At 49.5% G+C, this 136156-nt stretch overlaps 10 protein-coding genes across 16 annotated transcripts in view; 8 read left to right on the forward strand and 2 right to left on the reverse strand.

Annotated features, from left to right (window-relative positions):
* Positions 1-338, forward strand: part of Ptms (parathymosin) — a 4303-nt gene extending 3965 nt beyond the window's left edge. Inside the window, exon 5 of the mRNA XM_075982788.1 lies at positions 1-338. This exon is cut by the window's left edge and continues 209 nt beyond it. The gene's annotated coding sequence lies outside the window, so the exon portion shown is untranslated.
* Positions 339-2135: 1797 nt separating this feature from the next.
* Lag3 (lymphocyte activating 3) lies at positions 2136-9813 on the forward strand. The gene is made up of 9 exons (XM_075981965.1): positions 2136-2194; positions 2368-2478; positions 2710-2857; positions 3379-3632; positions 4195-4458; positions 4844-5119; positions 8680-8916; positions 9182-9312; positions 9581-9813. Exons 2-9 carry the CDS (start codon positions 2421-2423, stop codon positions 9755-9757), a joined length of 1545 nt encoding a protein of 514 aa, XP_075838080.1. The 5' UTR covers positions 2136-2194; positions 2368-2420; the 3' UTR covers positions 9758-9813.
* A 23687-nt stretch (positions 9814-33500) lies between these two features.
* Positions 33501-63425, forward strand: Cd4 (CD4 molecule). Its single transcript, XM_075982789.1, has 10 exons — positions 33501-33619; positions 44295-44390; positions 44517-44681; positions 55898-56056; positions 56409-56651; positions 58736-59071; positions 60543-60740; positions 61265-61389; positions 61699-61766; positions 62552-63425. The coding sequence occupies exons 2-10, from the start codon at positions 44342-44344 to the stop codon at positions 62580-62582; spliced, it is 1374 nt and encodes a 457-aa protein (XP_075838904.1). The 5' UTR covers positions 33501-33619; positions 44295-44341; the 3' UTR covers positions 62583-63425.
* A 1660-nt stretch (positions 63426-65085) lies between these two features.
* Positions 65086-70673, forward strand: Gpr162 (G protein-coupled receptor 162). 2 transcript variants are annotated; one of them, XM_075982790.1, is made up of 5 exons: positions 65097-65368; positions 66912-68197; positions 68774-68963; positions 69493-69650; positions 69910-70673. In XM_075982790.1, the coding sequence occupies exons 2-5, from the start codon at positions 67331-67333 to the stop codon at positions 70459-70461; spliced, it is 1767 nt and encodes a 588-aa protein (XP_075838905.1). In that variant the 5' UTR covers positions 65097-65368; positions 66912-67330; the 3' UTR covers positions 70462-70673. The 2 variants fall into 2 exon arrangements, with proteins under 2 accessions (XP_075838906.1, XP_075838905.1); XM_075982791.1 differs by lacking the exon at positions 66912-68197 and having other exon boundaries at positions 65086-65368.
* A 180-nt stretch (positions 70674-70853) lies between these two features.
* Positions 70854-87215, forward strand: P3h3 (prolyl 3-hydroxylase 3). The gene is given in 16 exon segments (XM_075982795.1): positions 70854-71667; positions 71670-71900; positions 72822-72974; positions 73553-73751; positions 73839-73970; positions 74377-74513; positions 75895-75984; positions 77200-77252; positions 77350-77417; positions 77802-77926; positions 83452-83553; positions 83858-84008; positions 84167-84284; positions 84397-84472; positions 86371-86511; positions 86677-87215. Coding segments are annotated over 16 exon segments (2205 nt in total). The 5' UTR covers positions 70854-71406; the 3' UTR covers positions 86845-87215.
* Positions 87216-87273: 58 nt separating this feature from the next.
* Gnb3 (G protein subunit beta 3) lies at positions 87274-94782 on the forward strand. Its single transcript, XM_075982796.1, has 10 exons — positions 87274-88351; positions 88551-88637; positions 88903-88941; positions 90385-90491; positions 90572-90635; positions 90762-90924; positions 91023-91089; positions 91187-91388; positions 93304-93520; positions 94248-94782. Exons 2-10 carry the CDS (start codon positions 88581-88583, stop codon positions 94352-94354), a joined length of 1023 nt encoding a protein of 340 aa, XP_075838911.1. The 5' UTR covers positions 87274-88351; positions 88551-88580; the 3' UTR covers positions 94355-94782.
* Positions 94783-95706: 924 nt separating this feature from the next.
* On the reverse strand, positions 95707-98793 carry Cdca3 (cell division cycle associated 3). Of its 2 annotated transcripts, none has more exons than XM_075982797.1 (6): positions 98668-98793; positions 98304-98448; positions 97441-97567; positions 96350-96643; positions 96132-96235; positions 95707-96011 (listed from the first exon to the last, which is right to left on the reverse strand). In XM_075982797.1, the coding sequence occupies exons 2-6, from the start codon at positions 98421-98423 to the stop codon at positions 95859-95861; spliced, it is 798 nt and encodes a 265-aa protein (XP_075838912.1). In that variant the 5' UTR covers positions 98424-98448; positions 98668-98793; the 3' UTR covers positions 95707-95858. The 2 variants fall into 2 exon arrangements, with proteins under 2 accessions (XP_075838912.1, XP_075838913.1); XM_075982798.1 differs by lacking the exon at positions 98668-98793 and adding an exon at positions 98530-98550.
* Positions 98794-99207: 414 nt separating this feature from the next.
* Positions 99208-113986, forward strand: Usp5 (ubiquitin specific peptidase 5). 2 transcript variants are annotated; one of them, XM_075982792.1, is made up of 20 exons: positions 99208-99662; positions 102324-102449; positions 103450-103516; positions 103645-103778; positions 103924-104069; positions 104334-104518; positions 105153-105247; positions 105892-106085; positions 106856-106927; positions 107227-107314; positions 107433-107558; positions 108100-108253; positions 108476-108650; positions 109217-109305; positions 109942-110133; positions 110582-110725; positions 110807-110952; positions 111154-111307; positions 111557-111641; positions 113360-113986. In XM_075982792.1, the coding sequence occupies exons 1-20, from the start codon at positions 99552-99554 to the stop codon at positions 113451-113453; spliced, it is 2577 nt and encodes an 858-aa protein (XP_075838907.1). In that variant the 5' UTR covers positions 99208-99551; the 3' UTR covers positions 113454-113986. The 2 variants fall into 2 exon arrangements, with proteins under 2 accessions (XP_075838907.1, XP_075838909.1); XM_075982794.1 differs by having other exon boundaries at positions 99475-99662; positions 109942-110064.
* A 731-nt stretch (positions 113987-114717) lies between these two features.
* On the forward strand, positions 114718-118085 carry Tpi1 (triosephosphate isomerase 1). Its single transcript, XM_075982799.1, has 7 exons — positions 114718-114947; positions 116068-116191; positions 116272-116356; positions 116431-116563; positions 117023-117108; positions 117320-117407; positions 117528-118085. Exons 1-7 carry the CDS (start codon positions 114722-114724, stop codon positions 117644-117646), a joined length of 861 nt encoding a protein of 286 aa, XP_075838914.1. The 5' UTR covers positions 114718-114721; the 3' UTR covers positions 117647-118085.
* Positions 118086-118175: 90 nt separating this feature from the next.
* Spsb2 (splA/ryanodine receptor domain and SOCS box containing 2) lies at positions 118176-120162 on the reverse strand. Of its 4 annotated transcripts, none has more exons than XM_075982803.1 (3): positions 120016-120162; positions 118828-119570; positions 118176-118539 (listed from the first exon to the last, which is right to left on the reverse strand). In XM_075982803.1, the coding sequence occupies exons 2-3, from the start codon at positions 119489-119491 to the stop codon at positions 118409-118411; spliced, it is 795 nt and encodes a 264-aa protein (XP_075838918.1). In that variant the 5' UTR covers positions 119492-119570; positions 120016-120162; the 3' UTR covers positions 118176-118408. The 4 variants fall into 4 exon arrangements, with proteins under 4 accessions (XP_075838918.1, XP_075838915.1, XP_075838916.1 ...); XM_075982800.1 differs by lacking the exon at positions 120016-120162 and adding an exon at positions 119803-119921; XM_075982801.1 differs by lacking the exon at positions 120016-120162 and adding an exon at positions 119768-119913.
* Between the last annotated feature and the right edge of the window lie 15994 nt (positions 120163-136156).

Raw genomic sequence — 136156 nt, forward strand, 5'->3', positions numbered from 1 at the left:
ACACTGCTCCTCCACCCTCACTGCCATCGGTCCAGCTCCTGATCCGCCTCACCTGAGCTCCCCAGCCGGCCCTCACTTGCCCCCTTGCATTCCTGGTTCTTCCCTGCCTCCCTCACCAGCCCATCTGTCCCAGCCCCTTGCAAAGCCTGTCCTTACCCTCTGCACCCCCAGCCTCTCAACCTGCCCTTCTCTCTCCTGCCTGATCCCTGGGTCTCCCTCAGATTCCCTCTCAGACAGCGCCAGGCCGGGGTGGGGCCGGGGTTGGGGTCAAGCCCCGAAGCTGCCCCCTCCCCTTTTTGTATAATTTAATAAAGAAACGGTCGCGCTTCTGTTTTTAACCTGTCTCCTGATTTCCCGTGGTCCACTCAGTGCTTGAAAGGGTAGAGAAGGGGTGGCTGACCCCATATCCGGTTGGCAGAAGATACAACCAGCCCTCCGGGATGGACTAGGAGCCCAAGGTCGTCTTCTAGGGGCTGACCTATGGTCTGTTTTGGGTTCCTGGGGATGTTTCTCCTCAGCAATGCACACTATCACATTAACCCACACAAGATCTAGACACTGCTGAGCCCAGTGGAAACCTACTGGCTCTGTTGTGCTGAACCAGGCAGATAGAAACAGCTCTAGAAACAGGAAGTCCCGCCCCAAAGGGGAAGAGGCTGGCAGGCTTGGATCTCAACCTAGGGTTTGAAAAGAACTACCAAGCAGGGACATGTTTTGACAAGTGGGAAGTAGGGTCCTCTTAAGTCAAGCAGGGGATGGCTTCACAGTTACTTATCAGGTCTGTCTCCTTGTCACCTCTGATTTTCTCAGCTGGACTGAGCTGGGGAGTAAGAGTTGGCAGATTCCTCTAGTCCTGCCTCAGTTCCCATTATTTTAAAGCAGTCTGGCTATGTAGCCCTGGCTGGCTTCAAATTCACAGAGAACTGCCTGCCTCTGCCTTTCAAGTGGGAGAGAGGTCTGTTGTTTGTGGTGGTGTTGTTGACACAAGGGATACCTTGTGGCCCATGATGTCCCTGAATTCACTAGGTAGCCCAAGCAAGCCCAGAACCAGTTCTTCCTGCCCCTACTTTCCAAAATGTTGGGTCACAGTTCAGTACTGCTATTCCTGACTCCTCAGTTTTTTTCTCAAGTTTGCTCTGCTTCAAGATTTAGGCATTATTCCGTCTCCATAAACCCTTGCCTTCATTTTTTAGTACAGAATCATTAGGCAGGGGCAGCTTTGAAGACGGCAAAGTATCATATGGTCAGAGCTGGAGGGAACTATCTGATGAACTCATCAGTTATGAGTACCTGCTGCCCTTCCAGAAGACCCGAGTTTGGTTTCCAGCACCCAGGTTCGGCAGCTCACAAGCCACCTGTAACTGCAGTTCCAAGGAGTTTGACACCCTCTTCAGACCTCTGGGCAGCAATCACGATCACAGACACATAAACAGAAATAAATCCTCAAAACGAGTATCCATTGTCATTCTCTTCCTAGAAGATGAAAAAAACCACTCCAGTAGTGCCAATCGTATCAGGACTAGGGCATGCCTTCATGCCCCCTAACCCTGGCAAGTTATTGAATGCCTGTGAGCCTCAATTTCCTCTGTATTTTCACAAGTTGCTTTATGGAAAATGTATAATACTATAAGTAGCATAGACTGAAGATTACCACCATGTAGCTACTATACTGCGCCACCAAGCCCTTCCTTGTTAGATCTGCTAACTTGTGGTTCAGGGGTATTTCCTGTGTACCTGCCCAGGAGATGCGGAGTTCTCCTGGAACAAGTTCTTGGAAAGTTTATGGGAAAGAGCCCGTGAAGAAAAAAACGTGACTGCGGGGACATAAGAGGCAGCTTAGAGATAACAGCTGTCGTTCTAGGCAGACATGCTTGTCAGAGAACCCGAGAACCCGGGAGAGGGGGGCCGAGGGGGAAGAGGTGAAGAGGGGGCGGTGGGGAGACCCGGGTCTGAGGAAGTAAACAAGAGGAGTACCACAACAGACGGAGGGCTCTACTGCTGGGAAACAGCCCCCTCACACTTTCCACTGCGAATCGAAACCCTGAGCCCTGGGCTGGGGGGCGGGCAGTGGGGAGGGGAAGTGGGGAAGGTGGAAGGGAAGCAGAAGGACTTCAGAGGCAGATGAGCATCCCAGCTCACTGCCTTGGCCTTGCCTCTACTCTGCTCTCTGCCCCAGCCCTGCCCTGTCCCAGGGGTGTGTCTCCTCCCCACCCCCATCTAGCCAGCTTCCTCTGGTCTCCAGCGTCTGGTCGTTGGTCCTCCTCCCTCTCCAGACCACCCACCCCCTCCTGGGGGTCGTCTCTTCCCTACATTCTTTCGCCCTGCCTCACCTCCCTCCTTGTAGAACTTTTGTTTTTCTTCTCCCAGGACCCCTTTCTGACCTCTCTTGGAGGGCTAGGGAGGCCCAGGCCATAGAGGAGATGAGGGAGACTCTGCTCCTAGGCCTTCTGCTTCTGCGACTGCTGTGGGAAGCTCCAGGTAAGATGGGGAGTGGGGAGAAGCCAGCAGGGGCCTCTGTGACCTGTCTCTTTAGCACCATGATGGGCTTCTAATGCCTTTTTTTTTAAAAGGACAATCCTTCCAATCCCAAAGCCACCTCGGTCTCCCCTTGACAGGGAGGAATGATATTTCTCTCCCGGAACGCCGAGGCCTTTCTCTATTCTCAGATCTCTTGACTCATAGCTCTTGGCCTCTCTGTTGCTCCACTAGCCGTGGTTTCAGAGCCTGGGAGAGAGGACTCCGTGGTGTGGGCCCAGGAGGGGGCCCCTGTCCATCTTCCTTGCAGCCCCCAACTCCCCCACCGGAATCCCGACCTTCTACGAAGAGGAGTGGTCACTTGGCAACATCAACCAGATGGGTATGCACCCCACGGTCGGGCGACAGAACCTCTCAATCCAGTTCTAATGGCATTCTGATAAAACCCCGTCCTATGGCTAGGCAGTAGTGGCCTTTAATCCCAGCACTCAAGACGCAGAGGCAGGTGGATCTCTGTGAGTTTGAGGCTAGCCTGGTCTGCAGAGTGAGTTCCAGGACAGCCAAAAGCTACACAGAGAAACTCTGTCTCAAAAAAAAAGAAAAAAAAATCCAAGCCAGTTTTGTCCCCTCTGTGAGTCCCTCAGAAGCCAGTTGCTCGGCCTCTCCACACAGCCTTTTAGTGCCTTCTCTGCAATCTGTGGTCCATAGTCTGCCACCTCTCCAGTAGCAGATGGGGTGACTGGGGGTGGGAGGGGGAGGCTGCTAATGGTCGAGTGCTCTCTTAGGCGGGTTGCTTTATCCTCAAGAGTGTGTTTAGAGTGTATCTCTTTATGGCTTTTTTCAAATTGCCTCGGAATTCCTCAATCCTATTTCCCACTCCGCCCCTGCCCTTGACCGTCTCAGGGGGAAGCCCTTGCCTGGGAGGTCGGCCCCCCATCGCTACACGGTGTTGAGCGTGGCTCCGGGAGGCCTGCGCAGCGGGAGGCTGCCCCTGCAAAGCCGCGTGCAGCTGGACGAGCGCCGCCTCCAGCGCGGGGACTTCTCGCTGTGGCTGCGTCCAGCCCGGCGCGCCGACGCTGGCGAGTACCACGCTGTGGTGCGCTTCCCGGACCGCACCCTCTCCTGCCGTCTCCGCCTGCGCGTCGGCCAGGCCTCGAGTAGGTGGGGCAGGACAAAGGGAGAGGGGCTGGGAAGCAGGTCCCCGTCTCCCCGAGACAGGAAGAGCCCTGGCCCTCCCTGAGGGCCTCCAGAAGTGTTCAGGAAGGGGTGACCGCTTGATGGCAGGGTGGAAAGTGCCCCCCTAAAATGCATGCCTTTAGGCGGGGGTGAGGGGGCTACGGAGAAACTGTATCACATACCCCAGCTCCTTCCTCCGCCCCCAACCTACAGCGGGAGTGCCCTCCCTGGTGGAGGTAGAAGAGGGAGGGCGCCTCTTCTTTGGGGGTCTAGAGTGACTCATTTAAGACATCCATAGCTCATCCTCAGGCAAGGTCTGCCCAAAGAACAGGCCAAGTAAAGTAAGTGAAGGCAGGAGACAGAGGAGTCCTGGGTCTCTTGTTAAACATCCCAGGTTTCAAGTACTGAGCTGGAATGGGAGGCTGTAAGGATAATCTGAACACAGCGTCCCTGTTTCCATGAGTTTTCAGCTTGCTTGGGCTGGCTGCATTGAGAAAGTGTTTCCATCTAGTCCACTGATTGGTCCTTTTTACTTTCTCACAGTGATCGCCAGTCCCTCGGGACCCCTCAGGCCGTCTGATTGGGTCATTTTGAACTGCTCCTTCAGTCGTCCTGACCGCCCAGTCTCTGTGCACTGGTTCCAGGGTCAGAGCCGAGTTCCTGTCCACAAGTCCGCCCATCACCACTTAGCTGAAAGCTTCCTCTTTCTCCCACAAGTCAGTCCCCTGGACTCCGGGACCTGGGGCTGTGTCCTCACCTACAGAGATGGCTTCAATGTCTCTATCACACACAACCTCGAGGTTCTGGGTAACTCTCCCTAGCTGTCTTTACTCTTGACCCCTGTCTGCCGCCCACCTTTCCTGACTCATGGGCCCCCCAAACAGGTCCTCCGCTGCCATGTCCCTTCAGATTGCCGTGTAGCAGTGTGCAAGCCCTTTCCTCTGTGGGATTCTTTTAGCTGCCATCTCTACCCTAGTTTGTCCCTTGGCTGCCCATCCTTTGGTATCCTGCTGGCTCAGCACAGTCTGCGTTTTCCAGCTTCCCTAGCCTGTCTGTTTCTTTATTCTGTTTCTTTGTGTGTTACTCCCAAGTACCTCCATCGTCCTCTGCCTTCCTTCCTCGAAGTTCCCGCCCTCTGTCCCACTGCATACCCACCCCTGGGCACTGATCTTGGCGTTTCCTTTCCCCCCAGGTCTAGAGCCCCTAGCTCCTCTGACAGTGTATGCTGCTGCAGGCTCTAGGGTGGAGCTGCCCTGTCACTTGCCCCAGGCTATGCGGACCTCTTCTTCACTCACTGCCAAGTGGACTCCTCCTGGGGGAGGCTCTGAGCGCCTGGTGACCGGGAAGAGTGGCAGTTTTGCCCTTCGACTTGAGACTGTGGGTCTGGAGCAGGCTGGGACCTATACCTGTAGCGTTCATCTGCAGGGGCGGCAGCTCAGTGCTGTGGTCACTTTGGCGGTCATCACAGGTCAGCCGCAGGTGGGAAAGGAACAGCTTTTCCTCTTCAGGGGAGAGTGTTGTCAGAGACTGTGCGGATGGGCTCCATGATGCTGGGCCAGTCCACTCACGCATGATGTCTTCCCTTTTCAGTTTTTATGGGGGGGGGAGAACAAGCATATGATGGCTGCGTGTCCCTCAGCACATGTGGAGGTCACAGGACAACTCTGGAGTCAGTTTTTTTCCACCCACCTTTTTTCTGGGCTCTTGGGACTGAACTCGGGGTGCCAGGTTTGCCTGGTAAGCGCCTTTTCTTCCATGACCCCGACTGCTGGGGCTTAGGCTTAGGATGACTTTGAACTCCTGATCCTTCTTCCGCTTCCTAAGCACTGGGGGGATAGACAAATACTACTGTGCCTGTCAAATTATGGGCTCATTTCTTGTTTTGTTTTGTTTTTTTTCTTCTTTTCGAGACAGAGTTTCTCTGTGTAACAGCCCTAACTGTTGCTGTCCCGGAACTCACTCTGTAGACTAGGCTGCCTCAAACTAGGAGCCCCAGCCTCTGTGTCCCAGAGTGTGGGAGTTAAAGGCAAGCACCACTGCCACGCCAAGTTAATGGGCTGTTTTTTTTCACCCCCACGATAAAACAAAAGAAAAAACAAAACCGAAACTGAAAATCTCCCCTTGACTCACAAAATAAAAATCCCACTTCTTTTCTAAGGGACTCCCCTACTGTGAGCTGGCAGAAGGTTGAGGAGTTAGAAACAGTAGGTAAGATTTTAAATGGTTCAAAGGAGGCAGCATATATTCTCAATTCCTTGCCTGCTTTTGGCCTGGGACTTGGTTAAAGTTGTGCGAGTTGACCTGGATTTCGAAGGAGTTAATAAATCAGTCCCTAGTCAGCAAATATTTGTTAGGGTTTTCCAAGACAATATAAAACAAAAACAGGCCAAAAAAAGAATCAGAAAGTACGTGTTCATTGATTGGCAGATACCAGCCATGATGATTAGCTGTGTCTGCAGTGGTCACCTGTGGCCGTCAGCCACATAGTAGGTGCTTGGTAGTGTGCACTGGAGCCAGACGTGGTGGCACACGGCTGTAATGCCAGCCCGTGGCGGGAGGCTCAGGAATTCAAGTATGTAGTGAGTTCCAGACCAGCCTGGACTACTTGACATCCTGTCTCAAAACAACAAACAAAGAAATATTGATTACATGACCAAGTAAACGAATTAACAAACAACATATCTCTAGGCTGTTAACCCTGAATCCCGCTCACCTTATCTATAACTCCGTCTGGACATATTATCTACCCCTCAGCTTCACTGGGAACCCTATCTTTTTACGTCAGCCCTTTGCTAACTCAGTCTATTGGTAAGTCCACTGGAATTCCACACCCCCCTAACTCTTCTTTGCCGCATTCAGTCAGTCCTCAAAACCCACCCATACTTCTGCCCAATGCTAATGGCCAGTGTCTTACTGGCTAAATATCTGTGGTGCTGAGCTTGGCCTTGAACTCCTGAACTCTTGATCTTTGGGCCTCTACCTCCAAGTGCTGGGGTTACAAGTATGACCCACCATGCCTGACCTCCAATGTCCCCTTCTTCCTTCTTCACTTCCTTCTTTTCTCTTTTGACACAGAGTCTGATGTATCCCAGTTTGGCCTGAAACTCACTACATAGTGGAGGATGGTCTTGAATTTTTAATTCTCCTGCTGCCATCTCCCAAGTGCTAGGATTATAGACAGACGAACAGCTACCACATCCAGTTTCTGTGGTGCTGGGCACCGAACCCAGGCCTTCATGTTGCCAGGTAGCTCTATCATCTGAGCTAAACCACCAGCCCTCCAGTGTCTTCTGAAAGATCAGCTGTGTTTAGCTACTCAGGGGGGGACGTGATACTGTCATTCCTGCTTTACAGAGAAGGTGTGGTCTCAAGGTGGTGCCACTGGGAGATGCTAGGCCCGGGTCTAAACTTGAAACGTGGATGTCTGTGTCACCAAGTCTCCCACATGCTGTGCTCAGCAGGGTGCAGGCCCTTCGCCATTTGCCAGCTACCACCCTATTTCTAGTCAGCTTTGAGATGCTCTGCTTGTGCATCCAACAGTTGGTTACTTGTTCTGTGAACATTCAGGAAGGGGTCATGATGTCCCCTCAGAGATGGCACGGAGATGACATTACTGGTGTGAGCAAAATGATGGAGGCAAGGGAAGTTGTTGGGAGTGCTGGCGCTAATCCACCTGACTGATCTGAGAGTCTGAGCATTGTAGAAGACAGTAAGCTTGTGCGCATGTGTTTCTGTGTGAGTATGCACATGTGCGGTGTCAAAGGAGATAAAAAGAAAGTGTTGGATTCCCTGGAGCTAGTGTTACAGGCGATTGTGAGCTGCCAGGCGTGGGTGCTGGGAGCTGAACCTGGGTCCCCTGGAAGCACAGTTAACTCCGATGACTTGGTAAGCCCTGAACCATCTCTTCCTTTTTTATTTTATTTAAAAATGTATTTTATAAAGCCAGGTGGTTGTGGCATACTCCTTTAATCCCAGCACTCAGGAGGCAGAGACAGGCAGATCTTTGAGTCTGAGACCAGCTTGGTCTAGAGAACAGAGCAAGTTCCAGGACATCTAGGACTATACAGAGAAACCCTGCGTGAAACAAACAACAAAGGGATGGGTAGCGGTGTCCTACGCCTTTAATCCTAGCACTCTGCAGGCAGAGCACGAGGGTCTCTGAGTTTGAGGCCAGGGCTGTAATATAGAGGAACCATGTCTCAGAAGAAGAAAAGAAAAGAAGGAAAGAAAGAAAAATTTTATTATATGTGTATGTATATTTTTTTGGACTTGTACATCTGTGGCTGATGTCCCCAGAAACAGGAGGGGGCATCAGCCTCCTAGATCTGAGTTACAGACACGATTATGAGCTGCCAAGTATGTACTGGGAATCAAACTTGGGTTCTCTGGAAGAGCAGCAAGTACTCTTAATCACTGAGCCATCTTTCCAGCCTTGTTTTCTTTTAAAACCAAGGTCTCCTGTAGCTCAGCCTGACCTTGAATCCAATGTGTACTGGATCTCTAACTTCTGATTTTCTTGTATCCACACCCATTTTATGTGGCGCTGGGGACTGGACCCGGGGACTTCTGTATTCTGGGGAAGCATTCTGTCTGCTGAGGGTCAGCCCCAGCATGGATAATATTGCTCATGTGGCCTTCAGTACCAATTTGAGTTGAATATAATGTCTGAAGTGTTGGGAACATTTTGAGCAGGGGAAGTAATCAAACTAGAGTGCTGTTTTAAGATTCCTGTGGCCAGGTGGGACGTCCCTGTGATCCCAGTACTTACAAGATAGAGCCAGAGGATCAGGAGTTCAGGGTTATCTTTGGCTACCCTAGTAAGTTCAAGGCCAGCTTGAGCTACTTGAGACCCCGTCTCAAAAACATAAACAAAACCAGAGATAAATGTAGTCACGTCCTGTGACCTCTTCCCCTGAGGTTTTCCCAATCAGATTGCCAATGAGAGTAAGGTGACAGAGATGTGGGATTGTAACTTTGATAACCAAGGGGTCAAGACCCCCACAAGAGTTCTTTCTTCTAATTTTTCAGTGACTCATCAGTCCTTGGGGTTACCTGGCTCCCTGGGAAAGCTGATGTGTGAGGTGACCCCCGCATCTGGACAAGAAAGATTTGTGTGGCGCCGCCTGAACAATGGCTCCAGGAGTTCTCCAGGCCCCGGGTTGGAGATACAGGAGACCCGGTTCCTTGCTGAGCCTTGGCAATGCCAGCTTTTTCAGGGACAGAAGCTTCTTGGAGCAGCGGTGCACATCGCAGAGTCTAGCCCAGGTCGGAGGCTCCAAAATGCCGTGACCCCAACTCCAAAGCCATCACCTTGGTCATCTCCCAAGTCCTGTACCCCCACCTCTTCCCCTTCCCAGTCAGCGACCTGACTTTGAGCCCTCCAAGCCTGACCTGTTTCTGTCCTTAGCTGAACTATTTTGGACAAGTCCCTTAAACTCTCTGACCTCATCGAATCTGTAAAGGATGAGGGTGTAGCGCGGTGTCCTTTTTCATCCCCGACCCTAAGTCTAATCCTGCGCTTTCTTCATAGGTGCCCGCAGTGCAAGGAGAGCCTCAGGTGACCTTAAAGGAGACCATCTCTTTCTCCTTCTGATCCTCAGCACTTTCTCACTGTTCCTCATGGTGACTGGGGCCTTTGGCTTCCACCTATGGAGAAGACAGGTGAGCCAGGGACACAGTTCCCTCTCCTCAGAGTGCTGTGCAGGACCCCTTCCTTGAGGAAGATAACCATGACGAATTCTGAATATACTCCCAGCGCCCTTGTACTGAGAATACCTTAGGGCTAGAAAGTTTAAAGGGGCCAAAAGGAGACCCTGAGCCAGATGGGGAAGGCTGGAGAAAAAGCGGTAGGGTCAGGATTTGTCCTGTTCCTTCCTTCTCCTTCCTCTCCTCCTTCGTCCTCCATTGTCCTCTCTGTCTCTCCCCACAGTGGCTATGGAGAAGATTTTCTGCCTTAGAGAACAGGATTCACCCACCTCCCAGTCTGAGTAAGACAGAGGAGCTGGAGCGAGACCTGGAGATAGAGATGGAGCAGGAGCCGGAGCCGGAGCCGGAGCCAGAACTGGAGCAGGAGCCCCAGCCAGAGCCAGAGCCCAGGCAGCAGTGACCTGGAGCTGAGTGGCCAGCAGATCTCAGCAGCTCCAGCCAGAATAAACTCCCTGTCAGCAGCAGCAAGCCAGAGTCTGACTCTTTCTTGTCCAGGGACGGTTCCTGTCTTTCCCAGCCACTGGGGGCTCCCTTCTCCCACTCCAGCCGCCCAACCTACTTTTCCAGCCAATCTTTCTCCTCATTCCCTCGGCTGTCATTCCCTCTTCTGTTGCTTGCCTCTTTGTTTCTCTTCTCTGTTGCTCCCTTTCTCCCGAGCAATCCCTTTCCCCCACTAAAGCTCCAGAGATCGCCCACGTCTTTTCCGTAGCCCTTTCTCCACGTTCTACCCACGTTTTGTTGGCTGTCCTGGTCTCCTTTATATGCTTGTCCCTTTTGCCCGACAGCAAGCTCAGCTGTACCTCAGCATTGTGCTTAGACTCCTAACTACAGTGGCGGGAGACACCGGCAGGCAGACATGCACGCACGTGCACACAAGCCAGCCATGTGAAGTCCTCCAGGAGATGGGGCCCCCTAATCTTCCTGGGTAACCAGCTGACGTTGCTACCTCTGCCCCATCCCCCATGTTTGTCATCCCTGGGTGACTTTTCTGGTCCCAGACATGACAACACACTGCCACCTAGTGGCCACTGCTTGTCACAACCCCCGAGGAGGTCCCCAGACCAACTGTCGCAGGCCTGACATCTAACACACTGCAGTAGGCAAGATGGAGCAAGCATGCAAGTGTGCTTTCGGGGTGTGCAGCACCGAGTGTGCTCACAGAATCTGTCACATGTCTTATTTATCCTGCAGAAGAGGGACTAAACAATACAAGTTTCAGGAAATACATCCCTGGTCCTGGCAAGGTTTTAACCCAAGTATGACAACGGAAAGGCTCTAAACAAAGTCCGCAGGTAGGGATGGAAACAACCCACGAGGCAGCTGGGTATTGCTGCAACCGTGGGAGTCAGAGTCCTGGATCCTCACTCTCTTACTGCTGGTGAGGCTGTTGCAAATCTTTCTGAGCCTTTTGTTTTCTAGCCTACTAATTGGGACAATGGCCAGGTACAGAGGGGACGGAGACAGGAGCATCCCCTTGGGTCCAGGAGTTTGGACAAACACTGGTAACATATGAGACCCCATCTTTAACATAATGGATGTAGAGGTGCCTGCCTATAATTCCAGCATGTGAAAAAGTTGGCTACCTAGTAAGTTTGAGGCCAGCCTAGGCTACATCAGACCCTACCTAGTAAGTTTGAGGCCAGCCTAGGCTACATCAGACACTACCTAGTAAATTTGAGGCCATCCTGGGCTACATTAGACCCTACCTAGTAAGTTTGAGGCCAGCCTAGGCTACATCAGGCCCTGACTCAAAAATAATAGACTGAGTGGCAGTGGGGCACACCTTTAATCCCAGCACTCTGGAGGCAGAAGCAGGCAGATCTCTGAGTTTGAGGCCAGCCCAATCTACAGAATTCCAGGACAGTTGGGGCTACACAGAGAACTGTCTCAAAAAAAAACCCAAATTAATTAATTAGTTAATTAATAGAATCCTGGGCATGGTGAGGGATGTCTTAATCTCAACCCTTGGGAGGTAGAGGTAGGGAGATCTCTGTGAGTTTAAGTCCAGCCTGATCTACATGGTGAGTTCCAGGATAACCAGGGCTACACAGGGAGACACACAAACATATTTTAATTAAGAGATTTGGTGAGATGGGGCAGAGGGTAGAGGAGCATGCCCACAAGCTTGGTGACCTGATTCACCAATGCCTGGAACCCATGTAAAGAAGGAAGAAACAACCAATTCCACGAAGCTGACCTCTGAACTCCACATGCAGCCACCTCCATATACACAGCATGTGCGTGTACATCATCATCATCATCATCATCATCATCATCATAAATAGTATTAAGTAAGACAGTGATGGGGCTGAGGAGATGGTTCAGCAAATGCAGGGCAAGCCCGAGGACCTAGGTTCAGATCCGCACCACCCCTATTAAGACCCTTTAGGACTTCACTTTACAGTGTGCTTGTTCTTGTCCCTCCTTCCTGTGCCACTGAGTTCCCACAGTGACAGCGCTATAGTTCCAACCACGATCCTGAGTCTCGGGACCTCAGACTGCTCTAAATGGCTCATTATTCAGGCTTCGGGGCTCCCCCTCTCTATGACTTAACACAAAGTAATAGCTCTACTTTTCGTTCTCTGTCCCCACGTCTGTCCCTTGTGTCTCCATAGAGACAGATCTTCAACCTCCTTTTTGCGCACAGACACCTGGGAGGGTGTTTATGCCACGAGGAGCCTCCCGCAGGTGTGGCGCTCAAGCCCCTGACAAATAGGGTTATCTGAGGCCAACCCTGCCAGGAACTCCTTATTCACCACAGGGAGAGGTCTCAGCCTTGACCCAGAGACAGCTGCTGAGGTGGCTTCTCAGCAGCCCTGCCTCAGACCCTCTTTCCATGGTCACAGTGGAAGCCACCATATTTTCACGGGGCAGGGATTTCCTGGAAAGTTCCGTGGGTGGCGTTTTTGCTTTGTACTAGGTAATAACCTATGCCCTTTGGGTTTATGAGAGTTGTCACAGGTTCACTGGGGTTCATGCAGGGACTTCCCCATGTTCTTTCATGAAGGGAACAGAGGCAGACTAGAGGACCACCTTGTTCCTCTGTCTCACGTAGAAGGGAGAGGAGCTAAGGCCTTGTGGATAACAGCGCTGTGCTCTGGGGACTTTCTCAGCGGTGATGTTCCTACTCGCATTCCCTCCTCACAAAGCCCCATCCTCTAGCCAGCAGGGTAACTTGTAGCCCTGTCTGTGTCCTCTTAATGTCTCTGGGAGCTGTATTAATTCGTTAGATGTTCCTGAGTGGTTGTTCGTTTATTTCCGTTTTTTATGGCATTGGGGATGAACCTATCAGTTCATCTATAAACTAGTGCTCTGGCCCGGGAGCCTGGAGAGGAAGGGATGTGAGGAGACATTTGCAGGGAGATTTAGGGAGTGGGTGGGGAGTCATCTCAGAAGCAAAGTGTGCATATTATAGCTATCTATTGCTACATTTAAAAAATCACCCCTAAACTTAGGAATCCTCCCTCTCATGGCCAGAAATCAGGCTAGCTGAATAGTTCTGGTACAGGCTCTAAGGTGTGGCCAAATCTGTGGTCAAGAGCAAGCGTGGCCTGGGCTGAGGGATCTGTTTCTTAAAAGACTCACTCAGGTGGCCAAGGGCCAGAGGCCCTTTAAGGCCCCTTCAGTGCCGTGGCAGCTGGCTCCCGTGTGACTGGCAGGAAGGATAAGACTAAAGCAATCTCATCATCTGATCTTGGAAGTGATAAGCGGCCACTTCTGCCCTTGTCTGCAGATCACACAGGCCAGTTGTGATCCAGTATAGGAAGGGGCAAGATAAATACGTGAACCAGGGGAAGTGGGATTGTTGGGACCACTTATAGCCCAGCTATCACGAGCTAGCTGTGCTTGGTTGACAGACAGCCTAAGAGAGGGGAGGGGCATTATCATCCATCCCTGGCCTTCTCAAGGACCTGGCAGTCTCCTCCACCGTCAACTGTCCAGATGTGCTGGAGGCTGATGAAAGTCGAGCCTGTCAATCAGGAGGCTAGCCTGTAGACATTCAGGCCTTTAGCCGCTGCTTCTCCCACTCCTGAACTGGTTTATTGGTCTCCATGGGTCAGAATCAAACCAGAGAATTTTCTGCCCGATATCCCCAGCCAAGCTGAGGTGTTGGGGTTCAAATTTGAGCCCCTGCTGTGATCTTTCTGCAGAGAAGACAGAACAAAGGGCCTAGACTTCCTTCTGAGCCCCACCCGAAGATGGAGTCTTTTCTTTAAAGGGAATGAGGTTGGGGTGGGGGAGGTTCTAGCTGACTGTGGCTGACAGTTTCTCCAGAGTCACAGGTGTCAGCTGGCTGAGCCTCGGCTGAGCCCCGAAATGTGTCACCCCTATCTTCTCATGGCTGGAGGAAGCCTCTGGGACCCCCCAGAAAGTGGCCATGGGGCTCAGGAAAATGTGGCTGGGGTGGAGGTGAAATGGGTCTTCCTAGGTACAGCTTCCAAAAAGGTTAAAAAAAAAAAGGAAAGCCTCTTGTAACCCCATCTAGGCCCTCGCCCATGCCCACCCGGTAGCTCTCTTACAAGAGTGTTTGTGGGACAGCAGATGGTCGCGTAAGGAGGTCACCACAGGCGGCACCTGGCGCTCCACTTCTCCAGTGCTCTGGTCTCTAGAGCTGTCGGCAGCCTCTCTTTCATAATGCCGGGGGCGGGGCAGGGCGGGGGAGGGCGGGGGGGGGGGCTTCCCTTCTCTCCCTTTGGTTACCTCCCTATCTTTTAGCCAGGAAGCACAGAATCCAAGCAGCAAAAATAGCTCCCACCAAGAACTCGAGTCTACCAAAAACACGTGAGAGGATTTTCTACAGTTTTACCTCAGTGGGCCTGAGGATTGGATCCAGCATCTCATACACACGGGGAAATGCTCTTCCGCTGAGCTGTCTCCAGATGTATTTATTTATTCATTTGTTTCGAGGCAGTGTCTAACTAGGTAGCACAGGTTGGCCTGCAACTCCTATTCTTCTAGCATGAGTCTCCTAAAACCTGGGATTACCTGTGAGCTACCCATCCCGCTTCTATTTTTTAGCTGATCTGTCGAAACATTAAAAATGCGTTTATTGCCGGGCGATGGTGGCACACTCCTTTAATCCCAGCACTCGGGAGGCAGAGGCAGGCGGATCTCTATGAGTTCGAGACCAGCCTGGTCTACAGAGCAAGTTCCAGGACAGGCTCCAAAGCCACAGAGAAACCCTGTCTCGAAAAACCAAAAAAAAAAAAAAAAATGCGTTTATTAAGTGGGTGTGGTGCTACAGGCTTTTAATCCAGCAGTCAGGGGGCAGAGTTGGCCAAAATATGAGTTTGAGGCTAGTCTGGTCTACAGAGCGAGTTCTAGGACAGCCAGGGCAACTCAGAGAAACCCTGTCTATTTTGTCTCTTTAAAGACTTTGTTTTGTTTTTTAAATTATTTTTTTCTATAACTGCCTATACCCATTTTCTTAAGCCTACATACATTTTTTTTTAAACACACTGTGACCTGTTTAAGAGTCTTTTTTTCCTAAATCTGTCTTTATTGTGTATCTTTTATCATTTTCTGACCAGGAGAGTTTTTAAAATGCTAAGTGGGCATGACCAGGATCAAAACTGAGGCTTTGGGTGTTGACTTTCCAACATGGCGGAGGTACATTCATCACCCACTCTGGGAGCCATGCTCACTGCCCCAACTCCAGAGATGCAGCAGGTTCACATTGCCACCAAGAATCCCACTGCTGCCACCAAGCAGCTTGTAGCACACGGCCCACAAACCCCATTCAAGAGCCCCATAGCAGGACCTCTTGTTTCTTCTGCCAGCATCATCTAGGAAGAAGCTGTCTCTTAAAGGAGCCACACATCTGTTCACTACCAGCAAACAGAGCCTATCTGAAAAAATGCAGCTATCAAGAAACTGTGCTTGACCCCCATTTTTGTGGATTTAGAAGCCCTCTTTTTTTTAAAGCCTTTTTAGGTCTTATGTGGATCCATGCCCCATGTTGGGTGCCATTTTTAACTGGAGGCTCCTCTTCTGCCCACCAGTCCCAGAATATCTACCCTGAAGCTTAATATTAATTTCAATCTGTTTGGCTGATGCCTCAGGCTTATTACTAACTAGCTTTTACATCTTAAATTAACTCATTTCTATTAATCTATATAATGCCACACGTCTGTGGCATTTTCTCACATCTTGCTTCTCCAGCAGCTACTGGCATCTTCTAGACTCCACCTTCTCTTCCTTTTATCTTTGCTAGGATTTCCCGTTTGCCTCTATTCTGGCTGGCTATTGGCCAAATCAGCTTCTTTATTAATCAATGGTGATAAAATATTTTCACAGCATACAAAAGGGCATTCACATCACAAGATAGCTTTGAATCATGATAATCCTCCTGCTTCAGTCTTATGAATACTGAGATTATAGGCATGAACTGACATATTTGGTTCTCAGTCCAGTTTGTCTTTTGTGTATGGTGTGTCTGCTTGTGTGTACAGTGTATATGTCTGTGTGCCTGCTTATGAGTACAGTGTGTGTGTGTCTGTGTGCCTGCTTGTGTGTGCAATGTGTGTGTATGTGTGCCTGCTTATGTGTCTGTGCCTGCTTGTGTGTGCAATGTGTGTGTACATGTGCCTGTTTATGTGTCTGTGTGCTTGCTTGTGTGTGCAGTGTGTCTGTGTGTCTGTGTGCCTGATTGTGTGTGCAATGTGTGTGTACATGTGCCTGCTTATGTGTCTGTGTGCTTGCTTGTGTGTGCAGTGTGTGTGTCTGTGTACCTGCTTGCTTGTGTGTGCAGTGTGTATGTGTGTCTGTGTGCCTACTTGTGTGTGCAGTGTATATGTCTGTGTGCCTGCTTATGAGTGCAGTGTGTGTGTGTGTGTGTGTGTGTGCCTGCTTGCTTGTGTGTGCAGTGTGTGTGTATGCCTGCTTGTGTGTGCACTGTGTGTGTGCCTGCTTGTGTGTGCCTGCTTGTGTGTGCACTGTGTGTGTGCCTGCTTGTGTGTGCAGTTACACATGCATGTACACATCAATATGAAGGCCAGAGGTCAACTTTGAGCATCTTTCCTTAGGAGCTGTCCACCTTGCTTTTGTTTTTTATTTTTGTTTTGTTTGTTTGTTCAACACGGTCTCACTTTATAGCCTTGGCTGACTTGAAGTTTGCCATCTAGACCAGGGTGGTCTCAAATTTACAGAGATACAGCTGCTTTGGCTTTCCAAGGACTAGGACTAAAGGCATGTGCCACTATGATGAGTCTTACATTGTTTTCTGAGACCAGGTATTGTACTGAGTCCTAAGCTTGCTTATTGGATTAGGCTGACTGGCCTAAGGGGCCCTTTATCTCTGTCTCCCTAGTGTTGAGGTTACACGTATGTGCTACTACACTAACTTTTCTTACATGAGTGAGGGCTCCAAACTCACATCCTTATGCTTGGTTGCAAGCTTTATCTTACTGAGTTGTCTTTCTAGGCCCCTCAGCCACAATTTTTTTTATTGTTTTTATTGAGCTATATATTTTTCTCCACTCCCCATCCACTTCCCTTATACCCTCTTCCATGGTCCCCATGCTCCCAATTTACTCAAGAGGTCCTGTCTTTTTCTACTTCCCATGTAGATTAGATCCATGTATCTCTCTCTTAGGGTCCTCTTTGTTGTCTAGATTCTCTGGGTTTGTAAATTGTAGACTGGTTTTTCTTTGTGTTATGTCTAAAAACCACTTATGAGTGAGTAAATATTATGTCTGTCTTTTGGGATCCGGGTTACCTAACTCAATATGATGTTTTCTAGATCCATCTTTTGCCTGCAAATTTCAAGATGTCATTACTTTTTCTGCTGTGTAATACTCCATTGTGTAAATGTACCACATTTTCCTTATCCATTCTTTGGTCAAGGGGCATTTAGGTTGTTTCCAGGTTCTGAATTTGACAAACAATGCTGTTATGAACATAGTTGAACACATGTCTTTGTGGTATAATTGAGCATCCTTTGGGTATATACCCAAAATTGTGTTGCTGGGTCTTGAGGTAGGTACTGATATCCAAAGGGGCTATACCAGCTTGCACTCCCACCAGCAGTGCAGGAGTGTTCCCTTTACCCCACATCCTCTCCAGCATAAGTTGTCATCAGGGTTTTTGATCTTGGTCATTCTTACAGGTGTAAGATAGAAACTCAGAGTTGTTTTAATTTGCATTTCTTTGATGGCTAAGAATGTTGAGCATTTCCTTAAGTATCTTTCACCCATTTTAGATTATCTGTTGAGAGTTCTCTGCTTAGGTCTGTACCCTGATGTGGGATTCCACTTTGTATGCTGTGAATATCATTGGTTAATAAAGAAGAAGATGTTTGGGGCCGGTGATAGGGCGAAGTAGAGCTAGGTGAGGAAAACTAAATCGAATGTGGGAGAAATCAGGCGGAATCTGGAAGAAGCCATGTAGCTCTGCCAGAGACAGACGCCAGTCAGAATCTTGCTGGTAAGCCACAGCCACAGCCAAATGGTGACGCACTGATGAATGGAGATGGGCTGGTGTAGGATATAAGGATATAAGCCAAAAATATGCTTAAGCTATTGGCCAAACGGTATTGAAAATAATATGGTTTCTGTGTGATTATTTTAGAGATTATTTATGCAGGCTCCCATAACAGTATGCCATTTTTTATTGGATTATTTTCTCTTTTGATGACCAATTTCTTGAGTTCTTTGAATATTTTGGAGATCAGTCCTCTATCTGATGTGGAGTTGGTAAAGATCTTTTCCCATTCTGTAGGCTGCTGTTTTGTCTTGTTGACCGTGTCCATTGTTTTATAGAAGCTTCTCAGTTTCAGGAGGTCTCATTTATTAAATGTTTTTCTCAGTGTCTGTGCTACTAGGGTTATATTTAGGAAGTGGTCTCCTGTGTCAATGTGTTCAAGTGAACTTCCCACTTTCTCTTCTGTGAAGTTCATTGTGGTTGGTTTCATGTTGAGGTCTTTGATCCATTTGGACTTGAGTTTGGTTTTTTATATTTTTATTTTTGTTGTCTTTTGATTTTTTTTTTCCAAGACAGGGTTTCTCTGTGTTGCTTTGGAGCCAGTTCTGGAACTAGATCTTGTAGACCAGGCTGGCCTTGAACTCACAGAGATTTACCTGCCTCTGCCTCCCGAGTGCTGAAATCTATTTTTATTCTTCTACATGTTGAGATCCAGTTATGTCAGCACCATTTGTTAAATATGCTTTCTTTTTCCATTTGATATTTTTTGCTTCTTTGTCAAAAATCAGGTGTTCACAGATGTGTGTGACCCACCCAGCAGGTCCTAAGTTACTCCAGGGTCTTGAAGAGGCACTATCTGAAAGACATGGGAGGAAAGAGAAATGGACGCCAAGCAGTATTTTGTCAAGGCATCCGTTTATTGTTTTTTTTTTTTTTTTTTTTTCGAGACAGGGTTTCTCTGTGGCTTTGGAGCCTGTCCTGGAAGTAGCTCTGTAGACCAGGCTGGTCTCGAACTCACAGAGATCCGCCTGCCTCTGCCTCCCAAGTGCTGGGATTAAAGGCGTGCGCCACCATCGCCTGGCTGGCATCCGTTTATTGAAGCAAGTTTCATGTCTTAAATACTCCTCAGAAAGGAGTTCGGCAGGGGGAACTGAGGAAAGGGAGAAAGGAAGGAGGGGCTCGGTAGCTAGGCAACTAAGTGGGGCAGTTTGGCAGCTAAGCAGGGCAGTTCCAAGGTCAGTGGCTAGAACACCTGCTGTTAGTGATAAGCAGCAAGCCGTGAAGACACTCTGTGGTGCTTTCCAGAGCTTGAATCTCCACGGTCAGCACGTAATGTTTTGGCTAACTTTAAGTTTTCTGTCTCAAAATTTTTACTTCAAGGCCCTGTGAGATGTGAGAAAGAAGTCTGAAATGGCTCCTGACATGTGTGGATTGATATCCAGGTCTTCTATTCAGTTCCATTGGTCCTCCTGTCTGTTCTTATGCCAATACCAGGCTGTTTTCAGTACTGTAGCTCTGTAGTAGAGTTTGAAGTCAGGGATTGTGATGCCTCCAGAAGTTCCTTTATTGTACAGGATTGTTTGGCTATCCTGGGTTTTTTGTTTTTCCTTATGAAGTTGAGTACCATTCTTTCAAGGTCTATGATAAATTTTGCTGGGATTTTGATGGGCATTGCATTGAATCTGCAGATTGCTTTTAGTAGGATTGCCATTTTTAGTATATTGGTTCTACCTGCCCAAGAGCATGGGAGATCTTTCCATTTTCTGGTGTCTTCTTCTATTTCTTTCTTCAAAGATTTTAAAGTTATTGCCATACAGGTCTTTTACTTGTTTAGTTAGAATTACTTTAAGATATTTTATGTTATTTGTGGCTATTATGACGGGTGATGTTTCTCTGCTTTTCTCAGCCCATTTATCATCTGTGCAAAGGAGGGCTACTGTTTTTTTCAAGTTAATCTTGTATCCTGCTACATTACTGAAGGTGTTTATGAGTTGTAGAAGTTCCTTGGTAGAATTTTTGGGATCACTTATGTAAACTATCATATCATCAGCAAAAAGTGAGAGTTTGACTTCTTCTTTTCCATGTATCCCCTTGCTCTCCTTTTGGTGTCTTCTTGCTCTCGCTAGGACCTCAATAACTATATTGCATAGATATGGAGAGAGTGGACAGCCTTGTTCTGTTTCTGGTTTCAGTGAGATCACTTTGAGTTTCTCTCCATTTAGTTTGATGTTGTCTGTTGGCTTGCTGTATATTGCCTTTATTGTGTTTAGGTTTGTTCCTTGTTTCCCTGCTCCCTCCAAGGCATTTTCATGTTGTATTTTGTTGAGGACTTTTTCTGCATCTAAGGAAATGATCATTTGGTGTCCTTTTTTTCCAGTTTGTTTATATGGTGGATTACATTGACAGATTTCCGTATGTTGACCCATCCCTGCATCTCTGGGATGAAGCTGACCTGATCGTGGTGGATGCTTTTTCTGATGTGTTCTTGGATTCTGTTTGCCAGTATTTTATTAGTATTTTTGCATTAATGTTCATGAGTGAGATCGGTCTGTAATTCTTTTTCTTAGTAATGTCTTTGTGTGGTTTGGGTATCAGGGTAATTGTAGCCTCAAAAAAAACAGAGTTTGGCAATGTTTCTTCTGCTTCTATTGTGTGGAACAATTTGAGGAGTATTGGTATTAGTTTTTCTTTGAAAATCTTGTAGAATTCTGTGCTGAGACCATCTGGTCCTGGCCTTTTTTTTTTTGGAGGGGGGGGACTTTTGATGACTGTTTTCTACTTCTTCTGGTTCATCTATATTGGGGTGTTCAAGTTTTGCTGTTGTAGAGCCACTAGTTTTTGTTGGCATCATTGTAATGGATTAAGTAAAATGCTGTGAGTAGCTGCCATGGCAGAAACGCTGCAGGTCCCCAAGCCATGGCAGTGGGCAGTGGGTCCCGAGAGCAGCCAGTCCCAGGCAGGGATGGCACAATTCCCAAGGGCTGCATTGGGCCATGAGGGGCAGCAAGTCCCATGAGGAGAGACAGACAGATGGGCATGCCATGAGACCACGCCACAGGTGGGCAGAGAGCCACATGGCGGGACAAGAGACAGAGACATGGATAGGCATTCCATGCAGAGTGAGGTTGGATATTTATTTAGTGGGTTATGAAAGGAAAGGGGAGAGGGTATAGGGGGAGAAAGGAGGAAAGCAGAGAGAGAGAGAGAGAGACAGAGGGGGAAGGGAAGAAGTGGGGAGAATGGAGATAGGAGACAGAAGCTGCCTCTTAGTGGGAGAGAAAGAAAAGAGAAGGGACTCAGGTTGGAAGCTGAAGATCAAGAAGGAGGGGAGTGGGCGTTGCTTATCTCTTAAAGGGACAGAGCAGACCATTATAATCATGTTGCTCTTTATGGTGTTGAGTGTGTTCTTACCTTTTATACCCATCTTTTCCTCTAATTGGTGTAGTTGGAACTGTGTCTTTGATGATCAGTCTTTCAGGTGCCAGTGGATCCAAGGCCCAGATGGGGCCACTGTTCCACCCACCCCGGAGGTCACTCAGCATTCCCGGAGGTCACTTGTCACTCCCAGGGGTTGCTCTGGGCCTGCTCCCATGGAGGTTGGTGGCTTGGGCCTGGTCCTGTGGAGGTTCCTGGCTTGGACCTGGTCCCACAGAGGTCTCTGACTCAGAACTGCTCCTTGGGCAGTTGCTCCCTTGTAAGAGTGGGTCCTCTACCAAGGCTGGGCAACCACAAACTAAGCCTGTTTTTGTTTTTTGAGACAGGATTTCTATGTGTAGTCCTTGTTGTCCTGGAATTTGCTTTGTAGACCAAGCTGGCCTCGAACTCACAGAGACCCTCCTGCCTCTGCCTCTCAAGTGCTGGGATTAAAGGCAGGCACCATCATCGCCTGGCTCAATTTTTAAAAAACTATCATTCTGCCCCCGTTTCCATATCTATGCTTGGGGAGTAGTGCCCACGTCCTGCCATTCTTGGTGTTTATTTTTAAAGCTTTATTTTCATTTTATGTGCATTGATGTTTTGTCTGCATGTATGTGTGAAGATGCCAGATCTCCTGGAACTGAAGTTACAGACAGTTATGAGCTGCCTTGTGGATCTGGGATTCAAGCCCAGGTCCTCTGGAAGAGTAGTCAATGCTCTTAACTGCTGAGCCATCTCTCCAGCCCCTCCTGCCATTCTTGTAAGGATTAAATAAACATAAATCAGCTGGGTGATGGTGGCCCATGCCTTTAATCCCAGCACAGAGGCAGAGGCAGGCGGATCTCTGTGAGTTCGGGGCCAGTCTGGTCTACAAGAGCTAGTTCCAGGACAGGCTCCAAAGCTACAGAGAAATCCTGTCTCAAAAAAACCCTAAATAAATAAATAAATAGACATCAATCACACGAAACCTGTGGCTACATCAAGTGCTCACCACAAATCTTTCTTCCTCTTTTCTTGTCCTTTCTAGAAGGCCTCTCAGAGGAAACCAGCTTGCCCGTCCTTGACTCCCAGGAGCCCACCTGTCCAATCACTCACAGCCTGTACCCCGGAGTCAGCCCACAGTTTGCAAACTGTTGGGTCTAGAGCTAGAGCCAGGCCTGGGAAAGCTTTGCTCTACCCAGTGGCCTTACAGAACACTTCCCTGTGGTCATTAGAATAAGAAGATGTTATAGCTGGTTTTCTTACTCTCCTTCAGAATTTTGACAGAGCTGGCCACTCTGGGCTCACATTCTGTCATTATGATATCAGTTCTACTGCTGAGCAGGCCATGGTGGTGCAAACCTCTAATCCCAGCACTTGGCAGGATGATGGGGAGTTCAAGACCAGCCTGGCCTGGGGAGTGAGTTTCAGGCTACACGAGAGCTTGTCGGAAATAAACTTCTGCTGGTTCAGCTGAACCTCTGAGGGTGGCTTCAGCGCTTCCTAGATGAGGTGGGTACCCCCTGACTTTCCTTCGTTCCCACCCCTCCCTATTACAGCCGGTTCACTCTCGTTCACTTCACTAGCACACCCCTAAAGGCGGTGAGGTGGGAGACCTACTGCGGTAGGCCAACCCTCTTCCGCTCACTCACTCATTCATTTGTCATCAAGGAGCTGGGACCTAGCAAGCCCCCCATTCGTGTGTGTGCATGTGTGTGTGTGCATGCGTGTAGGAAGTTATGGCGTTTCATGAGGACAGAGTTTAGGTGGGGAGCATGAGAAACTTCCAGCGTTGATGATATAACTATGTTAGGGAAAAGTTCCACGCTGCCCTAATTTAACAACAAGGGTCAGGAGATGGAGAAGAGCAGCAAGGGAAGTCATTCAGCTAGCAACACCAACACCACAAAAATATCCTGCAACTCTGAATGTATATATCAAAGGTTTGATATATACAAACAGCAGGTGGCTGACTGCCAAGAGTCGTTATACTTTAAAAGCTCCTATTTTCCTTCCTCTGCTTATAAAAATGCTTACCGGGCTGTACTCGGGGGGTAGAGGCAGGCAGATCTCTGTGAGTTCGAGGACAGCCTAGCCTACAGAGCTAGTTCTAGGCCAGCCAGAGAGATCCTGTTTAAAAAAAAATAATGAAAAACAAAACAAAACAAAAACCTGCTCTTGGACAAGAAAGTTAAAGAAGGTGTGTGTGTGTGTGTGTGTGTGTGTGTATGTGTGTGTGTGTGTGGACAGACTACAGTGACTGAGTGGAACCCCGTTATTTTGTATATTAAAATTGGGGGTGTGTACATATGTGTGCACAGGCACTGGTGTGCACACAGGTCCGATGGGCAATGTCAGATGTTTTCTGTGGCATTCCATTTAGGTTTTTGAGACAAGTTCTCCCAATGAACCTAAAACAGGCCATTTCAGTTAGGTTGGTTGCCAGTGAGCTGTGGGGAGTGATCTCTGCCCCCAGCACTGGGGTTAGGGGTGCATACATACAGCTGTGTGAGTGTTGGGGATTTGCACCTAGTCGTTTTTCTTTCCCGCAAGAGCACTTATCCACTGGACCATCTCCCAGCCCTAAAGCTTTTCTCTTTCTTTCTCCCTCTTTTTCTTTCTTTCTTTCTTTCTTTCTTTCTTTCTTTCTTTCTTTCTTTCTTTCTCCCTCTCTCTCTCCTCCTCCTCCTCTTCCTCCTCCTTTTCCTTTTCTTCAGAGTATGATCCATACCTGTTCTAGCACTTGACAAAGAGAGGCAGGAAAATTGCCATAATTTGAGATCATCCTGATCTACATAATGAATTCCAGAGCACTGGCTGTTCTTTCTGAGGACCCTGGGTTTGATGTCCAGCACCCAAAAAGCAGCTCCTGTTCCAGAGGCTCTGATGCCTCACCTGAACTTCATGGGCATGCATGAACAGGTATGCAGGCAAAACACCCACACATATAGGATAATATTTTACTATTATGATTATTATTATTTAGTGGTATGTATATGCCACACGTATACAAGTGCTTGCTGGAAGCCAGAAGAGGGCGTCAGATCCCTTGGCGTGGGAGCTGCGGGCATTTGCGAACTGCCGGATGTGGGTGCTGAGAACTGACCTCAGGTCCTCTGGAAGAGCAGTAAATGCTCTTAACCACTGGGCCATTTCTCCAGCCCCCCAAGAATTAAAAAACAGGGGTGTGGTTGCTCACATCTATAGTCTTAGCACTTACTCAGGAGGGGAGGAAGAAAGACCAGAAGTCTAAGGCCAGCCTTGATTACACGAGAGTCTGAAGTCACATGAGATCCCGTTCAACAAAACAAAAAAATGAAAACAAGTGATTTAAAAAAAAAAAAAAAAAAAAACTTCTTGGCTTGTAAAGCCTAGTGAGTATATTTTCAAGTGCTGTTTAACTTTCCTCGGGAAGTCTTGAGAATGTGCCGTTTCCTAGCAGAAGTTGGTAATGATTCAATAAACCCTTTTATTTCTAGAACCTCTTGGTCTCAAGAGTTTTGCTGTAAGGTTAAATCAATAGAGCACGCCTGTAAGCACGGCACTTGTGAGGCCAAAACGAAAGGATTTGATCTTTTGTTTTGCTTTTCAGCAGGGTCTTGTGTTCAGGTTGGCCTCGAATTTTCTATATAAGCATAGGATGACCTTGAACTTTTGATCCTCCAGCTTCTACCTCCCAAGTGCTGGGACTTTAGGCATGTGCCACCATGCCTGGTTTAACAGAAAGAACTTCTGAGTTAGAAGCCTATAGAGACTGTGTAGAGAGACTGTTGAGAAGGTGAAAGATTTCAGTTTAATATAATAAGTGTACTTAATTCCACAAAGGTGTGCATTTTAAAGTGGTTTCAGTGTGGGCTGGGATATAGCTGGGTGAGAGCTCATAGTTAGCATGTATTCAATCCTCAATCCTCAGTACCAAAAATTAATATATAAAATTTAAATGGTGTAGAGCTGGGTATGGTGGTGCATGCCTGTAATCACTTGGGAGGCAGAGGGAGGAAGATTAATAGTTAAAGGCCATCTTTGGCTATGCATCAAGTTCAAGGCCAGCCTGAGCTACATGAGACCCTTTTACCTACAAAAAAAAATCATTACCACCACAAGAAAAACATTTAAATGGCTAAAATGGCGAATTTCATGGTATGTATATATATATATATATATGTATATAATGTATACAATATTCTGCCTGTGTATATGCCTATAAGCCAGAAGAGGGCACCAGACCCCATTACAGATGGTTGTGAGCCACCATGTGGTTGCTGGGAATTGAACTCAGGACCTTTGGAAGAGCAGGCAATATTCTTAACCTCTGAGGCATCTCTCCAGCCCTCCATGGTATGTATATTTTACCGCAAGAAGTTTAATATCAATTTCATGTAAATTAATTTCAGCATATACAATATATTCAATAAATGATATAGATTTAAGCTATGATTTAGGAAATAATTGGAATAATTGGTTGAGAACAATGGTTGAGAACTTGATAAAACAGGGGCTGGAGAAATGGCTCAGTGGTTAAGAGCACTGACTGCTCTTTCAGAGATCCTGAGTTCAATTCCCAGCACACACATCACAGCTCACAACCGTCTGTAATTCCGGTTCCAGGGCATCTGACACCCTCACACAAACATACATGCAGGCAAAACACCAATGAACATAAAATAAAAATAAATCAATCCCTTTAAAAAAAGAAAAACTTGGATAAGACAAAGAGCCGAAAAGTTGTGGCCTACGCCTTTCATCCCAGCATTCCTGAGGCAAAGGCAGGCAGATCTCTGAAATCTAGGCCAAATCGAGAAATAGATAAAAACAAAACAAAATCATATCCTGGCCAGAGTCTGAAATAGTTCTTGTCCCGATGACCCGAAGTCAAAACCTCATCCACTCAATATACAGGAAGTAAACGACACTTGGACTTGATTCTAAGAAAGTAGCTCCTAATTCTGGAAAAAGTCTGTTCCTGGGCTGGAGAGATGGCTCAGAGGTTAAGAGCACTGGCTGTACTTCCAGAGGTCCTGAGTTCAATTCCCAGCAACCACATGGTGGCTCACAACCACCTACACTGAGATCTGATGCCCTCTTCTGGTGTGCAGGCATACATGCAGACAGAACACTGTATGCATAATAAATAAATAAATAAATAAATAAATCTTTTTAAAAAAAGAAAGATAAAGTCTGTTCCTGCGACACTAAGATCCTAAAACAACCCAGACAGGTGATAGTTGAGACAGAGAAGGGCTTACCTCACAAGCATGAGAACAGGAGTTTAGTCCCCAGACCCCTGAGCCTGGCTGCCCTCTGTGTCTTGGGCATAAACTCTGCTCTTCTTCTGTTTGCTCCAAGAAATCTGCCTGTTCTTGTTGAAGCTCTTTTCAAAAAGGGGGGAACAGTCTTGCTATGTAGCCCAGGTTGCCCTAAGTTCAGTGGCCTCTGTCTCCCTTAGTCTTCAATGTTGGGATTGTAGACATGGGCTGTCACACTCGCTTTCCCTTGGATTTCTTTTCCCCAGAACACCAAGAACCCCTGGGACGACAATCTGGTGACCTAGGTAGGGAGTCTGCTAGGGCCACTGTACTCTGCTGGGATCTGGGGGTAGAGCGCTAAATAAGGCACTGGCCACTGCCCTTGTGTTTAGGGTGATGGACACCACCTAATACGTATTTTATTCTGGTTGGATGATGGCAACAGAGAGGAGGCACAAGGCATCCCTCCTACCTTACACTAGGAAAGTGTATTTTATCTGAGGAACTGGCGCAGCCTTAGACTATGGGCAGAAGTCAGGATGGGAAAGCAACAGGAAGCCAATGCCTACCACTAGTACCTGGTGCTCCCGCCCACAGAACCGCCCACCCAGGACCTCTTTCATATGAGGAATAAACTTGCATCTTGGTCAAGTCAAGCTACTGTCTTGTGCTTTCTTTCGTTTGCAGCAGACAAAAGCTTGCGATACTTAATAATACATATGTTGTTGACATAAGGAGATTTTGTGGTAAGCTCTCTCAGCCCTCCATGTTTTTCCTTTTGTAGTGCATGCCGTCTGCAATGAGATCATTCTTTATGGATGTGTCCCCCAAAGCCTGCGGGACCCTATCTGTTTTCAGATTCACTGTCACACCCCAGCCCTGACTAAACTGCCTCAGGCTAGTGGGTAGTTAACACCCCTTGAATATGTGGATGGAGGGACGGACGGACGGATGGACGGATGGATGGATGAATGGATGGATGGATGAGTGGATGGATAGATGTACGGATAGACGGACAGATGGATGGATGGACGGATGGACGGATGAATGGATAGATGGATGAGTGGATGGATGGATGGACAGATGGACAGATGGACGGATGAATGGATAGATGGATGAGTGGATGGATGGATGGACGGATGGACGGATGGACGGACGGACGGACGGATGGATGGATGGAGAGTATAGAACCGAGTCACAAATTCACCTGCCTACTGAAGCCTGCCAGGTAATGCAGATGAGATAGGAGAAGAATTCTCTATATTAGAGAGAAGGTGTTTGCATGCCAGAGTGTCAGAAAAGAAAGCCCGAGGCAGGGGGATCCACACCTGGCTGCTTTTAAAGAACACCTCAGAGATTCTGTCTGGCCCTTTCACTTCGATTCATTCTCAAAACTGCGTCACTTGGCCAGGCTGGCTGCAAAGGAAACTTGAAAATACGTCTTATATCTGGGTCTCAAAGGTCAGAGCCAGTTCTGCAGCTCTGTAATCCCAGATGCTTGAGAGGCTGAGGCAGGAGGATTGTTTGAGCCCAGGAGCTGAAGACCAGTCTGGGCAATATAGTAAGATCCTGTCTCAAAATAAATAATCAGTAAAAATTGAACTCAGCTAAAAATCGTGAGTTCTAGGGCTATGAATATGGCTGGAGGATAAAGATTTGTCTCCCAAGTATGAGGATTAGAATTTGGGTACTCCAGACCCAACATAGAGCCAGCTAGAAGCAGCAGTGAATGTTGGTAGCCCCTATGGTGAGATGGGAGGCAGAGATAGAGGAGCCCCAGAAGCTCGTGGGCCCAGGATATGTAACAGTGAACAAGAGACCCTCTCTCAAATAAGGAGGAAGATGATGACTAGCAACACTAGAGGTTGCCCTTTGACCTCTGTATGTACTCAGTGATACACTCAACCTCTCTCTGTCTCTCTCTGTCTCTCTCTCTCTGTCTCTCTGTCTGTCTCTCTCTCTCTCTCTCACACACACACACACGCACACACACACAAGATGAAATAATTGAGGGGCTTATTACTAAGAAGCAGAAAACCAAATTGAGAAGCAGCTACAAAGAGAGATAGGTCTGAAGAGTGAACTACAGCTCCCGAGATTTGTGATTCTCGATATGTAAGTGTGGCCTGCGGACCCCAGGAGGCCCCGAGACCTTCCAGAGGGTCTTAAAGGGCACGCTGGTTCTATAAAAGTGACAGGACCCCATTGCCTGTTCCCGTGTTGCATCCCAGCGAGGCTGTAGAAGCTCCCTGTGTGAAATTGCTGCCCTAGCGTAAAGCAGGGTGGTAGTGTGAAGACGTACCACGGGTCCTCCTCTGCCAAGCACTCACAATGTACGAACATGCCCATATTTTACTGAAGAGTGTCCTTGATGAAACAATAAGATTTAATTTTATTAGAATGCAACCCTTGAGAACACCGTGTTAAGAAGCAAGAAGAAGCAGGGAACGTCGTCTGCAGACGAAGTTGCAATGGTTGCTGTGAGTAAAAGCGCTATATTCCTTGTGGGTGTTACAAGCCTAACTACACTTTTAATATCTCTCTTTTATTATCATTATTTTTAAATAACATCTGTTTTAGCAGCCAGTACTCTTAACTGCTGAACCATCTCGCCAGTTCCTTACTCTATTAAAGTCAGCATGCAAAGTGATGGGTTTCAGTATGGCATTTTCGTACATATTCGTTATTACACTTTGTTTGTATCTTATTCTCCCCCCTCCATGCCCATCTTTCTGAAGTAGCCCCCTTTTCTCTTTTTACTGTGTGTGATGATATTTTGCCTGCATCTCTGTGCATCGTGTAAGTACCTGGCGCCTGAGGAGATGGGAAGGTGGGAGTGATCAATCCCCTGAAGCTGGAGTTACAGACAGTTGTGAGCCACCAGGTGGGTTCTGGGAATCAAACCTGGGTCCTCTGGAAGAGCAACCAGTGTGTTCTTAACCACTGAGCCACCTCTTCAGGCCCAGAACCAGCCAAATTTTTAGAGTAGGCAGTGGCCAGACCATATGTGCACCGTTTATAGTCAACACTCTGGCTGCTGTGTGGAACATGACCTGGAGGAAGGCGGGATAGAGCGCCATGGCCAGTTCAGCCGTGGGTATCAAACAGACCTGGAGAGAAAGGTCACGGTGGGCAGAGACCCAAGACTCTGGATTCACTTCAAGAATGAACAATTTTTCCAGGCATGGTGGAACATGCTTTTAGTCCCAGCACTCAGGAGGCAGAGGCAGGGATCTCTGTGAGTTGGAGGCCAGCCTGGTCTACAAGGCAAGTTCCAGGACAGCCAGGGCTATGCAGAGAAACCCTGTCTCAAAAAACAAACAAGCAAAAAGATGGACACTTTACTTTTCCCACCTTCGTTTGTGCACTGTTTCTTTAGCTACCAGAGACTGCATTGCAAGCAGAACTTGAAGAAACAGCATCTCTGCCCCTTAGATGAGTTCTTCCTTCTGCACTCCCTGCCCTGTGGCTTTGTCTTGCCCCAGAGGACATTCCTCCTAGGTCTTATCTGTAATTGCAGCTTTCCAAAGTCATGCAGTCGGGGGCCACGTCTGGGTCGGGGAAACAGCAACTCACTTGGACCCCAATGGGACAGATGGGAGGCTGAGGCAGGAGCTACTGCATAGGGTGGCAGTGGCACCCAAGCCTGGAATGGTGGTGCAGGGTGCCCTGGAGAGATTTTTGAAGGCATTTAGAAGGTGAAGTCACAGGATTCATAAATAGATACACTAGATACACGAGGGGCTGGAGAGATGGCTCAAAGGTTAAGAGCCCTTCCAGAAGTCCTGAGTTCAATTCCCAGCACCCACATCATGGCTCAACACCATCTGTATGGAATCTGATTCCCTCTTCTGGAGGGAATCTGAAGGAATTCTGCATGGAGGCAGAATGTTGGACACATAATAAATAAATAAATAAATAAATCTTTAAAAAAATAGATACACAAGAGGGGTCACACGCTGAGGAAGTTAGAGTGCTTTCAATGTGTTTGGTTTGATAGCTTGGATGGCAATGCCTTCGCTCAGTTTTTAACCTGGGACATCTGCTAAGTTAATCTGGAACTAGCCTGAGAGGTGTAGAAATTGCTACATCTGTGTCTTAGTCACTGGTCCATTGCTGTGAAGAGGCACCATGCTCAAGGCAACTCTTATTAAAGAACTGTTTAATTGAGGGCTTGCTTACAGTTTCAGAGGATTAGTCCACTTTCATCATGGTGGGGAGCATGGCATTGGAGCAGTAGCTGAGAGCTACATCCTGAACAGTAGAAAGAGAGAGAGTTTGTGTGTGTGAGAGAGAGGGGGGGGGATGGCATGGACTTTTGAAACCTCAAAGTCCACTCCCAGTGATATATTTTCTCCAACAAGGCTCTTTCTCTCTCTCTTGGTTTTTTGAGACAAGCTTTCTCTGTGTAACAGCCCTGGCTGTCTTGGAACCTTGGAACTAGCTCTGTAGACCAGGCTTGAACTCACAGAGAGTCCTCCTGCCTCTGCCTCTGCCTCTGAGTACTGGGGTCAAAGGCAAGCGCCAACTAAAACCCAACTAAGATCACATCTCTTAATCCTTACAATCCTTTCAAATACTGCCACTCCCTAGTGACTAAGAATTTGATATGAGCCTATGGGAGCCATCCTTACTCCATCACATTATGGTAAACATGCAAGCGGAGATGTTCACTGGGAAGGCAGGTATCTACCCACAGAACTTAGAAGAGAGCTGGGCTAGAGAAGAGTTAGGTGAAATTTTGAAGGGAGCAGGCAAATGCACTTGGCCATTTGACTTCAGACTCCATTTTAGCTGTAGGGTGAAATAAAATTCAGGTTCCCAGGCCCTGGGAACTAAGAACTTTCCAGGGGCCGACCAACCTCTTCCCTAAATCACAAAAATAGTCATTATGCATCTTGAGTTCTCTAGAAACATGGCTATTCCTAACCACAGAAAGAACAAATGAATCTGATTGCTTGGACTGAACGGCTTGCATTATGTGTTGGTTGACAATGATGGAACAGGTGAGGAAAGTCCCTAATCTTTGATTCCTGATTGTCAAAAATTGTAACTGTAACTTGGCAACAAATGGTTGTGAATTTTGTGCTTACAAAGCCTACTTCTGCCTCTGTTCGAGGTTGTCAAGAGAAACAAAGTTCTCGAGTCCTAGTCTTGCAGCCCTGATTGATCACTTAGGTGGTGATTTAATAAAATCTTTGGAACCCATAAGTGTTGTCTCTCTTCATCTTGATGCCTAACAGGCTAGGTGTAACAGTGTTAGCAACGGTGTGGTCCATGGTCACTCTGGTTCCCTCAGGCATCCACACTGTGGTCCATGGTCGTCTCAGGCATCCACAGTGTGGTCATGGTTACTCTGGTCCTCTCATGATGTGGGAGGGTCTTCTGTTTTGTGTTGATTTCAATGGTTAATAAAGAAACTGCCTTGGCCATTTGATAGGCCAGCCCTTAGGTGGGTGGGGTAGACCGAACAGAATGCTGGGAGGAAGAGGGAAGTGAGGCAATTGCCATGCCTCTTCTCTCTGGGTCAGACGCCATGGAGCCAGCCACCAGGTCAGACATGCTGAATCTTTCCCGTAAGCCACCACCTCGTGGTGCTACACACATTAATAGAAATGGGTTAATCAAGATGTGACAATTAGCCAATAAGAGGCTGAAACTAATGGGCCAGGCAGTGTTTAAATGAATACAGTTTGTGTGTTGTTATTTTCGGGCATAAGCTAGCCGGTGGCCGGGAGCCTGGTGGCAGGAATGCAGCCCACTGCTCCTTTTACACTCTCAGGCATCCAAGTGTTGTCATGGTCACTCGGGTTCCCTCAGGCATCCACAGTGTTGTCATGGTCACTCGGGTTCACTCAGGCATCCACAGTGTGGTCCATGGTCATTCTTGTTCCCTCAGGCATCCACAGTGTGGTCCATGGTCACTCTGGTCCTCTCAGGCATCCACAGTGTGGTGCATGGTCACTCTGGTTCCCTCAGGCATCCACAGTGTGGTCCATGGTCATTCTGGTTCCCTCAGGCATCCACAGTGTGGTGCATGGTCACTCTGGTTCCCTCAGGCATCCAGAGTATGGTCCATGGTCACTCTGGTTCCCTCAGGCATCCACAGTGTGGTCCATGGTCACTCTGGTTCCCTCAGGCATCCACAGTGTGGTCCATGGTCACTCTGGTCCTCTCAGGCATCCACAGTGTGGTCCATGGTCACTCTGGTTCACTCAGGCATCCACAGTGTGGTCCATGGTCACTCTGGTCCTCTCAGGCATCCATATTTCAACCCAGGCCTTCTCTGCCACAATGGACGAGATACATAGCCCCTACTGTTCACAGCTCTGGAAGAGGCCACACTGCACAGAGGTGTGGAACAAGAATCCTTTTGTGGCATTGCCACAGCTGCTTTCAAGTTGTCTCTAAAGTGAGAAGGGTTGTGTTTGCCCACCTGTCCAAACACAGTGACCCTGCTCTTCCTGTCAGAGAGGCCGTGCATCTAAATGGCTTAGCCATACTTTTCCATAGAGGAGACACCTACAATTCTCATGCTGTTTGCATCTCGGCAGCATGCTGCTTACTCAGTCCCCAGGAACCGAGGGAGTAAAAACTAGACAAGTACTGCGTTCGCCGCTGTGGAGCCCTGGCTGTTTCCCTCCAGGCTCTTCATCATCTCTTAACAGCTGACTCAGTGGGTTTGTTGGGCAATATATAAACTCATCTAAATTTTCCACTGATTTAATTTTTGCTAACTTTTCTTTTTCTTACGTGGTATTACTATGTAACCTAGTCTGGCCTTGACTTTGTGATTCTTCTGCTAAATCTCCCCAGTTCTGAGCTTACAGCTATGTGGGCCCTAAGCCCTGCCTCGTGCTGGCTGGATCTGATTGTGTCGGCCTGTTTCTGGGCCCCCAAACAGACAACAGTGTCATTCCAGGCTCTGGCCCAATTCTGTTTCTCTGTTTCCAATGATTTTGGTGGTTTTAATTTGTCAATTTCCCCAATAGCTGGGGTGGAAGGGAGGGGCTCCAGAGGGCTGGCCCACGTCTAGCGTGCAGCGGAGCCTCACTACCAGGCTTCCTGTTTCTTCACTTACGGACATCTGTGAAGACATAGCAAAACCCTCTTCCTCAGGAGGCACCTGCTGGTAAAGCCTCTCCTCCTCACACAGACACACCTGTGCCAGAAGCTGAGCCTAGAAGGGCTGGCCAGAGGTAAGAGCAGCGCTGGACTTCATTCTGGAAGGGGTGGCAAAGGTGGCAGCAGAGGCGCCGGAATGTTCTGGATGCAGCTCTCTGTGCCTAGCTGTGTTTCTCTCAGAACAAGTCAGGAACCATGATCTCCCACTGGAATCACGAGCTTCGAGAGGTTAAGCAGTAAGCCATGGTCATCCTTGCCCACCCACCCGGGCAGAACACAGAGCTCAGAGCAGCAGGCGCTCAGGGAAGCACCCTGACCAGAGAGCAAGGTCAGAAAGGCGATGGCCTAGAGAGACAAGGGAAGGCAGCTGGCGGGGGGGGGGGGGGGGGTCGTGGTGGAGAGGCGAGGCTGGGAAGAGAGAAAAGGCAGAAACAGTTATGGAGAGAAGGGAAGGCTAGAAAGCATGGACAGATGTTGAGTATGGAAGAGGCATAAAAAAGGAAAAGAGGAAGAGAAAACCAGGACCATGTGCATTTTTTCTAAATTCTGCCCTAGTAATCTTCACCAAGGGTCAGACCCTCAAGAACAATTTAATCCATGCGATCTCGGCAGCCTCTTCCAACTCCTTTGCAATTATGTGAGCTCTTTAACGTTTGTCCTTCTCTGTGAAGTTTTAGGAGTTTGGTTTGTATTTTGTTTTCAGGTCTCTCTCTGTTGCCCGGGCTCTGGTGTCGCTTTTGCCTCAGCCTCCCCAGTAGCTGGGACCAAGGCACATGCCACTGAGCCTGGACTGATATTTAGAATCTTTGAAGTGTCTAAGGGGAACTCTGTTGACGTTAGCTTGAGTTAGGAAGGGAGGAAGGGAGATCCTCAGAAAGTATTAAAGCTGGACTCTTGCTCTGGAGCGCAGCAAATGGATGCTTCTTTTGGTACACAAGTCGTCAGGACAGCTGATTAGACTGCCGACCCTGGTGCTCTTGGTGGGAAGTGGGCATGAAGCCAGGCTCTATCCAATTCTAGCCCTGTCTCCGCACTTTCAGACCTTTCTCTTCTCTTAGTCTTGAAGTCACGTTGTGCCCCAGAAAGTCCTTCAGTTCATAGAGTTATTCCCAGAGAGGTCCCCTAAGGTTCAGTCTGATCCTTCAAAATGGAATAATTCAAAGACTTTACTGAGTGCATAGCACTTCCCAAATGTCCTGATCTTGAAGGGCACAGTGTTTTTTGCTTGTTTGTTTGCTTGCTTGCTTGTTTCTGTTTCTGTTTTTGGTTTATTTTATTTTATCTTTTTGGCAAGCAAGGCTCAAGAGCCTGATGAGGGAAGACGGCTGTTATTTTTCGTTCTTAGAATTTCTGGTGCTGCCTTAGATTCTGTAGGTTTATACAAAATGGCTGCCTTGCACTGCTGACAGAGGGCCCCTGAAGAGCTAGAAAGGCAGGAACCACTTTCCCTTTTCAATCCTAGGCACTCTCAGAAGAGGGCTGCCTCTGCAGGCAAATTCCCCCCCACCATCTCCCAGTTCTCCGCAGAGACTCGAGGTGGCCTCAGGTCTTGCTCTTGGCCACAGGGGAGAAGTGGCAGCGCTTGGAGTTGGGTGGTCAGGTCTGGTACCCAACCTGACGCTTAGTAAATGCTCGTTGGATTGAATAACTTGGATGGAGATGAGAAATAAGACCAGTGTGGGGAGGATGTGGGCGTCAGGAGGGGGAATGTTGCATGCTGTTTACAGCTCTGTTTAGTGCTTTCAGAGAGAAGGGAAGAAAGGGGTGCAGAACCCCAATCCACCCTCCATCATGTGGGCATCTGAGGCAAAGGAGAGGGTGACAGAGGTTGCAGCCACTGAACCACAAGGGTCGCTTAGAGGGTCGCATCTCTAGGAAGTGTGTATGAAGCCCGGCAGAGTTGAAGGGTTGTGTGGTAGGGGCCACTTCCCACGACTGGGCTAGAGTGGGCTGACTGGGGGCCGTGAGGGGAAGATAAAAGTGTCTGTGGGACCACAGACTGTCGCTGTGGTGGAGCGTGCCCTCCTCTCCTGTCTCTGGGGGCCCTGTGAGGGTAGCAGGAACCTCAAGCATCCTGAAAGGTGTGTGGTAGGCATTGTCATTTTCATCACGTCCCTGTGTGAGCCCTCTCTGCATCTTTTGTGTCCCCTGCAAGCTTCTTGCCTCCCAGAATCTCTTCATGTCTTTGCCTCTCCTCTATCATTCCTGACAGGCCCTGTGTGCTTTGTGTGTTGGTGGATGCTGGGACGGGTGGCTGTTGCTTTAATGACCTCTCTGAGTCCTTTCTCCTTCCCTCGAGGCCTCTGTGCTTTGTTCCCAGAAAATCTGCCTACTGTCCTTTGTCCACTGTGTCTCTCCTACTCTGCAGCCAGTGCTTCTGCATCCAGCCCATCCTCTGCAGCTTTGCCGCACATCAAAGCTTTGGAAGACCCGCTGGCCTGCAGGAAGCCAGGCTGCTTGTTTACAGTGTAGAGAGAACTATATCTCATTGGCATCTAGAGAGGGGAAAGAGGAGAAAGAAGAGATGGGAACTCCAAGAAGAGAACAGTGAGGACAGTAATGGTTGCAGCCCAGAGGAAGTCACCCCCGGAGCATAAGCATGGAAGAGAGAGATTCAGAAATGCAGATGTGAGCAGAGCGAGGGGGAGGGGAACGTTTCAACCAGTCAGTCTCTGCAGCTTCTCCCAGGGGTGAGGTACACAGGATGCTACCGCAGGAGGTACAGCACCCCTGGGGAGGCTGAGGATGTGGGAATCAAAGGCCAGGTCTCTCGGGTGGTAGCGGAAGCCTACAGCACCAAAGTAGGCTGCGGCTGGAAACCCACAGCCTCCTCCACTATGCCAAAGCCCAGAGTGCACTGGGGTGATGCCAGGAGCTGTAGACGGAGATAGCTCTCTGCAGAATCTTGGAGTGAGGGGGAGAGAGTGTCTACCATCTGGGGAAGAGCCAGGAATGCCCTCATTCCTCAAGCATTTTTACCAGGACCAGGGGAGTTCCGATCCCGTGGAGGGAGAGCCCATGCAGACTGTTTCTCTGTTAGCTTCTCTTCCAAGGACATATGCGCCGGGAAAGGTTCTCCATCTGGGTAGGGGGGCAGTAGGAAACCCTTTCGGGGCTACACTGCCCCTACAGCTCTCATCACCACACCCTTCCCTTAAATGCTCTGCAAGCCCCACCCCAAGCTAACAGAGCCAACTTGTAGGCACCCTCAGGACTCAGGGACAAGTTTCTTACTCCCCACTTCCCCAGACTCCTCTTCTGACCGCTTCTCTTTCTAGCTCCTTGTTTTCAACAAAATGTATTCTCTCTCTCTCTGTCTCTCTGTCTGTCTGTCTCTGTCTCTCTGTCTCTCTGTCTGTCTGTCTGTCTGTCTCTCTCTCTCTGTCTCTCTCTCTCTCTCTCTCTCTCTGTGTGTGTGTGTGTGTATCCATCATCTATCTGTCTCTTCTTCTGAAGAATCTATTGTGTTTCAGGTTCTGGAGAATTCCTCTTTCACCAAGTGGAAGATCTGGACAGGGTTATTTCTTAGCTTCCCCAAACCTTATTGTTGGATCAGCCCCAGCACCTCCTCTGAGTGCTATATCCCTGTCAAGAATTATGTATTTGTGGTCAAGATGGCCCAGTGGGTGAAGGGTAAGTGTCACGACCTGAGTTGAGTCCCCAGCACCACTAAAGATGGAAGGAGAGAACTGACCCAGAGTTCCCTGACATTCTCTCTTCTCACTCTCCCTCATAAAACAATAATAATTAAAAAAATATGTGTTAGAGCCCAGCCGGAAACCTACCTCAGATGGTCCAGGGACTGCATAGAAAGGGAGTTACTACAGAGTCAGGGGCAGGGACAAAGAGACGGACCAGCATGTTGAGGGGCACAGACACTAGCAACAGCAGCGAGGCATCAGAAGCAGGAATGGTGTTTCTGGAAGCAGGAAGAGCCTAAACTGTGGATAAGGGCTAACAGACAGCAGTTGTAATGCGACAGGGTGGAGGGAGGGTGAACACACAGCTATTGATGGTGAACACACCAGAGCATGGAGAGAGAGAGAGAGAGAGACAGACAGACAGACAGACAGACAGACAGACAGAGAGAGAGACAGAGAGAGAGACAGAGACAGAGACAGAGAAGGGAAATACACTCTCTCTCTTGCTAAGACACTCCCATCTCCCTTTTGCATTTCCTCTGGGAAATGCCCCAAGTGGTTCCTAGAGGGCCAGCCAGCCCTTCGGGGAAGTTTGGGTGTAGACGATGGAGAAGAAGAGCCTTTCGGGGAAGTTTGGGCGTAGACGATGGAGAAGAAGAGCATTTCGGGGAAGTTTGGGCATAGACGATGGAGAAGAAGAAACTGCACGCTTGCAGATGACTTGGCTCCGTCTGGGCCAGGGCTGGGTGTGAATACACACTTAGTGACTGGCCTTGCTTCTCCTCCCTCCCTTCTCAGGTTCCCTTTCTCCCCCTTATCTTCCTTCTTCATGGCTACATTTTTGTAGTACTGAGGATGGAGCCCAGGGCATGCTTAGCAAATCTGTACCACTGAGCTACAGCCCAGCCTGCAATGACCCAGTTAAGAAACAGAATTCGTGAACTGCATGCAGTAAGACACAACAGTGAGTTATTCTCCTCTGTCCATCCTACGTGGCCTAAGCTACACAGGCGAATTATCCAGTCTCTGCGCTTGCACCGGTGCCGGCCTTGTGGCGGCTCAAGGCAGCCTGGCCTGTTCAGACTAGCGGGGAAGCGATTACATGAATCCTTCTATCTTAAGGCAGACGATGGGACATGGCCAAGAGAGCGGCAACAGGGAACTGAGTTCACAGAAGGCAGGGTACTGTAGAGCAACACAGGAAGGATAAGACAAGGGGAGAGAAAAACCAGGTTCGGGAGGAAGAATAATAAGAAAGTCTTCACGAATATCTTTTCTCATCAGCTCTGGACCAGATTCCTAGGGAGTTTCTAACAGTCACTTCTCTGAGACCCACTATAGCCTGGGCCCCTGGGTTGCAATTCGTGTGTGTGTGCACGCGTGTGTGTGCGCGTGCGTTGTGTGTGTGTGGTGTGTGTGTATGTGCGTGCACGCGTGTGTGTGTGCGCGCGTGCACGCGCGTGTGTGTGCGTTTGTGTGTGTGTGCGCACGTTGTGTGTGTGGTGTGTGAGTGCACGCGTGTGTGTGTGCGTTTGTGTGTGTGTGCGCGTTGTGTGTGTGGTGTGTGAGTGCACGCGCGTGTGTGTGCGTTTGTGTGTGTGTGCGTCTGTGTGTGTGTGTGTAATCAACAGTGGTTGCAGTCACCTCCAGAACAGAGCAAGTCTCAGCTCTCTTGGCTTGACGTTAAGATTGATTGTCAGGCCCCAACACCATCGTCTGTCAGCGAGCTCCCTGCACCTGCTGTCCCACGCTCTCTTTGTTCTCAGAACATCTGGCACACCCCACACCTCAGAGGCACTGAGCACACTCCTCCCCTTTCTCCTCCACCTGAGTGTGTTTTAGGACTTGAATGTGCCTGGGTCTTCTAGAGGCTTGTGAACATGCCAATGTGAACCCCATGTGTCAGCTTTGGAGCCCTAGGTCTGGGGTGGCTCTGCGGATCTGTTTCTTACAAACACGGTTTCTCACCTGTTTTCCTGGATATGTGGCAGCAAAGAATCACTCTTCCTGCACTCGGGAGGCAGAGGCAAGCAAATCTCTGTGGGTTCAAGGCCAGCCTGGTCTGCATAGTGAGTTCTAGGCCAGCTGCGGCAGTAGTGAGAACTGCTCTTACCCTATAAGGCTTTCTTTTTCCTCGAGTCTGTTGCCCTCTTTCCCACCTTCTACCTCAACTGCCAGCTTCACTTACAAGCGACAGTCCTTGGCTTTCTGCTGACCCAGACTTCATAGGCTTTATACGGTCTGTCTGTCTGTCTGATACTGACCAGGAAACGAACCTTCTGGGCATTAGTTTTGTTTTGTTTGTCTCTCGGCCCTACATGATTCTAAGTCCTTATCTTAAGACAGGCAAAGTCGTGGTACATGCCTGTAACCCCAGAATTTGGGAGGTCTGGGCAGGAGGGTCAGGAGTTCAAGATTATCTTTAACAAAAAGAGATGAGAGAAAGAAAGAAAGAAAGAAAGAAAGAAAGAAAGAAAGAAAGAGAGAGAGAGAGAGAGAGAGAGAGAGAAAGAAAGAAAGAGAAAGACTGACAGACAGACAGACATCAGGTCCCTCGGCTCTCTTGCCTTCCAGCCGTCTTAGGGAAGCTGTGCCCTCTCAGTGGAATCACAACTTGGCTTTCTCAGGTTTATCCTTCTTCCTGCAACCAGAACCACCTTCTCCTGGCTCCTGAGCCTCCAAGATCAAGGCCCAGGTTCTCCGCCTACACCCCGGGGCCCCAGCTCCTGGCTCTGTCGCCTCCGTATTTGCCATTTTCTGAAACTACTTTCTGTTTCCATCCACAAATAAGTCACTCTTGGCCAGCGCACAACATTGAAAAACATCTGAAGATTTTTTTTTTCTTTGAGACAGGCTTTTTCCATTGCTTTGGAGCCTGTCCTGGAACTTGTTTTGTAGACCAGGCTGGCCTTGAACTCACAGAGATCCACCTGTCTCCGCCTCCTGAGTGCTAGGATTAAAGATGTGCCCCACCACCACCTTACTTGAAGAAAATTTTTGACAGGCTCTTGTGTAGCCTAGGTTGGCCTCTAACTCTCTGTGTAGCTAAGGGTGACCTTGAACTCCTGATTTCCTGCCTCACTCTACCTCCTGGGCTAGAATTATTGGTATGCACCTCGCTGCACCGCAGCAGCGAGTACCGCTAATACTCCTGGTACTCCTGAACCCAGGGGTCCCATACTAACTGAGCCACATTCCCCATTTTAATTTTCTGAATTTTTTTTTATTAGAACGTTGCCGTTCTCACCACAGTGACTTAGTGGTAGAGCACTTGACTCACGCGTGTGGACCTGAGTTCCACCTCGATGGGGGAGAGTCTTCTGTTTCATGTTAATTTCATTAGTTAAATAAAGAGACTGCCTTGGTCCTGATAGGACAGAAAATAAGTTAGGCGGAGTAAACAGACCAGAATGCTGGTAGAAAGAAGCTGAGTCAGTCAGTCGCCATGATTCTCCCACTCCAGACAGACGCAGGTTAAAATCTTTCCTGGTAAGCCAGCTGGTGGTGCTACACAGAATATTAGAAGTGGGTTAGATCAATATGTAAGACCTAGCCAATAAGAGGCTGGAACTAATGGGCCAGGCAGTGTTTAAAAGAATACAGTTTCCGTGTAATTATTTCGGATAAAGCTAGCCGTGCGGGCGGCTAGGTGCCAGGAACGTAGCCCGCCGCTCCTATTACAACAGAGTGGCCTTTACAACACCACCTCAGCAAAGAAAATGAGTAAACCAGGCTGGTGAGAGGGCTTGGTAGGCAAAGTGCCTGCCGCCAAGCTGACATTTGTCTAGACCCCTGAGCCCCCCACAGCGGAAAGAGAGAACGGGCACACAGGTCGTTTGCTGACTGCCGCACAAGGGTAACATATACAATAGATAAATGAATAAGTAAATAAAGTCAAAAAATAATTAATAACAAGCTTCCCTGCCCACTTCAGTAAGCGATGTGTTTTGTTTTCAGCCGGATGCTTTTCTTTCTTTCTTAAAAAAAGGTTTCCTTAGACAATTTTGTACGTGTGTAGAATGCTTTCTGATGGCTCATGCTCCCCGCCTTTATACCTTTCTCCCGCCCCTGTTGAATACTCTCCTCTCCCCAGCAAGTCCCCTTCTCAAGTTGTTTTTGTTTTGTTTTGTTTTGTGTACCGCCCAGTTTAACTAGGGTAGTCCCAGAATCGCTCTGGAGCTGCCTGTCCAATGCATGGACAAGGCACCAGTGGCCATGCCCAAAAACCGTGACTGTCCCTCCTCCAGCAGCTGTCCGCTACCCATAGTTCCTCAGGGAGAGGCAGGGCCGTGGCCTCCTGAGCTCCTGCCCACCCACGACTGGGCCCAGTCTAGCACAGGCTGGATGGTTTAAAGATGACAGAGGCCTGGGCTATCAATTGCACTCGGTCTTTGAGCAGCTTTGCCTTTGGCAAGTAAACAGGAGATGCAACAAACCCAGAGGCCTGAGGACCCAGTTTAGTGACAGAGCTCTTGCCTAGCGGGTGCGAGGGGCTGAGTTGGATCCCTGGTACCATAAAACAGAAAAAGAAGCCAACGATGCAGCTGGGTGCGAGGTCTACCTGTAAACATATTAAATATTTGAAAATTACAGCTACCAGGACTGGGAGAGTGTAGAAGTGCTAGAGAGGTCCATGAGAGCCTGGAAGGGAGGATAAGGAAGGTTTATTTATTTGGGGATAAACTCACAGTAGGGGTAGCCAGCCACAGTCCTAGGCCTGCACTGGGAACTGAAACCAAATCCAGCAGAGAAAGGACACCGCATGCTTTTCATCTGCACTTGTAGTCCATGAGACCACGCCCTAAGTAGGCCAGTATCTTAAAGGCTATTGGCTGAAGGAGCTCCCACAGCAGGAGAGTGACTCAGTAATAGGATACCTGCCTACCATGTGGGAATCTGTAGGTTCTAGGCCCACAGAGGAAAAACAAAACAATTTTTTACAGTATCAGTAAAGGTGATACGGTTTGTAGGTGAAATAAAGCTACCTGGAAATGGTTTACCAAACTTTCTGAACCTGGAACTAAATATGTATACATATATGTATGTATGCATGCATATATATGTCTACATTATTTTATTTACATGAAATTGTCAGTCTATGCTTATACTTTAGTTTTATAATTTACTTTATGTGTATGGATGTTTTGTTCTCTGTGTGTGTGTACCATGTGTATACCTGGAGCTGTGGGCCTGAGTTCCAGACAGGCCACCAGTGAGTGCTGGGATTGGACCCAGTTCCTCTAAAAGAGCAGCCAGCATTCTTAACCACTGGGCCATTGCTCCAGCCAATGTTTATTTTTTATCTATCTATCTATCTATCTATCTATCTATCTATCTATCTATCTATCTATCTGGTTTTTTGAGACAGGGCTTCTCTGTAGCTTTGGAGCCTGTCCTGGAACTAGCTCTTGTAGACCAGGCTGGCCTCAAACTTACAGAGATCCGCCTGCCTCTGCCTCCCTAGTACTGGGATTAAAGGCATGCGCCACCACCGCCTGGCCGCCAGTGTTTATTTTAAAGCCCAAGTCTAACTAGGCCAGAGATCTAAACTAAAAAGAGATGTTTCTCTATCAGAATCCAATAGCTTCTTTTATGAACTACTTGTCCAAAGCTCCAAATAATTCTCAAAACAACAAAACCCATTCATAATATTGTCTCTCAAAACTAGATGTGTATGTATGTGCAAGTATGTATGCTTGAGTTAGCATATGCGGGGCATGAGTATCCATGCCAGCTTGCTCCGGGGAGCCCCTATCTCTACCTCCCAGTTGCTGGGATTATAGTTGCTGTCTTGGCTTTTAAGTGAGGTCTGGGGGTTCCAACTCCAGACCTCACATTTGCATGGTAAACATAGTATCCACTGAACAGTTCAAAACTAGATATTTCTAGGCTGGAGAGATAGCTCAGTGGTTAAGAGCCCTCTTCTGGCTTGCAGAATCTTGTATACATGACAAATAAATAAATATTTTTTTAAAAAACAAAACAAAAACAAAACTAGATATTTCTGAAGCAGAAAGATCAGGAAGAATTATTTTTCTGTTTTGTTTTGATTTTTTTTTACAGACAGGTTCTCTGTGTAGCTCTGGCTGTCCTGGAACTTGTTCTGTAGACCAGTCTGGCCTGAACTCAGAGATCCACCTGTCTCTGCCTCCCAAGTGCTGGGATTAAAGGTGTGCACCACCACCTGGTAATAATTATTTTTATTAAAAGACCAGTGGGTTCCTGACCTTTGAGACAGGGTCTCATATAACCCAGGTTAGCCTTGAACATGCTATGTAGCTAAGGCTTGCCTTGAATTCTCTCTCTCTCTCTTTTAACTAAAAATATATTTTAAGGTTATGGGTGTTTGCCTGCGTGTACGAATGGGCACCAACTGAGTGCCTGGAGCCTGCTGAGGTCAAAAGAGGGTATTGCATCCCCTAGGACCAGAGGTAGAGATAGAGCCACCAGGTGGGTGCTAGAAATCGTACCTGATCCTCCTCAGGAGCAACATGATCTCAACTGCTGAGTCGGCCCTCCAGCCCCTTTAATCTCAGTTTTGAGATGTAGTCTCACTATGTAGTCCTGGCTGGCTCTGGACTCTTGGTTCTCCTGCCTCAGTCTCCTGAGTACTGAGATTACACACGTGTGCCTTTGTGCGAGGGTAGGAGACTAGAACTCTTCATGGGAGTGCCTGAGATTGTGGTTTGTATTTGACACCCATGATTATACTGATTTCTGTGTATATGTAATACGCTGCTATTGCTTAGGATGTTAAAACTGCTATTGTGTACCGGGTGGTGGTAGTGTACAGCTTTAACCCAAGCACTCTAGAGGCAAAGGAAGGTGGATCTCTGTGAATTCGAGGCCAGCCTGGTCTACAGAACAAGTTCCAGAACAGGCTCCAAAGCTACACAGAGAAGCCCTATGTTGAAAAACAAAACAAAACAAAAAATTGGCACTGAATATTGCTGTACATTACTGCAGGGTGCCTGCTTCCTGTATGCAAATAAGGTTCTGGGGCGAGTTACAAAGGCCCTGAGGGAGAGAGGGGTCTTGTATGTTCCACATCCAAGGAATGCCGAAGACTAATGACTTCTATCTGCCTCTGCCCCTGCCGTTTTTGCAGACTCCAGTCCCCAGCGACTCAAGTCCGTCGACCTCAGCAAGGCCACAATGAACCAAGGAGTCTCTTTTAGGCACTTGCTCCTGGTGCTGCAGCTGGGTAAGTTCTCAGACTTGAGGACCAGCAGCAGATGGTGCAGGGAGGTGGGCAGATGGGAACACGCAAAGGGCGGGGCGCGGAGGGAGCGGGCAGAAACACTGAAGCTCGCCCTTCTTTCCTATCCAGCTCAGCTCCCAGCCGTCCTTCAAGGGAAGACTGTGGTGGTGGGCAGAGAAGGGAACACGGTGGACCTGCCCTGTAAAAGTTCCCAGGGGAAGAGCATGTTCTTCATCTGGAAGCTCTCTGACCAGACGAGGATTCTGGGGAATCAGAATAACTTTGTGACTAGAGGTAGGATCCCCTGTCCCCCAACCCAGGGAGGAAAACAGTTGAGTGAACTTGCAGGAAGAAGCCCAATGTCCTGTGGTGGCTAGGGTTGACAAAAGTCTCAGTGGTCCTCTACTCCGGGATTTCCTTTCTTCAGCTGCTGCTGACGAATGGCTTCTGGTAGGATCTTTTGTTGTTGTTCTTCTAATATTCATGACTTTAGTGGACATTGGAAAACTCATCATAGAAAGTATATGATTTCAAGAGTATTAGTACTACAGACCGCGAAGACGATGTGGTATTTTGTTTACTCCCATTAAAAGCAACAGCTAGTGACACAGAGTGCTTGCCTAGAGCATCTAAGGGTTTGAGTCCCCCCAAAAAACAAAGAAAGAAAAAAAAAAACTCCAAAACCAAAGCCAAGTGCTGGTGGCATACACTTTTAGTCCCAGCACTGAGGAGGCAGAGGCAGGTGGATCTCAGTAAGTTCAAGGTCAGCCTGGATACAGAGTGAGTTCCAGGACAGCCAAGACTACACAGAGAAACCCTATCTTGGAAAACCAAAACAAACACTCTCCCCCACCAAAAAAAAGCCCACAAAAAACAAAAACAATAGTTCATGTCCTGTGATCTTAGCATTAGGACTTAAGACAAGAAGGTGGTAAGTTTTAGGTTGTATACCAAGATTGTCTCAATAATAAATGCAATAAATTTATTTAATCTTAAAAGTGAACACATTCTGAGTGAGTTCCAGGACAGCCAGGGCCACACAGAGAAACTCTGTCTTGAAAAAACAAACAAAAACAGAACAACAACAAAAAACCCTGAACACATTCTAAGATGCTGTATAAAGTAGATAGATTTGGCTAAACTATGTGCATTGTCCCTGAACAGCTGAAGTTTGAGAACAGCCCCAGTCCAGCCTCTACTCTTCTTGGTAGGCAGCTGAGGCCCCGCCCCAATCTTTCAGGCCCACATAGAAGCAGAGCTGGGTCTGAAATGCTGGCCCCGGGGAGGGGGAGCTCTAAAGAGCTGTGTTCTAGGCAATGAGCTCCTGCTTGATGTCTAGACAGGCATTTTAAAGATGGCTCTGTATTCCAATGTGTATAAATACATGTGCCTGGCTGGTGGGATGACTCAGCAGGTTAAAGGCGTCCGCTGCCACTTAGTCTAACCTGACTTTCAGTTCGTGACCCACCTGGTCCACAGTTTGTCTTCTGACCCCCGTGTGTTCTCTGTAGCTGGCTTGAGTGGGAACGTTCACATGCCCTCTAAATAAACTAATAAATGTAGTAAAAAAATTAAAAATACTTATAAATATCTGAAGTAGATATGCATTTCTAGCTTATTTCTTCTCTGTAACTGCTAATTCTATATTTATCTCTACTATGATTTATTTACTTGACTAATCCCATATTGTTGGACATTTAGCCTCTTTTCAGCTTTGTTTTAACAAGAGGATCTCCAGGGAATACCTTTGAACTCATTTTGAACCTTTGAACTTTTTTTTTACCCCCTTCGAAGCAGAATTCTTCTGTTGCCCTGGCTGTCCTGGACCTCGCTTTGTAGACCAGGCTGGTCTTGAATTCACAGTCACCTGCCTTTGCCTCCAGACAGTCCTGTGCTGGGAAAGACCTGCACCATCACCCTTGGGCTCATTAGGTCTTTAAGGTCAGCATAATCTGCTTCCGGGCTAGATTTGCATCCAGGACTCTGCTGGGTAGAGCCCTGTCCCCTTGGCAGAGGCCAGATGACCTGTTGAGACAGAGATAATGGTTCTGAGGATCCCTGAATCGCTGGTGGGGCGACTTTTCTTCCCCTTGAAAACAGCCCGTATTTATCCCTAAGTAGCTCAACTGTCTACCCTTCAAATCAAGGATCATTCCATCATTCTATGATCCCTTCCGTTCAAACCAGCAGTGTTTCGGCCCCTGAGCTCTCACTGACTGGAGCACATTTCCTCATGTTTAGAAGATGATTGGACTGATAATCTTCCAAATCTTTAAGACTGGGTCCTTTGTGCTTAGAAATCTCTGCAGCTAAATATTCAGTTTTGTTATTGTGAATTCTACCTACACAAAACAGCAGAAAATTAGCACAGTTTGGTCAACTCCTTTTTCACTTTGTAATAAGAATCATTGCCAACAATGCAGGCCTCACTTCTAAGATCTGGAGTCCAAAGCTTTCTAGACATGTGGAACAGGCCCAGAAAGAAACAAACCTCAGTGAAAGACGGCCTTCACTCGCTAAAGACTAGAGAAGAAATCCAATCTAGAAAGACAAAAACCTCTTAGAAAATTACTGCCCTCAGCCAACATCAGAGGCAAAACTGTGTCCCGTTCCCTAATGTATGGCAACACTGAGCAAGGAACCACCCTTCCTCCTCTTAAGACTGGAGTGGAGAGTCCAGACACCTCTGCAGGGACGGTGCCCTCGGAGGTGAAGGTGAGAGCGCTGTTCACGGGCTCCTGCAGTGTTGGTAGAGTGTCAGAGAAACTGGCTCAGCCCGCCTGACAATCAAGAACACCACTTCCTGTAGGCGGAGGTGTCAGAGGACAGTTAGGATTTCCATCATCCTCAGCAGCAATGAGATCACCACGCTGCCCTATGGGTGGAGACCAGGGTACAGGCTAGCGTTTCCACTTAGCCCAGTAGTAATGAGGGACATGCCCCTCAAGGGTCAACAGATGATGGCAGGAGTTTGCATTTCTACCTATCTGCCGTGTTGAGGAGGTTCGCCACCTTCCCTGAACAAATGTCGTCATCCAAAGGAGTCAAAATAGAAAGTTTAATACAGGCCACCCGTCTTTTTGCTGTTGTTGTTATTGTTGTTTGTTTATTTTTGTTTTTTTGAGACAGGGTCTCTGTGTAGCTCTGGCTGTCCTGAAACTTGCTGTGAAGACCAGGCTGGCCTCACACTCACAGAGCTGAGCCTGCCTCTGCCTCCTGAGTGGCTGGGATTAAAGGCTTGTGCCAGAAAACCCAGAACAATACAAAATCTTAAAGAGTCCAACAACAAAGTACTTACAACACAGCACTCAAATCTCTTAATGTCCACATTGCTTTTCTCCCTTTCCTCCTTCCTTCCTTCTTCTTCCTTCTCCTCTCTCTCTCTCTCTCTCTCTCTCTCTCACACACACACACACACACACAAATGCAATGATTTTTTTAAAAAAATGTTCAAACACTAGGAAGGCAAGAAAAGGAACACTGAAACAGGTGACTGAAGGACGTGGATTGGTTGGTAGAGTACCTGCCTGGCAGACAGGAAACCCTGGCTAGACTCTTAGCACATAGGAAAGTCTGGGTTAGACCCCAGCATACCATAAGCTGGGCCTGAGAGGCTTAGAATACCAGGACTTCAGCTTTGAAGCAAAATGATCAGAAGTCCAAGGTCATTCTTAGCTACTTAGCTACACGAGGAGTTTGGGGCCAGCCAAACTCAAAACAAAACAAAAAAGAAAACTGAAACAAAGTAACAGGCACAAGCCCTAACATATCAACAATTACATTAGGTATACACGATCTGCATACATCACAATAGTCTACATGAATTGTAACAGTCTGCACACATTATAACAATAGACACACATTGTAACAGTGCACAACATTTTAACAGCCTATACGCTTTATACCAGTCTGCACACATTGTAACAGTCTATACACATTTTAACAGTTTATATATATTAGAATGGTATACACCACATAATAGTCCACACGCGTTGTTGTTGTTGTTGTTATTATTATTTATTGTAAGACTAAGTCTCACTACTTAGCCCTAGATGACCTGGAATTCACCATGTAGACCAGCCTGGCCTCGAACTCATAGAAATCCTCCCTGCCTCTGCCTCCTGAGTGCTGGGGTTAAAGCTATGTGCCACCACACCTGGCCATTATTTCTATTTATGTATTTGCTTATTTGGGGCTGTGCTGGAGGTTTGAATCTAGGGTCTCCCACATGTAGGGCAAGTGCTCTACAGTTGAGTTTTATTTCCAGCCTGCAGACATGTATTAACAGAGAGCATTGAGGGGACGGCTGTAGCTCAGTGGTGGAGTATGGATCGAGTCCTAGGTTCAATCCATGGTGCCTCCAAAAAGGAAGGAAAGAGCAGTAGACAGCATTCTTGAAATTCCAAGTTATAGAAATGGACAACAGAAAGGGATGAGGGTCCATGAAGAAAAAGGAGGTAAGCCAGGCAGTGGTGGCACACACCTTTAATCCCAGCACTCGGGAGGCAGAGGCAGGCGGATCTCTGTGAGTTCGAGCCCAACCTGGTCTACAAGAGCAAGTTCCAGGATAGTTAGGACTGTAACACAGAGAAACCCTGCCTCGAATTAAAAAGATGATATTTTAACTTTCTTTCATTCGTTCGTTTTGTTTTTGTTTTTCAAGACAGGGTTTCACTGTGTAGTCCTGGCTGTCCTGGAACTCACTCTGTGGACCAGGCTGGTTTCTAACTCACAGTGATCTGTCTGCCTCTGCCTCCCATGTGCTGGGGATAAAGGCGTGCGCCACCACTGCCTGGCGTACTACAGTTTTGTAAAACATGACTATTGAGATAAACTGGGAAGAGTCCGTAGGATTTCGTGCTCTTATTTCTCACAATTGCATGTGACTCTACATCTCTAACTAGAATAACATCAGCTTCCGTAAACTGAAGACAAACACCCATAAAGGACCTTGTCAAGGATATTCTGCTAAGTGAAAGCTGATCGGTAGACTTGTCATAAAATCCCATTGGAAAGATTGCTTTCAACTCTGTATGAATGTGTCTGAGTGCAGTTGCTAGAGGAGGCCAGAAGAGGGCATCAGATAACCTGGAGCTGAAGTCACAGACTTGTAAACCACTTGACAATGGGTTCTGGAACCAAATTTAAATCCTCTGCAAGAGCAGTATGTGCTCTTAACTGGTGAGCCATCTCTCTAGCTCCATTTTAATTTGAAGATTGATTGTATGTGAACATGTTTGCATGAGTCAAAAAAAAAAACATGCAAAACTCTATACCAAACTGTTGATAGAACTAGAACGGTGGACAGAGATGTAAAACTTTTGTTTAAATGACTAACCCCAAAATATAAAATTATCTTAAAGCAGCTTTTAAGATGTATGTTATGGCCAGGTGGTGGTGGCACACGCCTTTAATCCCAGCACTTGGGAGGCAGAGGCAGGCGGATCTACAAACTGAGTTCCAGGATAGCCGGGACTACACAGAGAAACCCTGTCTCAAAAAAAAAAAAAAAGCCCAAAACAAACAAATAAAAAGATATATGTTATGAACATTTCCCATTTCATGAAATACTATATAAAAGCATTCAGTGCCAACTCTAGTCGCCCATGGAGTAACGGAATAACGTCCTCTAGTACATAGCCATGGTGGGTTTGAGTAAGGATGGCTCCCATAGGCCCATATGTTTGAGTGTTTAGTCCCAGGGAGTGGAACTGTTTAGAGGAATCAGGAGGTGCGACTTTGCTGGAGGAAGTGTGACACTGGGGGTGGGCTTTGAGGGTTCAAAGGTCCATGCTGGCCAGTCCCAGCCCTCTCTCCTTGCTGTCTGTAGATCGATCAGGATGTAGAATTCTCAGCTGCTTCTCCAGCACCATGCCTCATGGTGTACCGCCATGCTCCCTGCCGTGGTGACAATGGACTAAGTCTCTGAGGCTGGAAGCAAAGTCCTAATTAAATGCTTTCTTTTGTAAGAGTTGCTGTTGTCATGGTGTCTCTTCACAGCAATGGAACGAAGACAATAACCATTATTATCATTTTCTGTCTTTTGAGACAAGGTCTCATTTGGTAGCTTAAGTTGCCTTTGAACCTACAGTAATTCACCTGCCTCAGGCTCTCAAACGCTGGAAATAAAGGCATGTGCCAGTGATATTTAATAATACCATAACTCTGATTTTTATTTCAATATAAGGTCTTACCATATGGCCCTACTAGCCTACAACTTCCAATGCAGCCTAGGCTGGCCTTGAACTTGTGATGCTCCTGCACAGCCTTTGAGACACTGGGCTTCCAGGAGTGCATCACCACACCCAGCTAATCACAATTTGTGAGCCTAAATTTTGGTTTGCGTTTAGAAAGCATTATTGTGTGTATTTGTGGGTGTGGACACGTGCGAGTCGCTGGGCACATGCTGAGATCAGAAGACAATTTTGGGAGCCTGTTCTCTTCTCCTGCTGTGGACTTCAGGGATTTAACTCAGGCAGTAAAGCTCGTGGGGCAAGGACTTTTACCTGCTGAGCCCTGAAACCATTTTGTTGTTGTTTCTGAGGTTTCTCTTTTGTATCCCTGGTTGCCCTGAAACTTGTTACAATGACCAGGCTAGCCTTGCTCTCATAGATATCTGTCTGCCTCTGCTTCCTGAGTGATTAAAGCCACACTCAGCTAAAATTATTATTTCTTATTTATTCATTTGTTTGGTTTTTCAAGACAGGGTTTCTCTGTGTAACAGCCCTAGCTGTCTGGAACTAGCTCTGTAGACCAGTCTGGCCTCGAATTCACAGAGATCTGTCTGCCTCTGCCTCCCGAGTGCTGGGATTAAAGGTGTGCACCACCACCCATCCAAGATAATGTTTTATAAACTAGAGCCTGATAAACTTTATTTACTTGTTTAGATACAGGGTTTCTTTTTTTTTAATTTTTTTTAATATTTATTTATTATGTGTACAATGTTCTGTCTGTGTCTATGCCTGTAGGCCAGAAGAGGGCACCAGACCTCATTACAGATGGTTGTGAACCACCATGTGGTTGCTGGGAATTGAACTCAGGACCTTTGGAAGAGCAGGCAATGCTCTTAACCTCTGAGCCATCTCTCCAGCCCCCAGATACGGGGTTTCTTGTGGCTGAGGATGACCTTGCACTTCTGACCCTCCTGTTTCTTGTACCTTCTGAGTTCTTTGATTACAGACCTGTAACAACATACCACCTAGTCTGTGTGGCCATGTGTGGTGCTGAGGATCAAACTTAGGTCCTTGTCCGGCATGCTGTGAAGGAAATCTCCCACATCCGCATCCTGAGCTACATCCAAGCCTTGTTTGAAACAGTCTATAGCCTAGGCTGGCCTTGAACCCATTATGTAGTAGAGATGACCTGGAAGTCTTTTTTTTTAAAAAAATATTTATTTTTTGTGTGTATACAATATTCTGTTTACATGTATGCTTGAAGGCCAGAAGAGGGCACCAGACCTTATTACAGATGGTTGTGAGCCACCATGTGGTTGCTGGGAATTGAACTCAGGACCTTTGGAAGAGCAGGCAATGCTCTTATCTGCTGAACCATCTCTCCAGCCCAAACTGGAAGTCTTGATTCTCTTTTGTGTTCGATTTACAGGCAAGCTCACTTTATTGGTGCTAGGACCGAAGTCAAGATTTTGCACATGCTAGGCAAGCACTCTGTCGACTGAGTTACGTTCCTAGGTCCAAGTGTATAAACTTAAGAAACCACTGAGCACAAACTACACTCTAGATGACATGAACTCTAGTCAACGTTACTGTGTGCTTCTGCCCCGGGCATCATGACCAGCATCGGACATGTGTGTGCACTTGTTTGTGGGTGCGGGGGCACACATACCACAACAAACACATGGAGGTCAGAGGACAGCCCCGTGTGCTGGTCCTCACGGTCCTCCATGCCTGAGGCAGGCTCTCCCGCTGTGTGTCACTGTGTGGACCAGACTTACTGGCCTGTGGGCTCCCACACATTTTGCCATCTCTGCCTCCTTACACTGGTGTAGGAGTAGCTGGGATTTATAGATATGGGAATTTGAACTTAGATCCTCGCGAGTTCGTGGTAAGCGCGTCACTTACTGAGTCACCTTAACTTTTTTTCTCCTAATTTGATAGTTTAAAAATATGTTGTTTTAATTTGCATTTATTTTCCTCACCTGTGAGATTAAAACACTTTCTAAAAATTCCTAGTCTTTTGTGCTAACACTTTTGTTCAGTTTCTATGATCTGATTTCTGTAGCAACAGTTCCCTTTCTAACTTCCTGGTTGTGTGTGTGTGTGTGTGTGTGTGTGTGTGTGTGTGTGTGTACGTGCGCTCATGCGCTTGCGAATGTACACGTGTGTGTGTGTGTGTGTGTGTGTGTGTTCAGGTGTGCTCACGCTGTATACCTCAGTGGAGATATTGGGTGTCTGCTTTACATGGTTACAGGAGATTTGAACTCAGGTCCTCACGATTGTGCAGCAAATTCTTTACCCATTGAGTCCCCACCCCCACCCCCGGGTCCTTCACTTCCTGGTCTTTAACAATGACAATGTCACCCTCTCATTCCTTCCCCTTGTGTGGAAGGGGTTTGCCCTTTTCTCTGCTCCAACCTCTCATTTCTCAGCGGTCTCCAGCCACGGTCACTTCTTTCTTCCACTGTTGTTTGGTTTCTCCTCTTCAAGGCCCTCTTGTCTGTCTCCTGGTTATTCTGTCTCTTGTCTTTCTCTTTCTGCTGCTGCGGTACTGACTTTCAAAGCATCATCCCCTGCCTAGGACCAAGACTACCCGCATCCACTGGACACTGTCCTCTCTGCACCGGTGCCCACAGCTCCCCAGCTGGAAACCTCCATACCCAGACGTCTTTGACAGCTTGCCTTGTGCTACTTCCTTATGCCAGCTCCCCTTCCTGGAATGTCCTTCCCCCGCATCCATTTTTCTGTATTTAAACGTTTCCCCCCTGTGGCTGGGGAGACGGCTGGTGCCTGAGAGGACATGAGTTGGAAACTCCATCACCCATGTGAAATATGGAACAGTGTTACCACTGCAATCCTGTGGCTGCACGGAGCAGAGACAGGAGGATCCCCGGGGCTTGCTGAGCACCGCACTAAGCCCAGGGTTAGTAAGAATCTTGTCTCAAAGTAATCAGGTGGAGAGTGATAGAACATGTGTCTGATGCCCTCCTTCGGCTGCCTACACACTCATGAGCACGTATAAAAAACACACACCAAAAAATTTGAAATGTTTTTTTTTATTGTGTTAGAAGATGAACACAGGCAGCTGTGCTACCACTGAGCCACACCCCTAGCCTGCCTTGTTTTGTTTGTTTGTTTGTTTTGTTTGTTTTTTCGAGACAGTTTCTTAGTAGCTACAGAGCAAGTCCTGGAACTTGTTCTGTAGACCAGACTGGCCTCAGACTCACAGAGATCTGCCTGCCTGTGCCTTCTAAGTACTGGGATTAAAAGCATGCACCCTTACCGCCCGGCTATATTTTTCTTTTTAAAAATAATTTTATTGATTATTGGGCTGGAGGGATGGCTCAGTGGTTAAGAGCACTTTCTGCTTTTGCAGAGAACCTGGGTTTGGTTTCCAGCACTCACGTCGGGGCTCCCAACCATCTGCAACACCAATACCGTGGGATCTGACACGCTCTTTCAGTTTCCATGGGCACCAGTCACACAAATGGTGCACATACATACACACTGTCAAAACACTCATGCTTTCAAAAGTAAAAGTAAATCTTTAATTTTTTTTTTATTTATCCTGGGCAGTGGTGGCGCACGCCTTAAATCCCAGCACTTGGGAGGCAGGGATTTTGGCAGGCAAATCTCTGTGAGTTTGAGGCTAGCCTGATCTACAGAGCAAGTTCCAGTACAACCTAGGCTACTCAGAGAAACACCCTGTCGCAAAACCCTACATATGTGTGTGTGTGTGTGTACTCACTCACTCACACACACACTGTAGTAATCATAATAATAAAGCATATATATATATGTGTGTGTGTGTTCAGAGAACAAGTTTTAAACTCAGTTCTCTACGTCCACTTTTCTGTCGGTTCTGGTTTGCATTATCAGGTGACGACTTTAAGCCATCTCAACCCCCACCCCCATCCCATCACACACACTCTTGGTGGTGGTGGGACAGAGACTGAACCCAGGACCTCATGTGTAGTAGTCACGTTCTCTATCACTGAGCTACTTCCCCAGCCAGGCTTTTAAGACTTAGTTCAATCCCACTCTCCTCGACGAGTTTGTTCCGGATTTGCCCAATCTCTTAGTCACTCTGCACTCTCTTGAATTGCCTTTGCCAATTCCAGGGCAGCATGGACAGATGGGGTCGTGATTTTCTTCAGCAGGATCACAGGCAGGCAGGAAAGGAGACGCATTTCAGGAGAAGGGCACTACATATTGTGAACAGTTGAATCTGGAGTGGTAGGAGGTTATTCACACGAAGCTAACTGTCCCTGGGGCTGCAAGAAACATGAGCCTCGAAGAGAGAGAGGCTGGGCTTGGAAGTTCATTTGCAGCAATAACAGAGACATTTAGTGGGGTGGGGGTGGGGAGAGTGGAAAGAATTTAGGGTAACAGCAAACAATAGTCTAAGACACAGAATAGGAAATGGGACCTAGCTGTAAAGGAGAGGAACCAGGAAAGGTGGATGGGGGTGGTGAGACAGTTCTGCAGGTGAGGGCACTTGCCACCAATCTTGATGGCCTGGATTTGATCCCTGGGCTCCACACAGTAGAAGGAGAGAACCAACTCCGCGAGGTTATCCTCTGAGCTACTCACATGGGATCACATATAAAGACACACGCAGAGAGGAGAGAGGGAGAGGGAGAGAGAGAGAGAGAGAGAGAGAGAGAGAGAGAGAGAGAGAGAGAGAGAGAGAGAGAGAGAGAACTGAGTAAGCAACGCCTTCAGGACGTGTGCTCAGTAGTGTGCTCTGCATCTGGAAAGCTACAGAGAGGAGTTTTCCCTTCACGGTGGCCGCTGATATGCTGATAAGTGTATTCAATTTGATGGGATGTGGACCCACCAACCTAGGAGACACACCACCAGGGAATTTGGGATCCCAGAGACTGTGTAATCTCTGTGCGTGCCTGAGAGGACTTGCCATGGTCAGGTACTGGTGAGAGGACCTGCCCACCGTGGGCGGTGCCACTTTATAGGACAAATTCCCAAGATGTATAAATTTGAGCAGTTGTTCCAACGCTGAGTGATAGTGTCTGTATCTGCACTGTAGGCAAGGCAGTCTGGGTTTCCCGGAATCAGTGGGAAGATTCCTGGAGACAGTGCACGTAAAGTGTTCAGCCTGTAAGAGTGGGTGCTGTCCAAATAAGCATATTGTTTTATAATATTTTTGAGCTAGTGGGATATTGTTCCCATCACGGAAATAGAAATGATTTCTCATCGTCTGGGGTTCCCTGAGGGATGAAGCGAAGACCCTGCTGCTCAGCCCAGCAGAACTGTGGACACTCTTCTCGGCAGGGCACCAGGGCACCTCAACTTCCTTTGTTCGACTTCTGTTCACAGCTCAGTCTGAGCGGTTCAGCCGTTTTGATTCGAGAAAATCCTCGTGGGATAAAGGATCGTTTCCTCTCGTCATCAATAAACTTAAGATGGAAGACGCAGGCATTTACATCTGTGAGGTGGAGAACAGGAAGATAGAGGTGGAGCTGTTGATGTTCAGAGGTGAGTGGGGAAGCCCTGGGACATAGACACCCCCCCTCCCCACTCCCTTCCACTCTTGCTCTAAACCGGGACCTGACCTGAGCTCATCTCAGAGACTACAGGGGGTCAGACTGTTCTTCTCAGCTAACAGGGGAGGGACAAAGACTGAGAGAGGAGGAAAGAAAAGGATAGGAAGGGAAGGAAAAAGGGAAGGCAGGAAGAGGGGAACCCTGCCTTGTGCTGGGAATATGCATTGGGGAGTGAGGGGGGGAGGCACTGTTGAGCGAGCGGATAATGGACTCTTGTTTTCCTTTCTTCTTCCTTTATCCCTAGAGATGCTGTGTGTAATGCAGGTCTTCTTCTTCTTCCACAGTGACTGTCAGCCCGGGCACCCACCTGCTACAGGGGCAGAATCTGACCCTGACCTTGGAAAGCAGCCCTAAGGTCAATGACATCTCAATGGACTGCACGAGCCCGAGGAAGGGAAATTTAAAGAGCTCTAAAGCTAAAGCCATCACCGTGCCCAACCTAAGCATTCAGGACGAAGGCACCTGGTCCTGCAAGGTAGCCGTGAACAAGCAAAGTGATACATTGTCCATGAAGATCTCTGTGCTGGGTAAGAGGCTCAGGAACTCCTAAGTCTTGCTCTGCTTTTAAGTTGGTTTTAGGAGCTGCTGGAGCGGGTGATGGGGGTTCACAGACCCTTCTCTAGCTGTGGTTTGTCCTCAGGATGCTTCCACTTTGGGGGGGAGGGGACGTCCATTACAGCCACCTAAAAAGTGTACAAGAAGGAAGGCATGGGAAGTGGGAGGTGAGAGATTCCAGGGGCCACAGTAGAGAAGTGGCAAAGGCACTCGTCCTTGTCACTAATCTCCACTCCTACTGAGTTGACAGATCCGTTTACTCAGGAATACTACCTTCAGCAAACCAGTCAGTCATGTAGAGCATCTGCGTTGCCTGTCTACACCCGAGCCAGGCGTCATGGAGAAGCCTGGACACAGATCCTGTGTGGTACTGTTTTAAATCCCAACTCTGCCCCCCACACAATCCTTTATTATTATTATTTTTATTTTTTTTAAACATTATATTTATTTATTATGTATACAATATTCTGTCTGTGTGTATGTCTGCAGGCCAGAAGAGGGCACCAGACCTCATTACAGATGGTTGTGAGCCACCATGTGGTTGCTGGGAATTGAACTCAGAACCTTTGGAAGAGCAGGCAATGCTCTTAACCACTGAGCTATCTCTCCAGCCCCCTTTATTATTATTTTTTTTTAGATCATAATATCATTAGATCATCTCTTTCCTTCCCTCTTCCCAACCCTCCCACCCCCATTCTCTTTCATATTCATGGTGTCTTTTTCTTTGTTTTACATATGTTCATATGTGTGCACGTGCGCGCGCGCGCGCACACACACACACACACACACACACACACTTACTTGCTCAGTCTGTATAATGCTGCATGTATGCACATGTTTTCAGAGCTGACCATTTAGTATTGAACAGTTAATTGGTGTGCTTTTCTCTGGGTAAAATTCTTTCTCTGCTCTCAACATTCCTCAGTTGCCTGCAGCTTTGTTTTGTTTTGTTGTTTTTTTCCTCTTCCACATTAGCATGTCCATAGGTGTCATCCTGGTTCAGATCAGGTGTAGGCAGCCACAATGGTGAGATTCTATGGGTGTAGTTTCTGACATTTGTAGGAGACACGATCTCACGGCAAAAGCTCGGTTCCTCTGGCCCTTCCAATCCTCCCACAGCCTTTTCTGAAATGATTTCCGAGCCAGAGGTGAAGGAGTTGTGTTGTAGATTTATCAGGTGGGATTGGGCTCCACATCTCTGCAGTTAAAGGTCTCCATTTGTTACAAAGAGATGTTTCCTTGATGAGGGGTGAGACCTACACTTAACTGTGGGGATAAGGACAAATAATTAGAATGTCATTAGGGATTATGCTGGTTTAGTGAAGTGGTGGTTGTAGCTTGTGAAGGTCTGAATAAGAATACCCTCAGTCTGGCAGTGGTGACATTAATCCCAGCACTTGGGAGGCAGAGGCAGGTGAATATCTCTGAGTTCGAGGCCAGCCTGGTAAACAGAGCAAGTTCCAGGGCATTCTCTAAAGGTTCAGAGAAAAAGAAATAGATTGCCTTCATAGGCTCATATTTCTGAATGCTTAGTCACCAGGGAGTGGCACTCTTTGAGAAGGATTAGAAGGATTAGGAGGCGTGGTCTTGTTGAAGGAAGTGTGTCACTGAGAGTGGGCTCTCTGCCTGTTTGCCTTTGGATCAGGATGTAGCCCCCTCAACCATAGCCCCAGTGCCAGCCTATTTGCTGGCATGTGTTCCCATGATGATAACCCTGTGAGTTTGAGACCAGTCTGGTCTACAGAGTGAGTTCCAGGACATCCGGAGCTGTTGCACAGAGAAACCCTTTCTCGAAAATCTGAAAGAAAATAACTACAGTGTATAGCGTCTAGGCCAGTGCCTGTCCACAGCAAGCCTTATTTTCATGTTGACTGGAGGATGCTAAACAGAGGTCAAGTTGTTCCTGGACTCCAGGGGTCCCAAGGAGAGAGAAATGACAACCTTGTGGTGGGCAGACTGACCTGATCCCTGTGCCACATGCTTGCTCTGCCATATCCTTCATCATCTTCCTCTCCCTCCTCACTCAGAGTTATTTCTGTTCCCTTCTCACCTCCAGGTTTCCAGAAGGCATCTACCACACTCTTTCAGAATGAGGGGGAGGCAGTGGAGTTTCCCTTCCCCCTTAACTTTGATGATAAAAACCTGCAGGGGGAGCTGAGGTGGAAGACAGAGAAGGCCCCCTCCCCCCAGCCTTGGATCACCTTCTCCCTGGAGAACAAGAAGGTGTCCCTGCAAAAGACCACGGGCAACCTCAAGCTCCAGCTGGCAGAAACTCTCCCACTCCTCCTCAAGATACCCCAGGTCTCACTCGAGAGCGCTGGCTCTGGGAACCTGACTCTAACTCTGGCCGAAGGAACACTGCATCAGGAAGTGAACCTGGTGGTGATGAAATGTAAGGGGTGGGCTGAGAAAGGGCAAGCTGGGGTCAAAGGAAAAGAGATGGTCCAAGGCTCTCCATGGCCTGTCAGGTCCCAAAAGGGGGAGGGGGTGCTCTAACCCTGCTTGTCTGCCTAAATGAGTCTCCAGGTTGCTGTTGGTTTTGCTTTTTTGGGGGTGGTGGTGCTGGGGACAGAAACCAGGACCTCATGCATGCTATGCACAAACTACTACTGAGAGGCACCCAGTTCTGGAGTGGTTTTGAATTGAGGTTGAAATCCACACATCGTTCCCCAACATTTATAATCTGGCCTGGGATTGGCTCCACTGAGGATCGGACTAACAACTAGAATCCAGTTCTTCCTCTGCCTGATGGCCTGTGGCCCTGGCTGAGCTCCTTCAACCTCAGACCTGCTTGCTCACCTTTTCTTTCTTTGTTTCTTGTTTTTTTTTTGTTTTGTGTTTTGGTTTTTTTTGTTTTTGTGAGACAGGGTTTCTCTGGGTAGCCCTAGCTATCCTGGAACTCACTCTATAGACCAGACTGGCCTCGAACTCGGAGATCTGTCCGATTAAAGGTGTGCACCACCGCCGCCTTTATTTTTATTTTATTTTATGTCTGTGTGAGGGTCAGGTTCCCTGAAACTGGAGTTACAGACAGGTGTGAGTTGCCGTGTGGATGCTGGGAATTGAACCCAGATGCTCTGGAAGAACAGTCAGTGCTCCTAATCACTGAGCCATCTCTCCAACTCCTTAAGATTTATTTTTATTTATGTAATGTATTTACGTGTGTGTGTGTGTGTGTGTGTGTGTGTGTGTGTGAGAGAGAGAGAGAGAGAGAGAGAGAGAGAGAGAGAGAAGATGTGTTCTGTACAGGTCATGATAGAGGGGGCCCGAAGAGCATTCGAAGCCCCGGAGCTCGAGCCTGATAGAGCTGCCATGCTTTGGAAGAGCAGCAGACTTTTAAGCTCTCAGCAATCTCTTCTGCCCCATCATCTTTTTAATATGGCACAAAGTCTTTGCACATAGCAATGGTTGTAACATCAACCTTGCGTCTGAGTTATTTGTATTTAACTCATCATTACATCAGCTCTACAAATAACAGTGGTGAACCCTGACACTAGCATATGCCGGGCCCCGTGCAAACACTCAGGCATGCAAACATTCCATTGCTGCTTTGGTACAAGCTGTTAAGCAGTTTGTCCAGGGACCTACTGTATGTGTCTCTGCAAACGCAAGGGCTGGCGGAGTAACGGTCCTATGCAGCAAGAAGAAAATCTGATTCAACAAGACTTTGGGTTCAAATCCAAGGAGAGCTCAGTCCCAGGCTGCTTCTCCCTGGCAATTACAAGAAAACACAATTCAAGGAGCTAGAAGGACACTCACATGTAGGATCGTTTTCCCCATTCTATGGAGTCACCTGACTTAGAGCTCGAGAGTGCAAGGACCCCTGAGCAAAAGGCTCCATGTCTCTGCTTCTTCTTCTGCAGTGGCTCAGAAAGACCATGCTTTGATCTGTGAGGTGAAGGGACCCACCTCCTCCAAGATGCAACTGACCCTGAAGAAGGAGAATCAGGAGGGCAAGTTTACCAAGGAGATGGTTCTCCAAGAGCCGGCCCCTGAGGCAGGGCTGTGGGAGTGTCTCCTGAATGAAGAGGATGAGGTCAAGATGAACTCCAAAATCCAGAGTAAGGAATCGATTCCTAAGGCTCACGCTAAGCCTCGGTCTCTTCAACTGTGGAACCTTCCCAGGGATTAGCCGAGCTGACCCAAAGTTATAGCTCCTTAGCTCCTTTGACATGGAAACAGTATGTGCACTGGCCTGAAGACACAGGTCCTGGGCTCCATACAGCCTAGGGAATGAGGCCTTCCTGGCTAAGAGGTACCCTCTTCCATGGCCATGGCTTCCTTCTAAACCTAAACACACAGGGCCTGACAGCAGGTCCCAGGCTTCTAGCTCTCTAGAGAACTGTGTAAGAAAAAACTCTCCCTTCCCTGTTCTGTACCCCCAAGGCCTGGTGGCCTTTGAGAACCCTGTATCCTCAGCCCTTCTATCTGACCTGGGTCCACAGGCAAGACTCTCTCTCTCTCCCTCTCTTTCTCGCTCTCTTTCTTGGCAGTGCTTGGGGTGGAACCCAGGGCCTCCCTCCACCAGTGCTATATCCCCAGCCAAATACCTCCCCTCTCTCCTCTCTCTCTCTCTCTCTCTCAGTTTTATCCAGAGGGCTGAACCAGAACCAGCCAATGTTCCTGGCTGTCGTGCTGGGAGGCACCTTCAGCTTTCTGGCCTTCGTCGGGCTCTGCATCCTCTGCTGTCTCAGGTGCCGGCACCAACAGGTGAGTGAGCTCCCATCATCCCTCACTGGGCCCTCCCTCGAGCACAGCATCTGTACAAGCTGAGCGCCATCTGACTTAGCGCTCCTCACCCCCACCCAGCCCTTGAAGTTCCTCAATGTACACACAAGGCCTTGCCTCTGGTCCCGTCAGAAGGGAGACACAAAAATGAGCCAAGTGAATGAAAGGACAGGTGGCTTGAGCCACAGTAAATGCTTCTTCTCTGCCAGCTTCCCCCTCTCCCCCCTCCAAGGGGCACCTCCCTCCTGGAGGACTGGGACCCTCACAACTCCTCTCCTTGTCCCTGGGCAGCGCCAGGCAGAACGGATGTCTCAGATCAAGAGGCTCCTGAGTGAGAAGAAGACCTGCCAGTGTCCCCAGTAAGGATCTGGGCTGAGAGGGAGGAGGGAGAGGGAGGAGGAAGAGGGAGGAGGGAGAGGGAGGAGTGAAAGGGATGAGGGAGAGAAAGAAGAGGGGGACAGAGTAAGGAGAGAGAAGGGGGAAGAGAAGAGAGAGGGAGAAAAGGAGGGAGACAGGAGGGGGAGAGAGAAGAGGGGGAGGGAGAGAGGAAGGGAGAACGGGAAGGAAGAAAACCCATGAGGGAGACAAAATGAAGGAGTTGAGAAGAAAAGGAGGTTCAAGGAAGAGTGAGCAAGTAGATGGGGTAAAGAAGAGGTCACGGGGCGGTGGGCCTGTGGCATGTCTGGACAGGGCTGGCAGAGGCTGTGGCATGTATGTCTGGACAGGGCTGGCAGAGGCTGTGGCATGTCTGGACAGGGCTGGCAGAGGCTGTGGCATGTCTGGACAGGGCTGGCAGAGGCTGTGGCATGTATGTCTGGGCAGGGGTGGCAGAGGCTGTGACATGTCTGGACAGGGCTGGCAGAGGCTGTGGCATGTATGTCTGGACAGGGGTGGCAGAGGCTGAGGCATGTCTGGGCAGGGGTGGCAGAGGCTGTGACATGTCTGGACAGGGCTGGCAGAGGCTGTGGCATGTATGTCTGGACAGGGCTGGCAGAGGCTGTGGCATGTCTGGACAGGTACTACAGTGCTGTCCGTTGGTACCACTGTGCTCCAAGACAAGAGTGGGGTCTGGGAACCATGGAGGCCACAGCACACCGTGGGGTTGGGAGAATGGATTTGCTTCCTTTATTTTTTTTTCTTCCAGCCGGATGCAGAAGACTCAGAATTTCATTTGAGGCTGAGGCCCCTTTGCAGCCGACCACATGCGTCTTGGCTGCTGAGGCCTGTGGACAAGAAGAATGTAGCAGACCCATTACTCCGGCCTCCTGCCCTCCTCTTCCAGAACTGGCCACTGCTCCTCTCTCTATTCCCAAGCCCAAAGTAGAGCTTGCTCTCTGATTTTCAGACACTTAAACACACTTTGTTTTTCCTAGCGTCCTTTTCATCAAAACCTCAGCTCTTCCCTGACGGCTGTTTAGAACCTCTTTCCAGTTGTCTGGATCTAAGGGCAGTGCCCAGGACCAAGCATGGGTGGTGGGGCTGGCGTGTGAAAATATTCAGCACAGTTCACAAGAGAGGGCCCTGGGACCAGACTGAGTGGGGACTTGTGTCAATCAAGGCACAAATGGAGACCCAAAGGCTGCTGAAATCAGCCTCAGCTCCCCATACTGCCTGCTTCTCACTTTGTGAGAGAACCAGACTCACATTCTGGCCAGTGCACCAACACACACCCAGGCCACATACCTCTGCACATAGCCATACACTTATCCATAGTTAAAGAAGCCAGTTTAATGTCCTTGCTATTCAACCCTAATAAGAACCTTACGTGTGGGCAAGCAAAATGGTTCAGCTGTAAAAAGCTCTTGCTGCCAAGCCCGAGGACCTGTGTTCAATCCTGGAGGGTGGAAGGAGAGAGCTGAACATTGTCTTCCACGTGTGTGCCATGGCCCTTGTGTATACACACACACTCTCACACACACACTCACACACACACTCTCTCACACACACACACACTCACACACACACACTCTCACACACACACTCACACACACTCACACACACACACACACTCTCACACACACACTCACACACACACTCACACACACACACACTCACACACACACTCTCACACACACACGGCAATCCTACGAGCTGTCGGTGATGACCAAGATGGCAGAAATGACCAATCATCTCCAACAAAATGGAACTAAGGCTGCTTGACTGTCCAAGGTTGCAGAGCTAACTACTGTAGATGTCAAGATTAACCCAAGGCTCCTGATCCCTGGAGCCACTATCTGCGACACAGGAGTAAATGCCAGACAGATCTTTGGAGCTGGTCACAGGCACCCAGTATGCACCTTGGGAGCATAGAAGCAGGCACACCACGTGCAGGATGGAGGGTCTCTAGATAGTGAGGAGGTGGAGGAGCCATTCTTGTTTGAGTCCCTCTTTGACCACTGCTGTTTGTGGACTCCTTTACTGGAGGACAAAACCCCAGTTCTGTTAGAGCAAGGCCAAAAGAAATGTGCAGAAACCCGCCACTCAGTGTGTGCAGAGACTGCCACTGTGTGTGTGCAGAGCCCGCCACTCAGTGTGTGCAGGGCCCGGAAAGGGAGCCGTGTTCCGGTGCCTTTTGAGAAGATCCTTGGAGAAGCTGACCATGCCTTTCCCCTTTGCCAGGCATCCAGGGAGGTCAGGGTTATAAGAATTCTCCCTGCCAGTCTTGATCAGCTTCTCTCAGATGCTCAGCTTCCTCGGCTTCTTTCACTCTCCTGCCTTAGCGCCTCCCTTTTTTCTCCCGATCCCATTTCTTTTTTTCCTCCTTTTCCCCACATGGCCTCTTCCAGAAAGTGCGCCCCCCTTCCCCAATTGCTGCCAGGCTCCTCATTGCTTACTTTTGATTTGTTTTCACTGCCCACTCCTGCTCCCTCAGCTAACAGAAAAATAAAGGCTATAAGTAAAATGCACTTCGTGTGTGTGTGCACGCACGTGAGTGCGTGTGTAATGTGTGTGAGTGTGTGTGTGTGTGTGTGTGTGTGCGCGCGCGCGCGCGTGTGTATGGGAGGGCATTTACTTCTCTGGAGATCCAGGAATCTTTGGGCCTGGCCCAGAAAGAAGATAAAGTTGCCCGGAGGAGGAAAAATTCTCTAGAGGTTGCTTTCTCACCTCCTCATCCCAAAAGTCCTGCGTGTGACTCTGCAGTTCACCGAGAGACTGTGGTGTGATGTGCCCCTCCTGCCGTCTGTGTATGGGAGAGGAAGAGGACATGAGAAACTGTAACGTGTGTGGCAATTGTGTGTGTCCTCATCGTAAACGTACGCTTGCGTTCTGGGAGGAGAAAGAGGGGTGCATAGGTGTACCGAGAGCCCACATCCGTTTTGATCCATGCCACCACCTCCCAACTTCACAAGCGGTCTTAGCTTGCTGACATCACAAGCACCCTTAGCTTCCAGCAGCCCTTCTTCAGGTGCTGCCCCTCTGAGCTCTACCCAAGAACAGCCCCCACAAGGCTGCGCACAGTGACACGCGGTGACACACGCTTCCTCCACCCCGAACAGCTAGCTCCTCAGTCCCTAACAACACCAGCTGCCTCCTCGGGCTCATTCGTGTTGAAAAAAAGGGACAGGGTGGGGGCAGGACACCAACTGCTTCACCAATGAAGCCCGCTCCCCGCCGTCCTCCTCGCCCCCTCCCTCTCCGCTCCTTCCTTGCCCCTCCTCCTCTAAGTCACCGCCGTCCAGTTTCCCCGCCCCACCCTCGCCACCCCCGACCCCAAGACTGGCCAGCGGCTCCCTAACCCCGGGCTCGGAGGCCGATGACCCTGGGAGACAGGGGCCTCGAGGGGCCGCAAGCTAGTGCGCCGCGGGCTGAGCCTGAGAGGCCGGACTGGAGGGGGGAGGAGGCCGGGAGGGAGGGAGCGAAGGAAGGAGGAGGGCTGGCGAGCTGGAGCCGGCAGGCGGCGGGAGCCCGGGCGAGCCTCGTCGAGAGCGCGTCTCCCCAGCGGAGAAGGACGCAGCCAGAGGTAAGAGGACCCTTGCCCGGTCCCCCGCGAGTCTCCGCTCCCCCCTCTACCCCGCCCAGCCAACTGCCTCCGCTCCCCTCTTCCCCGCCCCCTCCTCCCCAGCCACCTGCTGTTTCTGCCCTGGAGAACACCCTAGGTGACAGGAGGGTGGAGCCACCTGACCTTATCCCACAAAGGCGAAGGGCGAGGGACCACTGTCGGCCAGGAAGCCCCCATTAGCCCTCCTCCCTTTCCCTTATCTCTCTCTGTCCTTCATCTCCTTCTGTCTGTCCTTCACGTCTTTCTTCTTCCCTCCCTTTCTGACTCTCCCTCTCTCTTTCATTTGGAACCACCAACTGGGTCTGGGGGTGGAGGTGGAGGTGAGGGTGGGTGGGAAGGGGTCCAAAGGCTGTAGGGGAGAGCAGTGGGGGGCATCCGAACCTATTCCTTACACCTCCCCCTGGCTGTCCATTGCCATGGCAACTAGGATGTACTGGGCTGGAAGTGGGGGGGGGAGACAAAGCTGGGGGTTGGACTGGGACCTCTTGGGGAGAGCGAGGGCCTAAGGTTCCTCCTGGGGGAAATAGACGTTGGCACAGCTGTGCCCGGCTCCCCAACCCACCCCCGTTTGCCCCGAAGCAATTACGCCTGTCCTTACAGCCTCTCTGTTCAGCGTTGACTTGATTTCCTAGTATCTTCCCCAGGTCTCACTGGACAGTGTCACTAAGATCAGGGCCCTCCTCCTCCTTCCCGTCAGAGGGAAATTGAGGCTCGAGGCCAGAGGAGGAGACCCAAGGTCTCTTAGCGAGGACAGTATATGAAGGTCCAGCTCCTGTTCTCAGGCTCTCTGTCCTGCTGCTCCCCTACCTCCATAATCCTCCTTCCCACGCCCCTCCCTCCAATGGCTCCTCTCCAGGGGTTTCTGAACCTTCTATTTTCAGATACTACCACTTTCCCCCTCTTTCTTTTCTGCTCAAACTCTCCTCCTTCTCCCTAGTTCCCCCTCTTTCCATTTCTGGATGCTTCTGATGTCAGTGGTTCCCCCGCCTTCAGGTTCCCTAGCTACCCCCACTTCAGTCCCAGCCTCCTTTTTCCCATTTTCCTTGGGCAGCTGAACGGTTGAAAACCCAGGCTTAGAGAAGGGGGCCGAGCAGGAAGGCTGTAGGTCTAGGAGAATGCCCTGCAAGAGAAGGGCTCTTGCTTTGCTGTGAGCCCCCAAGAAGGAACACATCAACTGTCTCCTATCAGCAACTGAAGAAGGATCTGGGGACGCGCAGACAGGGGTGGGGAGCTCTGAGCACAGGCTATTATAAGAAGGAACTTTGGAATTCCAAAGCAGGAAGAAAGGGCTAAAAAAGATGGAGACAGTGAGACTTATCCCACGTAGTCTGCAAGTCTAGGAGGACTTATCCGTGTGGTAAGTAGGCATCCGATTTAAGGCTCTGAATGACCCCAGTGCCCCTCAGCCATCAGTCCTTTCTAGAGAAAGGAAGGGCACGTGTGAACTAGAGTACAGCACAGGCCTAATTCTTGCCCCCTGCATCTGTCTGCTCTTCCCACACAGCACATCCAGGTGACTGAGCTCCACCCCTCAGCCCTGACTGGTCAAGACTCCCTGGAGAGGCAGATCTGGAAGTCCCAGCATGGGAATCAGAGGTCCCTAGCCAGTTTCAGAGATGGGGAAGCAGCAAGCTTGCTCCCCTCATCAGTGACAGCGATAATTAAGAAAAAGGCCCACCAACATGGAGGCTGAGGACCACTACGTCTATTGAGTCTCTGCCTTCTGCTCTGCCCTGCCCTGCCCACGGCCTTAGCTGGGTCCCTCATGCAATGCTGAGCAGTAAAGGAGACTTGGGGTCAGCTTGCCTGGCTACAGGGCAAGGATTGTGGGCATCATGGGGGTGGGTGTGAGCGGGGCTCCAGGGTGAGACCTAGCCCCCGCCCCCAGGAGTTCAAGGGGGTGGGGGTGGGGCTGAGACTAGGATGGCTCGGGGTGCCCTGGGGGCAGAAGAGGCCTCCCTCCGCTCAAACGCACTGTCCTGGCTGGCCTGTGGGCTCCTGGCCCTGCTGGCCAATGCCTGGATCATCCTTAGCATTTCGGCCAAACAGCAGAAGCATAAGCCGCTGGAGTTGCTACTCTGCTTCCTGGCGGGCACGCATATACTCATGGCGGCTGTGCCCCTCACCACCTTTGCGGTGGTGCAGCTCCGACGCCAGGCGTCCTCTGACTATGACTGGAACGAGAGCATCTGCAAGGTCTTTGTGTCCACCTACTACACGCTGGCCCTGGCCACCTGCTTCACGGTGGCCTCGCTCTCCTACCATCGCATGTGGATGGTGCGCTGGCCCGTCAACTACCGCCTCAGCAATGCCAAGAAGCAGGCCCTGCATGCCGTCATGGGCATCTGGATGGTCAGCTTCATCCTTTCCACCCTGCCCTCCATAGGCTGGCATAACAACGGCGAGCGCTACTATGCCCGAGGCTGCCAGTTCATAGTCTCCAAGATTGGTCTCGGCTTTGGTGTTTGCTTCAGCCTCTTGCTTCTTGGGGGCATTGTCATGGGTTTGGTCTGCGTGGCTATCACTTTCTATCAGACACTGTGGGCCCGGCCCCGGAGGGCTCGGCAGGCCCGGAAAGCTGGGGGCAGTGTGGGAGCCAAAGTGGGCGGGCTGGGGGGTTTGGGTACCCGGCCGGCTTTTGAGGTGCCAGCCATTGTGGTGGAGGATACTCGAGGGAAGCGGCGATCCTCATTGGATGGCTCGGAATCTGCCAAGACGTCTTTGCAGGTCACCAACTTGGTCAGCGCTATCGTCTTTCTCTACGACTCACTCACCGGGGTGCCCATCTTGGTGAGACTGAGGTCCCTTGACCTGTTCTTAATATTCAGGTCCCCCCAATTCTATCGGCCACGCAGGAGCTCCCTCGTGTTTCCGCCATTGTCCTTTCCTCCTGGCATTTGTGGTTCCCTGTCTCTATCACCCATCTTTAAGCTCCCACTACTCAGTCTCCCAGCTCCATCATTTCTGTTTCTAGTCTGCAGTTCCATCTTCTATCCTGCCCCTCCAGTGTTCAGCCTGGCGCCCAGCTGCCCAGAGGCGCTATCTAGTCCCTAATTCCCTTTGGCAATCACAGTCACACTATCCAGGCCCCATCTCTGGGTTTCCCCCAATCTTTACGTTTCTTGTGGTCTCAAGTCTCTCTGTGCTCTCTGTCTCTCTGTATGTCTGTCTCTGCCTCTGCCTGTCTCTCCCCAGCTCAAACTCCCAACTCCAGGGTTTTGTCTATAGCATTTCCTGACTTTCCTCATTCAGGTCCTCCTTACTCCCCCACCTCCCTTCCTACTCTCCTGCATTAGGGGTGGGTATCGGGCTTAGGTGGGGACCCAGGCTCTCACACCTGACCAGTCATTCCGTCTCCCCTGCCAGGTGGTGAGCTTCTTCTCCTTGAAGTCCGACTCGGCTCCACCGTGGATGGTGCTGGCTGTGCTGTGGTGCTCCATGGCGCAGACGCTGCTCCTGCCCTCCTTCATCTGGTCCTGTGAGCGCTACCGCGCAGACGTGCGCACAGTGTGGGAGCAGTGTGTGGCTATCATGTCGGAGGACGATGGCGATGACGGTCAGAGGAGGGATGGGGACTTTTATTTCCTGGACAGCTACCTCTATTTTCTGTCCTTTCTACTGCCCTTCTCCTTGAGGAGATGTGCTGCCCTGGGGTGCCCCCTACTGGGCTGAACTGGAGCCAGTCCCAGTTTCCCCATAGCCTGATTATATTGTCTTCCCAGCCTTGCTTCTTTCTGCATGGAGGGAGCTTTCCACTAGGCCTCTGCTCCTCTGTAGAGGCCTACACTGCCCAGCTTGGGCTGTGCCAAGTAGACTTCCAGAGAAAAGATCCTCAGTCCTAATGCAAAAAAAGTGTGACCTTAGGGAAGCTAAACTTCCTGAAAGAGAGTCCCTGATCTTGGGACAAATCTTGGAGAAGAACAAGCAAAAAAAAAAAAAAAAAAATCTGTGTAAAGGACCAGACCGGGGTCTCAGTGACTGTAACAAAGCCAGCCATTCCCTTGGTCCTCCTGGACCTTGGGATGGGGATGGGGAGGTGGTGAGGGTTCTCTGCCTGTGACCACTCTGCTGTTTCTCTCTCCTAGATGGAGCCTGTGATGACTACACAGACGGCCGAGTCTGCAAAATTCGCTTTGATGCCAATGGGGCCACAGGGTCAGGGGGTCGGGACCCCAGCCAGGTGAAACTGCTGCCTGGACGGCACATGCTGTTCCCGCCTCTCGAGAGAGTACACTACTTACAGGTATGGGCAGGAAGATCCCCTCATTCTGGTCCCCTGCGCCACTACTCCATGGCTCTGGACAGCAGGGTGCCCCAGGGGACAGATGAAGGAAAGACCGGGAAAGGAAAGGTTCCCTCGGGTCTCTCAGAACCAGGTTTACCTGCTAGAGCAAACACTTTGCAGAAATGGAAGTGCTGAAGCCATCTTGCAGAGTCCCCCTCTGCTTTCTGCCACTTTTGTTTCCTCAGCACCTCCAGGTCTCTCCTCCTCCTCTTCCCAGGTCCCTTTGTCCCGCCGGTTGTCCCATGATGAGACCAACATCTTTTCTACTCCTCGGGCACCAGGCTCCTTCCTGCACAAATGGTCATCATCCGATGATATCCGGGTCCTCCCAGCCCAGAGCCGAGCCCTTGGGGGCCCTCCTGAATACCTGGGACAGAGACACAGGCTGGAGGATGAGGAGGATGAGGAAGAGGCTGAAGGCGGGGGCTTAGCCAGTCTTCGCCAGTTCCTAGAAAGTGGGGTTCTGGGGTCAGGTGGGGGACCCCCACGAGGCCCTGGTTTCTTCCGAGAGGAGATCACCACTTTCATCGATGAGACACCTCTGCCTTCTCCAACTGCCTCACCAGGACCCTCTCCTCGTAGGCCCAGGCCACTGGGTTTTTCACCTCGACGCCTTTCCCTTGGGTCTCCTGATAGCCAAGCTGTTGGGCTTCCTTTGGGGTTAAGTGCGGGGAGACGCTGCTCTTTGACAGGGAGCGAGGGGAGTTCAAGGGCTTGGGGAAGACCCTGGGGTCCAGGCAACCCCATCTTCCCTCAGCTGACCCTGTGAGGTTACATGAGCCTGCTTAACTCAGAGGAGGGGGCATGGGTGAGTATTCCTCATTCTGGCCCTGAGCCTATGGCAGCTGCCTCCGAGGAGATGGGCGCTAGATCTGGGCTCTAGGGCCCCAGCTCTCTCCCATCCAAGTGACCAGACACCCTACTCACCCATCTTCACCCCTAGCAAAAAACGTATTAAAGGCTGAAGTATTGCCATGGAAACCCTGGTCTCCAGCGTCTGCGGTGGCAAAGGGTACTGTCGGAGGTTTGGAGGAGGAAGGGTGGCTCATAGAGGACAAGATGGAGAAAGGGCAGGGGAAAGAAGCACAGAAGGAGATCGGTCGACACGCAGACAGGAGGGACGGACTCGGGGCATGTGACGCTGGGGTGGGGCCCTGGACACTGGAGTGTGCTAGCTTGAAACGCAAAGGATCTGTGTGCAGATTAGTAGAAGAGTTCAATCCTCTTCTCCCCTAAATGCGCCCGGGTGCGCACTTGCTGGGTAAAATTTTGGGGCCAGAATGAAGTCCCAAGCCCGGAGTCATCCCTTTCCACGATGCCTTCCAAACATCCTTTGATGGGCTGGCAGAAATGTGGGTTAGATACACGTGTGAGGGGCGTCCACAGTTCTTTTCCAGGACCCAAGGATAAATGGGAACAAAATTATCCCCACACCACAGGCCTCCCAGATCCCCCATTTCACCCTTCTTCCTCCTTTTCCTTTTCTTACCCACACTAGACCCATTTGTCCCTCGGAATTCTCACTCCGTCTCACTTTGGTTTTCCCTGTGGCAGGCCTAGGCCCAGCAGGCTTCTTTGGCTTTACTTACTCCTCTTTTCCTCTCCCTCCTCCTCTCCATCTTTCCTTCCTTCTCCTCCCCCTGACCCCCCTCCTTCTCCCCCCCTCCGGGCTCCGCATTTCCCTTCGGCAGTGGGCCCCGCGGCTCTGGGCACCATGCTCCGGCTCCTGCGGTTGCTGCTGTTGCTGCTGCTGCCTCCCCCAGGGTCCCCCGAGCCTTCCGAGCCCCCGGGCCTGGCCTCATTGTCGCCGGGGGCGCCTCCCCAGGCCCCCGACTTGCTCTTCGCGGACGGGCTGCGAGCCTATTCTGCCGGGGCTTGGGCACCCGCGGTGGCGCTGCTGCGAGAGGCGCTGCGGAGCCGGGAGGCTCTGGGCCGCGCGCGGCGGGACTGCGGGGCGAGCTGTGCGGCCCAGCCTCTGACGCCGAGCTTCCCGGCCAGCTCCTTGGCGCCCCGCCGTCTGCCTCCGGGCCCCGGGCCTGGGAACCGCTGCTCCTGCGAGCCACGCTCCGTCGCGCCGAGTGCCTGACCCAATGCGCCGAGCGCAGGCTGGGCCCTGGGGGCACAGCGCGACTCCGCATGGGGAGCGTGCTGCGGGATGCCTTCCGCCGACGGGAGCCTTACAACTACCTGCAGAGGGCCTACTACCAGGTGCGGGAGCCCCCGAGGGTGGTACCCCAAGCCAAGGGGATGTCTTACTTGGAGCTGACCAGGAGAGGGCAGGATGCTCAGCGTCCGGTCTCAGGGGTGGAGTCGTGGGGGGCGTATAACGGGCTTCTACACTTGAGTGGGTACCATCAAAAACGGTGGCCAGGACTTGTGATGGTCGCAGAGGTAGGGCCAAAAGAGAGGTCAAGCCGGAATGAAGAGGAATGGGAGTAGGTCGAAAGCAGAGGGAGGGCTCCGCAGTTTTATTTTAGCGGATCTCAGTGAGTGAACCCAGCCTCTTCCTAAGTATGAAAAGCAGATAGATGACCAGACACAGCAGGATAGGAAGTGTGTGTGTGTGTGTGTGTGTGTGTGTGTGTGTGTGTGTGTGTGTGTGTGTGATGTTCAGGAGTGGGAGTCTGACTGTGAACCTTCTCTCGGGACAGGACAAAGCTTCGGAAAGGCTGAATGAGAGAGGTTAGGTTTGGAGAAGGAAGCATGGTTGGGGCTGGAATCTGGCTCTGTGGCAGGAGACAGCGAACAGCTACCAGGATGGTAGTGAATGCCTACGTGGCTGGAGGCGGGAGGGGCTCTAGTTACACACACCTCAGCTCAGGGTCCTAGAGGCCTGCAGATTCTGCTCACTCAAGGTCTTCTGCACAGCCCCATCGATTTCGGCGGCCATTCACTTCATTGTCTCCCAAACCGAGGCTCTGAGGGCCTCTGCCCATGGCCCACCCACCCCAAAGCTTTCAGACCGCCTTTCTTCCTGTACCAGAGTTCTGGGAATACCACCTTCTGGCTTCCAAGGGATTCGCTAGTTCCTACCTGGGACAAAGGCTGGTGAGGGGACATTGGTCTGAACTCCCTACCCCCCACACACACACCTCGGGGCTCTGATGTCTCATCCCTTTGGCTCCTCAGTTGAAGAAGTTGGACCTGGCCGCTTCTGCAGCACACACCTTCTTTGTGGCAAACCCAACACACTTGCAGATGCGGGAAGACATGGCTAAGTACAGAAGAATGTCTGGGATCCGCCCCCAGAGCTTCCAGGACCTGGTGACGCCCCTCTACTGGGTGAGCCTCTCAGTGCTGACTGACAGCTGCCAACTCTAACCATCTGCAGCTATGGCATCAGGAGATCTGGTACTGTTTCTCAGTGGCCCGGGGTGAAGAGTCTTTCACTAGCTTTCTCTGTGGCCACTAAAGTGTGTGCTGTTCCAACGCTCTGATTCTGAGGCCACGCTGTTCTTCCTCCGGGTCCATGCAGCCAGATTAACCGCTGAGCCATCTCCCTAGCCATTCTCTCTCTCTCTCTCTCTCTCTCTCTCTCTCTCTCTCTCTCTCTCTCTCGGACAGGGTTTACCTGTGTAGCCTTGGCTGACCTCGAAATCACAGAGATCCGCCTGCCTCTGCCTTCCAAAAGCTGGGATTAAAGGCGTGCGCCACCACTGCTCAGCCTATCTTTCTTTTTGAAACAGGTTCTGACTGTGTAGCCCTGGCTGTCCTGGAACCCACTATGTCAACCAGGCTGGCCTCAAAGTCCATGAGATCCAATTGTGTGCCAGGATTAAAAGCATATGTCACCATGCCCTTCGACCTCCCAATCTCATTGATAACCCACCACCACCCCATCTTGCTCTCTTTCCCCACAGGCAGCCTATGACACTGGCCTGGAGCTACTGGTGCAGCAGGAGGTGGCACTGGCACTGCCCAAGCTGGAGGAGGCCCTCCAAGGGAGCCTAGCCCATATGGAGAGCTGTCGTGCTGGCTGTGAGGGACCCGAGGAACAGCAGGTGTCTGAAGAGGAGGTGGAAGAAGGGAGCCAGGGGGGCCTGTACGAAGCCATTGCAGGTGAGGGACTGGACTGTGTGCTACAGGAGAGCACGGATGCCAGGGGAGGAACATGCACGGCCTATGGCTCATTTGTCTTCTCTGCAGGACACTGGATCCGGGTCCTGCAGTGCCGGCAGCACTGTGTGGCGGATACAGCCACCCGTCCTGGTCGCGACTTCCCTGTCCCTGACTTCATTCCCAACCAGCTGAGACGACTGCATGAGGCCTATGCTCAGGGTCAGCCTGGGAAGGATGAACCCTGGGAGTGAAGATGTGTCTCTGCTTCCATTCTGAACCCTATCTGTCCCTCCTTCTCACCCCACTCTGCATTGAGAGTTTCACTGTTGGGGGCCATGGGGACCAACGCTTCAGCATGGAGTCCTCTGGCACCATGTGCGGAGCTCAGAAGATGGGTCACTGGGCTCCTTCAGCCCTCCTTGCTTCTCGTCTTCCTTTATTTCCTCCCCTCTTCCTCTTCTTTGGGCTCTGCCATTGAAGGTATGTTTGAGGATGCTTTTGGAAGTGAGTTCATCTCCCAGTCAGGCTGGGGCTTCTTGGAGTTGGCAGCCTTTCTGGTGACCCTCGGCTTTCTTTGTTCTGTTGTGTTTGCTGCTGTTCCCCTCCCACGGCCCTCCATCTCCAGTGGGGAACGTGTCTAAGGCCATGGAAAGTATCCTGAGTGTCCTGCTCTTCTACCCAGAGGATGAGGCTGCCAAAAAGGCTCTGAACCAGTACCAAACTCAGCTGGGAGAGCCAAGACCTGGCCTGGGACCACGAGAGGTAATCCCTCACCCACGCTCACTGATAGGTAGGGCTTGGAGCAAGCCAAACACCCAAGAGTGTACTCCGTTCTTGCTTCTTTATTTATTTTACTTGATTTTTTATTTGTTTATTGTATTTTATTGCATGTGTGCTCTATATATGTGCCCTCATAGGTCAGAAGAGAGCATGGATCTGGGCGTGGTGGTGCACGTCTTTAATCCCAGCAACTCAGAAGTTAGAGGTAGGCAGATCTCTGTGAGTTTGAAGCCAGCCTGGTCTACAGAGTGAGTTCTAGGACTGCCAGGGCTATAGAGTGAAACCCTGTCTCAAAACAAACAAACATGAACGACAACAATGAAAAAGAGGGCATGGGATGGGATGGGATGAAGATCCCTGGGATGGAGCTGTGAGTCACCTTGTGGGTGCTGAGAACTGAACCTGGGTCCTCTGCAATATCAACATGTGCTCTGAACTACGGAACCATCTCCCCAACCCAAATTTATTTATTTTTTTGAGATAGGGTCTCAGTGTGTAAATCTGGCTGGTATAGAACTCTAATAGACCAGGCTGTCCTGGAGCTCACAGTGATCTGCCTGCTCTGCCTCCTGAGTGCTGGGACTTAAAGTGTACAAGCCACACTCAGCTCATTCTGGCTTCTTACCCAAGCTCTTTAGCCACCGAAAGGACACCCAAGTCTAGGTTCTGACTTCTGCCTCAGCTCCCTGCCCCCACCCACTTGGGAGTCTATCCAGCACTATTCTTTCCCCTTAATCTCATGTCTGCCTGTCTGTGGGCGTGAATGTCCACACACACACACACACACGCACGCACTTGTCCACACACACAGAGTCTCTCAGGTCCTCTCTTACACATGCACACACACACACAAAACACACACACAAGTCTCTCAGGTCCTCTCTTACACACACACACACACACACACACACACACACACACACAAGTCTCTCAGGTCCTCTCTTACACATACACACACACACACACACAAGTCTCTCAGGTCCTCTCTTACACATGCACACACACACACAAAACACACACACAAGTCTCTCAGGTCCTCTCTTACACACACACACACACACACACACACAAGTCTCTCAGGTCCTCTCTTACACATACACACACACACACACACAAGTCTCTCAGGTCCTCTCTTACACATACACACACACACACACACACACACACACACACACACACACACACACAGTCTCTCAGGTCCTCTCTTACTCTGAGCCCAGACACTCTGAAAGGTGAACCATCTGTCAGACTTGGTGGTGGATCTCAAGAGCTTGCAAATGTCCCCTAAGCCCCGGGCTGGCCTGTTCTCCAGCTTTCTCTTCTCCTCTCCTTATGTCTCCATTCCCCTGTCTACCCTGCTCAGGACATCCAGCGCTTCATCCTGCGATCTCTCGGGGAGAAGAGACAACTCTACTATGCCATGGAACACCTGGGCATCAGCTTCAAGGACCCGGTAAGGCGTTGTGATCCTCTCCCCAGGGTGAGGCACAGTGATGCTGGACGTTCACTGCAGTCAGCAGCAGTGTCCCGCTGCCCACAGCCCTGCAGACTTACAGAACTCTGGCATCTCAGGTTCCCAGGAACCTGAACGGTGTGCGTACAGTTAAAAAGGTCATGGGATCACGCATGGCTAAGAAGCGGGTTCTCTGCCACAAATACCCTCTGGTTGCCTGTTTGCCCTTATCCCAGTTTCTTGACCTGTAAACTGTAAAGATCACACATGTTCCACAGTCCTATTGTTGAAGCTATGCCATCTGATAAAAAAAAAAAAGTACAGGAAGCATCATTGCTCCTGAATCCATTCCCCTCCTTTAGTCACGGGCCCAAGTCCAGTCCCAACATTATGGAGCCAGTTCTTAGCATAGTGCAGCATAGTGCAGTAGTTTTGTTGACTCTTTGAGGACCTGGATGACTTAGTGATGAGCTTGCCCAGCACATATAAATGCCCAGGGTTCTAGCTTCAGCACTGCAAAAAGGAAAGAAGGGAGGAAGGAAGGAAGGAAGGAAGGAAGGAAGGAAGGAAGGAAGGAAGGAAGGAAGGATAGAAGGATAGATTTTGGACCTAACGTTCTTTGTTGGAGGAGCAAATGGGGCTGTCCTCACATTTGATGGGTCTTTAGCTGTTGTCCTGACCTTTCCGTAGTAGGTGTCAACAGTACATTGATAGCCCAATCGTCTCCAGACTTTGTCTAATGTCCCCTGGGGAGTCAAATCTGCCTCACAGAGAGCTGCTGAATAAAGGTGAGGGCTGTAAAGATGGTCTAAATCCTACTCTGCCACTTACGAGGGTGTGAAGTCCACCCTACTCTCCGGCCTTCCTGTGTCTCAGAACCCTCCCCTGGAAAGGAACGTGTCAGAACTACCTGTTCGATCAGAATTTAGGAACTATTACGAACTCTAAGCCACAAAATCTCACTGCAAATATAAAGCTTTTAGCACTTGGCAAACAGTAGGCGTGATGCAAGTCATTGTTTATTAAAGTCTGGTCTAGAACTCAAGGCACTGGACACTGTCCTGTGTGAGGTGGCCCTGGCCATGGGTCCAGGCCTTTTTCAGTTTGCCTTCCTCTCTGCAAGCTGGAGGACCTAAATATGGACCTTCAGATTCTAAAGTCAGGAATCCCAGGAGCTAGGCACAAGGGTGATGGCCCTGTTCTTGACGCTCACAGGATCCGTGGACCCCAGCAGCTCTCATCCCCGAAGCTCTGAGAGAGAAGCTCAGGTAGGTGGGGGCCTGTGGTGGGGACCAGTTGGCCCAGCCTGGGAGGTGGCAGGATGGGTCTGTGCTGTGACGACTGAGTATGTCTCTCACCCCTGAGAGAGGATCAAGAGAAGAGGCCTTGGGACCAGGAGCCTCCACAGTCCAAGTCCTTGCCTTACTGGAAGGGTGAGTTCCCTAGTATGTGAGGAGTTAGGGGGCAAGAGCTGGGAGCGGGGGTGAAGAGGTAGAAAGGCAGGGTGGGGAACATCAGGAGGCAGAAGTGAGGGCCTGGAATCTGCCAGCTACTGCCCTTTATATGAGCACTGGTGAGCTCTGCCCCCCTTTCCCCTGTAGATGTCCTTCTCCTGGAGGGCGTGACCCTCACCCAGGATGTCCTTTCCCCTGTAGATGTCCTTCTCCTGGAGGGCGTGACCCTCACCCAGGATGTCCTTTCCCCTGTAGATGTCCTTCTCCTGGAGGGCGTGACCCTCACCCAGGATGTCCTTTCCCCTGTAGATGTCCTTCTCCTGGAGGGCGTGACCCTCACCCAGGATGTCCTTTCCCCTGTAGATGTCCTTCTCCTGGAGGGTGTGACCCTCACCCAGGATGCCCAGCAGCTGAATGGGTCGGAGCGAGCCGTGTTGGATGGACTGCTAACTCCAGCCGAGTGTGGGGTTCTACTGCAGCTGGCCAAGGTATGATGCTGTGTGGTTCAGCCACCTGGCTAGGGACCCTCAGCTTCAGCCACCTGCTCCTTGTTCTTGGCCTGTGCCGGTGTTCTATCTGCCTCAAGTTTTTCTCTCTCTCTCTCTCTCTCTCTCTCTCTCTCTCTCTCTCTCTCTTTCTCTCTCTCTCTCTAAGATTTATTTATTATTATGTGCACTGATATTTTGCCTACATGTATGTCTGGGTGAGAGTACCAGATCCCCCGGAGCCAGAGATACAGCAGTTGTGAGCTGCCATGTGAGTGCTGGGAATTGAACCCGGGTCCTCCAGAAGGCCAGGCAGTGCTCTTAACCACTGAGTCATCTCTCCAGCCCCATCAAGTTTCTCCTAATGTCTGTGTTTTATCTCAACTGTGGAAAAGTTCTTTTTTTCTCTTTTTATTTATTATGATTTTTGTATAAACATGATGAGCTTATTCATGATACACTCTTCATATTATCTCACTTAAAGTCAATAGCTAAGAAAGTCTAGTTTAAGCTATATTGATAATGTGAAAACAGGCATACACATGAAAACAAAGCCTCCCGATTTTAGAGATCGTCTTACCGTGGAATGTCCTTTAAACATTTTTAGTGTCAGTTCTGGGTGAGACAGGGTGGCCTCTTCTGGTGTCATTCAACAATCCTCTTGCCCTGATCCTGTTCTGATGGTGTTTCTCCTGTGTACGGTGTCTATGGTAGGATTCTTAAAATGGTTCATTTTGGCGAGGTGGTGGTAGCACACATCTTTAATCCCAGCAACTTGGGAGACAGAGGCAGGCAGATTCCAGTATGATTATTATAATCAACTATATTTTTGGTTTTGATTTTTTTGAGACAAAGTTTCTCTTTATAGCCTCAGCTGCCCTGGAACTCACTCTATAGACCAGACTGGCCTCAGACTCAGAGATGTGACTGCCTCTGCCTCCCAAGTGCTTGGATTAAAGGCATGTGCCACCACCGCCCAGTTATAATCTCCGGTTTTTATCTTGTGTGTTCTGGTCTGCAGGTGCACACATGTACACACAGGTGTGCAGCTGAGCTGTATGTGGAAGCCTGTAGCTGGAGGTTTCTTTCCTGCCTGCCAGTTCCTGAATAAATACTCAGAGGCTTAATACTAATTGCAAGCTCTTTGGCCTATTAACTCAGGCTTGTTATTAACTAGGTCTTACATCTTAAATTAACCTATTTCTATTGTTCTGTATTTTACCATGAGGATTGTGACTTGTTACCTCACATCTTGTTTCCATGGCTAGTGGCATCTCCCTGACTCTGCCTTCTTTCTGTCTCTCTGCTTGGATTTCCCACCTGGCTCTATTCTACCTGGCTATTGGCCAAATCAGCTTCTTTATTAACCAATGAGAATAATACATATTTACAGTGTACAAAGATTGTTCCACAGCATCCTTCCTGTTTTCATTTTGAGACAGGGTCTCATGCTGTGGGCCAGGCTGGCCTTGAATTAATTCAGAGTACACTTGCTTCTGCTTCTTGAGTGCTAGGATTAAAAGTGTGAGCTACCAAACCCATTCCTTCTTTGTAGCTTCCTGGAGCACTTTCTCAGAGAACATGTTTCTGCTTCCGGTGATCATATTCGAGACAAATATCTAAATTGTTCTTAATAAGGTCGTAGGGCCTCTTTTCCTACCCCTGTCAGCTTCAATCCCGTATCTGTGTTGGGAGCTGCCATCCAAAAGATCCTATCTAAAAGGCTGGGGCTTTCCACGGGCATCATTTGCTAGTTCTGTGAATATGGATGAACCCTGGACTGCTAATGCCCACAGAGGACTGCAGCAGCTTCCGGAGCTCCCAAAATGGTCCAGGGTGCACAGCCTGGAGCGCCCTCAGCAGCCCTGCAGGCGCCATATTCCTCTACTTCCTTGTCCTCTTAATTTAGCTGATATAGATAACATGGGTGCTCTTATTTGAGACTGGGACTTGCTTTATTGCCCAGGCTGACCTTCAAATCAGGATCCTTCTATCAGTATCCCAGCTAAACCTTGGAATGGCAAACCTTGCAGGTATATATCACCACGTCTGGCCAGGGTGGATATGCTTTACAAAGAATAGGAAGAAAAAACAAAATGGAAGCACATAGACATGGGTGTATGCGCACGGGAGGTTCCTTGGTTACCTGAGGATTCAGATGGCGCCCAGGCTTCCTTTCCCAGGCATTTCATCCTCTCCTAGCTTGTGCTGAATGACCCACGCTCACATGCCAAGGCTGTCATCTCAGGAGGCTTCACTCTGGGCTCGGAGTCATTCCCTCCATATTCACGGAGCACCTGCTGTGAACTAGAAGTGGCTAGATCCCGGGGTGGGGGAGGGGAGGAGGCAGATGAGCAAAGACTGCCCTTTAGAGTTATGTAATAAGGAGGGAAACCAACATGGAGACATAATTGGAGCAGGTGGTAAGTTCTGTAAAGAAGTGTGTACTATCTAAACAGAAGCACTGACAATGCCGAGTCCTAAATGGCTTTTCAGGGAGATGATACTCCCGTCTTGCTGTGGTTTGCAGTGCTGGGGCGGGGCAGAATTGTCAAGCCCAGGCTATTGCACACTACCAGGCACTTTGCCACACCCTCGGCTCCTCATGCCAGCCTTACCCATTTGTTGTCCTCCTAGCTGCTGGGAAGGCTTAGGAGGGAGGATTGCTTGGGATTGGGAGTTTGAAGCCAGCCTGGGCAACATAAAGAGACCCACCCCATCACAAAGGAGAGAGAGAGAGAGAGAGAGAGAGAGAGAGAGAGAGAGAGAGAGAGCAGAGAAGAAGACAAAGAGGAAGGAGGAGGGGCTAGAGAGACAGCTCTATGAGATGGTCAGGAGCACTGTGTGCTCTTCCAGAGGACCAGGGTTCGAGTCCTACCACATGACAGTTCACAACCATCTGTAACTCCAGTTCCAGGAGATCTGAAACCCAGACTTACATGCAGGCAAAACACCAATACACATAAAAAAAATGATAATAAAAACTTAAAAAAAAAAGAAGGAATAACAAAGTGCTTTCTAGGAACTGCAGGAAAACATGGGTTAAAAGTGTATGCCAATTTAAATAAACAGTTACCTGTTTGTTTATTTAAATGTCTGAGTTAGTTCCCCATGTGTAAACAGGGATTTATCATGTTTTTATCTTGGTGTTTTCCTGATAAATTAGAACACTGTGAAGCCTTTAGGAGAGTAAAGAAAACACCCAGGAAGCTGAGCAGCTGCATTATGCTGCCTTTTATCAAGAGGGGTTATGGGTAAGAGGGCGAGCGTTTGAGTGATGGCCTATGGGCGAGAGGGCCTTATGTTCCCTCCCCGGGAGCCTCAGCTTTATTAGTAGACGGTGGACAGTTGCTGATGGATTTCAGCGTGGACAATCCAATGCGGCATCCTGTGGACTCGTGAGCCCCCTCTAGTGGCAGTCTCTAGAAGAGACTGTGGCCTTAGGTTCTGGTTGTATTCAAGGAAATGAGGAGAGGCTGGGGAAACATGAGAGAGACGAAGGAACACTAAGGAATAAAAGTTAGAAAAGCTAAGGACTTAGTCTGCAGGAGATAAATTAGAAGACGACACAGGGGTAACCTCAAGATGGCATTCTGTTTCTTTTCTATTTTTGTTTTGGTTTTTCAAGACAGGGTTTCTCTGTGTAGCTTTGGAGCCTGTCCTGAAACTCGCTCTGTAGACCAAGCTGAGCTTGAACCCACAGAGATCCACCTGCCTCTGCCTCCTGAGTGCTGGGGTTAAAGGCACGCCGCCACCACCTGGCTTTGTTGGTTTTGTTTTGTTTGGGGGTGTCTTTCCATTTCTTAACGCAGTCTGGCCACGGGCCCTTCAACATTGGTCTCCATTTCATATATTCCAGTGGCATCTCTGCGACATTTGGTTTCAATCCAGATGTCCCCTCTTTAAGTAGCGGTGAATGAACACTTGTAAAACCGTAACCCCGCTTTAATTTTCTTCATACCACTTATCACCATCTGAATTGGTTTTTCTATTGATTTGTTATCTTAAAACACAAACCCTAGGGGCTGAGGAGGTAGTTTATTTGGTGGAGGGCTTCCCCAACATGCACAAAGCCCTGGGCTTGATCTCTAGCACCACATAAACCGGGTGTGGTGGCACAGTCTGTAACCAGCACTTAGGAGACTGAGGCAGGAGAATCAGGACTTCAAAATCATCCTCGGCTACATAGCAAGTTTAAGGCCAGCCTGGGCTACATGAGACACCAACTCAAAAAGCTAACAGTCAATGCATGTAAACAGATAGTTTGGTGTATAGCCAGCTCATGTGGAGACTGCTTAGCTTTGGTTAACCCCTAGGTTTGATCCCAGCACTGCAAAAGAAGAGGAGGTAGAGTTAGGAGCTAGACCACTTGGTGACTAGGTAGACTCTCGGGGGTGAGGTTTTTATGTAGGGATAGCTAGGGAGTGGGACTTACACAGAGACTCAACAAATCGGCTAGAGAGTGAATATCTGAGGGGCATGGTGGTTCATTCACTCTTATGACCCCAGCACTTGGGAAGCTGAGGCAGGAAAACTGCTGCAAATGAGGCCAGACTAGGCCACATACTGATTTCCAGGCCAATCTTGGCTACAGAATGATACCCTGTCTCAAAAGAAAAAAATCTCATAAATAGACATCCAGACCAGGGGAGAGCCAAGGAGAGATGAGGAGGCAGTTGGGTAATAGGGATCCAGCATCAGAGGCAATAGAATCAGGGAGCCTTTAACACACGCCGCCCCCACCGCCTCTCCGGAAGCAGGGTCATCTCCTCCTGGTAGCTCCTGGAACTCACAGCAAGGAAGACCAACACGGTGCTTGGGCTTGTGTGTTTTCTAAGCCTGAGGTGGACTTTTTCATTTTGCCATCTATTCTGTTACTCTTCGTGACGTCCTTTCTTATGTGTCTCCATTGTCTCAATACGCTTGCGTTTTCTATATGGAAGTCACATTAAACAGATGCTGCTCCACCCTCACCAGATGTACATACTCTGCCGCCCGCTGAGAAAGTCCCTGGAACACGTTTTTATTCAACTACTTAAATATGACTTTCCATTAAAATATATTTTAAAAAAAAAAAAAAAAAAAAAAAAGAATCAGGGAGCCCAGAGGTTCTCCAAAATAAATAAATAACGGCCTGTCAGACTTCCTGTTAGGGTCCTGCTTGCAGAAGGACCCCATCTCCCTGGGAAAGGGTGACCCAGTACTTCCTCCCCTGAACCCCAGCTCTGTCACTCTTACCATCTCAAGGTCCCTTCTTCCCTACTGTGGGGTGCTCTCTGGGTAATGTCCACATGGTCCCCGTGGGAAGTAGCAGTTCAGGGCTTTTTTGAGAATGACAGTCCAGAAAACCAGGCCAGGAGCCATTTTCTGGGAAAGGGCCATAGCTCAGGAAAAAGTCACAAGGGAATTCTTGAAGTTCCTAGTCAGCTCTGGGGACTGAGAAGGTGAGAAGGAGAGCCTGGGAGCCCTGGGAGCCCCGAGGCAGCGAGGTGTGCCAGGAATGCCTGACCGGAAACCTTCCCATTTAGGATGCAGCTGAGGCTGGAGCCAGGTCTGGCTATCGTGGCCGCCGCTCCCCTCATAGTCCTCACGAACGCTTTGAGGGGCTCACAGTGCTCAAGGCTGCTCAGGTAAGAAAGAGGAGGCACTCTGGCCTGTCTGACACCCAGGACTTGGGAAGAGGGGCTGTCTCAGGAGGCTGGATTCCAGGCCTGGGCTTCTATGAAGGAATTCTCTGGGGACCAGAGATCACTGCATGCTTGGTCCATTGTTGAGAAAGGGTGTATCGGTGACCTGGAGTCCTGGTGTTGTCATGGGTTTGCTGGAAGGTGACATTTGGGCTACCGGACAGACGGTAGACACACGTAGAACGGTAGCGTCAGAGACACAGGTGCTAATGCTAGACCTACTTTTCCCACCTCTCCCTGCCTGCAGCTGGCCAGGGCTGGGACTGTGGGCAGGTCCGGTGCTAAGTTGCTTCTGGAGGTGAGCGAGCGAGTGCGGGCCTTGACTCAGGCTTACTTCTCCCCGGAGCGGCCACTGCATCTTTCCTTCACACACCTGGTGTGCCGAACTGCCATAGAAGGTAACCATCAGGGAACCCCATCTGTATGGGTACCATCACCACTGCAGAGAGCCCCCTGCTGGCCTACTGGGGACGGGGGGCTTCTCCGTTGGTCACCCCAGGAGCTCCAGGCCCATGGTGGGGACCCTGATTTAGTCACTCGATCGGTTACATCCTAGGTGAGCAGGAGCAGCGCATGGACCTGAGTCACCCGGTCCACGCAGACAACTGTGTCCTGGACCCTGACACTGGTGAATGCTGGCGGGAGCCCCCAGCCTACACCTACCGAGACTATAGGTGGGTAGCCTGTCTGGGGACTGGCAGGTAGGCACACAAGGCCCAAAGGCTGCCTTGGGAGGCCTGGGTCTGGGTGGGGCTCTCACTGCCTCCTGTCATCTCTGCTTTCCAGTGGGCTCCTCTACCTCAATGATGACTTCAAGGGAGGCGACCTGTTCTTCACACAGCCCAACGCCCTCACTGTCACGGTAAGGGGTTGGGGCAGAGGGCCCAGCTGTGGGGTCAGGATTCAAAACAGAAGCTCTCAGAGGCAAATGCAGGGAAATGGATGGGGCCACCTTAACCCTGTCCCTTCCGGCCTCTCTAGTCCTGCTGGCCACTGGACCACATTCAAGGCTTTCTGCAGAGGTTTATTGAACCTTGCAGGAGATCTCTAAATGATCCCCCACCCCGCCTTGGCGGTTGGCCTTGCCTCCTCAGGGTGTCTGAGCACAGCCAGGCACAGGATACACACTTGTAGTCCCAGCTGTTGAGGAAGCTGAGGTTGGAGGAGCCATTAAATCCAAGACATCAAGGCCAACCTGGACAATTTATCAAGATACAAACAAACAAACAAACCAGGGGCCAGCGAGGTGGCCCAGTGGGTAAAGTGCTCACCCCCAAGCCTGGCAGCCCGAGTTTGCTCTCTAGAACTGACATGGTGGAAGGAGAACCAGCTTCACACGTTGCCCTCTGACCTCCACGATATGCTGCACCATTCACCCTCTCCCAATAAACGTAATAAAGACTTAGAACAAAACCAGAACAGGGAAGGGCTGGAGAGAGGGCTGGGGGGTTAAGAGCACCGGGCTGCTCTTCCAGAGGACCTGGTGTGCTGGCTCACAGCCACCTCTAACTCCAGTCTTAGGCATCTGACACCCTCTCTGGCTTCTATAGGCACCAGGAACACGTGGTACAGACATGCACATGGAGACGAGCATGCACATAAAGTACAATTATAAAATATTCTGTCTGTGTGTATGCCTGCAGGCCTGAAGAGGGCACCAGACCCCATTACAGATGGTTGTGAGCCACCATGTGGTTGCTGGGAATTGAACTCAGGACCTTTGGAAGAGCAGGCAATGCTCTTAACCTCTGAGCCATCTCTCCAGCCCGAGAAGTAATTTTTAAAAAATATTTTATGTGTGCATCTGTGTGTGAATGTGCAAGGGGTGGGTGAGGGTGCGTGCCACATACAGCTCGTGTGTAGAGAACAGAGGACAACTTGTAGGAGATGGTTCTCTCCTTCCACTATGTGTGTTCACACGTGTTCACCATGTGTGTTCATGCGTGTGAACATATGTGCTCAGGTTGTTGGGCTCGGTGGCAAGCACCTTTACACCCTGAACCATTTCTCCGACCCTATAAAAAGTAATTTATACCATATGCTTAAAAGAATGAGGGGGCTGGAGAGATGGCTCAGCGGTTAAGAGCACTGCCTGCTCTTCCAAAGGTCCTGAATTCAATTCCCAGCAACCACATGGTGGATCACAACCATCTGTAATGAGATCTGGTGCCCTCTTCTGGCCTGCAAGTATACATGCAAGCAGAACACTGTATATGCAATAAATAAATAAATCTTTAAAAAAAATAAACAATTAATGAATGCTAGGTGTTGCCATTCTCCTAGTCCTTGATCATGGAGACTTCTATACCTGGGCCTAGAAGTGGGAAGAAGAGGAGCAGGCATGGTAGTATATACGCCTGTAACCCGATCGTTAGGGGGTTACTAACGATCGTTAGTGCTACCCAGAGGCATTCTGCCGTACTCTTCACCCTAGAGGCATAAACACAGAGGAACAATCGCCTTCTCTGTACTCATGTACAGTCTAGGATTTTCCAGGAGGAAATGCATCTAAGATCCTCATCACCTTCCGTCCCATCTGGGGCTGCTCGGGGCCCTCGGATTGCTTCACTCCAGGCTCTTGGGCTTAGGCAGGAGAGGTTGGGATCCAGGACAGAGAACCCCCAGGAGGCACCTGCCCCCTTTGGCTTCCGTCTCCTCCAGCCCCAGTCTTGCATTTTGCCTTCCTGAGTCAAAGCCAGTCCCTGAATGAGGGTGTGAGGAGTAACAAACACGACGTCTGAGGCTGTGTCCCCCCTCCAGGCTCAGGTTCGCCCTCGATGTGGGCGCCTCGTGGCCTTCAGCTCTGGTGGTGAGAATCCCCATGGTGTGTGGGCTGTGACGCGGGGACGGCGCTGTGCCCTAGCACTGTGGCACACGTGGGCACCTGAGCACAGGGAACAGGTAAGGAGGTTTGGCGTAGGAAGATGTGAAGGGGCGGGTGGGTGGAAGGTCACTACGGGAGTCTATGCAGGAGTGGGGCTCACAGTGAAGCCGTTGGGTGGCTGAGATGACCCAGGGAAGGTGGCCACAAAGGACTGAACCATAGTTTTATCCCCGCCCCCCCAGGAGTGGACAGAAGCCAAAGAGCTGCTGCGGGAGGAGGAAGAGGAGGAGGAAGAGGAGGAAGAGGAAGCAATTCTCAGCAGAGATCCTTCCCCAGAACCCCCAAGTCATAAGCTTCAGCGGGTCCAAGACAAAGCTGGGAAGCTACTCAGGGTCCGAGAGGAACTCTGATTGCTGAGCCAACTTCAGCTTGTGAGCGAACCGATGAGAAGGCCCAGTATGACGTCAGGGACAGCGCAGCAGGCCCTGTGTGACATCAGGGACAGCGCAGCAGGCCCCGTCTCTTCAGTCAATCATCCTGGGGACCTATGAGGACCACCAAACCCTGGACTCACAAACTTACTACACAGACTTAGCCTAGAGCCCACCAAGCCTGGAAGCCAGGTCTGGCCCCATCTAGGGACAAACAAAGATCATTATGCCTCCCTGAAAGGCATGGCAAGGATTGAAGGCTAACTGCTTCTAATACAGAAGACACAGAGGGGACTATCCCATCCTCTCCCAACCTGTGCAATAAAGAACATGAAAATTCCCCAGCCAGGGCCTGGTCTGGCGGATCCCAGCTTCTCTAGTTGCTGGAGGTGGGGGTGGTCAGGGCTGGTCTGGGAGGAGACAGGTGGTGTCTTTGGGCCTCCCAGAGGCGGAGCCAGGAGGGCCTGAGATTTGTCAGGGAAATCTCAGCCACCTGCTGCCTCATGCAAATAGACCCACGTGCCCCATCACCACCACCGCAGCTGCTCCTTGGGCTCCAAGGTTAAGCCCTGTTATCTCTCCCTGAGTAAGGGTGAGATGGTAGCCTTATTCCTTGGCTCCGACCTTCACCGTCCAGCAAGACCCCAGGAGTAACGTGGGCAAGCATGAAGACAGACCCCCATCCTAGGATACAGGGTTCCCTTCTCTTTATAGTCCTTTCTTTGCCCGGAAGGCAGGGGCACATCGGCCCAGAGTCCCCCTGAATCTCCTGTCAGCTCCCCCGGCTACGGGCTAGGATCAGGCCCAGGGGCAGCTGGCTGGGGCTTGTGGAGAAAAGGATTATCCGGATCAGCCCCTTCTAATCTCAGCTTCTGCCTGGACCCTCTCCCCCACAGTCCGCATGAGGGAACATGGTTTGGGGTGTTGACAACAGGGTCACCTATCACCTTTCTCTCCTGGCTCCTGGCCTGCTTGTTCAACAGGCCTGCACTGCCAAGATCATGACCACAAGTTAGGGCTAGGGCCTGGGGGCCACTGGAGCTGTGGCTGCTCTTGTTCTGTTCTCCTCCCCAAACCAGTAATCCTCACAGCTTTGCTCTGATCCGTGGGCCTGATGCTCTTATCTCTGCCGGCACGCTGACCATGGAGGCACCCCTTTATTCCCCCCTTCTTGTGGCTGGATGTGGGGGGTGCTCTTCTCTGGCTCACAGACCTCCTCCCCACCCCTCCAGGTTGGCCCACGTCTCTGGAAGCCATCCGCCTTCCTCCCTGGCCTCTCCCCCACCCCTGCCAGCTCATTTCATTTGCCTGACGTGGTTGTCGTTGGCCTTACCCTTCCCTGTCTGTTTCCCCCTCCCAGTCGGGGCCAGGCCAGGCCAGCTCCCCTGGCAGCAGAGGGGGGCAGGTGACAGGCACGCATCGCAGCTGAGAGACTCAGGAGGCGCCTGGGAAGCAGAAACCTGGGAGAAGTCCAGCCACAGCCCAAGTAAGAGGGAGCTGGCCGGTTCTGCCCTCTGGGATTGGGGGCCCACAGGGAGGGCTCGGGCAGGTCTGGGACTGATGTACAGGACCTAACCCAGGAGGAGGGCAAGCCCCCCATCACTTCTCAAGAGTGGACTAGGATGTAAAGGACAGAAACACGGTCCTATGGGGACTCCCCAACACCTATTTCATGTTCCTGGCAGGAGCCAGAACTGCCCCTCGATCTGTGCACCATGGGGGAGATGGAGCAGCTGAGGCAGGAAGCGGAGCAGCTCAAGAAGCAGATTGCTGTAACCCCGGAGCCCTCGTCCTGGGGACCCTGGCAAACAGAGCTCAGGACATGTGGGAGTGTGGCCTGGGAGGGACTGGGGGACTGGGTCACTCTTGGGTGACACTTTAGAGACCTCTGATCTACAAGGATTCAGAGACTTTAAATTTGAAGCTCACATTTGAGACCAGCGCCCAACTGCAAAGCCCCATGCCCACCCACGTGTGAGGTGCATGTGCATGCCCCCTACCCTGCCACAGCCTCCCTGATGCCCGCTTTCCCTGCAGGATGCCAGGAAAGCCTGTGCGGACACCACCCTAGCTGAGGTGAGACTTTCACCCTTCTGAGGCAGGACATGAGGGGAGGGAAGGGGAGGGAGAGGAGGGAAGTGCTTCATGACCAGTGACATACTGTTGCCTGAGCTTTTAGCACATCCTGTCCTTGGAGTGAGCAAAGACACTCATGAATTAATTTAACAAACGTCTATTAAGATCTGCTCTAGGTCAGGCATTATATTGGATGCTGAAGACACAGACACTGGTCTTGTCCCCTTCATCCTTAAGCAGTAAGGACGGAGGGAGCATGCAGGATTTCTCATAAACTCGAACTGACAGTTGTCTAAGACTGCATTATCAATTCTAAGATGTTTGCTTCTTCACAGGTTTCTCTAAAATTGAGATGCATTTGACAATACATAATACCTTGTTAGCCTAGTGTTTCTTTCTTAGTGACAGACAAAATAATACTGTTTCTTAGAACTGACAGTAAGTATCAAGCCATGCTAGGTGGCACGGGCTTGGAATCCAGCTACATGGAAGGCTGCGGCAGGACTGAAAATTCAAGACTTGCCTGGGCTGCAGAATGCTTTTAAAGCCAGCCTGTCTCAAAATAAAAAGTAAAAAGTTCAGCTAGGACAAAAATTTTAAGAAGACATGAAGTTGGGTGGGGGTAGGAGGTGAAGGGTGGATCTGGGAGAAGCTAGAAGTCGGGGCGAATATGATCAAAATATATTGCATACATGGATGAAATTATCAAATAGTTAATAGAAATAGTGTATTAAAAAAGAAAGAAGTAAAAAGGGTCTGGGATGTATGTCAGCGGTAGACTTCTAAGCTAGCATACCTGAGGTCCTAGGTTCAATCCCCAGGTACCGAGGGGGAAGAAAAGAACATAGAACCGATTGTATTAAATATGTTCGCAAGAGTAAATATCATGAGAAAAGCAGTGTTAGATGCTTAAATACATAATTCTGTACGATTCCCATGGCAACTCTGTAAGATAATAGGCTCAAGGGAAGGTGTGATTTGCCAAAGTTGACAAACTATGACAGACCACCTCTGTGGACCCTGGCGGCTCAGCAGATGGGAGGCTGGTTGTGGTTGGAGGGGCAGTTCCGGATGATGGCAATGCCTCAGAACCCATGAGTGCTGGCTGGGTGCCACTGTGTGAAGACAGGCACCTGCCAGTCTGGTATCCCCTGTGTGTCTCAAGATAATGTTCAGTGACCTCATACCAGCAACTTGAGGTTGATCTAGGTGGGAATATCTCCCTACTAGCGATTCCTCCTTTTCAGTCTGGAGACACTGTACTAAACACTTACCTCTACCATTTAGCAACTTGCCAGAAGCTATCCCAGCACCTGTCTACCACAGGAGGCCCGGTCGCTCTAGGCCAGGGACCTCTTGAGCAGTTTCTGGTCCCCAGAAGGAGGTAGAACAGAGCAGGGGCTGTGGCAGACATGTGAAACCCAATACCCCTTTTCTCTGCAGCTTGTGTCTGGCCTAGAAGTGGTGGGACGAGTCCAGATGCGGACACGGAGGACATTAAGGGGACACCTGGCCAAGATCTATGCCATGCACTGGGCCACTGACTCTAAGTGAGGATCCAGAGGTGTCTAAAATGGAGGGGGGTGGGCAGGGAGAAGAGGTGGGGATGACACAGGTGCCCTTTCTCCAGGCTGCTGGTAAGTGCCTCGCAGGACGGGAAGCTGATCGTGTGGGACACTTACACCACTAACAAGGTACCAGCTTTCCTACTGACCACCTTCAAGGAAGGACCCTCCATCCTTCCTAGGGTTGCATGCCTAATCTCTGTGCCGTTCCCTGAAGCTCAGGTCCCACCCGCCCCAAATCTACCCTCTCTGCAGGTGCATGCCATTCCACTGCGTTCCTCCTGGGTCATGACATGTGCCTATGCACCATCAGGGAACTTTGTGGCGTGTGGGGGTCTAGACAACATGTGTTCCATCTACAGCCTCAAATCCCGTGAGGGCAATGTTAAGGTCAGCCGGGAACTCTCTGCTCACACAGGTGAGAAGACCTCTTTTCCTGTGTAGGGGTCACGGAAATCCAGGCCCCTGTCCAGTTGTGACCCTGAGCCAGAGCCCTGTCCTTCTAATCACCTTCAGGTTATCTCTCCTGTTGCCGTTTCCTGGATGACAACAACATTGTGACCAGCTCTGGGGACACCACGTGGTAAGGGTTGAATGCCACGGGTGCTGAGGACTGGAAGGTCGTTCTGTGCTGAGCAACTGTGACATTTCTGTGTGATGGGCTCCTTTTCTCCTGACAGTGCCTTGTGGGACATTGAGACGGGGCAGCAGAAGACGGTGTTTGTGGGACACACTGGAGACTGCATGAGCCTGGCCGTGTCTCCAGACTACAAACTCTTCATTTCGGGTGCTTGTGATGCCAGCGCAAAGCTCTGGGATGTGAGGGAAGGGACCTGCCGCCAGACTTTCACTGGCCATGAATCCGACATCAATGCTATCTGTGTGAGTGTCCCTTCGTGTGTGTGCCCTTGAAGAACTAGCTACCTTAAACCCCAGGATACATCTCTGACCCACTTCCACACCACCTCTAAGCCCTTGCCTTATTATTTCTAGAAATAATCTTACCTTTATAGTATAGTTTGAAAAGCAATGACAAGAAATCCCAAGTCTGTTTCACCCCATTCGCTGTTACCACTCTGCCACGCTTTACAGTTGTCTCTAGACATTCCAGCACACACCCTCACGCACGCGCACTTAGCTCCTCCCCTGCTCTCTGTCAACAAGTGCCCTACCAGCAAGCTACACCCTAGGTCCTCATTCCTGGGTCCTTTGAGAATAGATGACTCATATCATGGCTCTGTGCCTCTCAAATACTTCTTGGAGGGCAGAGGTGGGTGTTGGATCCCCTGGAGCTGTAGGAATCACAGTTATGAGCTGTCATGCAGGTGGGTGCTGGCACCCATCTGAACTTGGGTCCTCTGCAAGAGCAAGTGCTCTTAGCTGTTAAGCCATCTTTCCAGCCCTAAATCATAAATTAAAAAAAAAAATCCCCAAAGACAAGGTCTCACTATATAGCTCTGGCTGGAATTTGCTATATAGACCAGGCTGGCCTCACATTCAAGAGATGTCAGCCATGACCAATTTTTAATTTTTTTTAAAAAAATTGAGTGTGTGACTAGTCAGAAAACAAATTTTAGGACTCTGTTCTCTCCTTCTGGGGATCAACCTCGGGTCATCAAGCTTGTATAGCAAGTCCTTTTCCCCACGGAGCCATCTGGACGCCCCCAGTCATTAACCCTATTACTTTATCTTCATACTTTTTTGTTTTGTTTTTTGAGACAGTGTCTCTCTGTGTAGCTCTGGCTATCCTGAAACTCACTCTGTAGACCAGGCTGCCCTGGAACTCGCAGAGACCTGCCTGCCTGTGCCACCACCGCCCAGCTTATACATTTTATTTTTGTCATGATAGAGAATGAACCCAGGTTACGCCTAGAGCTGTATCTCCAGTCCTGCCTTTCATCTTTTGAGACAATCTCAGAGTTGACCATGCTTTACCGGAGCCCACTTTCTCACCCTGGAAGGCTAGCTTTAAACTTGAGGCAATTCTCCTGCCTCAGCCTCCCAAGTGCTAGGAGTACAGGTATTAAGTGGCCATTTCCAGCTACAGTATAAGTTTTATGTGTATGAGTGTTTTGTCTGCATGTGTGCCTGTACACCAAGTACATGCCTGACACCTGCGGTCCTCTGGAACTGGAGTCACAGATGGTTGTGAGCCACCATATGGGTGCTGGGAACTGAACCTGGATCTTTTGCAAGAGTAACCACTGGTCTTAACTCCTGAGCCATCTCTCCAGCCCCAGCATAATTTGCAAGAACCAGGAAATTCAATATTTACAGAATATTGCAGCTCATACTCAAATGTAATCATTATCTCATAAATGTCCTTACTACAAGGTTTTTCTACACAGAATCCAATCCAGAAACATGTACATCCTTGCCATGTCTTCTGTCTCTAGATTGGAACCATTTTTCTACTTTTCTGGGGTCTATGATATTACATCACCAGTTTTCTATAATTTCCCTGCAAATACACTTGTTATTCTTCAGGATGACGTTCAGGTTACTTGCCTGGACCTCGTGCTGTTCCCGCACACCCTGGACTAGTCTACAGGATAATCACAGAAGTCTGGTCTTTCAGTCATGTGACCCTGGGAAACCCTGGTGCTCTTGCCTGCCTGCACTTCTGCAGTCTCAGCAGAGGGAGCCACAAGAACACAGCAGTGATCACTCTACCAAGAAAGAGACAGGCAGAGAGACCAGTGAAGTGGCTTCCATGCCCCATGGGAACCAGGAACCAGGAAAAAAGGCGAGGCTGCCCCAGGTCTGAGTGCTGACCACTGCTTATCTGTATTCTCAGTTCTTTCCCAATGGAGAGGCCATCTGCACTGGCTCAGACGACGCTTCCTGCCGTCTGTTTGACCTGAGGGCAGACCAAGAACTGACTGCCTATTCCCATGAGAGCATCATCTGCGGCATCACGTCAGTAGCCTTCTCGCTCAGTGGTCGCCTGCTCTTTGCAGGATATGATGATTTCAACTGCAATGTCTGGGACTCTTTGAAGTGCGAGCGTGTAGGTAAGGGTCTGCCCCAGACATTGCAGCCCTCCCGCCTTTCCTCCCAGTTTCTTTAAGGGGCCCTCTTCCTGCTGTTTCCCAATTGTTGCCTAACCTGAGCCTTGGAAACCAACACTGTTTGCTTTGGAAACTAAGACCAGATTCCCCAAACAGAAAGTGCTCTAAGCAGCCCTTCTGCCTCGTGCTGTGCCTGCTCCTTCTGGTCACCCCAAACCAGTGTATCTTAAATGTCCAGACCTTTGTGTACCTGAAGTTTAAGCGACAGCCTCAGGGAGGTGTGAATAAGAGTAAACCAAAGGTCCTGGGCCTAGCCTAGAAGCTTTTCTAGGATTGGCTTCTATCAGGAGAGACCAAGAGCTGAAAGAAAATAATACATACTCCTGAATCAGACTCCAAATCCTATTCAGTTGATTACTTTCCAAGTTGCCTTTTCTTTTTTTTTTTTAAACCCAGAAACAAAGAACCCCGTCCTTGGATCTATCAAAGTAACCCTGCCCTTCCTCACAGCTTATTGACATTACTAACCAATTTACCGTTGCCCTAGCAGAGACTCGGGCTCTGGACGGAGGAACTGGCCTGACGAGAAACCCCTCTCCTCGGGGCTAACCCTCCTTCAGTTCCTTAGTCCCCATCAAGGCAGAGGCTAGCCTCCCCGGGCTGGAGCTCCTGCACATCACCGGCCCTCACACACCTGGGAAAGTAGACTGACTTTTCCTCTCTTCCTCAGGCGTACTCTCTGGCCACGACAACAGAGTCAGCTGCCTGGGGGTCACAGCTGATGGTATGGCTGTGGCCACTGGTTCCTGGGACAGCTTCCTCAAAATCTGGAACTAAGGAGGCGAGAAGAAGAGAGGTGGGAAGCCATGAAGATTCTCAGCTGCTTCCTCCTATATTCATCTCTTTAGGGTCAGTCTTCTATATAGCCCAGGGGCCATTCCCAGTAAACTTTCTTTTGAGAGCAGTAGGGATTATGGGAGTGTGCCTTTGGAAGCATCAGGGACACAAGGGCAAAGAACTGCCCCATTTCCGCCATGGCCTCCCCTATCCAGAGCCCTCACAGCTTCCCTTTAATAAACAGGAACAGACCCTCTCAGCCTCTAGGGTCCTCTTGAGCTACCCCATAGCCTTTGTCCAGACCAGGAATGGTCAGGGTGCTCAGCTCATGATTGTGGATGTCACTACTAGTCTCCTGGCCCCTTCAGACTTTCTCCTTTTCTACCTTTCCCCCTTTATTATCACCTAATAAAACGTAGCATCCTGTGTTGCTAGCTTCCACCCCTTTGTGCTACAAGAAGACCTAGGTCCTGTTAACGGACAGCAAGATATTACAGGTGCTAGGATAAAGGTTAAGTACTAGGTAGACTGTGGGCAGGAAGAAGGATCAAGGCAGAAACTGAGGTTTCTTAGGGAGGCTGAGTGGCTGGGAGGCACACGACAGCTTGCTGCAGACTACAATCATGTGTGCATGCCTGCATAGGAGCTGGATGATAAAGGGCCTTGGAGGCCACTAAAGAGTTTCAAGTGGGGTATTACCACGATCTCTAAGCTTGTCAGGAAAATTGCTCTTCTAACAGTTTAGGGTGGTAAAATGGAAAGAGACTGGCCCTCTAGAGACATGAAGCTGGTGCAAGGATAACAGGCCTGGGGCTGAGTGTGAAGTTCACTAACAGAGCATTTGTCTAACATGAGCAAAACTCTGGGTCAATTCCAGCAAAACACACACACACACAGAAAAGACACAAGAGATCAGAAACATGGAGTCACCAAGATCTAGTGATCATACTCACAGATATGTCATTCTGAACAGAAGAATTCAGTATGATGACCAAGGCCAAGACTAATGTTCAGGCAGATAGGCACAAGGATGGGGAATAGCCTTAGGGAAAGAAGATCATAAACTTTATTTTAAGGGAACTAATGCTGAGTGCTTATGTGGCAGCTGAATAAAAGTCAGGGTAAGAGAGGGACCTGAAAATTACCAGAAGCAAGTAAGTAATAGCTAAGCCCCAACAAAAGGGGAAGAGGAAAGAGGGGCCAAGGGCAGAGCCTTGGAGAACATCAAAACTTAAGGCATAGAAAAGAGGCTTAGAAGTGGCAGTAGAGAGATATCCAGAGCCCATAGACCCCAGGCTACCATTCTACACACACAGAAGACCCAGTGTAGCTTTGTCTAACTTCCTAAAGCATCATTTAAAACCATCTCCTTTAATATGAAAAGAAACACACAAAACAAAACAACATCCAAGTACCAGAGGTGGTAGCCTGGGAGGAGCCTGACTTTGCTCAGTGCTCTTGGGGAAGAGACTATCGCCAGACTCTGGGTGAACCCAGCGTGGACCTAGCTCTCCATTAAAGCAAAGTGTTGATTTTCCTTGTCATGGTCCTGGTTTTGCTCCCATGCTCCTCCAGTTTTCAGGAATCTTCCAGTTCCAAGAATGACTCCTTCCTTTAGGTCCTTACCATTCTCACTTAGAGGAGAAGGTCGTTTACCCTGCAAAAGGCAGCGTGTGAGCCAAGGGCCAGGGCACATGAGGGAGGGGGGAGAGTGGGGCGAGGGCTCTGACTACAATGCTGGATACGCATAGTGACAGTTTTCTCCCTCTTCCTTTACCTGTCGCAATGTCAAGGTCCCAGGGGAGTTGTCATCCTGCAGGATGGTGAGAGGAGATCTCCCTAGCACCTTGCTGTTTGCTTTCCGTCTACTGCGCTTAGAACCTAGAAGAAAGGTTTAGTCCAAGTAAGGACTCAGAATTGGGCTTATTCTTCCTACACTATCCCAGGATGTGATTCTAGCTTCTTTCCCCTCCATCCTGCTCTTCAATTTTGTACCTGAAGACTGGGGAGTCTCAGGATCTCTTGAGGGCTTGTCTGAGTTCTGGCTGGCAATTATGGTTTCTGTGGATTGTTTAGCTTCCTCCTTGGTAAACACCTGTTTGGAGGGGAGTTCAGGCTGGCTCCAAGGCAGCAACTGGTCCTCTAGGGATAACTGAGTCTCCAAAGGCAGGTCCAGTTCAGAAGATAAAGGTGTTTGCTGGGGCAGAGCTAGCTCTGCAGGGGAGTTGGACTTGGAAGCTTCGGTCTCAAATACTTCACTCAGTTCTCTCACCAGGGGACTCTGAGGGTCTAGAGGGAAGAAAGAAAACAAGCTGTGGCCTTCTGAGACAAACCAAGGAGGAAAACAGAGAGGAGAATGAAGACCCCTGCTCAGATGGGGGAGGGAGTGGAAAGAATAAAGTCAAGGCAGGAGAAAACAAGCTATGGAGATTGAGACGGAGCTGGGGTGGGGCTCGGGGGTAAAGTGTGAACACAAAAGGAGGGCTGGGGTTCGGCCCAACTGGGCTAGGGCAGCTGGGCCTGGCAGCATGTGCCTGCGATTCTAGCACTCACGTGCTAAAGTAGGACTGCCTCACTTCCGGAGCAGCCTGGGCTACAGTGTAAGACCTTGTCTTAAAAAAGTCAGGCAGTGGTGGCACAGGCCTTTGATCCCAGCACTTGGGAGGCAGAGGCAGAGGCACACTCTGTGAGTGTGAGTTCAAGGCCAGTCTGGTCTACAAAGCGTGTTCCAGAACAACCAGGGCTGTTTCACAGGGAAACCCTGCCTCAAGGTTAAAGAAAGGAAGAAAGGAAAAAGGGCCAGCTTAGTGGATAAAGGAGCTTGTTACCAAGCCTGACCTGAACTGGATCCCCTAAAGCTGCCCTTTGACTTTCACACATGAGCCGTCAGGTGTCTGTCCATACACGTAAATGCTTAAAAAAAAAATTAAGTGAGGGGTCCAGCAGGAGGCTGGGGCTCCTGGCATGCTCAAGACCTTTGGCTCAAACCCCAGAGCTACAAAAAGAAGCAAATAACAAAAACCAGTAAAACAAAAATGGTCTCGACGGCACCCTAGATAGGTGTCAGTTTCATCAGTATCACTTACCTGCAGCGCCGATCTTCATGGGTGTCCGTGCAATGCCAAGAGTAGGAGAGCGGGGGTCTGGGTCCTGGGCTAGTTTAGGACTGCTCGGCTGCTCTGTTGGCAGACTTGGCTGCGGGGAGCTCTCCACCTGTCAATACCGTAAGGTAGAACAAGCCTGGGCCCGGAACTTTATCTCCTCCCCGTATTCCCAGCCAGAACTGCTAATGCCCATGGATAAGCAGCCTGTCAGATGCAGATTAAAAAATAAAAAAGAAGAAAGTTGCCAGGCACAGTAGTGGCACAAGCCTTTCATTCCAGGGATTGGAAGGCAGAGGCAGGTCAATCTCTGAGTTCGAGACCAGCCTGGTGTACATGGTGAGTTCCAGGTCAGTCAGGGCTTCCCAGTGAGACCCTGTCTCAAAAACAAACAAACAACAACAAACCCCAGAAAGTCGGTAAATGAAAAAGAGACCATAAATTTGAAGGACAGAAAGGAAGGTTTTGGAGGGAGAAAAGGGAAGACAGAAATGATGAGATTAGGGCTGGAGAGATGGTTCAGAGGTTAAGAGCACTGACTGCTCTTCCGGAGGTCCTGAGTTCAATTCCCAGCAACCACATAGTGGCTCACAACCATCTGTAATGAGGTCTGGTGCCCTCTTCTGGCTTGCAGGCACACACACAGACAGAATAGTGTATGCATAATAAATAAAAAAAAGAAATGATGAGATTATATCGGAACCTCAAAAAATAAATAACAAAAGAAGGGTAGGTGAAGAAAGTAAGGTTCCAGTGGCAGGGGGATGAGGACAGGCACAGAAACAGGCTAGAGAGAGGCCCACGAATCCAGACAGCTTCTCTTCATTCTCCACCCCAGCCCAGCGTACCTGAATAGGAGTGCGCTGGATGCCGGCGCTAGGTGAACGAGGGTCTGCTACCCGAGCCAGATGCTTGTTGTGTGGCAGAGGCCGCGCTGGAGTGCCTGAGATGCTCTGAGTAGAGCCCATCTCCACGAGCGGTGGGGACGCCCGGCTGTGTAGACAGAGGAAGGGACGCCAGTCAGGAGCGACTCAGTTTACAGCCACCGTGGCGGACCTCTAACCCCAGACCCACCCGATCGTCCCAGTTTCCAGCAGAGGAACCTCAGGGTCGCTGGCCCAGAAACCTCTGAGGGGCCAATGAGCGGAGCCGTCTAACAGCGCATTCAGATCTGCTGGAGCCTCGATTTAGCCACTAATTAGCATAGCTTACCGGGCCCCAGCTCGACCTCGGGGAGAACACTATCAGCTCGAAAAACAACTCCCAAAGCCAGGCGTTTCAAACTTCCCGCCACGCCCCCTGCCCTGACCCTATTGGCTGGGCCGAAGCAGAATCTCATAGGCCAGTGTGGGAAACGCGCCCTCCAGACCAATGGCCTTCCGGTCTGGAGGATGTCTATCACGAGAGCTGGCCAATGGGGTGATGACTAGCTTGTACCTCGGTGAGCCTAGGGGGACTTTTGTTCCGTATCCGCCCGTCAGCAGTAGGCGTGAGACCCTGGGTGCTTCTCAGCTTTTCGATTTTATTAAACAAAATAGGGCGAGCGAGTTATTCTGCCGTACGCGCAAAACTGACTGGAGGCTGAGTTAGGATGGTTTGCCTAATACGAGACAGCAATCCTTATTGGTTGACGAAGTTATCACTCACATCTCTCAAAGTCTGCCTCATTGGCTACTGCTTTTCAAATACCCAGAAGACAAGTGCCCGATTGTTTTCCGATTGGACAAGTTTCAGTAATTCATGGGGTTAAACAGCCTACAGTTTCTGCTCTTCACTTAAAGATTGGACGAGTCCTTGAATCAGTGGACCCGCAGCAGCGCGCCCGCCCCGCGGCTCCACACGCGCCCCCGCCCTGGAAGAGCGCGATTGGTCCTTTCGGCCATCAGTTGTGCCAGGAGAGGTTTTCATTGGCGTTCGCTAAGAGTGGGGCGGAGGGCGGAGCACCAGGCGGCAGGCTGAGGCCAACTGCCGTTCTCGCGCGTCTTGCCTTTAGCGCATGCGCCTAGCGAGTCGTGCTCATTGGACGCGAGAGCAGGAGTAGGGAGGGACCTGGGACAGTGGGAGCTGCCGTGTGAGGAGGAGCTGCTGCCGGTGTCATGGCGGAGCTGAGTGAGGAGGCGCTGCTCTCAGTGTTACCGACGATTCGTGTCCCCAAGGCGGGAGACCGGGTCCACAAAGACGAGTGCGCATTCTCCTTCGACACGCCGGTAAGCCCATTCCCCATGCCCGCGGCGACCACGACTTCCATCGCCGTGGTCATTCGGCCGGGCCTGCAAGCCTTGGGCTACCGCCTCCTTGCGATGCACCCTGGGAGTTGTAGTTTTCCCCGCGACTCTCTGCTTTTGCTTTTCATTATCTGAAGCTGTAGTGTGACTACCATTCCCGGAAGCTACAGCTCTCGGTTGGCCTATTCCTGGTCTCGTGAAGCATTATGGGCATTGTAGTTGTCCCTGTTTCTTGTTACCATTCTACGATAGAGTTGGAACCTGATCGGCGGACTACATCCCCCAGGAGACACCCAGAAAAAGCCTGGAGGTGGTCTTGCACGTTGCGTATGGCTCTCCGGGTTTTGTAGTTTCATGTGGGAGGACTAGGGGCGACTCCCCACTGTTCTGGGTAGGGGTTGAGGTTGGGAAGGTGTGGTCCTCATCTTCTAGTCTGGAAGAGGGCTGTGAAGAAGTCCAGTTTGGGCGAAAAACTTAGTTAAGCATCCTCCACTCGTGGTTAATTTGGATAGGGGATGGGGAGGAGGGTCACTGGTAGGGGGGGAGGAAAAACGCCCAGTGGAAAGATCTAGTCGTTTCTTCTCGGAAGTGAATTATGGCCGCGTCCCCCTCCCTTTTCCTCCGTCCTTCACAGGTTACCGAGACAACCCCTTTTGAAGTATTCCTGGAGAGGGTTTCTTTCTCTGGAGGATGCTAAGGCCTTTTACCATCTTGCTCCCACTCCTGTCTATTTAGACAAAGCCGCCACCCACACCGTGCTTCACGTTCTGCAGGCTCCACCTCATACCTACCTCCCTTCCCGCAGTTCTGCCTCCCTGTGTCATCCTTAGCTGAAGCCGAGCCCCCGGGCCCGGATTGAAAGGGCTGCAGTTTGCTTGGGATCCGCCCCCCTCACAGCCCCTCCCCTCAAGCGGTTGTTGGGCCCTGCCCAGAGCATTCAGCCAGACCAGCTCATGGCCTGAAAACTGCAAGTCAGAGTGGAAGGGCTCCATTAGTGCATCCCCAGCGCTGAGTATAGTAGCCTGCTGTAATGCCCACTTGAGGACCAGTACTGTGATTTGTGGTCTGCTTGCTTTGCTGGGCTTTGATCTAAGCCCCAGATAATGCTATGCTCCTCTCAAGTTGGCCTTGGTAGAAATAAAGGAGGACTGCTGGCGTAGAGGGCCGGTGTTTTCAATCCGGGCTGAAAGCAGCACCTTTTATTTTCATCGGAAGAGTTAATTACTTGAGAGTGCCCACTTTCCTCCCAGGAGGGAAAGTAGACATCAGTGGGTCTGTCTTTACACTTACAGCAATTTAAAGTTGTTCTTGTCTCCTCCTTAGTAGCTACTTTAAATGACCCAGAAAAGGTGAGGGTTTTTTTGTTTGTTTGTTTTGTAATTTTCCAACACCTTCCCTTTTTCCATTCTAAATCTCAGAGCCTTCCTGATTTAGTAACAAACTCTGCAGTTTATCTTCTGATTCTCTGTCTGGAAGAAAGAGAGTGTAGTTGACCTTTGGTGAGAAATGCTTTGCCCGTGAACACTGCACTGTCCTAGTGTACGGTGCACTGGTCCACTAACTGTCTTAGATAACGACCTACTTTCACTAGCACGGTGGGAAGTGTTCAAGGCCACGAAGCTTTTATTCCAGGAAAAGGACGCCTTTGCTCAAAGCCCTGGGTCTGAGACCAGACTCTTTATTCTCCAGGCTCCTCTCCCACTTTCTCACTGTTACAGAGGCTGGCTTAGCTTTCCCTCCTTGGGATGCATGATGGCCTTTGTTTTCCCTGTTCTTGAGTTTTTTGTAGTCTAGCTAAATCAGCCAGTGCTGCCAGAGTGTTGGTGGAATAGATATCTCAGCCAGGTGTGGTGGTAACACACCTGTAACCCCAGCCAGCCCCCGGGAGGCTGAAGCTGGACAAGTTTCCATCATCGTAGGCTACACAGTGAGTTCCATGCCAGTGTAGGTTACACAAGGGGACTGTGTGTTAAAAATAAATAAAAGTAATAAAAAGGGCAGGCTTTGAGGTTGCAGGTTGATGGGGCTTCAGTGGAGATCTTACTGAGGAGAGGGATGGGTTACGGGTAACTAGTGGCTGTAAAATGATGGACTTCATGACCTTGATAATCTAGGTTCATGTTTAGCTGTGAGTCCCAAACAGGTATTTTCCTCTAGAGCCAGGGTTTTCCTCTCGTAGAGTGTGGCAAAGGAAAGGTCTAGCTGTTGTCAAGCTCAGGGTTAGGGGTATTGCTTGGTGCTGTGTGCTCTGCCCCTCTGGCCTAGGAGGTCTGGTTGGTGATCGGTCTGAAAGTGTAAGCCTTTTTTTCTCCCAAGAAGGACCTCTTTTTCTTCTGAATGTAGTCCCTGACACTGCCAGCCCCATTCACTTTCTGGATCTCCTGAGCCAAAGAAGAGGTGAGCTTCAAAGCCCACTCAATAACGAGCCAAAAGATCAGTGACTGAGGGGTGTTGTTCAGCTGCCTCATGTGCTTGTTGGCTGTTTTCAAACTCCTAGAGGATGCTGGGAGATCTTCAGCCATACATCATGCCCTGGAAGGATGGATAAGTTGCTAAGAGCCACACAGTGTTAGGAAACCTATAGTTTCCCCACGTGTCCAGGCTTCACCCTGCTTGTGTTTTCCCACTTGTGTTGCCCTGCAGGAGTCTGAGGGTGGCCTCTACATCTGCATGAACACATTCCTGGGCTTTGGGAAACACTATGTGGAGAGACATTTCAACAAGACAGGCCAGCGCGTCTACCTGCATCTCCGGAGGACCCGGCGACTGGTAGGCCCAATGGCTAGGGTATGGGCTGGGACATCCAGACACTTTACACAGGTGCCTGTTTTGTATGTCTGTTCCTTTTAGTGAGGGTTATTATTGCTATGATGAGACACTATGACCAAAAGCAAATTGGGGAGGAAAGGATTACTTTTTGTTTGGCATATTCTTCCACACTATGGTCCATCATTGAAGGAAGTCAGGACAGGAACTCTGAGAGGGGAGGAACCCGGGAGGACCTGATGCAGAGGCCATGGAGGGGTGCTGCTTATCAGCTGGCTCAATCTGCTTTCTTACAGAACCCAGGACTACCAGCCCAGAGGTGGCACCCACAATGGGTGGACCCTCCCATATCAGTCATTAATTAAGGAAATGCCCTACAACAGTGGTTCTCAACTTTCCTGATGCTGTACCACTTTAATGCAGCTCCTCCTGTTGCGGCGACCCTAAAACAGTTATTTTCATTGCCACTTTCTCACTGGATTTGCTGCTGTTCTGAGTCTTAATGGAAATATCTGATATGTGACTCCTGTGAAAGGGTTGTTTGACCCCCACCGTCACCAGAGGGGGTGCAGCCCACAGGCTGCCTACAGCCCCATGTTACGGAGGCATTTCCTCAATTGAGCCTCCTCCTCTCTGATGGCTCTAGCATGTGACAGACTGACACAGAACTAGCCAGCACGCCTCTGACTCCCCCACTGTCCTTTGCTTTTCTTTCACCTGCTTTCATTTCTGTTACTAAAACTTGCCATAATTGTTTTTAATCTTCATTCCATTGTCCAGTTAACCATTCCTTTCCCTCCATCTTCCTCATTTGTTCTGTCCCTGGGCTCATGACTGCTCCTGACCCTCCTTTTTTCTTTGTTTTTGTCTTTTTGAGACAGAGTCTTACTGTGTAGCCTTAGCTAGCCTGGTACTCATAGAGATCCTTCCTCTGCCTCCTGAATGCTAGAGAACAAAGTCATGTGCCATCACACCCGGCCCTCTGAACCTCTTTTCGTTGCAGAAAGAAGAGGACACTAGTGCAGGCACTGGGGACCCACCTCGTAAGAAGCCCACCCGGCTGGCAATTGGTGAGCTACCTGCTAGGAGAGCCCTAAACCTGACCATTGACTTTAGCGCTCTGGAGGAGACAAATTGGAGAAGAGACAATGACAAATGGTAGTTGCCCTCCTTTTTTCCTCTTCCCTGTCCTCCCCAGGTGTTGAAGGTGGGTTTGACCTTCCTGAGGACAAGTACGAATATGACGAGGACGTGAAGATTGTCATTTTGCCAGATTACCTGGAGATCGCCCGGGATGGGTTGGGGGGGCTTCCCGACATTGTCAGAGATCGGGTATGTTCTCTTACCTACCCAGAGACTCTAGGGCAGGAGGGGCTGCTGTGGTTGTGGCTTGGACAGTACTAACAAAACTGGAGACCAAGGGTAGAAAGGGTCTAGGGGTAGGGGTTGGGTCCTGCTGACTCTCTGCTCCTTCCAGGTGACCAGTGCAGTGGAAGCCCTACTCTCAGCTGATTCTGCCTCCCGAAAGCAGGAGGTACAGGCTTGGGATGGGGAAGTCCGTCAGGTGTCTAAGCATGCCTTCAATCTCAAGCAGTTGGACAACCCTGCTCGGATCCCTCCCTGGTGAGGCCTGCCTCCTCCCATATCTGGGCACAATCCCTAAATGAAGGGTAAAGAGGCCAGCCACCCTTGTGCTGGAGCTGGTCAGAGAGAGGGTAGGGAGCAAGACCAGAAAGGAGAAGTGGGGAAAGACGAACAATGCAGGGTACAGCCAGAAGAGAGAAGAATGGTCTCTTGGACTGGCTGGGGCCTGCAGAGCCCCTTCTCACTGCCACCCCGATAGACTCCCAACCCAGAACTCAGCTAATTTTCTTCTCCCTGGGCTAGTGGCTGGAAGTGCTCCAAGTGTGACATGAGAGAGAACCTGTGGCTCAACCTGACAGATGGCTCCATCCTCTGTGGCCGACGCTACTTTGATGGCAGTGGGGGCAACAACCATGCTGTGGAGCACTACAGGGAGACTGGCTACCCCTTAGCTGTTAAGCTGGGCACCATCACACCCGATGGAGCTGGTACTCTCCTGCCCCTCCCCACTTAATGTGTTCCACTTACTCATTTCATATGACATAAATGTATCCCCTTGATACAAAAATGGAAAGATTTAAAATTTCACTACTTCCTTTCACAATCCTAGTCCCCTTCATAGAGACAGCTGTCATTATCTGTTTAGTAACTCTTTCCAAGCCTGTCTTAACTGTAGTAACTTGTGGTACAAGGGCAGAATCGGAATCAGCATTAAACTGGGTATGGTAGTGCACTAATATATCTGTTAGCCCAGTGCTTGGGAGGTGGAGGCAGGAGGATCAGAAGGTGTAGGTCATCCTCAACTACATAATGAATTTGAGGTCAGCCTGGGCTACATAAGACCTAGCTCCAGAATCAGAGAGAAAAAGAAGAAACCCTGCACACGCACCTGAACACACACATGCATTTAAAAAGGAAATCACAATCCCACCCTCATCCTATTTAACCCTTTTCCCTCTGACAACCAATCCCAGGTGGGCTTGTTCCTCACTAATGCTCAAGTGAGCCGAGAGGGGGATCCTTACTGCCTGTCCTATGTCCGCTGGGCAGGAGGTAGAATTGGTGACTAGGCCAGTGCCAGCCTGTGTCCCCTGCCCACACTGTGTCTGCCTTTTGCTCTAGACGTGTATTCATACGACGAGGATGACATGGTTCTGGATCCCAGCCTGGCAGAGCACTTAGCCCACTTTGGCATCGACATGCTGAAGATGCAGAAGGTGAGTGCCCCCTCTTCCTTTTAGTGCCAGATTCTCTTTCCTGCCTCTGTGGCCCTTGTGTGCCTGAAGCTGAGGTTACCCAATCCCCAAGATGCATGGATTTCTCTTGAAGAGAAGTCTACAGTCAACTGGTCATTCCGTGAATACTACCAAATACTTGTTACATCCGGGCCCCGGATGAGTAAAGTAGATGTGCTCCTTGTTTCATAGACGTGGCCTAGGAGCATGGCGGGTCCCAGTCATGTTCACGAATGAATGAATAATTGCAAACTACTGGTTTGAGAGTGGTCTGAGCGATGGGCAATGATGTGACACTACCGTAGTTTGTAGCAGAGGCCCTGGGCTGGCTAGGGCATCAGGACATTTCTCTAAGGAAGTGTTCTTCAAGTAAAGGTGAGTAGGAATGACTTTAGAATGGGAAAAAACATTTTAGCTAGTGGAATCTCAGTCATTGCACTCCCTTATTCAAGCAAAGGCTTGGTGACTAATGGATCTAGGATGGTTGCCATTCTGGATCTTAGACACTACTTGATATTTCTTGCCCAGACTCCTAATTCTGTAAATCCTGGGCTATGTCTTGCGCTAGACTCTGGGAGACTTCAGGGCTGAGTTTCTTGCCCAGTCTGAAGCCCCTTTCCCTGCAGACGGACAAGACAATGACTGAGCTGGAGATAGACATGAACCAGCGGATTGGTGAATGGGAGCTGATCCAGGAGTCGGGGGTGCCACTCAAGCCTCTCTTTGGGCCTGGTTACACGGGCATCCGGAACCTGGGGAACAGCTGCTACCTCAACTCTGTGGTCCAGGTGCTCTTCAGCATCCCTGACTTCCAGAGGAAGTGAGTGCTTCTCTTTACTGTGTTCTGTGGCTATGTGCCTGCGCAACCTGAGTATGGCTTAGTTTTTCCACATTTTTTAATTAAGGAGGACCGTGAAGTTGAGAGAATTATTTGTTAACTGAAACCAAATACCTCTTAACATCTTCGCTCCTCTCCTGGTTGCCAGTCTCTTTGCACACTGGCCTCGGGCTGTTTCATATCTGTGTGCCTGCTCTCGTTCTTAGAACAGCCCCTGTTTGGGCTGGAGAAGTAGCTCAGAGGTTAAGAGCACTGCCTGCTCTTCCAGAGGTCCTGCGTTCAATTCCCAGCAACCACATGGTGGCTCACAACCATCTGTAATGAAATTCACTGCTATCTTCTGGCCTGCAGACATACATGTAGGCAGAACTCTGTACATACTAAACAAACAAACAAATAAATCTCTTTTTTAAAAAACAAAAAGAATAGTCCCTGTTCTACTATGGCAGGTGTGCTATGAAGGGAACATATTATAAAACTGCCCTTGCACACACTCCCCAGTAATAGAGCAGAAAAGAACAAAAGAATATGACTTCTGTTTATTCTGATCCTGGGCTGGAGTCTCATTTCTTTGGCTTTGCCTTGGGAAAGAGGCAGGAAAAATGCCTTGAGCACAGTGCATGCTCTCCTTAGTTGAGAAGGGAGGATGGACAGGTTGCTGCAGAGAAATTAACTATAACTCTAGGGAAAACATGATCCTGGGATTTGTAGATGATTTAGTCCTTTGTCCTGCTATTCTTTTTGCCTCCTAGGTATGTGGATAAATTGGAGAAGATCTTCCAGAATGCCCCATCAGACCCTACTCAAGACTTCAGCACCCAAGTGTATGTAGCTAGGACATTTGTACAACGGCTGTTGAGAGCATCACAGCTTTCTACTTTTCTGCACCATGCTCGCCTAGGGTGGGCCTTAGTAGAGACCCGGACAGTTAGAAGCTGTGGAGCTGTGGGCTGTCTCTTGAGCTGAGTTCCTATGCAGCCTCAGGTGTCCCCATCCCCACAACACCACACACACATTTTTAAGAGTTGTTCAAGTAAGGTCATGAGCAAGGGGAAAAGATGCAGACAGCTGCAAGGATCATCAGTTGACTGACACTAACTAGTTTTCTTGGTTGTACCTGCAGGGCCAAGCTGGGCCATGGCCTTCTCTCTGGAGAATACTCCAAGCCAGCCCTGGAGTCAGGTGATGGGGAGCAGGTATCAGAACAAAAGGTAATTTTAGGATTTTATCCTTCTCAGATTTTAGAATTATATAGGGAAACTAAGATCTGGGAGGTGTCCAAATTAGGTCAGTTGGTGGCTACTGAGTCTCTGTCTTGGCTCTGCCTAGGAAGTTCAAGATGGCATTGCCCCTCGAATGTTCAAGGCCCTCATTGGCAAAGGCCACCCCGAGTTCTCCACGAATCGGCAGCAGGATGCCCAGGAATTCTTCCTTCACCTTATCAACATGGTGGAGGTAAGGATGGGATGATGGCAGAGAGGCTAGTATTGGTCCACCCATTTGCCTTCAGTTTGTACCCACTTACTTCCTCTCCTTAAACCCAGTCCTGTAATTCAGCAGTTTGTCTGCACTTAGCCTGCCCTCAACTAGTGGTTGCACCTGAGGAAAATAGTCAAGACAAGTGCTGGTCTTTACCCGTGATCCTTCTTGTGATAAGCCTAAGTAAGCTTAGAACAACAGCAACAATAAAAGACAAATGAGGGCTGGGAGGTGGGGCACAGAGGTCGAACACTTGCCTAGCATGCCCGAGTTCCCGGTTCATCCCCAGCCCAAGAATACTTACTGCTTAGAAAAATACAGGTAGAGTATTATGGGGGCCAGAATTGGGGTTAAGGGTGGTTGGTTAGGGGAAGCTTTTACTCTGTTTGCATCCCTGTGCTCCTAGGCTATTGTCTTGTAATCCACTGTTGTTCCCTACTGGCTCCCTAATAAATTTTTTGAGCCTCAGTTTGTTCCCTGACTGCCTAGACTTTTCTATCCTGACTGTTTCCCATAGAGGAATTGCCGGAGTTCTGAAAATCCAAATGAAGTCTTCCGCTTCTTGGTGGAAGAAAAGATCAAATGCCTGGCCACAGAGAAGGTTAAGTACACTCAGCGAGTTGACTACATCATGCAGTTGCCTGTGCCCATGGACGCAGCCCTTAACAAAGGTAACTTGCTTGCTCAGCAAGGCCTTGGTATGAATGAAGGCTGGGGGTCTGAAGCAGGACCACAGTGGGAGTGGGCTTGTTAGCGCTGTCGTGATGAGCAGCAGGGTACATGGGCCGTGCGTCCAGTGGGCTTTGGTAGGGTAAAGAAACAGGAGTAAAGGGTAAAGCTGAACAGAGGACAAGGACATCCTCTAAGAATACACCACCCAATTCTTTCACCAGAGGAGCTTCTAGAGTATGAAGAGAAGAAGCGGCAAGCTGAAGAGGAGAAAGTACCACTGCCTGAACTGGTCCGGGCCCAGGTGCCCTTCAGCTCCTGCTTGGAAGCCTATGGGGCCCCTGAGCAGGTGGACGACTTCTGGAGTACAGCCCTACAGGCGAAATCAGTAGCTGTCAAGTATGTCCTTTGGCCTGGGTTTGAGCTGCAGGCCTTTGGTGGGGTAATCATCAAAGACATTTGTCTCTTGGCTGTTTGCTCATCCCTTTTAGTTAAGATCTCAGGATTAAATCCCCTGGACCCGGGGGTTTGTTCCTGAGCGGACCAGGAGACCCCAGCAGGATAGACACGGGTGATGACTGTGTCTGTTACCTTATCCTTTCCTGACACTTCCTCTTTGATAGTGAGGGCTTTTTTCCAATGTGGCCTCTGCACATCCTCCCCATTATGCCGGAGCATAGGCACTTGTGTTAGCTGAAGGGTCATCGGACTTGTAGCAGATAGCTTGCTTTTGGCCACTGGCATGACCTAGAGAACTGAAGAGGTGCTTTAGTTTTAGGACCAAGTCCCCAGCTTATTGCTGCTTCTGCCAAATAGTCCTCTTCCTGGCTCTTGCAGTTCCCCTAACCCCTACTCAGGCGAGAAGAGAGGGGAGTATCTTCTGGGATCCTGGATTTTTACTAGAGAGTCCAGATCCAGGTAGAGGAAGGAGCATCCTGGGGTACTAGCACATTTTCTTTCTGCAGGACTACACGGTTTGCCTCCTTCCCTGACTACCTGGTCATCCAGATCAAGAAGTTCACCTTTGGCTTAGACTGGGTGCCCAAGAAACTAGGTATGCTGGTTGGGGTGAGGATGGTAATGTGGAAAGCCCTAGAACAAGATAGTCTTAACATGTATCAAGGAAACATTCTGTGTATGTTTCAAAATGTATCTAGTTTGAAAAGAGTGATTAAAACTTTTTTGGGGTTTTTTGTTGTTGTTTTTAAGGTAGGGTCTCATAGTGTAACCCTGCCTGGCCTGAATTTTTCTCAAATGCTGGGATTAAGGGCATGTGCCATGATTCCTAGCTAAAGCCATTTTGATAGTTGTGATTTACAACTGATTTTATAGTTATAATTTTTCTAGTTGATAAGTTCTTATTGTGATAATCTTGAAGCAGATCTTACAGATCTTTGTCTCTAACTTGACATAACTGGTTTATCTTGATTTTCTAGATAAGGAAATTGAGATCTTCAGATGTGTAAGGTGATTGTGAGAGGTCCCTGGCCTGTCTGTAGCTCAGATGGTAGTAGAATTAGGACCAGAATATAGGTCTCTTGACTCCTAGATTTCCACATGTGTCCCAAGGTTGGAACTACGAAGAGCAGTTCAAGAACATAGGACAGGAGCCTGAGGGTCTGCTGTGCCTGTGCTGATGCGCATTAGGGAGCTGCTGAAGTCACTCTTTTCCTGCCCCTTCCAATTACAGATGTGTCCATTGAGATGCCAGAGGAGCTAGACATCTCCCAGTTGAGGGGCGCAGGGCTACAGCCAGGAGAGGAAGAGCTGCCTGACATTGCCCCACCCCTGGTCACTCCGGATGAGCCCAAAGGTAGCCTTGGTTTCTATGGCAACGAAGACGAAGACTCCTTCTGCTCCCCTCACTTCTCCTCTCCGACATGTTAGTGATTCTTCTTCCTGCCTGTCTCTCTCCCTTACTAATGGGGGAGGGCTTCTCTGCATTTCCCACCATCCTTTATGTTTCTCCTGTCCTCCCTGTCGAATTCTCTCTGTACCTTTATTGGATGTGAAGACTGGCTACAATACTCCCAGCTGCATTCTTAAGATGGATGTCTGTAGCCTTGGCTAATCTCCTATATCTTTGTTGTTTCCTTGGTTTGGCTTGGGAAGGGATATTATACTTCCTAAATGGCAGAAAATCAATCTCCTTTGGGATACCAGGTCCACATTTTGCTTGTGGTTATTTTTAGTTCTGATATGAATACCTGTCTGTGGAAGAGAAAAACGTGTAGGTAATTGGGAAAAGGCTAGAGGCTTGGCATGTGAGAGGATAAAGGAACACACAGAAACAGTAGCAGTAAGTCATAGTGCCTGCCGTTCTACCACAGCGCCCATGCTGGATGAATCCGTCATCATACAGTTGGTGGAAATGGGCTTCCCTATGGATGCCTGCCGGAAAGCTGTCTACTATACAGGGAACAGTGGGGCCGAAGCAGCCATGAACTGGGTTATGTCACACATGGATGATCCAGGTAGGCAGAGGTGGGTAGCCGGATGGGACAGGGCTTCCATCCATTCCCCTACCTCAAACACTCATCCCTTTGCGTCCACAGATTTTGCAAATCCCCTCATCCTGCCTGGCTCCAGTGGGCCTGGCTCCACAAGTGCAGCAGCTGATCCCCCACCAGAGGACTGTGTGACCACCATTGTTTCCATGGGCTTCTCAAGGGACCAGGCCCTGAAAGCTCTGCGGGCCACGGTATGGCTGCCCCAGCTAAGGACTTGGAGCTCGTGGGGAAAAGTGGGGGTGGGAGTAAGGTTGTATTAACAGCTTTGGTTAGTGGTACCAAAACCCAGTGTAGTGTGGTTGACGCTGGCTGCCCTCGTGTGATTGTGATAGCCACAGTGTTGGTGAGCCCACCTGACTTGGTAGTAAATGTGATACTTCCCTCCTCTCAAGAACAATAGTTTAGAACGGGCTGTAGACTGGATCTTCAGTCACATTGACGACCTCGATGCAGAAGCTGCTATGGATATCTCAGAGGGACGCTCAGCTGCTGACTCCATCTCTGAGTCTGTGCCAGTGGGACCTAAAGTCCGGGATGGTTCTGGAAGTGAGTGTCTCCAAGGATCAAGGCAATCCTGAGGCTATCTGCTGCACCAGGCCCCTCATCCTAGAGCCCTGTCCCCCGATCTGAGGGTTAGAAGCTTTGCCTCTCTTATGGGGCTTGTGAGGGTGGAATTCTAGGAGCGGAGATACCCTTGGCCCTTGTTCCCTGAAATTCTCGTCCTGAGTTTGAGCTGTTACTGTCACACGGAACATTGTATTTTCTCCTCTGCTTTATCCTCCTTTTCTTCCCCAGAGTATCAGCTCTTTGCCTTCATCAGTCACATGGGTACTTCTACTATGTGTGGTCACTATGTCTGCCACATCAAGAAGGAAGGCAGGTAAGTGGCTAGCAATATGCACTGTGAATGAAGAGGTGCTGGTGGGAATGAGGAAGGGCAGCCTGGAAGTCTCTAGAATATTTGTGGGAGAAGGCAGGAAAAAAATGCCTCCACACGGGTAGGCAAGCCGTACCCCAGGGCTTACTCTGGCTATTTGCTTTTGTAAGTGAAGTTTTACTAGTGCATAGTCATCTGCTGGTTATGAGTTGCCTGTGCCAGCATCAAAGTTAAACAATTGTGGCAAAGACTGTTATTACTCAGTGAAAATGCTGGCTAATCAATAGCTTTGTGGTGGCTCTGGCTGCAGTGCTAGCATTGGAAATGGAGCCAGGTGAACCAGTAGTTGAAGCCCATCCTTGGCTCCATGGTGAATGAATTAAGTGAGCCTGGGCTGTATGAGACCCAGTCTCCAAAGGGGGTAGGGTGGGCTATAGAGATGTTCATTGGTTAAGATCACAAGACCTGCTTCAGTTCTGGGCACCCAAATGGAGGCTAACAGCCATCGTACGTCACTCTACTTCCAAGGATCTGGCACCTTCTGGCCTTCATGAGCACCATTACTTATGTGCAGACACCCAAAGACACACACACACTTTAAAAATCCTTTTTTAAAAAAGAAAAAGGGCTGGAGAGATGGCTCAGCAGTTAAGAGCTCTAGCTGCTCTTCCAGAGGACTTGAGTTCAATTCACAACAACCACATGGTGGCTCACAGCCATCTGTAATGAGATCTATTTCCGTCTTCTGGTGTGCAGGCATACATGCAGGCAGAACACTGTATACATAATAAGTCTTTAAAAAAGAAGAAAAGGAGCCGCGCGGTGGTGGCGCACGCCTTTAATCCCAGCACTCGGGAGGCAGAGGCAGGCGGATCTCTGTGAGTTCGAGACCAGCCTGGTCTACAGAGCTAGTTCCAGGACAGGCTCCAAAACCACAGAGAAACCCTGTCTCGAAAAACAAAAAAAAAAAAAAAAGAAAGAGGGATAGAAAACATTGGTCTCTCTGGTTTCTCCAGCTTCACAAGAATGGGTGGAAGATGATTATAAAAAATACAGTCCAGGCTGACAAGATCTTAGTGAATAAAGGCACTAGCTGTCAATCTTTACAGCCTAAGTTAGATCCCAGAATCAGAAAACTGCCCTCTGACCTCTAAACACACCATGGTTCAAGTGCATATTAGTGCAAAATAAATAATTGTAATTTTTGAAAATACAATCTGGCTAGGCATGGTGGTGCACACCTTTAATACCAGCACACAGGAGACAGAGGCAGCTGGAGCTCTTTCAGTTTGACACCAGCCTGGTCTACAGAGTGAGTTCCAGGATAGCCAGGGCTGTTACACAGAGAAAAGGGGGGGGGGAACCCTGGCCAGATGTAGTTGTATACACATCTAATTCCAGCATTATGGACGCAGAAGTAGGTAGATCCTTGAGTTTGTGTCCAGCCTGGTCTACTAGTATTCCAAGACAGGGGAACTCTTGGGGTCCTGTCTCTAAATAAATACATAATCTGACATCAAATGGGAGCAGACGCGTGTGGGGTTTTGAAGCTCCTTTCAGACTCCTAGCTGGAATGTAGATTTGGGGATCACAACATAGAATGAAGAAAGTTGGGATCCTTGCCCAGAAACACCTCAGGGATCTCAGGTGGGCACCAGAGATGAACATGATGCAACTTGGCATGCCCTTTATTATCCTTCTCTGTCCCTCCCACTTCCCAGGTGGGTGATCTACAATGACCAGAAAGTGTGTGCCTCCGAAAAGCCACCCAAGGACCTGGGCTACATCTACTTTTACCAGAGAGTGGTCAGCTAAGAGCCTGCCCTCAACCCTTACCACTTTGGGCAGGGGACAGACCTTCTGGCATGAGGGACAGGGTTTGAGGGATGGACTTCAGCCCCCTGCTCTGTACCCTTTTTCTTTTTGTCCCCAGCAGCTGGAAAGAGCTGGAGGCTATTGGAGAATGGCCAAGCAAAGAGGAGGGGTACTCAGTAGACTTTGGGGATAGAGCAGGGATGGGACAGGAAGGGGCCAACTGCCTGTCCACACTGGGACCTTGTTGCTTCCTTCCCCTCCCCTGGAATCCACAGTGCTCTCTCTGCTTCTCTGTGATGGCCCAGCCCCTGGAGTGGGGAGGGGTCCTATCTGTGTGTGCGTGAGTGTGGCTTTATGCATCCTTCCTGGGGAGGGAGCGACTGTGTCCCCTCCCCTTAAGTGTTTGCTCCCTTGTGGTTGGGCAAAGAAGGATATGAGGAAAATAGGGACACCTTCCACCCCTTGCCCTTCTGCCTCCTCGGTCCTCTGGAAAAATGCCAAAATACATGATGTGAATAAAAGTAATGACTAGCTGCTTTTGTTTGTTTCTTTAGGGGGAACTTACTTTCCTTGGGAAGCATGTTCAGAGAGGCCCAGCTGCCTCCACCCCTGGGCAATTCTGTCTCTAGTTCTAAAGTGCTTAGAAAACGGACTGTGTGTGTGTGGGGGGGGGTGTAATAAGGGGGAAATTCCAGAAGAGTGACTGCATCCCCCCACTGCTGACCATGAAATTTGATCTGGTCCCACTGTTCCTGGAGAAATGGGGTCTAGAACAGGTGGTGGCAGTCCATACTGGTATTAGCGGCCTTACAAGACAGCGGTCCATCTGCCTCCCCCCCCCCCCCACATATCCAACTCTACTCCATTTGGCCAAGACAAGAGGTCCAGTAATCACCAGCGACGTTTGTGAAACACTTGGACCCCTTACCTTGTGATTGCTGAAAAGGCTCCCCAACCATGGCTCTGCCTTGTGCTGGGGGGGGAAGGGGACTTTCAGTTGGAAAGGCGCTCTCCGCCTCGATGAGACTGGTTCAGAGCCCTGTTGCTGTCAGCTCCACCGGGAATACCCTTTGGTCTTCTAAAATCACTAAGTTGGTTTCCCCGAGCGCAAGGCTCAACATAACAACCGTCGAACAACAGGCGGGACGTTTGAGCCCCCGGAACCCCTTCGAACGTTGCTACAAGAAAGGAGAAACGTCAGAGTATCGAAACACCGGGAGGTGGATAGGCAGAGGGGGAAGGTCTAGCAGCAAGGGGCCGGGCTAACCATGGCGGAGGGCGGGGAGAAGGAGGAGTTCTGCTTCACAGCGCTCTATATAAGTGGCCAGTGGCCCGGGCTGTGCGCTCGTACTGACCTTCAGCCAGTCTGTCCCAGCGCAATGGCGCCTTCCAGGAAGTTCTTCGTTGGGGGCAACTGGAAGATGAATGGAAGGAAGAAGTGCCTGGGAGAACTCATTTGCACCCTAAATGCGGCTAAGGTGCCGGCAGACACCGGTGAGCTCCATTTGGGAGCGGCGGCTCGGCGGCGGGGGGGTGGGAGGAGGAGAGCGGGGGAGAAGATCGGGCGTGGCAGCACCTACTCCCTTTCCGAGTGGACCTGGATGCTGGCCTAGGGACATGGGCCATTTGGTGTCCGGGAAGCAAAGAGATGTGCTGAGGTTGGAAAGGCTTTTAAATGGTGCCCTGGCCCCGTGGAGCAGGAAAGGGATTCTTGGAGTGGGGGCTGGGTGGAAGGTCGCCCCTGGGAGTGGACCGGGGCTGCACCAGCTAGGGGCCACGGTTAAGAAGCGGAACCATTGCCGGGTGGATAATCAAGGAGAGGGGCACGTGTCCTCCAGAGTGTGGAGGAGGAAGCTGAGCTTGCGCGGGCTCCCAGCTACCTGCCCCCTTGTTCTCTAGATCCGTGCGTCTCTGCACGTAGCCTGAAACTCCTCCCCCGCGTCGCAGCTAGCTTCGGCCTCTGTGCTGGGGGCTCCTACTTCTCTACCCCTCCACAGCCTGAGCCACTGCTGCCTTCCTCTAAGGGACGGGGCAGGTGCCAAACATGCTGAACCGTTTGGGAATGAAAAGCTATCCTACCGCTCTCTTCAATCTGGAAATAGGAAAACACGAGGTCTCTGGGAGCTGCTCAACTCCCTGCTGCTCACAGACTCTATCCTCCATCCTTCCGCCTCCTACCCACCTAAATCAGAGAACCTTGAGAATGACCAAAGGGTATTGATGGTCTGCTCGTTTATTTCCCAAAGAACCCAACACAAACTCCAGTAACTGGCCTGTCTTCTTAAGCTAAAAATCCTTGCCGCGTTGGAGAAGTGGGGATGGGCTATTTTAGAAAGGATTGGCCCCCGGAGAATGCTGACTCTAGGAGGTGCCCATTCCCAGAATAGCCTGAGGAAATTAGAGCCATGGCTGTTAAAAGAGCAGAGGGCAGGGTAAGGGCCGTGGCCTATCAGGAGCGTTAGGAAAGCTCTGGGATTGGTACAGGCCCTGCCTGGGCTGTGTAGTAGACAAAGGTCATCTTTCTGGAATGAAAAAGGGAGGAAAATAGAACCAAGAAAGCGAAGGCATGACAGTTAGCCTGGAGAATGAAGGCTTTCTTTGATCTCATTCTCAGAGGTGGTTTGTGCACCCCCCACCGCCTACATCGACTTCGCCAGGCAGAAGCTAGATCCCAAGATTGCTGTGGCTGCGCAGAACTGCTACAAAGTGACCAATGGGGCCTTCACTGGGGAGATCAGGTGAACCCGAGGCAGAGAGGGGCGTAGAGGGCAGTTTTCTTGTAGGCTCCTTGCTGAACCTTGGTGTTTATCTGTTTTAGCCCTGGCATGATCAAAGACTTAGGAGCTGCATGGGTAGTGCTGGGGCACTCGGAGAGAAGGCACGTCTTCGGGGAGTCCGATGAGGTTGGTAAGCAGGAGGGGAGGTAAGGGATGCTTTCATCCGAGAGGGCTGGCTCACTGTATTTTTTCTTCAACAGCTGATTGGGCAGAAAGTAGCCCATGCCCTGTCCGAGGGGCTCGGAGTGATCGCCTGCATTGGGGAGAAGTTAGATGAAAGGGAAGCTGGCATCACCGAGAAGGTTGTTTTCGAGCAAACCAAGGTCATCGCAGGTATCTCTGGAGAAGGACCTTTGAGCCTAGCAAGGGCTGCCGAGATGGGTGGGGAGGTCAAAAACCCTGCCACCTGCCTGATTGTGTTGAGCCAGGAAAAGAGAGGGTGACTTGCGTGGTCCTTGCCGCTTCTGTTCCTGCAGAAGGCGGAAACCCTACCTTCAAACGTCACTAGGGGCTGGTGAAATGGCTCTGTGGGCAAGGGTGCTTCCAGCCAAGGCTGAGGGCCTGTTTGATCCCCCAGACCCACATGGTAGGAGAGAACCAACTCCTGCCAGTTGTCCTCTGGCCTCCATATGTGTGCCACATGTATACACACACTCACATATAAATTGTTTAAAAAACTAGGTGATGAGAAAAGGTCCCCGGGGGCAGCAGGCCATTACTGTTACACCCTAGAGAGCTTTGCTGGGCAGCTCCCTCCTCTTCACTGTTCTCGCCCTGGTCTCTGTCCTGCAGATAATGTGAAGGACTGGAGCAAAGTGGTCCTGGCCTATGAACCTGTATGGGCCATTGGTACTGGCAAGACTGCAACACCTCAACAGGTAACTGCCCAGGAGCCCCAGGGGGTCCCCAAACTCTCCAAGAAGTGTGACTTCCCAAGGATGCTCATTTCTAGACCTTGCTATTCTCTGATCCCAGGGCTTTTCCAGAAACTAAACCCTGTCCAAGCACCAATGGGTTTTGTTTGTTTGTTTGTTTGTTTCTCTTTGAATGAACAGGAAAGGTCTTACTTGGTCTACCTTCTCTTTCTAGGCCCAGGAAGTGCATGAGAAGCTTCGGGGTTGGCTGAAATGCAATGTCTCTGATGCGGTGGCTCAGAGCACCCGAATCATTTATGGAGGTGAGTGGGTCTGGCCCTGGCCAGGATGGAAATGGGCTAAGATCGACTGAGGCCCCACAGAGGTAGGGTTTAAGTGGATTACCCATCCCTGACCGAGCCGCCTTCCTGTTTCTGTTACAGGTTCAGTGACTGGAGCAACGTGCAAAGAACTGGCATGCCAGCCTGATGTGGACGGCTTCCTCGTGGGCGGGGCTTCCCTCAAGCCTGAATTTGTGGACATCATCAATGCCAAACAATAAGCACCGTCCATGTCCCCTGCCCTCTGCCAGGCCAGGACTAGGTTGCCCAGAAGCTTAGGAACAGCTCCCACCAGTCACATGCTTCTGATGTCATCTGCCCCATCTTGTGTACTAATCCACGCTGGTACCTTCCTGAACCTTTTCCACCTCCCTGTAATGGTTGGGACCAGGCCAATCCCTTTACCACCTAAGAATGAAATACATCACCTGTTTCACCAAGGCTCGGGGAGGAGGGCGGAACGAGTGGAACTGATCGTCCCTTCAGGTGAGGCAGGAAAGTGAAATCACCTTTCCTTCCCTTCTTGGTGTACACTGAAGTCGAGATCCTCTGGCCCTAAGAGGCCGGGCATGTTCCCCTCTCCCACAGTGCCGAAGCCCTAGTATCATGTTTGTGAACCATCTTACATGTAAGGGAAATAAACACCTGGCCCTAAGCTTTGCAGTTTGTCATCTTCGTCGCGTGTTTCCATATGATTTCTCAGACAGTGACAGGACTCTGGGGGAGGGGGTGTAACAAAACAAAACAGGCTCTGACAATACCGCTCATTTTTTACTTGAAAAACATCTCTTGTGGCACGCTGCCACAGCCCTTAGGTCCACTTCCTTGTCTTGGCCCTCTGTAAGGGTTAGTGAAGGCGCCCAGCTTCTCCTTGCCTTAGCTTCACTGACTTTTAAGTTGTTGGTCTAGGCCAATGGTGCCTCTCCACCTGTCCCCACCGTGCTGATGGTGGCCAGGTGCCCGCACAATCTGGTGCCAAAGGGTCATTTGTAGAGCAGGTAGCGCTTTATGGCAGGGGGCAAAGGCAGGGTGGAGATTTGGCCAAGCCGGGTATCCCCCAGCGCATGGCGCACACACAGGCGGCTCAGGTGCAGAAGGGATTGTGGTTCCTCGGCTGAGAGAAGGAAAGCAAGGTCAGTAGAGATGCATTTGCAGTCAGACATCCTCAAACTCTAAGGTCCCACTCAGGCTCCTTATTCCTTCAGGTCTGCCTGCACCTGAGGAGATCTGAGGCTCTGAATTTCCAAACCACACAGCCAGTAAGGCCTGGGAGTGAAGCTAGTTATCCAAGTGACAAGCCAAAGTGACTTAAAGCCCCCTTCCTGTGGCCCAAGCGTGAGTTTCCATCCCAAACCATTGCCAGGAGTGGCAATTCTCTCCCCACACCTAGGCCAGGTCTCACCTCTTCTCTCGCCCATGTAGCGGATGCGGACCTGGCACTGGCCCCAAACAGCGCTTACAGAGGGATAGAGGGTCCTGCCCTTCAGTCCACGGAAGGCTGGTCCCAGGTACGTGCCCCCAATAGAGTAGCCCAGAGTCCCCTCCTCCATGTCGAGAACCACCAACAGTCTCTCTGGCACCACTAGTTGCTCACCCTGAGGTCCGGCTGGGTACTGGGGGGCCTCCAGGCCCTTACTCTGGTGATACAATTTGCCCCGCCCAATATCCCAGCCCCACGACTCGCCGTTGCTGCCCAAAAGCGCCGCGTAGTGGTCAACCTGCAGCGGGGCGAGGGCAGTGGCCACGCCCACCACAGCATGTGTGCCCCTCTGCTCCAGGGGCCAGCTGATCTCCCAGGCATGCAGGCCCCTCGAGTAACCCTTCTTTCCCCGGACCCCATCGGTGCTTTGGGCCACAGGGCGCCGCTCGAAGCACAATCCCCCTTCCTTGACATCGATGTTCTCGGAACAATCCTTGGGATTCCAGCCGTGGCACCGTTGGGCCCCTAGGTCAGGAGGGGGTGCAGACAGGAGCTCCTCCAAGCCCTCGGGAGGGGAGAAGTCAGAGTACAGAGCATGGGAGGTGGGGGTGCTGCTGCTGCCCCTTGCAAGGGCCGTCTGGCCCATGAGGTGAGCAGCTGAAGGGATCCTCGAAACAGACCTGCTGGGGCGTCTCTCTTCTGAAAGTTGAACTCCGGATCTTCCCCTGGAGCGGTGTGGAAAGAGAACCGACTGTGAAGCGCAGCATCTTTCCCTCCGCTCACGTCATCCGTTCACCAGTGTGTGCCAACCAGCCTGCTTACTTTTGGTCCCCCAACCCTCCTGGATCCATCACTCTGCTTTCACCCCATCTGCCCCGCGCCCCCCTCCAAGATTCTCACAAGTGTGCCCCTCAGACCTCACCAAAGGCCTTCCCCCTTGCCGTCCCTAAGCGTCACCTTGCTGGGCTCTCCAGCCCGCGGGGACCTCGGCCGAAGCACAGACCAACACGGGTAGGGTAGGGTAGACGCGCCCTGACCCGCCACCGCTTCCGGCTCCAGCGGGCACGCCGAACGCCCGCCCGCGCTCCGCCCCGGGACTCGGTGGGTGGTTAACCCTCTCGCCCCCGCCCAGACCGCGCTCCCCAGCCACGCCCCCCGTGGGAACCTCACCCGCTGCAAGAGACCGAGGCAAAGAATCTGTGGTGATGCCAGCCGAGGACAGGCGCGCATGATTTGTGGAGCCCACTCTGGATGGGTAACCTCTTGTCCCCTCCCAGGACTCGATCTGCCCCGACGCGAGGCTTTTCACAGCACTTAATCTTTCCGACGCCACCTGAACAGCAGCGTGCCCCGCCCCGCCCCCCGCGTCCCTGGCTAGAATTAACCCTTTGATGACATCATCGCCTTGGCTTCTCCACGGAGAGTGTTCTCCACTGGAGACCTTTGTGCTACCTGGACGAGTCATTCCGAGACCCTAAGAGTAAGAGGCATTGACACCCTTTCTGAACTACTGCTCCCACTTCGTAGAACGTGGGGGCTGTTTCTTCCCTGAGTCTCCCTATGATTCTGAAGTGGTAGCCATTCATCCTCCTGCCTCAGCCTCTTGAGACTACTAGTGGGTACCTCCTCTCCTAGATGTGCTTCAAGGATCAGTTTTGAGTGAAGCCAGATCATTAGCTGCATTATCATGGAGATTGCCATTGAGTTTTGACCTCCTCAAATGCCTATTGATAACAGTTCAAATACCCCACAATGCTACAGGTAACTTTAACTCTTTTTTTTTTTTTCGTAATAGCGGCTATGTAACTTTGGCTGGCCTAGAACTCCCTAGACATTGATCGGCCTGCCTCTGACTCCTAAATGTTGACCTATTTTTAACTTTTTTCGTTATTGTTTGGTTGGGTTTGAAATAGTGTCTTGTAGCCCATCCTAGGACAAACCTGGCTGTGCAGCCAAAAGATGGCCTTCGATTCCTGCTCCTCTTAGCCCCACTTTCAAGTACTTGGATTATTGGGGTATGAGTCACATATGGCTAATTTTAACTTTTTAAAATTCAGGTGTGGGGTTGCTGAGATGGCTCAGGGGTTAAGAGCAGTGGCTGTTCTTTCTGAGGACCCAGTCCAGGTTCCAGCACACGACCATCCATACATCCCAGTTCCAGGAGAGTTGATGCTTTTTCTGACGTCCACATGAATGTGGCACAGACACACAGTCACAAAAGAAAAAACAAAAAACGAATACGTATGTAAAATAAACGAATCTTTTTCTTTTCAAGACAGTGTTTCTCTGTGTAGCCCTGGCTGTCCTGGAACTCGCTCTGTAGATCAGGTTGGCCTAGAACTCAGAAATCTGCCTGCCTCTGCTTCCCAAGTGCTGAGAAGCACCACCATCCAGCAAAACAAAGTAATCTTAAAAAATAAAATCTAGACGTAATAATATCCTAAGTTGTGTTTGTGATTGCTTCCTTTTGGATGCTGGGAATTAAACTGAAGTCCTGTTTACTAAGCAAGCATTGCTTTACCGTTCAAATATGTTACTCGGTGAATTTTACACGCATGTGCACACTTGATTGACACCACCAACAAAGTAAAAAACTTCACTAGCATTCCAGAAGGCTTATTCTTACTTACTCTTTCCCATGGACATAACTGGTAAATTTTTTTTAAAGGGGATCAGGATTTTTTTTTTTTTTTGGTTTTTTTCGAGACAGGGTTTCTCTGTGGTTTTGGAGCCTGTCCTGGAACTAGCTCTTGTAGACCAGGCTGGTCTCAAACTCACAGAGATCCACCTGCCTCTGCCTCCCGAGTGCTGGGATTAAAGGCGTGCGCCACCACCGCCCGGCCGGGGATTAGGATTTTTAGCTCTGTAGAACACATCACCAAGTGGGCCTGGAAAAAGATGGAAGACTGCTTTTCAACCAAGGCTTTAGGTTTCCAGTTGGGCATTTTCCCCGGGAAGATAGCAATGGGAGTTACTGAGTACCAGGCTCAGCGCCCTCCCAGGGTTCAGAGCAGGACGTCTACAGCAAGCAAAAGCTGGCTAAGAGATCTGAGGGTAAAGAAAATAAATTAGCTCACATAAGTCTTTTTATCGTGTCTCATTTATTCTTCCTATGCTCTCTCCAATCTTCTCTTGATGTTTCCCTTTTGATGTTCCTCCACATTGTTCTTCCTATCCCACAAGGTTTCTAGTTTATACTCCCACAGACCTTTGGAAGAGCAGCCACTGCTCTTAACCACTGAGCCATTTCTCCATCACCAAACATGCATTTTTTAGGGCTAACAAGATGCACAAAAGACTGACAAGGTAGGCACCATGTCTCAGAAGGGGCAAGACTGTGAAGATCCCTGGCAGATACTAGGAGGATTAGGATGGAGGCCAAGATCCCAGAGCTGTATCTGTTGTCACCCAGGTGACACTCGGGAATTCCTTCTCTGGAGCTGGTGTAGCGACCCAAGCCTTTTTCCTGTATATTTCAGGGGTAAAGGTGCAAACAGTTAATTTCCTAGACTAAGACCTTGTGTCAAGTGAAAGGTGAAGGTAAGTACAAAATATTAATAGCTTGTTAGGGTAGAGTAAGGGTTAGTCCATTACACCTTCCTGAGTCTTCCGCTAGGGAATTCAGGGCCACCCAGACCTGTTTGTCAGTAAGAGCGGACACACTGTCTCTCTGCTCAGTGCCTCCTGCTCAGGGCTCCTTTCTTGTCAATGAGTCCTACCAATAAGGATAATTATGGTGGACTAGCTGTATGTAGATTTGACTATGCGAACAAAGGTTTGGCTGAGTGAATGCTTTCACGCCAGAGCCCCACAATGTGGGAGAAGGTATACAGTTGCCAGTACAGGAAAAGTCAGGTTTAAAGAGTGCTTTATACACTGCTGGGATATTTGGGGATGAATCCCATGATGGGAGGGAGAAATGTCATGCTTTCACAAGATTCCTACAGAATTGACAGTGACTATCCAAACGACAGGTGTTCCCGAAGCTCTGCCGATTGGGTTCTCCACCGGGCCATACCCGTGTGAATCTGTTCACGATCTATCGCTGTATCTTCACTGTGTGATACTTGTGGTTCACATCGAGATACCTCCTTCAAGCTGGAAGACAGCCCTTTTGCCAGTGACTCTAATGCACTACATCCACCTTGGTGCCTGTCCCCAGACATAGCCTCACTAACAGTCTAAGTCCTTTCTAAAACTGTGAGTCTATCGTTGGCTAGTCTTGAACGTCCATCCAAAGGCTACCTTGTCTAGCAGGAGCTTTGAATGGTGACTTAAGACAGAACATTAAAAAAAAAAGATTTCATTTTCTGTGTGTGAGTCTCTTATTGAGCGCACTCATGCATGTGTGTATGTATACCATACACTTTCTTGGTGTCCAAGGAAGCCAGAGCAGGACACAGGGTGGTCTGGAATTGGGATTATAGACGGTTGTGAGCCACTGTGTGGGTGCTGGGAACCACACACTTGTCCTTCTGCAAGAGAGCCAAGGGCTCTTAACCTTTGAGCTGTCTCTCCAGCCTGAAGACAAAACCTTCCCTGTGGTCTCATTCCGCTGGTTGTATTGGGGAACGTACCCAGAGCCTCGCGACCGTACTCCACTACTGAACTACAAGCCCACCCTGAATCAGAGTGACCGTTCTCCACTACTGAGCTACAAGCCCACCCTGAATCAGAGTGACCGTTCTCCACTACTGAGCTACAAGCCCACCCTGAATCAGAGTGACCGTACTCCACTACTGAGCTACAAGCCCACCCTGAATCGGAGTGACCGTACTCCACTACTGAGCTACAAGCCCACCCTGAATCGGAGTGCCGCCTTGACGTTCTATGTAGCCTTGCATTTCCAGTGCTGAGCATTTTCTGCTTCATGTCTTCTAGCAAGAAATACAAGAGATCTATACGGCTTTGGATTTTGGTTGGTTTGGGTTTCATGGTTGTTTGCTTTTTAGTTTTTAAAATTATATTTATTTTTGTGTGGATGTGGTTGTGTGTGACGCAGTCTGCAATGTGTGGGGGTCACAGGACAATTCTGAGGCAGCAGCTCTGTTTCCACCTGTGAGTCCCAGAGTGAAGCCAGGCGGTCAGGCATGGCAGCAAGGGCCTTTACCAAGTCGCCATCTTACAGCCTCTGTGCATGTGTGTTGTTTAATGTACACGGTGTTCTGCCTACATGTATGTCTGTGCACTATATGGGTGCAAAGCTTACGGAGACCAGAAGAAGGTGTTGGCTCCCCTGGGACTGGGGTTACTGATGGTTGTGAGCCACCATGTAGGTCCTGAGAATTAAAAATGGGTCTGCTTTAGTGCTGGAGAGATGGCACAGCAGTTAAGAGCACTGCTTGTTCTTCCAGAGGATCCGAGTTCAATTCCCAGCATCCACATGGCCACTTCCAACTATCTGTAACTCCAGTTCCAGGGCTCTGATACCTTCACACCAATGCACATAAAATAAAGTTAAATAACTTAAAAAGAAAATGGGACTGCTAGAAGAGCAGAGGATTCTTAATCACTGAACTATCTTTCCAGTCCTTGTTTTTGTGTTTGTTTACTTATTTGATTTGTTGTTGTTGTTTTCTGGGGGACAGCATCACGTGTAGCCCAGGCTGGCCTCTGACTAGTGCGTAGCCAAGGATGACCTTTAACTCCTGATCGTCCTCCAAGTGCTAGGATTACAAGCATGTACCACCATGCTGAGCTGCCAATTTTCTTTAAAGATGAATCACTTGAACTTCGGTGGAACTGTAGTAACTTTAGAATTGGATGACCCTCTTTTACAAATGTCTTTTATTGCATTTATTTTTGTTTGGAACAAAGGGAACACTGATGAAGGTCAAAGGGCAACCATGTGGGTGCCAAGAATCATACTGAAATCATTAAACATGGCCACAGGGGTGCCCTTCACCTGTTGAGTCACCTTGCTAGTCCACTTTTAGAAATCTCTTGACTCTCGAATACACATATGCTGATGTCTTGAAATCATATTTAGATATCATATATATAATTTAAATCCCATGCATATACATGTACAAATATGAAAACCTATATATATGCATGCATATACACATATGCATACATATAGACATACATATAAATGTGTATACATGTACGTATACACATATGCATATAGATACATATATGTGCGTGTATAATATGTATTAAAACAAATATACATGCATGTACATATGAAATGGGAGCTATTGGCCCTTGTTTAGTAAGCCAGTTTTTTTCCAGATTGAAAAGATTCTGTTTCTTTGCTTTGATAACAAATGAAGTGCTAGCCAGGCGGTGGTGGCACATGCCTTTAATCCCAGCACTCGGGAGGCAGAGGCAGGTGGATCTCTGTGAGTTCGAGGCCAGCCTGGTCTGCAAGAGCTAGTTCCAGGACAGGCTCCAAAACTACAAAGAAACCCTGTCTCGAAAAACCAAAAAACAAACAAACAAAAGCAAATGAAGTGCTTGGACTGCCTTCAGATGAGTCCTGTTGTATAGAAACAAGGTACCTTAAAGCAGTATAATCTAAATTAAAAAAAAAAGCAAAACAAGACACACCTAGCCTTGGTCCAGCACTGGGCTCAGTAGACCATAGATCAGTTTCCATCTTACAGGCTGGCCAAGTTCTTCCCTGTTTAATAAGACCACTGTTGAGTTCACATTCATGTCTGTTGTAAAACGGAACCTTTCGTTCTCACGACAGGTGATTTCAGTTTTCACAGACTCGTACAGAAGGTTCATATACCTTTAACTTGGGAGCCAGAACATTTGCTGAGAGACTGTGTCGTCTATATAGGACAGGGAAGCCGCACCAATGAAATTTCAACAATATGTTTGCCTAAATAAGGCCTGAACAATGACAGCGCTATCTGACATGCCACGGAGAAAGGGGGGAAATCTTACGAGGCCCCACCCCTGTATGAAGAGAGCTAAAGGCAATTAATGGCTGCTGAAAAAGAATCAGTCTTCCCCAGGGTTCTCCAACGCCAAGGGGTCAGTTCTAAAAACACGTACATACGAGCGATACTAAATGAACTCAGCAGGTTGTATTTATATGTGTGTGTGTATATCAACAATGAAAAACAAATAGTATTATGTAATATGTAAAACAAACCAGAAAGGATTAAACCTGAAAGGAAAGTCTATTTTCCGAATTCACCAATGAGGACGAAATGGCAACTGGGCTGAGGCTGAGAAACCTGGATTACTGGCCGCCCGCAGGCCCCGCCTCTGGCTCCGGCCCCGCCCCCTCCGCCCCTGGTGCTAGTCCCGTAACCAAGGCAACGCACTGGCAGGATGGAGTGGGAAAGCTGACTCACTCAAGCTGACGGTCACGTGCGTGGGCGCATAGTGTGCGCTCCGGAGGACTGGGGGGGGGGGGGTCTCTCGAGTCCTCAGTCGGCTCCAGAAGTCTGCCACCTCGAGCCCTCCCCTGAACTGCAGCTCGTGCTTTGGGCGTTAACACTCAGGTCTGGAATGTTCTACCAGAGGAAACCTGGGTGGGGATGGGCTGGAAGCTAGGGAAGGCCTTTTGGAGGGGAGCTGACCAAGGAAAGCCGGCGAGGTGAGCAAGGGTTAGAAAAAGCCTGGTGTGGTGACGCACACCTGTAATCTTAGGTATTTGGATAGCCAGAAGGATGATGGAGAGCTTGAAGCCAGCCTGGGATATATACCAAGACCTTAGCTAAAAAAATAAAAATAAATAAATAAATAAAATAAAAAATACCCGAGCCGCGCGAGGTGGCGCCCTCCCAGCACTCAAGAGCCAGGTGGATACAGAGCCAGTTCCAGGACAGCCCGGCCTACACAGAGAAATCCCCATCTCAAAAATAGACAGATAGATAAATAGATAGATAGCTAGGTAGATAATAAAAACAGAATCATACAGTCGAGTTTTATCTGCAAGCCAGAAGTAGGGAGAACCAAACCTGAACCAAGGGTGGAGGGAGATTTATGAGAACATCTTAACTGAAGCTTGCCTTACCCCCGGTTAGTTTTGAAGACTCAGTTGTGGCAGCCTGATAAAATGTTTCCTTGCTCTTCATCTGCTGTTCTTCCCCCACAGTTAGAAATCTCAGTATAGCGGGGGTGGTAGATCATTGGGAGGGGGCTTGCCTAGCACACACTAGACCTTGGATTTGATTCCTGGAACTGGGAAAAAAACAAAACAAACAAACAAAAAAAACAAAAAACTTCAGAGACAGGTCTCGGGAGACCCCCCCCCTTCCTTGTGAATTTGTAGGCAGTTGATACTGGGAAAGGGAGGACAGTTTCTTCTGTGGTACAGACCTTAGTAAATTGCCAGTGTCCCTTTAACAGTCCCGCACGCATGCTCCTGTAAGTTACCCTAAGTAAACTCACTGGATCCACAACCACCCAAATTGTGAAGTGTAAAGGAACACACCCATTACAATAGCCATACCCTCTTAAGCTCTGCCAACTCTACCAAGATTAGTCACCAGAAACCTTAATTTAACCAATAAAATGCTTTGTAATCTTAGCACTGAAGAGTCCTAGGCAAGGGGGCCAAGAGAAAGCCTGGGGTACCCTGTATCAACAGTGATGACTGAAATACTCAAGTTTTCTTCTACCCTTGGTATTCTTCAGGACCTGGGTTTCCTTCTGAAGGGTCCTGACTGGAGACCTTCCAGGATCACCATTTCATCCCATAGTGCTTCTCCAAGAAGAGGGAGGAGCATTTTGTTAGCAAGGGCTCATCCAAATGGAAGGAGGGTTTTCAGTGATTACTTTTTCAAAGTATGGCAAAGTGGCTGGAAAGATGGCTCAGGAGTTGGGAACACTGACTGTTCTTCCAGAGGGCCAGGGATTGATTCCCAGCACTCACGTGGCAACTCACAACCTTCTGTAAGCCCAGTTCCAGGGGATCTGGCGCCTTCTGACCTCAGTGGTTACTAGGCATGTATTGAAGGGACTCAGGGGGCAAATACATCTCCTTTGTGCTGAGAACTTGGTCTTGGGTGTCTTGTGCTGACCTCCCAGTCCCTTTTACATATATGATATACACAGACACACATGCAGGTAAAACCCCCAAACACATTTTTAAAAATAATTAAATGAGCCACATTAAAAAGCTAACTCTGGCCGAGCAGTGGTGGCGCACGCCTTTAATCCCAGCACTCGGGAGGCAGAGGCAGGCGGATCTCTGTGAGTTCGAGGCCAGCCTGGTCTACAAGAGCTAGTTCCAGGACAGGCTCCAAAACCACAGAGAAACCCTGTCTCGAAAAACCAGAAAAAAAAAAAAGCCAACTCTGGTGCAGATATGCAATCCTAGGAGAACAGAAGAAGAGTCTCGGCTACAGTCCAGCAATTTAGTCAGACCCTGTCTCAAAACAAGGGCCAGGTGTTGTGGTACATTTAATTCCAACACTTGGGAGGCAGAGGCAAGTAGAAGCCGGCCTGGCCTACATAGCAAGTTCCTGGACAACCAGGACTATATAGTGAGACCCTGGAAAGAAAAAGAGACAGACAGAGAGCGCACTAGTAGCTCCCCGGTAGAACACTTACCTAGCATATGCGAGGCTCTAGCTCAGTCTCCAGGATCCCCCTCCCTTTGTTGTGTGCAGCACACACATCTACGCACACCAGCTAGGGAACCCATGACAGACCAAAGTATGAGCGCTATCAGAGTCCAGTTTAGTGAACCAATATGTTTTCTTGGGGGTTACATACAGAAGTATGGGTGAGGGGTTACAAGAGCAGACATGACCCAAGGACAGCTGCATCACCAATGCCCACCCCAGCATGGGTGACAGCTCACTAAACTGGAAACCTGGGGTACACTGTACAGCCTGCAGGCAGCTCAACAGGTTCCAGGATGTCCTTCCTGGGTACTCAGCTGGTCTAGACCTCTTCCAGGCTGTTGACTGGTCTCAGAGTCTTCTTTGAAGCTCATCAACTTTCTTCATCTCTCAGCTTTTATAGTTTATGCAGTCAGGGAGAGGCCTAATGAATCTGATCAGTTTCAGGGACTTCCTGGAGCTTTTTGAGTTGTATACATTCTTGCCCTAGGAGCTTCCTTTCTAACACCGGTCCAAAAAACCCCAAAACCCGCTAGGGGTGTGTGTGTGTGTGTGTGTGTGTGTGTGTAGTAGCACACCTGAAATCTCAGCAGTCTAGAGACCCATACAGGAGCATGGCTAAGGGTTGGAGAGGACTGTCTGGGCTACATAAAAGACCTTGTCACAAAAGAACAGTAGATGATAGCATATTAAGGGTATTGAGGTTGTTCAGTGGTTAGCAACTTGCCAATAAGCTTGCCACCTAAGTTAGATTCTTGGAACCCGCATGATGGAAAGGGAGATACCCCACCCCCCCAACATGTGCACTGTGGCAAGCATTCTCCAACACACACACACACACACACACACACACACACACACACACACACGCCACGAAGTTAAAAATCAACAGAAAAACCAATGAACCATGGCTTAAATCTAGCCTCCTCGGCCCCTGTGTATAGTGTAAGGCTCCCTTTGCTCAGTGTCTTGTCTCCACTAGTACTTCTTTCTCTGATCTCTTCAGAATTCTGTGAACAAAAAAGAATGGAACTGGGCCGTGGTAGCACAGGCCTTTAATCCCAGCACTCAGGAGGCAGAGGCAGGTGGATCTCTGAGTTCAAGATCAGCCTGGTGTACATAGCGCCAGTTCCGGGACAGTCAGGATTACACAGAGAAACCCTGTCACAAAATAAGTAAATAAAAAATAAAAAGAATGCCAGCACACATTTTTTGGCTGGAGAGATGGCTCAGTAGATGAAGCAGTTGAGTGCTTGCTTCATAATCATGAGGACTGGAGGTCAGATCCCGTGTGCTGCTCTGGTCTCTGAAGGCAGAGACATGTGCTCCTGCTACATACTCACCTTAATGAAAAATGCACACAAGATGTTGACATGTTTCTTCTAAGGGCTTCTTCTTCTGGACTTGCGGAGAGCCACGTGTGTACTTATGTGAGGCCTCAGAGCCTCCTGACAGTGTCCCTGGTGTCTCTCTCTGTGTGTCCCTGTTTGTTTCAATGAAAAGGAAGGAACGGATGAAGCCTGGTACCTATCAGAGGAGGAGCTGTGTCCCAGGAAGAGCTCAGCAATTCTGCCAGGCTGTCACAACACCTTGTCGGAGCATCTGAGCAGACACATTATTTTGGCTGTTCATAGTTAGTATTCTCTCTTTAATCCTCCTGTCAGGACCTCAAAGATTAACTTGAGACCAGAAACCTGGACCTCAGATTTACTCTTTCCAGCGTTGAAATAAAGCTTTCTCTGCTTACCATTACTACTTCTCATAGTGAGGGCGGGTGTAGAGCCCAGCCTGCCAGAGCAGCCAAGACCCCAACTAACAATAACAAATTTATTGTAATCTCCATTTTTTCGAGACAAGGTTTCTCTGTGTAACGGTCCTGGCTGTCCTGGAACTCACACTGTAGACCAGGCTGGCCTTGAACTCACAGAGATCCGCCTGCCTCTGCCTCCCGAGTGCTGGGATTAAAGGCTTTGCCACCACTGCCCACTTTATAGTCTGTTCTGAGGTGGTTTGCCTTCATTGCATATATAGTGGAAATGCTGTCACGGTACGTGCCGCATATTCTCCCGTTTCCAAACACAGCCACAGTTTGAGATCAGCCATTTTTTACACTCCACACACAGGCGTCTGTTCTTCCCGTGGAGTCTGATGTTAGACTTTGTCTTAGTCATTGTTCTGTTGCTGTGCAGACACCACGACCAAGGCAACATAGAGGAGAAAGAGTTTAACTGGGGACTCAGGGTCCCAGAGGGTTAGGACCTATGACCCCATGGCTGGGAGCATGGTGGCAGGCAGGCAGGCATGGCGGGAGGCAGGCAGGAAGGCAGGCATGGCGGGAGGGAGGCAGGCAGGCATGGCACTGGAGCAGAAACTGGTGAGCTTACATCCAAATCCACTAGCACAAGATGATGGTGAAAGACCTGGATAAGTCCAGATCCCCCCCCCCCCCCAGCAAGAAGAGAAGAATCAAAAATCTAGGATTAGCCGGTTCAGTGACTGTGTTTCAGGAAATAGCTGAAGATAAAAGTTAGATTGTAATCTTGAGAATAATCTTGAGAAACAGGGAGTTGCCCCCTTGTGATCATCACTGGTATTTTCAGATTTTTCTATGACACCCTCCCTACCCATTTCGGATCACTGGGCTGTGGTTTTTTTCCCTTAAAAACCCCTTCTCCCAAGTTACTGGGGTCGAACTCCTCTTCTGCGTGGGTTATGAGTCTTGGCCCCAGTGCACTGGTTCCTGTCCTGTCAATAAACCTTGTGTGATTGCAGCAAGGACAGTCTCTCGTGAGTTACTGTGGGGGGGGGGGGATCGTGTTATCCCGAGACTTGAGTGAGAGTCTCCCCACACCAGTGGTCTTTCAATATATAGACCAGGCTGTCCTCAAACTCCAGATCTGCTTACCTCTGCCCCTCAAGTGCCAGGATTAAAGGCATTTGCCACCATGCCCAGCTCCCTCAAATTGTTTCTATAAGAGGTTGAACAGAATGATTTGGCAGTTAAGAGTATTTGTTGCCGGCTGGAGAGATGGCTCAGAGATTGGGAGCACTGGCTGCTCTTCTAGAGATCCTAGGTTCAATTCCCAGCACCCACATGGTGGCTCACAACTATCTGTAATGACATTTGATGCCTTCTTATGGTGTGCAGGCATACATGCAGACAGAACTCTGTATACATAATAAGTAAATCTTTAAAAAAAAAAAGAGTACTTGTTACTCTTGTTGAATTAAAGTTGAATAAACTTGCCAGGTGGTGGTGGTGCACTACATGAATCCTGGCATGTGAGAGTCAGAGGCAGGTGGTTTTCCAGGTCAGTCTGCTCTACAAAGCAAGTTCCAAGACACCTAGGGCTACACAGAGAACCCTTGTCTTGAAAAACAAAACAAAAAAGTGAACTGTGGCTGATAGCAATACAAAGAAGTTCTTCTGAGAGTCAATGGTTGCAGGTAGGTAAATCAGAACTTTCCATCATATGAGACTTTGGTCTCATGCTGTTCCTAGGCTAGAGAACTTAGGAAAGGCGTCTGGTTGTGGTGCTGTATAGCTGTAATTCCAGGACAGATGGGGTGGAGACAGGAGGACCAACTGTGTGAGGTTGGCCTTGGCTTATGGGACACCAGCTCCAGCACCACCAAATATACAGATATACAGAGTCCATTTGGGAAGCCCCGGGGCACAATGGCCAGGGTTCACATTGGCCAGGTCAAGTCCACATGATTGAACAAAGTGTTATCAAAGTCTTAGACAGGCAACCGGACAAGGTGACTAATGTCTATCCTGTCAGGTAGGAAGTAGGAAGATCAAAAGTTCAAGGTCAACTGGGTGGAAGTGGCCTAGACCTTCGATCCCAGTGCTTGAGAAGCAGAAAGAGGTGGATGGATCTCTGAGTTTAAGGCCAGCCTGGTCTACACAGTGAGTTCCAGGACTGCTAGGGCTACACAGAGAGACCCTGTTTTTTTTAAAAACAAGTTCAAGGTTAGGGCCAGAGAGATGGCTCAGTGGTTAAGAGAACTTCTTGCTCTTGCAGAGGACCAGTGTTCGGTTTCCAGCACCCTTATGGTGGGTCATAATCACCTATAACTTCAGTTCCAGGGAGTCCAGTTCCCTCTTATGACTTCGCTGGGCACCAGACACACATGTGTTGCATGTATGTGTGTGTGTGTGTGTATACAAGCAAACAATTAGACACATAAATGTAAATACACAAAAAATAAAGTTCAAGGTTTTTCTCAGCTACATAGCAAATGTATATAGTGAATTTGAGACCAACTTCAGGTACATGAGACCCTTAAAAATGTCCTACACATGGCAAGTTCACTAGTGTTCAGAAAGTGGATGGAATACACTCCCCCGGACAAGTGACGAGTCCTTCTGCAGCTCGAGGGCTCCACTGCGTTGCTGTCCCCTTAGCCACAGTCAATAACGAACCCAGCCTCCTAAAGAAAAGAAAGCCTAACTCCCTTCCTCTTGACTAGACAAACTCAGTGAGACACTTCTAATAAAGTAGAAGTGATGACGCGGATTTTTTTTACATGTGTACATGTGCACGTTTGTGTGTTCAAGTGTGTGGGGTAAGCACGTGTGTAAGCACAGTTAGGCCAGAGGACATCCTTAGCTGTCATTGACAGGTGCTAGCCACTTCACCTTCTTTGAAACCAGATCTCTTATTGGTTTGGGGCTCACCTATTAGGCTAGCGTTGTTGGCCCAGAGATCCTCCTGTTTCTACCTCCTGGTTGTGGGATTATAAACCTATACCACTACGCTGTGTATTATGAAAGCTGAAAGCTTTGTTTTTATGTTTTGCTTTGGTTTTTTTTTCTGTCTTTGTTTGTTTTGTTTGTTTTCTTTTTTCTTTCTTTTTTCCTTTTTTTTTTTTTTTTTTTTGAGACAGAGTTTCCTCTGTGTAACAGCCCTGCAGCCCTGGCTGTCCTAGAACTCACTCTGTAGACTAGGCTGCTCTCAAACTCACAGAAATCCACCTGCGTTTGCCTCCAATAAAGGCATGCACCACCATGCCCAGCTTTCTGTTTTGCTTTGTTTCTTTTTTTTATTTGTTTGCGTGTGTGTGTGTGTGTGCTTTGACATTTATTTAGACAGGGTTTCTCTATGTAGTACTGGCTGGTCTGGCTTATTATGTAGAGCGAGCTGGCCTTGGACTAGCAGAGATATACCTGTCTTTGCCTTCTGAGTGTTGGGATTCAATGTGTGCACCACCACATTCGGCCCTGGACAGGGTCTCAGTAAGTTCCATGCTGTACCCCAAGGCTTACCTTTTATCCCCCTTCCTCACTCCCCAAGGATTACAGACCTGCACCTCCAGACAGCGTGTTTGACGGTTGTGTTGTTTTTGTTTTGTCTTGTATCACAGACTGGCCGCAGAATCTATGTAGTCAAGGATAACCTTGAACCTCTGATTCCCTGCCTCATCAGTGCTAGGATGACAGATGTGCACCATGCCAAGTTTATGGGGTGTCAGCATCGAATTCAGGACTTTAGACATTCTAGGCAAGCACTCTGCCTACTGAGTTACAGCCCGGTCCTGGAGATGAAGTTATAAAAGCAGAATGACTTCTAATCTTGTTCTCTCTCTTTCTTGGATCATTGGGTCTGTGTGAACCTGCTATCACAGCTAAGGATGCTCAGCTTCTAGAGAAAAGGCCAGAAGTAACGAACGATCTGGCGAAGCTGTATGAGTGTGCCATCATGGAAGCATTATTCATTATGTGTTCTGTCTGCACCCACATTTGCCTGCACTCCAGAAGAGGGCACCAGCTCTCATTATAGAGTATATATGAGCCACCGTGTAGTTGCTGGGAATTGAACTCAGGACCTCAGGAAGAGCAGCCGGTGCTCTTAACCTCTGAGCCATCTCTCCGGCCCAGAAGCAAGTCTTTCAGTTCCAGTCCTGCATCCAGACAATGGCAGCCGCAGCTGACAGTCTGGCTGCAACCCAACAAGGCCACTCTCAGATTGTGACACAGAGAAACAAAGATAATGTTTTTTTGTTTGTTTGTTTTTATATTTTCAAGACAGGGTTTTTCAGTGTAGCACTGGCTGTTCTAGAATTAGCTCTGTGGGCCAGGCTGGCCTTGAACTCACAAAGATCTGCCTTGCCTGCCTCTGCCTCCTGAGTACCAGGAATAAAGGCATGTGCCACCACCGCCTGGCAAGACAATGTTTACGTAAATAAAATGTGGAAGCAGTGACATGGTTCAGCAGGTAAAGGTGTTTGACATCAAGTCTGACTGACATCTACCTGACTCCAGTCTCCTACATGGTGGAAGCAGAGAACAGACTCCTGCATGGTGGAAGCAGACTCCAATCTCCTGCATGGTGGAAGCAGAGAACAGACTCCCGTGAGTCGCCCTCAACACTTGCCCTGTGGCACGCACATGCCCACACACGCAATAAATAAAATCTGATGTTTTAAGACCGGATGTGGTGCTGCACACCTTTAATCTTAACATTTGGGAGACAGAGGCAGGCGGATCTCTGTGAGTTCAAGGCCAGCCTGGTCTACAAGAGCTAGTTCCAGGACAGGCTCCAAAAGCTACAGAGAAACCCTGTCTCAGAAAGAGAGAGAGAGAGAGAGAGAGAGAGAGAGAGAGAGAGAGAGAGAGAGAGAACTAAACCGACCATGCATGTACTAGCTATCTCTAGAAGTCCCCGGCTGTGCAGAGAGTAATTTAAAATACAATGGAATGTATATGTGCTGGTGACACAGGCCGGTGACACATTCATGTATAATGGAACATATATGCACTGGAAACACAGGTTGGTGGGTAAAGGCGTTTAAGGCTGAGCCTGACAACCTGATTTCAGTCTCCAGGACTGAATCTCCAGGGGGAGGGAGAGGATCTCTGACCTCCACTCGAGGGTCACAGCATCAGTGGCTTCATCTCTAAACACTCAGGAATTTCAAACCAGAGTCCTTGTAGTGGTTGATAGATCTGACTTCATTTACCTTTTTCATATTTTTTTTAAAAGGTTCATTTTATGTTTTGCTCATACATGTGTCTGTGCACCACAGCATGTCTGGTGCCTGAAGAGGTCAGAGGTCATGAGAGCCCCAGGAACTGGAGTTACAGACAATTGTGAGTCACTATGTGGGTGCTGGCAATCAAAGTGCTGAACCATCTCTCCAGTCCCCAGCTTTTTCATATTTTAAATTTTGTTTTCCTCTGTTAGATATTTACAGCACTTTGTTTATTAACACCTGTGATACATTCTGCTGAGGATACATAAAAGAAAGGTAAATGTATTTGTTCTCAAAATATATGAGCTGGGGGCTGGAGAGATGGCTCAGTGGTTAAGAGCATTTCCTGCTCTTCCAAAGGTCCTGAGTTCAATTCCCAGCAACCACATGGTGGCTCACAACCATCTGTAATAAGGTCTGGTGCCCTCTTCTGGCCTTCGGTATACACACAGATAGACTATTGTATACATAATAAATAGTAAATAAATATTAAAAAATATATATGAGCTGGTAAATATATTTTGGGGTTGAAAAATATATTACTTTTTGTTATTTCGTCTGTTTTTTTTTAAATAAATTTTATTTTTTATTTTTTGTACATTGGTGTTTTGCCTGCATGTGTGTCTGTGAGAGGGTGTTAGATCTTCAAGCTGCATACAGTTGTGAGTTGCCATGTAGCTGGGGTTTGAACCCAGATCCTCTGGAAGAGCAGCCAGTGCTCTTAACCGTTGAACCATCTCTCTAGCCCCATTTATTCTGTTTTTTTTTTTGAGACATAATCTCAATAAGTAGCCCAAATA

Source organism: Microtus pennsylvanicus, chromosome 8 (assembly GCF_037038515.1).
Source record: "Microtus pennsylvanicus isolate mMicPen1 chromosome 8, mMicPen1.hap1, whole genome shotgun sequence".
NCBI classification, from domain to species: Eukaryota; Metazoa; Chordata; class Mammalia; order Rodentia; family Cricetidae; genus Microtus; species Microtus pennsylvanicus.

Coding starts and splice junctions, on each gene's coding strand:
- Lag3 (XM_075981965.1), top strand. CDS start 2,421: ATGAGGGAGACTCTGCTCCTAGGCCTTCTGCTTCTGCGACTGCTGTGG. Junction 3,633..4,194: donor GCGCGTCGGCCAGGCCTCGA/GTAGGTGGGGCA, acceptor ACTTTCTCACAG/TGATCGCCAGTCCCTCGGGA. Junction 5,120..8,679: donor CACTTTGGCGGTCATCACAG/GTCAGCCGCAGG, acceptor CTAATTTTTCAG/TGACTCATCAGTCCTTGGGG.
- Cd4 (XM_075982789.1), top strand. CDS start 44,342: ATGAACCAAGGAGTCTCTTTTAGGCACTTGCTCCTGGTGCTGCAGCTG. Junction 59,072..60,542: donor GAACCTGGTGGTGATGAAAT/GTAAGGGGTGGG, acceptor CTTCTTCTGCAG/TGGCTCAGAAAGACCATGCT. Junction 61,390..61,698: donor TCAGGTGCCGGCACCAACAG/GTGAGTGAGCTC, acceptor GTCCCTGGGCAG/CGCCAGGCAGAACGGATGTC.
- Gpr162 (XM_075982790.1), top strand. CDS start 67,331: ATGGCTCGGGGTGCCCTGGGGGCAGAAGAGGCCTCCCTCCGCTCAAAC. Junction 68,198..68,773: donor TCACCGGGGTGCCCATCTTG/GTGAGACTGAGG, acceptor CTCCCCTGCCAG/GTGGTGAGCTTCTTCTCCTT. Junction 69,651..69,909: donor AGAGAGTACACTACTTACAG/GTATGGGCAGGA, acceptor TCCTCTTCCCAG/GTCCCTTTGTCCCGCCGGTT.
- Gnb3 (XM_075982796.1), top strand. CDS start 88,581: ATGGGGGAGATGGAGCAGCTGAGGCAGGAAGCGGAGCAGCTCAAGAAG. Junction 90,492..90,571: donor CACTGGGCCACTGACTCTAA/GTGAGGATCCAG, acceptor CCCTTTCTCCAG/GCTGCTGGTAAGTGCCTCGC. Junction 90,925..91,022: donor GGAACTCTCTGCTCACACAG/GTGAGAAGACCT, acceptor AATCACCTTCAG/GTTATCTCTCCTGTTGCCGT.
- Cdca3 (XM_075982797.1), bottom strand. CDS start 98,423: ATGGGCTCTACTCAGAGCATCTCAGGCACTCCAGCGCGGCCTCTGCCA. Junction 96,644..97,440: donor CATGAAGATCGGCGCTGCAG/GTAAGTGATACT, acceptor TCTTCCCTCTAG/ACCCTCAGAGTCCCCTGGTG. Junction 96,012..96,131: donor GGACCTTGACATTGCGACAG/GTAAAGGAAGAG, acceptor TGCCTTTTGCAG/GGTAAACGACCTTCTCCTCT.
- Usp5 (XM_075982792.1), top strand. CDS start 99,552: ATGGCGGAGCTGAGTGAGGAGGCGCTGCTCTCAGTGTTACCGACGATT. Junction 99,663..102,323: donor CATTCTCCTTCGACACGCCG/GTAAGCCCATTC, acceptor GTTGCCCTGCAG/GAGTCTGAGGGTGGCCTCTA. Junction 109,306..109,941: donor CTGGGTGCCCAAGAAACTAG/GTATGCTGGTTG, acceptor TTCCAATTACAG/ATGTGTCCATTGAGATGCCA.
- Tpi1 (XM_075982799.1), top strand. CDS start 114,722: ATGGCGGAGGGCGGGGAGAAGGAGGAGTTCTGCTTCACAGCGCTCTAT. Junction 116,192..116,271: donor GCCTTCACTGGGGAGATCAG/GTGAACCCGAGG, acceptor TATCTGTTTTAG/CCCTGGCATGATCAAAGACT. Junction 117,408..117,527: donor CACCCGAATCATTTATGGAG/GTGAGTGGGTCT, acceptor TTTCTGTTACAG/GTTCAGTGACTGGAGCAACG.
- Spsb2 (XM_075982803.1), bottom strand. CDS start 119,491: ATGGGCCAGACGGCCCTTGCAAGGGGCAGCAGCAGCACCCCCACCTCC. Junction 118,540..118,827: donor CTACATGGGCGAGAGAAGAG/GTGAGACCTGGC, acceptor TCCTTCTCTCAG/CCGAGGAACCACAATCCCTT.